Here is a 133,699-nt window from a genome sequence, read left to right as displayed (position 1 = left end):
TATTGCACTGAGGTCTGTTTGTTGCAAATATCTTTCACTTGTTTTTATGTCTTGTAATCTTTATGTGTGTATTTATGTCTTGTATTGCTGGTAAGTAACTTTCTTGCACTGAGTTTTGTTTGTTGCAAATATCTTTGATTTGTTTTTATGTCTTGTAATCTTTATGTGTGTATTTATGTCTTGTATTGCTGGTAAGTAACTTTCTTGCACTGAGGTCTGTTTGTTGCAAATATCTTTGACTTGTTTTTATGTCTTGTAATCTTTATGTGTGTATTTATGTCTTGTATTGCTGGTAAGTAACTTTCTTGCACTGAGTTTTGTTTGTTGCAAATATCTTTGATTTGTTTTTATGTCTTGTAATCTTTATGTGTGTATTTATGTCTTGTATTGCTGGTAAGTAACTTTCTTGCACTGAGGTCTGTTTGTTGCAAATATCTTTGACTTGTTTTTATGTCTTGTAATCTTTATGTGTGTATTTATGTCTTGTATTGCTGGTAAGTAACTTTATTGCACTGAGGTCTGTTTGTTGCAAATATCTTTGACTTGTTTTTATGTCTTGTAATCTTTATGTGTGTATTTATGTCTTGTATTGCTGGTAAGTAACTTTATTGCACTGAGGTCTGTTTGTTGCAAATATCTTTGACTTGTTTTTATGTCTTGTAATGTTTATATGTGTATTTATGTCTTGTATTGCTGGTAAGTAACTTTCTTGCACTGAGTTTTTTTTGTTGCAAATATCTTTGATTTGTTTTTATGTCTTATCATGTTTATATGTGTATTTATGTCTTGTATTGCTGGTAAGTAACTTTATTGCACTGAGGTCTGTTTGTTGCAAATATCTTTGACTTGTTTTTATGTCTTGTAATCTTTATGTGTGTATTTATGTCTTGTATTGCTGGTAAGTAACTTTCTTGCACTGAGTTTTGTTTGTTGCAAATATCTTTGATTTGTTTTTATGTCTTGTAATCTTTATGTGTGTATTTATGTCTTGTATTGCTGGTAAGTAACTTTCTTGCACTGAGGTCTGTTTGTTGCAAATATCTTTGACTTGTTTTTATGTCTTATCATGTTTATATGTGTATTTATGTCTTGTATTGCTGGTAAGTAACTTTATTGCACTGAGGTCTGTTTGTTGCAAATATCTTTGACTTGTTTTTATGTCTTGTAATGTTTATGTGTGTATTTATGTCTTGTATTGCTGGTAAGTAACTTTCTTGCACTGAGGTCTGTTTGTTGCAAATATCTTTGACTTATTTTTATGTCTTGTAATGTTTATATGTGTATTTATGTCATGTATTGCTGGTAAGTAACTTTCTTGCACTGAGGTCTGTTTGTTGCAAATATCTTTGACTTATTTTTATGTCTTGTAATGTTTATGTGTGTATTTATGTCTTGTATTGCTGGTAAGTAACTTTCTTGCACTGAGTTTTGTTTGTTGCAAATATCTTTGACTTGTTTTTATGTCTTATCATGTTTATATGTGTATTTATGTCTTGTATTGCTGGTAAGTAACTTTCTTGCACTGAGGTCTGTTTGTTGCAAATATCTTTGACTTGTTTTTATGTCTTGTAATGTTTATGTGTGTATTTATGTCTTGTATTGCTGGTAAGTAACTTTCTTGCACTGAGTTTTTTTTGTTGCAAATATCTTTGATTTGTTTTTATGTCTTATCATGTTTATATGTGTATTTATGTCTTGTAATGTTTATATGTGTATTTATGTCTTGTATTGCTGGTAAGAAACTTTCTTGCACTGAGCTCTATTTGTTGCAAATATCTTTGACTTGTTTTTATGTCTTGTAATGTTTATGTGTGTATTTATGTCTTGTATTGCTGGTAAGAAACTTTCTTGCACTGAGGTCTGTTTGTTGCAAATATCTTTGACCTGTTTTTATGTCTTATAATGTTTATGTCTGTATTTATGTCTGGTATTGCTGTTAAATGTGTATTTATGTCTTGTATTGCTGGTAAGTAACTTTCTTGCACTGAGGTCTGTTTATTGCAAATATCTTTGAGTTGTTTTTATGTCTTTTAATGTTTATGTGTGTATGTATGTCTTCAATTGCTGTTAAGTAACTTTCTTGCACTGAGGTCTGTTTGTTGCAAATATCTTTGACCTGTTTTTATGTCTTATAATGTTTATATTTGTACTTATGTGTTGCATTGCTGGTAAGTAACTTTCTTGCACTGAGGTCTGTTTATTGCAAATATCTTTGACCTGTTTTTATGTCTTGTAATGTTTATGTGTGTATTTATGTCTTGTATTGCTGGTAAGTAACTTTCTTGCACTGAGGTCTGTTTATTGCAAATATCTTTGACTTGCTTTTATGTTTTATAATGTTTATGTGTGTATTTATGTCTTGTATTGCTGGTAAGTAACTTTCTTGCACTGAGGTCTGTTTATTGCAAATATCTTTGACCTGTTTTTATGTCTTGTAATGTTTATGTGTGTATTTATGTCTTGTATTGCTGGTAAGTAACTTTCTTGCACTGAGGTCTGTTTATTGCAAATATCTTTGACTTGTTTTTATGTCTTTTAATGTTTATGTGTGTATGTATGTCTTCAATTGCTGTTAAGTAAATTTCTTGCACTGAGTTTTTTTTGTTGCAAATATCTTTGATTTGTTTTTATGTCTTGTAATCTTTATGTGTGTATTTATGTCTTGTATTGCTGGTAAGTAACTTTCTTGCGCTGAGTTTTGTTTGTTGCAAATATCTTTGATTTGTTTTTATGTCTTGTAATGTTTATGTGTGTATTTATGTCTTGTATTGCTGGTAAGTAACTTTCTTGCGCTGAGTTTTGTTTGTTGCAAATATCTTTGATTTGTTTTTATGTCTTGTAATCTTTATGTGTGTATTTATGTCTTGTATTGCTGGTAAGTAACTTTCTTGCACTGAGGTCTGTTTGTTGCAAATATCTTTGACTTGTTTTTATGTCTTGTAATCTTTATGTGTGTATTTATGTCTTGTATTGCTGGTAAGTAACTTTCTTGCGCTGAGTTTTGTTTGTTGCAAATATCTTTGATTTGTTTTTATGTCTTGTAATCTTTATGTGTGTATTTATGTCTTGTATTGCTGGTAAGTAACTTTCTTGCACTGAGGTCTGTTTGTTGCAAATATCTTTGACTTGTTTTTATGTCTTGTAATGTTTATATGTGTATTTATGTCTTGTATTGCTGGTAAGTAACTTTCTTGCACTGAGTTTTTTTTGTTGCAAATATCTTTGATTTGTTTTTATGTCTTATCATGTTTATATGTGTATTTATGTCTTGTATTGCTGGTAAGTAACTTTATTGCACTGAGGTCTGTTTGTTGCAAATATCTTTGACTTGTTTTTATGTCTTGTAATCTTTATGTGTGTATTTATGTCTTGTATTGCTGGTAAGTAACTTTCTTGCACTGAGGTCTGTTTGTTGCAAATATCTTTGACTTGTTTTTATGTCTTATCATGTTTATATGTGTATTTATGTCTTGTATTGCTGGTAAGTAACTTTATTGCACTGAGGTCTGTTTGTTGCAAATATCTTTGACTTGTTTTTATGTCTTATCATGTTTATATGTGTATTTGTCTTGTATTGCTGGTAAGTAAGTTTCTTGCACTGAGTTTTGTTTGTTGCAAATATCTTTGACTTGTTTTTATGTCTTGTAATCTTTATGTGTGTATTTATGTCTTGTATTGCTGGTAAGTAACTTTATTGCACTGAGGTCTGTTTGTTGCAAATATCTTTGACTTGTTTTTATGTCTTGTAATGTTTATATGTGTATTTATGTCTTGTATTGCTGGTAAGTAACTTTCTTGCACTGAGGTCTGTTTGTTGCAAATATCTTTGACTTATTTTTATGTCTTGTAATGTTTATATGTGTATTTATGTCATGTATTGCTGGTAAGTAACTTTCTTGCACTGAGTTTTGTTTGTTGCAAATATCTTTGACTTGTTTTTATGTCTTATCATGTTTATATGTGTATTTATGTCTTGTATTGCTGGTAAGTAACTTTCTTGCACTGAGGTCTGTTTGTTGCAAATATCTTTGACTTGTTTTTATGTCTTGTAATCTTTATGTGTGTATTTATGTCTTGTATTGCTGGTAAGTAACTTTCTTGCGCTGAGTTTTGTTTGTTGCAAATATCTTTGATTTGTTTTTATGTCTTGTAATCTTTATGTGTGTATTTATGTCTTGTATTGCTGGTAAGTAACTTTCTTGCACTGAGGTCTGTTTGTTGCAAATATCTTTGACTTGTTTTTATGTCTTGTAATGTTTATATGTGTATTTATGTCTTGTATTGCTGGTAAGTAACTTTCTTGCACTGAGTTTTTTTTGTTGCAAATATCTTTGATTTGTTTTTATGTCTTATCATGTTTATATGTGTATTTATGTCTTGTATTGCTGATAAGTAACTTTATTGCACTGAGGTCTGTTTGTTGCAAATATCTTTGACTTGTTTTTATGTCTTGTAATCTTTATGTGTGTATTTATGTCTTGTATTGCTGGTAAGTAACTTTCTTGCACTGAGGTCTGTTTGTTGCAAATATCTTTGACTTGTTTTTATGTCTTATCATGTTTATATGTGTATTTATGTCTTGTATTGCTGGTAAGTAACTTTATTGCACTGAGGTCTGTTTGTTGCAAATATCTTTGACTTGTTTTTATGTCTTATCATGTTTATATGTGTATTTATGTCTTGTATTGCTGGTAAGTAAGTTTCTTGCACTGAGTTTTGTTTGTTGCAAATATCTTTGACTTGTTTTTATGTCTTGTAATCTTTATGTGTGTATTTATGTCTTCTATTGCTGGTAAGTAACTTTATTGCACTGAGGTCTGTTTGTTGCAAATATCTTTGACTTGTTTTTATGTCTTGTAATGTTTATATGTGTATTTATGTCTTGTATTGCTGGTAAGTAACTTTCTTGCACTGAGGTCTGTTTGTTGCAAATATCTTTGACTTATTTTTATGTCTTGTAATGTTTATATGTGTATTTATGTCATGTATTGCTGGTAAGTAACTTTCTTGCACTGAGTTTTGTTTGTTGCAAATATCTTTGACTTGTTTTTATGTCTTATCATGTTTATATGTGTATTTATGTCTTGTATTGCTGGTAAGTAACTTTCTTGCACTGAGGTCTGTTTGTTGCAAATATCTTTGACTTGTTTTTATGTCTTGTAATGTTTATGTGTGTATTTATGTCTTGTATTGCTGGTAAGTAACGTTCTTGCACTGAGGTCTGTTTGTTGCAAATATCTTTGACTTGTTTTTATGTCTTGTATTGCTGGTAAGTAACTTTCTTGCACTGAGTTTTTTTTGTTGCAAATATCTTTGATTTGTTTTTATGTCTTGTAATGTTTATGTGTGTATTTATGTCTTGTATTGCTGGTAAGAAACTTTCTTGCACTGAGGTCTGTTTGTTGCAAATATCTTTGACCTGTTTTTATGTCTTATAATGTTTATGTCTGTATTTATGTCTGGTATTGCTGTTAAATGTGTATTTATGTCTTGTATTGCTGGTAAGTAACTTTCTTGCACTGAGGTCTGTTTATTGCAAATATCTTTGACCTGTTTTTATGTCTTGTAATGTTTATGTGTGTATTTTTGTCTTATATTGCTGGTAAGTAACTTTCTTGCACTGAGGTCTGTTTATTGCAAATATCTTTGAGTTGTTTTTATGTCTTTTAATGTTTATGTGTGTATGTATGTCTTCAATTGCTGTTAAGTAACTTTCTTGCACTGAGGTCTGTTTGTTGCAAATATCTTTGACCTGTTTTTATGTCTTATAATGTTTATATTTGTACTTATGTGTTGCATTGCTGGTAAGTAACTTTCTTGCACTGAGGTCTGTTTATTGCAAATATCTTTGACCTGTTTTTATGTCTTGTAATGTTTATGTGTGTATTTATGTCTTGTATTGCTGGTAAGTAACTTTCTTGCACTGAGGTCTGTTTATTGCAAATATCTTTGACTTGCTTTTATGTTTTATAATGTTTATGTGTGTATTTATGTCTTGTATTGCTGGTAAGTAACTTTCTTGCACTGAGGTCTGTTTATTGCAAATATCTTTGACTTGTTTTTATGTCTTTTAATGTTTATGTGTGTATGTATGTCTTCAATTGCTCTTAAGTAAATTTCTTGCACTGAGGTCTGTTTATTGCAAATATCTTTGACCTGTTTTTATGTCTTATAATGTTTATATTTGTACTTATGTCTTGTATTGCTGGTAAGTAACTTTCTTGCACTGAGGTCTGTTTGTTGCAAATATCTTTGACTTGTTTTTATGTCTTCTAATGTTTATGTGTGTATGTATGTCTTCAATTGCTGTTAAGTAAATTTCTTGCACTGAGTTTTTTTTGTTGCAAATATCTTTGATTTGTTTTTATGTCTTGTAATCTTTATGTGTGTATTTATGTCTTGTATTGCTGGTAAGTAACTTTCTTGCGCTGAGTTTTGTTTGTTGCAAATATCTTTGATTTGTTTTTATGTCTTGTAATCTTTATGTGTGTATTTATGTCTTGTATTGCTGGTAAGTAACTTTCTTGCGCTGAGTTTTGTTTGTTGCAAATATCTTTGATTTGTTTTTATGTCTTGTAATCTTTATGTGTGTATTTATGTCTTGTATTGCTGGTAAGTAACTTTCTTGCACTGAGGTCTGTTTGTTGCAAATATCTTTGACTTGTTTTTATGTCTTGTAATCTTTATGTGTGTATTTATGTCTTGTATTGCTGGTAAGTAACTTTCTTGCGCTGAGTTTTGTTTGTTGCAAATATCTTTGATTTGTTTTTATGTCTTGTAATCTTTATGTGTGTATTTATGTCTTGTATTGCTGGTAAGTAACTTTCTTGCACTGAGGTCTGTTTGTTGCAAATATCTTTGACTTGTTTTTATGTCTTGTAATGTTTATATGTGTATTTATGTCTTGTATTGCTGGTAAGTAACTTTCTTGCACTGAGTTTTTTTTGTTGCAAATATCTTTGATTTGTTTTTATGTCTTATCATGTTTATATGTGTATTTATGTCTTGTATTGCTGATAAGTAACTTTATTGCACTGAGGTCTGTTTGTTGCAAATATCTTTGACTTGTTTTTATGTCTTGTAATCTTTATGTGTGTATTTATGTCTTGTATTGCTGGTAAGTAACTTTCTTGCACTGAGGTCTGTTTGTTGCAAATATCTTTGACTTGTTTTTATGTCTTATCATGTTTATATGTGTATTTATGTCTTGTATTGCTGGTAAGTAACTTTATTGCACTGAGGTCTGTTTGTTGCAAATATCTTTGACTTGTTTTTATGTCTTATCATGTTTATATGTGTATTTATGTCTTGTATTGCTGGTAAGTAACTTTATTGCACTGAGGTCTGTTTGTTGCAAATATCTTTGACTTGTTTTTATGTCTTGTAATGTTTATATGTGTATTTATGTCTTGTATTGCTGGTAAGTAACTTTCTTGCGCTGAGTTTTTTTTGTTGCAAATATCTTTGATTTGTTTTTATGTCTTATCATGTTTATGTGTGTATTTATGTCTTGTATTGCTGGTAAGTAACTTTATTGCACTGAGGTCTGTTTGTTGCAAATATCTTTGACTTGTTTTTATGTCTTGTAATGTTTATGTGTATATTTATGTCTTGTATTGCTGGTAAGTAACTTTCTTGCACTGAGTTTTTTTTGTTGCAAATATCTTTGATTTGTTTTTATGTCTTATCATGTTTATATGTGTATTTATGTCTTGTATTGCTGGTAAGTAACTTTATTGCACTGAGTTTTGTTTGTTGCAAATATCTTTGACTTGTTTTTATGTCTTGTAATGTTTATATTTGTACTTATGTCTTGTATTGCTGGTAAGTAACTTTCTTGCACTGAGGTCTGTTTGTTGCAAATATCTTTGACCTGTTTTTATGTCTTCTAATGTTTATATTTGTACTTATGTCTTGTATTGCTGGTAAGTAACTTTCTTGCACTGAGGTCTGTTTGTTGCAAATATCTTTGACTTGTTTTTATGTCTTATAATGTTTATGTCTATATGTATGTCTTCAATTGCTGGTAAGTAACTTTCTTGCACTGAGGTCTGTTTGTTGCAAATATCTTTGACCTGTTTTTATGTCTTCTAATGTTTATATTTGTACTTATGTCTTGTATTGCTGGTAAGTAACTTTCTTGCACTGAGGTCTGTTTGTTGCAAATATCTTTGACCTGTTTTTATGTCTTCTAATGTTTATATTTGTACTTATGTCTTGTATTGCTGGTAAGTAACTTTCTTGCACTGAGGTCTGTTTGTTGCAAATATCTTTGACTTGTTTTTATGTCTTATAATGTTTATGTCTATATGTATGTCTTCAATTGCTGGTAAGTAACTTTCTTGCACTGAGGTCTGTTTGTTGCAAATATCTTTGACTTGTTTTTATGTCTTATAATGTTTATGTCTGTATGTATGTCTTCAATTGCTCTTAAGTAACTTTCTTGCACTGAGGTCTGTTTGTTGCAAATATCTTTGACCTGTTTTTATGTCTTATAATGTTTATATTTGTACTTATGTCTTGTATTGCTGGTAAGTAACTTTCTTGCACTTAGGTCTGTTTGTTGCAAATATCTTTGACCTGTTTTTATGTCTTATAATGTTTATATTTGTACTTATGTCTTGTATTGCTGGTAAGTAACTTTCTTGCACTGAGGTCTGTTTGTTGCAAATATCTTTGACCTGTTTTTATGTCTTATAATGTTTATATTTGTACTTATGTCTTGTATTGCTGGTAAGTAACTTTCTTGCACTGAGGTCTGTTTGTTGCAAATATCTTTGACCTGTTTTTATGTCTTGTAATGTTTATGTGTGTATTTATGTCTTGTATTGCTGGTAAGTAACTTTCTTGCACTGAGGTCTGTTTGTTGCAAATATCTTTGACTTGTTTTTATGTCTTATAATGTTTATGTGTGTATTTATGTCTTGTAATGATTATGTGTGTATGTATGTCTTGGATTGCTGGTAAGTAACTTTCTTGCACTGAGGTCTGTTTGTTGCAAATATCTTTGACCTGTTTTTATGTCTTATAATGTTTATATTTGTACTTATGTCTTGGATTGCTGGTAAGTAACTTTCTTGCACTGAGGTCTGTTTATTGCAAATATCTTTGACCTGTTTTTATGTCTTATAATGTTTATATTTGTACTTATGTCTTCAATTGCTGGTAAGTAACTTTCTTGCACTGAGGTCTGTTTGTTGCAAATATCTTTGACCTGTTTTTATGTCTTATAATGTTTATATTTGTACTTATGTCTTGTATTGCTGGTAAGTAACTTTCTTGCACTGAGGTCTGTTTGTTGCAAATATCTTTGACTTGTTTTTATGTCTTCTAATGTTTATGTGTGTATGTATGTCTTGGATTGCTGGTAAGTAACTTTCTTGCACTGAGGTCTGTTTGTTGCAAATATCTTTGACTTGCTTTTATGTCTTATAATGTTTATATTTGTACTTATGTCTTCAATTGCTGGTAAGTAACTTTCTTGCACTGAGGTCTGTTTGTTGCAAATATCTTTGACTTGTTTTTATGTCTTCTAATGTTTATGTGTGTATTTATGTCTTGTATTGCTGGTAAGTAACTTTCTTGCACTGAGGTCTGTTTATTGCAAATATCTTTGACTTGTTTTTATGTCTTTTAATGTTTATGTGTGTATGTATGTCTTCAATTGCTGTTAAGTAACTTTCTTGCACTGAGGTCTTTTTGTTGCAAATATCTTTGACCTGTTTTTATGTCTTATAATGTTTATATTTGTACTTATGTCTTGGATTGCTGGTAAGTAACTTTCTTGCACTGAGGTCTGTTTATTGCAAATATCTTTGACCTGTTTTTATGTCTTATAATGTTTATATTTGTACTTATGTCTTCAATTGCTGGTAAGTAACTTTCTTGCACTGAGGTCTGTTTGTTGCAAATATCTTTGACTTGTTTTTATGTCTTTTAATGTTTATGTGTGTATGTATGTCTTCAATTGCTGTTAAGTAACTTTCTTGCACTGAGGTCTGTTTGTTGCAAATATCTTTGACTTGTTTTTATGTCTTGTAATGATTATGTGTGTATGTATGTCTTGGATTGCTGGTAAGTAACTTTCTTGCACTGAGGTCTGTTTGTTGCAAATATCTTTGACTTGTTTTTATGTCTTGTAATGATTATGTGTGTATGTATGTCTTGGATTGCTGGTAAGTAACTTTCTTGCACTGAGGTCTGTTTGTTGCAAATATCTTTGACTTGTTTTTATGTCTTCTAATGTTTATGTGTGTATGTATGTCTTGGATTGCTGGTAAGTAACTTTCTTGCACTGAGGTCTGTTTGTTGCAAATATCTTTGACTTGCTTTTATGTCTTATAATGTTTATATTTGTACTTATGTCTTCAATTGCTGGTAAGTAACTTTCTTGCACTGAGGTCTGTTTGTTGCAAATATCTTTGACTTGTTTTTATGTCTTCTAATGTTTATGTGTGTATTTATGTCTTGTATTGCTGGTAAGTAACTTTCTTGCACTGAGGTCTGTTTATTGCAAATATCTTTGACTTGTTTTTATGTCTTTTAATGTTTATGTGTGTATGTATGTCTTCAATTGCTGTTAAGTAACTTTCTTGCACTGAGGTCTTTTTGTTGCAAATATCTTTGACCTGTTTTTATGTCTTATAATGTTTATATTTGTACTTATGTCTTGGATTGCTGGTAAGTAACTTTCTTGCACTGAGGTCTGTTTATTGCAAATATCTTTGACCTGTTTTTATGTCTTATAATGTTTATATTTGTACTTATGTCTTCAATTGCTGGTAAGTAACTTTCTTGCACTGAGGTCTGTTTGTTGCAAATATCTTTGACTTGTTTTTATGTCTTCTAATGTTTATGTGTGTATTTATGTCTTGTATTGCTGGTAAGTAACTTTCTTGCACTGAGGTCTGTTTATTGCAAATATCTTTGACTTGTTTTTATGTCTTTTAATGTTTATGTGTGTATGTATGTCTTCAATTGCTGTTAAGTAACTTTCTTGCACTGAGGTCTGTTTGTTGCAAATATCTTTGACCTGTTTTTATGTCTTATAATGTTTATATTTGTACTTATGTCTTGGATTGCTGGTAAGTAACTTTCTTGCACTGAGGTCTGTTTGTTGCAAATATCTTTGACTTGTTTTTATGTCTTCTAATGTTTATGTGTGTATTTATGTCTTGTATTGCTGGTAAGTAACTTTCTTGCACTGAGGTCTTTTTGTTGCAAATATCTTTGACCTGTTTTTATGTCTTATAATGTTTATATTTGTACTTATGTCTTGGATTGCTGGTAAGTAACTTTCTTGCACTGAGGTCTGTTTATTGCAAATATCTTTGACCTGTTTTTATGTCTTATAATGTTTATATTTGTACTTATGTCTTCAATTGCTGGTAAGTAACTTTCTTGCACTGAGGTCTGTTTGTTGCAAATATCTTTGACTTGTTTTTATGTCTTCTAATGTTTATGTGTGTATGTATGTCTTGGATTGCTGGTAAGTAACTTTCTTGCACTGAGGTCTGTTTGTTGCAAATATCTTTGACTTGCTTTTATGTCTTCTAATGTTTATGTGTGTATTTATGTCTTCAATTGCTGGTAAGTAACTTTCTTGCACTGAGGTCTGTTTGTTGCAAATATCTTTGACTTGTTTTTATGTCTTCTAATGTTTATGTGTGTATTTATGTCTTGTATTGCTGGTAAGTAACTTTCTTGCACTGAGGTCTGTTTATTGCAAATATCTTTGACTTGTTTTTATGTCTTTTAATGTTTATGTGTGTATTTATGTCTTCAATTGCTGTTAAGTAACTTTCTTGCACTGAGGTCTGTTTATTGCAAATATCTTTGACTTGCTTTTATGTCTTCTAATGTTTATGTGTGTATGTATGTCTTCAATTGCTGTTAAGTAACTTTCTTGCACTGAGGTCTGTTTGTTGCAAATATCTTTGACCTGTTTTTATGTCTTATAATGTTTATATTTGTACTTATGTGTTGCATTGCTGGTAAGTAACTTTCTTGCACTGAGGTCTGTTTGTTGCAAATATCTTTGACCTGTTTTTATGTCTTATAATGTTTATATTTGTACTTATGTGTTGCATTGCTGGTAAGTAACTTTCTTGCACTGAGGTCTGTTTGTTGCAAATATCTTTGACCTGTTTTTATGTCTTATAATGTTTATATTTGTATTTATGTCTTGTATTGCTGGTAAGTAACTTTCTTGCACTGAGGTCTGTTTATTGCAAATATCTTTGCCTCTTTTTTATGTCTTATAATGTTTATGTCTGTATGTATGTCTTCAATTGCTGTTAAGTAACTTTCTTGCACTGAGGTCTGTTTATTGCAAATATCTTTGACCTGTTTTTATGTCTTATAATGTTTATATTTGTACTTATGTCTTGTATTGCTGGTAAGTAACTTTCTTGCACTGAGGTCTGTTTGTTGCAAATATTTTTCACTTGTTTTTATGTCTTGTAATGTTTATGTCTGTATGTATGTCTTGTATTGCTAATTGTTAGGAACCCTAACTTTATTTATTTTTTTAATAGTAAGATGTATGTATGTATGTATGTGTGTGTGTGTGTGTGTGTGTGTGTGTGTGTGTGTGTGTGTGTATATATGTGTGTCTGTCTGTGTGTGTGTGTGTGTGTGTGTGTGTATATATGTGTGTCTGTCTGTGTGTGTGTGTGTGTGTGTGTGTGTGTGTGTGTGTGTGTGTATATATGTGTGTCTGTCTGTGTGTGTGTGTGTGTGTGTGTGTGTGTGTGTGTATATGTGTGTCTGTCTGTCTGTGTGTGTCTGTTTATTGTCCACAGATCAGGTTTGAAGTGTCTGTGTGGTGCAGCTGGTCTGGTCTGTCTCTGTACAGTCGAGGCTGCACCCACCCATAAAACGGTGGAGGCTCACCAGGACATGCACACCTCACAAGTTCCCGGCTCTCTCGGCTCGGTTGAAGACGGGTTTCTTGGAGAAGGGGAGGGCAGTGAGGCACAGTCCCCCGTCCCCCGACGCCCCTCGCGATGCCCCTCCTTCTTCGACTAACCCTCTGCAGAGGAGCCGTGAGAGCCAGGAACTTGTGAGTTTTGTATATCCACTCAGGCATCCTTCATACCTGGTCTGTAGGAAGTTCCTGTCAGAAGGAGGATGGACAGTGAACATTTTAAGCCCACTCGGCAGCGACAGATGGCCACCCCTTCCTGAGCCTGGTTCTGTCGGAGGTTTCTCCCTGTTAAAAGGGAGTTTTTCCTCCCCACCGTCGCCAAGTGCTTGCTCATAGGGGATTTTTTGGGCTTTTTTTCTTAAAACCAACCGCTGATAAGTTCACTGGCATCAAGTTTAGGACTCTGCAAATATTTAAATGGATAATTCGTCATCAAGTGAGGAATGATCCATTTAAATCATATTTGAGAGTCACATATATTTGTATATAAATATGATTTGTTGGACAATAAGGCAAATCACAGACTAATTTGGACAATTGGGAAAAATTAAATAAATAAAAAAAATTGGATAAAATGCATGTGTCATTGTTTCATATTGATTTCAAATAACATACCATTTGATTTCAACATATTTTTGTTACACTTGCAGTGGTGTTATTTTGTTATGATCCTGTTCCTTTTAAATATAAATATAAACCATCTAAATAGAAATGGAAAACTAGAAAGATTAAAAATATAGCTTTACTAATCTGAAAGTTATTTGTCATTGGATCCATCATTCCCACAGTGGAAACACATTATCTCATATTATGTTCAATTCAGTAGTTAAAAGTATAAAATTTAATGTCTATTTTTAGTTTACTTTGTTAATAAACACATTTTTTAGTATTTTAGAAACACTAACATCATACATATCCAAATATGAAGCAATGTTTTAACTCCCATTTACATACAGACCTGTGGCCAACTTTATAAACCATTTTGAATTTTTCCAGCTGAGGCGTTCAAAATAGATATACTTTTGATTGTCACAGTGTTCTTTGGGCAGCTGCCTGCCTAATATAACATAACATCACCACAATATTTTACATTAAATGAGGAAATGTATCTTTGTTTCCTCAGCTAAGACTGCTTGGCTGCTGTAGCTTGTGTTTATGTTGAGAGTGACATCTGATTTAAAAGCAAGAAGCAAAAGCCACTGAGCACCATCAGTCAGCACAGAGGCAATGCTACAAATTTAAGGAATGAAGGTCAATTCTTTGTGTGTGTACATGCACAGAGCACATGTGCACACGGTTGTGCAGATTAACTCACAGATGTATATGACAACTCACGTTTGTGGCATTAACATTGTTTTCCAATCTTAAACAGAAACAGGAAGCTCCAACCCGGAGGGCGGTGCACTGTTGGACGGACCAATCGGAGTCTGCGCTGCGGGACTGTTTTGATCACGCGGACTGGGAAATGTTTCACGTGGCCGCCAGAGACATTGATGAATACACAGACTCAGTCTGTGGATTTATCAGGAAATGCGTGGAAGATGTCGTCCCATCCAGAACAGTCAAATCCTTCCCAAATCAAAAACCCTGGATTAACGGAGATGTTCGCGCGGCACTGGCGGCACGGAACACCGCCTTTGCCTCCGCGAACACATCGGACTACAAACACGCACATTACCAACTCCGGAAGACGATCAAAGCAGCCAAACGTGAGTACAGGGACAGGGTGGAGCAACAGTTTGACAACCCTCGGAGTATGTGGCAGGGACTAAACACGATCACAGACTTTAGAGGGAAAACCAGCACACCGCAGACCACGGCCTCTCTGTGTGAGGATCTAAACGTATTCTACGCTAGATTCGACACAGCGAACACCATGAGACCGGACAGTGTGCGCACCGCGGATGACGTCAGTGCGCACACTGTGTCTGAGGAGGATGTGCGGAAGTGCTTCAGGAAGGTGAACGCACGCAAAGCTACTGGTCCGGACGGGATTCCCGGCCGCGTCCTCAGGTCATGCGCGGCTCAGCTGGCTGGAGTGTTCACGCACATCTTCAACCTTTCCCTCTCTCTGTCTGTAGTCCCAGCCTGCTTCAAAATGGCCACCATCGTCCCTGTACCCAAATCCTCCACCATCTCCTCATTGAACGACTGGCGACCTGTAGCCCTGACCCCCATCGTAAGCAAATGCTTCGAGAAGCTGGTCAGGGACTTCATCTGCTCTGCACTACCCGACTCACTGGACCCTCTACAGTTTGCATACCGCCACAACAGGTCCACTGGTGATGCCATAGCCCTGACACTACACACTGCCCTGTCACACCTGGAGAAGAGAGACACGTATGTGAGGATGCTGTTTGTAGATTACAGCTCAGCATTCAATACCATCGTTCCCTCGAAGCTGGACAGGAAACTGCAGGATCTAGGACTGAGCAGCTCCCTCTGCAGCTGGATCCTTAGCTTCCTGTCTGACAGACGCCAGGTGGTCAGACTGGGCAGCATCACCTCATCCCCCATCACACTGAACACTGGTGCTCCACAGGGGTGTGTACTGAGCCCTCTCCTGTACTCACTCTACACCTACGACTGCACAGCCACTAACAGCTCCAACATCATTGTGAAGTTTGCGGACGACACTACAGTGGTGGGTCTTATCACCAACGGTGATGAGACGGCTTACAGGGAGGAGGTCAGCGCCCTGACCCACTGGTGTCAAGACAACCATCTCACCCTCAACGTCGCAAAGACAAAGGAGTTGATAGTGGACTTCCGGAGGTGCAGAGAAGTACACACCCCCATCACCATCAACGGCGCTGCTGTGGAGAGAGTGAGCAGCTTCCAGTTCCTTGGCGTACACCTGGCTGAGGATCTTACGTGGTCAGTACACACAAACAAAACAGTGAAGAAGGCGCAGCAGCGCCTCTTCTTTCTCAGGAGACTGAAAAGATTCGGCATGAGCCCCCGCATCCTCAGGACCTTCTATCACTGTGCCATTGAGAGCATCCTCACTGGATGCATCACCACCTGGTATGGCAACAGCACCGCCTACAACTGCAAAGCTCTCCAGCGAGTAGTGCGGTGCTCTGAACGGATAATTGGAGGTGAGCTTCCCTCCCTCCAAGACATCTACAGGAAGCGGTGCCTGAGGAAAGCGGGGAGGATCATCAAGGACTCCAGTCACCCCAGCCATAAACTGTTCAGACTGCTTCCATCAGGAAGGAGGTTCTGCAGCATCCGGTCCCGTACCAGCAGACTGAGAGACAGCTTTTTCCATCAGGCCATCAGACTGCTGAACACGTCGTAGACACCTCAGCTTCACTACTGGAACTTCAACATTATGCACTCCACACTGTATATAAATGCCACTTGTTTTGCACATATTCAACTCTGTATATTTTATATATTTTATTATTATTATTATTATTATTATTTTATTTTATTTTTTTACTATTTAATTTGTAAAAATGTGTATACACACACACACACACACACACACACACACGTAGGAAAATATTTAGTATACACATCCAGAAATGCATACACTATTATATATTGTACATATATTTATTAGTTTCAGGTTGGCCATTCTTGTATTTTGCTCGTTTGTGTTGTTGTGTTTGCACATCTCTGTTGCTTGTGGGGCTCGCACACAAGAATTTCACTCGCATGTGCTGTGCCAGTGTGCCTGCACATGTGATGTGACAATAAAAAGTGATTTGATTTGATTTAAATGTAATACATACATTTCCGTCATTGGCCATAATTCTTGCAAGGAAGGGACTCAAAGGTCACAAGTTATTAAATAAAATTAATTAAACACACCATTAAAAGAAGTTCACTATTCACTCCTTAAACGTCATAGCTAGCAGCAGTTATTTATATCTATGAAAGAGAGAGCTTAATTGTTTGATTAAGCTTGATTGGAATGTCAGCTCCACACTGTGGCTGGTTGATTAAATAAGTTGGGGGAGCAAAAGTAAAATGAGCTACTTGTGGGATACTATTTAACTTGGCTTGGGTAAGCTGCTCATTTTATGCTCATTTTACTTTTCAGATGGTGTCAAGCCTGGCAGTTTGGTGTAATTGTTAGCCTTGTAATTCATAGTAATATATTTCTCACACACAACCTCAACCTCTGCCTCTCCATGTGAGCAGAGACGCAGCAGCATCTTGTTTCTACAGGAAGCCTGATTAAAATGTTAGGCATTTATACGGTGTACAAGATTAAAGAATATAAAACTGATATTACTAAACCTGATTTCCTTCCATCTATTTTCTGCTGCTTATCTGAGTCCGGTCATGATGCCCAGACGTCCCCCTCCCCAGCCACCTACTCCTGCTCTTCCTGGAGAACAGTGAGCCGCCACTCTGGTGCCTTTCGGTGTAAACGAGTAGCTTTCCAAATAACTCAGCTCTTCATCGTGTTTCTAAGGCAGAGGTCAGACATCCTTCAGAAGATGCTCATTTGTGTCAGATTTTAGTCATAGGTAAAGGTATGACTGTAGACTGACGGGTAAATCAACAGGGATCAATACCCTGCTCCTCTTTTTTCCAATACAAGTTCCTCTATCAAATCATTTTTTGACACTTGAGTCAGCAGTCCAAGCAGAGATGACCAGAAGTTCCTTTTCCCACTTAAGTGGTATTTATGGTCACACAAATGCGTCTGACAACAGACAGGCAGCGAATACTGGGATACCACGGCGAGCCGGCCGAGATACATAATGTGTCCAGTGTGTGTTTGGTCTGCCCTTACCAGCTCGTCTAGGAGACATTCTGGAGGCCTCCTATTTCAGATGCCAGTCAAACCACCTACACTGGCTCCTTTCCTTTCTGTGAATGATCGCAGTTGAGGAGGAGAAGCTATGCTGTCCCCTGGTATGGTCTCCCCAAGGCAACTGGTTCTTGATGAGGGGCCAAACTTAAGTACAATTCAAAAGACCAAAGTTACTAGCCTGGGACCAGTACTGGGGAGGTTTCTTTGTTTTCCAGAACAGCTAATAGCTGTGCCCCATGAGTTCAGCTTAAAATATCCACACAGGTACTTCGTCCTCCCTCGGGTGGGCAGAGAGCTTTGTGGTCCAGGTTGTGGTCCAGTCCCCGGCTGCTTTAGCTGGCTTTAGAAAAAACCTGAAATTAGAATTAAAACTGTTTGTACCTTCACCTGTGTTACTTACAGTGATATGTTATGTCATTTGTTAACTGTCTCTTTAAGCTTTCAGCAGCTGGAGAGTTAAAAATAGTCTGTGTGAAAATAGGCAGGCGGTGAACTCGAGCCTGTGATACGTTTTTAATGTCAGGCTGTGACCACAAACACCAGAGTGGTCATCAGCATTCAGATCAGCTGATAGTAACCAGAAACGGCTTTATGGTCATTCTCTTAATTGTTATTGGCGTTTTCTTTTATTTGACTTGTTTAAAATAATAAAAAGCTGATTTGGGTTCATTTTATAAGCAAATCACATAACTTAATACAACAGAAATAAACTGACAGAGTAATGGAAAATAAAAAATTATAAATGTGGCCCAAAGCTACACGGATCACTGGCCACAATTCATTCAGCTGGAGGTCTTTTTTTTTTTCAAAGTTAATTTTAAATAGAAATAAATGTGGGCAAGAAATTAAAACTAAATAGGGAGCAAGCCTGAACCCTAAAGGCTTTACTAAGTGTTAATTATGCAGGTTTAGACATGGGCTGATTTGTAAGCTTGTGATAAACCTTAAATAAGTATATATGTATATTTTTGTCTGTTCCCTTGAAACGCATGCAGGTTCTGCAGGAGTTTCACCAGCAGCTGTTTGTGCAGAAGAACATGGCGTTCCAGCAAGCAGTACGGTAAATACTGATGTTTTTCTCTTTTTATTCATTATTAAATGCATAAAATATCACATGCGATTGCTTTTAGTGATTATTGGGGAAAATAAACTCGTATTTATTATGCATGGAATGAAATCCCCAACCTTAAAAATTTAGAACTTAACATGATTTCTCTAAAATGTTCAAGTAAAACTTGAAGAATAATTTTTGAAACTATTAAAATCCAAATCTCAAAGTGTTTGGGTTGCTTTTAATACAAATTTTGTAGCATAAAATAAGGTTCGTGTTTGACTAATTTAGTTGGCAGGAGGTGTTAATCAGTTTACCGGAAAATCAATTTCTACAGAAAAGTGAAGTGAAATGTGGATCCTTCAGGTTTGAACTGCACAGGTTGGAAACCACAGGTAAAATGCTGTAATGAACACAGATCAGAGGAGATTGTTGAGAAGTGGAACAAAGCTCAACAGATGACAGATTAATTTGTTTAGACAACAATCAATACAAAATCAGACGAGTGGAACAAGCAGCTCACGGGCATCCTGAAAGCTGAGCTGGCCGTGGCCACAAAAGCCCGGACTGGACTTGGCTCAGGACCTTGATGCTCAAAGCGGCTTTAGGCAGAGCAGATCCACCTTTTTGGTCCAGAGTTAAACATCTCAACAATACCAGATGCAGAAAAGATTTTTTTTTTTTAGACATTCATGATCACTGGAGTATGAAGCTTGAGAAGCTGGGTGATGACCTTTCCTCTAAATTGATACACAAGCAGGAAAAAATGTTCTAATTTTCTAAAAAATTGTAAGTAACAGACAAAGTAGCTCCATTGTTTGAGTGTCAATAATCTGTCTGCACTGAAATAAACAACTAATTTAAATAGATTTTAATCACAAAAGTGCTGCACACACATTATGGAACAGTCTGGGTAAGAAGTCAAAGCAGGAAACATAATAAGTCCTGCGTGATTGGTCTTTATCTTTGTTAGTCTGAACTATGAGCCTGAAGGCAGAACAGTGAACTTTGTACTGTACTCCTTGCCCTGCACAGGAACTTAGATTATTTCCCATTTTTAGTTTTTATTTACAGATGTGTCGTCTCATTTCCTCACCGTGGGACTATTTCCAGCTCGTGTTTGTTCCGACTTTATCAGACTGTTTATCTTCCTAAATAAATGCACAACCTCCACTTTTAATTAAATATTTGGATTGGACGTGGATCTTTAACATGTCACCAGGTGAAGGACTGGTGACATCCTTCAGAAGATGCTCATTTGTGTCAGATTTTAGTCATAGGTAAAGTTATGACTGTAGACTGACGGGTAAATCAACAGGGATCAATACCCTGCTCCTCTTTTTTCCAATACAAGTTCCTCTATCAAATCATTTTTTGACACTTGAGTCAGCAGTCCAAGCAGAGATGACCAGAAGTTCCTTTTCCCACTTAAGTGGTATTTATGGTCACACAAATGCGTCTGACAACAGACAGGCAGCGAATACTGGGATACCAGTTATAATTCTGACTTTGAAGTGAAGCCACTTTTTGTTTTGGCTGTTTTTAATCAGTTCCAGTCGTGTTTAACCCCCATTTAGATTTACTTTCCCAAACTTTGTGGCACTAATGATTCTGTGTCCAGGTTTAAAACACCTGCTCTTTGAATTTGTACAGAAATTCTAGTTTAAGTCTGAGTTTTGTGCTGCTTTGGAGTATTAGTTGTTTTATATTACCTGAGTCCTGAGTAAAGTGTGGTATAAATGCAGGCATGGTCTCAGTGTTTTCTTCAGTGTTCTGGCTGATGTTATTGAAGCCACAGTGAGCATTTTTGTCCGTTCACCAGTGTGGCGGTATTTGAAAAATATACATCACGGGTGAAATGAAGATGGTTAAACTGTTACATCGCAGCTTTAATTTGAATGAACGTGTTTGTCTGTCTGCAGGCTTCTCAGCCAGACGAGCTGACCATCGAGGAGCAGGAAATCTTGGAGGTCATCGATGATGGCGACATGGAGGACTGGGTCAAGGTACAAAAATAACACAAACACAGTTATGTAGCAGATGCACTCTCATGTTTGAGGGTTGGTTGTTTTGTGTATTAGTTCACTCTCTGGCTCTTAGACTGTTTGACAAACATTTAGTTTCAGTTTTTATAAGACCTCGCACCGGTACAGACTATCTACTGGACGTTTTAGTGTTTCTCTGGGATCAGTTGAACTGATGTGGCTTCAGGAATTAGAATAATTCAACTAAAATGCGTGCGGTGCATTGAGGCAGGTCAGGTTGGCCTGGGTGGTAGAAGCTCTGCTGAACATACAGACAAATCAAAAAATGTACAAATACACAGTTCTCTGCTTCTTTTTTTGGCCCTGCAGCCGTAAAGGGCTGATGGGAGATTCTCGTCACGCAGCCGGGCAGGCAGGTGGGCGGGCATGGCACCCAAGTTTGTGAATGCAATAATTCATGAATGAGGCAGTTTTTAAATTCATACCTTAAGTGCAGCTACTGAAAATCTGGACCAAATCCTGATTGATGGTGATCCAATCCTGCCTCAGCAGCGCTCCGGTTTGATCACAGTTTGTCAGCTTCTGCTTTTTAACAGCGGTTCGTGGACTCTTGATCAGTTTGAGATCTGCGGAGTGACCTGGTCATGGATATAAAATGTTAATTTGATGATCTCCCAGCTACTTAGTTGTCATTTTCACTTTGTTTTTCACAGACTGTTACAAAGTTGCTCCTGGACCTTTGGGAGAAAATTTGAGAAGTCTTTGAGGACATTTTTCGGGTGGTCAGTGGTGTCTACTTAAATGTAGAAATGTCAGCTGTGGATGCTCCCATCATTGTGTGAAGTCATTCTTTTATAAACGCCTCTGCAGAGCTGCTGGTGTGTAGTCATTGTGTACTTTGTGTGTGGTTGTTTTCAGATCATTTCCCTGAAGGAACATTGTGCATTGTTGCTGTTTTACTTTTGTTTATTGTGTAAGTCTGGCTTTCCTGTGAGCCATTGTGCAAATGTTCCACGTGTTGAGCCAATATTTTATGTATATTTACTTAGGTGATTATCTTTTCATATACAGATATAGTGTTTTAATGGGGTATTTATTTTAATGAATATAATCATACATAAAAATGTGAGCAATATCATTTATATAGATCTGTTTTAGTGCTGTGATTCCCCACAGCATGCCCCAACAGAGATCCCAATACCTCTGAGTGTTTTCAATCTGAATGAAAATAAGTAAGCAGCGGCAGGGGAGGCCACCGGTGTTCATGAAATCAAGCTTCATGAATTCAGCAGAGGCTTGTTTAGGATTTTAGATTTCTCGTTAATTCAGGAAGAGAGAACAAAAGCTCTCCTATTATTCTCTTTGTGGCTGTTATTAAATTCTGGCGACGATGCAGTGATATTGTTACAGCCCTACTCTTTACATCTGACTTTATTTTTTCTCATTAGGAGTTTTCCTGTTGAAACATTTTTGGCTGTTGTCATCGTCTGTGTGCATTGTCTGTGTTTCCAGGCCAGAAACCGTAGCGGACAGGTGGGCTACGTCCCGGAGAAATACCTGCAGCTGCCCTCCTCCAACAGCCTGCTGAGCATGCTGCAGTCGCTGGCCGCGCTGGACGCCCGATCCCATTCCTCCAGCAACTCCACCGAACCTGAAACCGAACTCCCAACCGGCTCCGTCAACGGAGACTCGAGGAGTGAGATCCGCCTCCACCAGATAATATCGGAGTTTTGATTTCCTGCTCTGTTTAATACCCTCGTTGCCACTGTCTGTGTTGCAGTTTCATTCGCAAAGGCTTTGTACGACTACGCGGGACAAACGGAAGATGAGCTGTCGTTCCCAGAAGGCGCCATCATCCCCATCCTGAGCAGAGAGACCCACGAGAACGATGGCTTCTGGGAGGGCGAGTTTAACGGCGTTGTTGGTGTAAGAGTTCAAATAATAGTTTGCAAAAGCTTGTGACTGCAAAATTGTGTCTGCCTAAGGGACAGTTTGTTCCAGGAGATAAGCGAGAAGATTAATAGGAAGCACCTGGCCTCCAGACGGAGAAGATGTCCTTTTAAATGTGTCAAAAGTCGTCAACAGAACATTTGTGGTTTTGAAACTTATGCCTGTGTTGTATCTGCTTGACGCATGAAGGTGCGTCATAAAAGTAAACCCTGATGGTATAAAACAACTGCTTGTGTATCATTGGGCGGAGATCGATGCTGTCTGTGGGCAGTGTTCATCTCCCCACGCGCGTGTTCATTAAAATCATTGTTTGACCGAAGCTCTTCTGGACCATTATTGTTTTGTGCTCACCCTCAATATTTGAACTCGTAACAAACAGCAATAACGGCAAAACATGTAATGGACGTGCTGGTCCACTAGACAACATCATGTTGATGTAAAGCTTTGGGTCTCTTATGCAAAGTAAAGAGGCTGAAATAAGGTGTCCATGAGTATCAGTTTTCAACATTCAGTATTAAGAGACAAAGACTGTACGGGTTGGGCCAGTCGTCAAGTCCTGGAGCAAAGTGAGCCTGCAAATCAATAAGATGCAAATCAGTTTATACCTTTCATATAATGTTTGAATTTGTTTATTCTGAGTTTTATTGTTCAGTTAGTTTCCACAGTTCATATATCATGTGTAATTTTTCATTAGTTTCAGTGTTTGTTTGTATTTTATTCTATTCATGATGGTTGTGTTGACAGATTTGTCCAAATTTAAAGCTATAGATGTGAACTTTTGGTTCCTTTGTAATAATTCCTGTATAATTAGTTTCAGTGTTTGTGAAGTGGGGAAGGAGGACCCAAAAGCAGGACTCGTGCGATGGACAGTGCTCTTTATTTACAGTGGAGTAAATAAGACAACACAATAATCTCTTGAGCTCCCTCGACTCCTGTGTCATGTCTTCACCCAAAACTCCGTGCTCTCTGCTCCGTGGCTGCTGTCCACCTGTGCTCCACTCTCCTCCTCCTGGGAAAAAAAACAACAGAGGCAGCCGTCAGGACACCATGCCGCCTAATCAACAAAAAACAGTCCCAGTCTAAATAATCTAAAAGACCAACCACGGCTCCAGTGATGGCAACACACAGTTCTAGTGACCAACCCAGTGGGCGGCACTCGAGACGAAGCAGTTCAGGTGGCCTGCATACATTTAGTATCAGGCTTTACAAAAAAAAGTATCAACTATGTTAGGATCCATGTTCATCATGTGTGATGTGTGTTTACATTTGAAGGTGTTTGTGGATTTGTCACCTCTCTTCAAGGTGTGGTTTGTGTTTGATGCTGAAACAGATAAAGACTGCTGATTGGCTGAAGTAGGGTCCAATAAAAATTGTTTGGTTGTTGGTTTGGGCACTGCTCAGGTCCACATTAAATAAACTGCTGCTCATGTGTGTTTGTAGGTTCTCAGTCATCCAGGTCATGGTTGTCTAAGGAGCCTGGAAAGAAAGCGACTTTACTTCTTTAAGGTTCTGGATGATGTTTAACTTCTGATCCAAGAAGCTTCTTCAGTTGATGTGCTTCCTTTGCTCATTTTCCACCTCTGCACAGTTTCGTTTGATGACAGTGCAGTGCAGTTCTCCCAAACATACAACAGAGGGCGCTATGCACATTCACTGAAGTGCAGAAAAATACAAGTGGAGGAGGAAACAAACAGCAGCATCAAGAGAGAAAACTGAAGTGTTCAAAGCGAGTTACTTTAGTCTCTTATTGTAATATTAATCGACATCTAAACATCACGTTGATGCTTCATGTTTGACTTCCGTGTCCTTTTACTGCTCAGTTGGAAAATATTGATGCAATTTAAAAGAAGAGGAGAAGAGTAATTTCTCTGTACTACTTCAAAAGTAATTTGAAAGCACTGCCTCATATGGAAAATGAATCATGATGAAATCCTGAAACAAATAGTGTTTGTGAATATGAAGAGTTTAGTTTTCAGTTTGGTCTTAGAAGTATAAAAATGCAGGACTGAAGACAAGATGGAAATGATGTGTTATGAGAAATAAAACACATATGTCGCTATGTACTATAATTTTATTTTGTTTATTTTTTGTTCTTGTAGGTTTTTTGCTTTAGTGTAAATTTTGAAAGCACTGCTTTTAGTTTGAAAATTGGATTCAGTGTTCAGAGTTCGGACAAAACAATGGACGGTTTCAAGAAATGTATTTTATCAACAAAACTTATTTTGATGGTTACTGTATTTATTTTAATGCCCTCAGTGCAGTGATTGAAAAAAAGTTCATCTGACACCAATGAGCCAACAGCCTCCACGTAAACATTTCTTTTTTTCTTTCTTTTTTTTTTAAACAGGGTTTAATCAGCGCTGACATACAGACATTTATGCGCTGGGTATAACAGACATGCTCACCGTGTGAAAGGACCGCGGATGTCTTGGAGCAGAGAAACATGCTGTATTGTTGTTTTTCTTTATTGCATAAGCAGCGCCCGACTGTCAGAAACGCTCTGTGCGGGTAGCAAAGTCGGCTCCAACGCACCTGCAGGCATCCATTTGAAAGAAAGGTGTCGCTGCGGCTAGGCTCTCGGGATAGTCAGACTTTTATTTATATTTGCGGCATTCTGGTGCGTTAAAACTAGCAGCCTCTGTGTCCCGCTTGGATCATCATTCTGAAAATTCAGATATTTAAATAAAATGATGAATCGGCGAGTGATGAGGAGCCACGTAGATCCTAAAATCAGGTTTGATTAAATTAAACTCTTATGAACAGTGATGACGCGTTCCAAACAAACGATGCTTTCTACATGGCCAAATTGTGTGCTAACTACCTCACAGCGCTGTGTCCGGGGTCCGAAAAAAAAAGTTAAAACGATATACCTTGCGAAAGTTGTGAAGTGCTGAGGAAAATACTGTGTGTCTGATGGGGTGTTTTTATATAGGTGGACTTGGTTTCAGTTGACCTCTGACATGGAGAGATGAAAAGAGCAGTTTGTAAAGAAAAAAGGTGGAAACTATGGAACTACAGTTGGGATGTGTGTGCTGGGATGCTCTTGATAAGTATGCAGCTTTTATTGTTTTATGACTTGTTTTGCTGACTGTTGGGGCCCTACCTGTAACCCCCTCTGTCTAATCATCAAGTCTTACTGTTGCAGTGCGTTTGTGTGGCTACTAGACAATTATAGGTTGTATTAAAGCAGGGGTGTCAAACTCAAATACACAGTGGGCCAAAATTCAAAACTGGAACAAAGTCGTGGGCTAACATTAATATTTATTGAAAAAAAAATCTTCCTCCAGATATAAGAATGAATATTTTCTTATGGACTCAAATAAGTTTTGCTGGAAACCTGAATATGGAACAAGCAAAGCTTAATACTAAACAATATATATATTAGCTGTATAATACCAGTAGGCCAGCTCTAATAGTAATTTGGTATGGCTTCGCGGGCCAAATGTAATTAGGCTGCGGGCCAGAGTTTGACACCTGTGTATTAAAGGAACATTGGGGGGTCGATACAGTGCTATTGTGGCTAGTTAAGAATGTGGTTTTTAGAAGTATCACAAGAAAAGTTTATTTCTAAAGGGATACATGTTGTTTGTGGTACTCTGTTTTAAAAACTATTAGCCTCTGTGTCTTTCAGAGCACAAAAGAAAAGTGAAATGCTCCTAAACTAGTTATATTACTACTGAGGTTGAGGCAGTAACAAAGTTCTTTAAATCATCAGGCAAGAAAATCCAGAAACCTTGGGTTAGCCGTGGCTATCCGGGTCATCTGAGCCCGAATAGCCTCCTTCTCCTCCTCCTGCACAGGAAATAATCCAAAGTCCGTTAAATTCAAAAGAGTCACTGAAATAAATGTCTGCTGGGTAAAACACGGTCAGGTTAAAAGCGAGCCGTTTAATGTGGCTGATAAACGAGTACAAAAACAAAAGGCAGATGCACACAAGAAAGAACCTAACTAGAAGTAAACTGGGAAAACTAAATGCAAAGAACAAAACCTTGAACGTTGCAAAAACATAAACATGGACACTCCTGGAGACATGGAACAACAGACAACCTGACAAAGAATGAACAGAAACACACAGAATAAATACACACAAGGGTGATTAGGGGGAAGTGGAAACACATGGGGAAACAGCTGACACTACTCTGACATAAGGAGACAAAGGAAGCAAAGCTGACTACACTGAAATAGGACACAGACCTTCAAAATAAAACAGGAAACATGAGACGCAGACAAGACAATATAAACTTGATAACATAAGAGGGCAAAGGGAGACTAAAACACAGGGGTAGAAGACACAAGAGGAATCTAAATAAACAAATGAGCTTAGATAACCTGATGAACTTAAAAATAAACCATAAACATCAAAAATAAACTAAAACTTAAAACGCTGGGTCAAAAGACCCAGGATCGTGACAGTGGGAGGTTGAAGCTGCCACAGGGCAAAAGCAGGACAGGCTGCCAGTTTATCACAGGGCTAACACAATATATGTGATAGAAAATCAACTGAAATGTTTGATATTTATTTATAATAATAAGAGAATAACTACTATTTATAATAATATTATAGTTGTTATTATAAATATGTGTATATTTTTTATAACACCCAACATAAAAGGCTTCTTTCCAAACCTGAGCTGTTTCAGACGCTTCTTGAAATTCTGACTTCTCTGAACTCAAATTCAAAAACAAATTCAAAATACAAATACAAATTCAAATTTTATTTGTCACGTACACAGTCATACACAGTACGATATGTAGTGAAATGCTTGGACAACTGCTCGTGACCTAAAGAAAACAAAAAAAGGAAAAGGCTATGAATAAGATAGGAAATAAATATGAAAAATTAAAAAGGGTAAATTTAACTAGGAAGGAATAGAATATAAATTAAGGTTAAAAATGAAATAACTGTACAACACAAATTAGAATGAAGGGTAAATTTAACTGGGAAGAATAAGATAAAGATAAATATATAAATTAAAGTTGAAAATAAAATAACTGTACAACAAAATACACAATATAGAACTATATAAGAATGTATGAAGAAATCTAAATATAAATAAATATATACACAATAACAGCAGCTGTACAAGTATTAACCGGAAATGAAGAATATAGTGACCAGTGTTGTGCAAAACCAAAGTCCAGAAAGTCCAGTGTGTGTGTAAGAACTGTATGTGTGGGTCAGTACTGTGTGGTGGTGTGATTGAGAGACCGTATCGCCTGCGGGAAGAAGCTCCTCCTCAGTCTCTCTGTGTTGGTCTTCAGGGAGCGGAATCGCTTTCCTGACCTCAACAGAGAGAACAGTCTGTTGTTGGGATGGCTGAGGTCCTTCACGATCTTCCTGGCCTTGGTCCAGCACCGAACTCAGTGTAAGGTGTCTGCTCCCTCACTGTGGCTGTGCCTGGAAGTACTTCTGCTTCTTGTCTTCCCCTAATGCAGCTTTAAAGTATTAAGTATGAAGCAACAGTGCTTCTCTTTGCGCCTCTGAAATCTGTGTTCTCTCTACTGATAAACAAAAGAAACAATGTAAAATGTATTAATAAATCAGTAACAAAAATATAGCGTAGAAGGTAAGTAGAGATTTTCATACCATCTTCAAGCCTAATGCTTTTAAGTCCCACACTCAATGCAGCCTGACTCAAAACCTGATTCTAAATGGTTCAGCACAGACACAGACTCGCTGACTTTTTATAGTCACTCTATAAATGCTGTCCATTTAAATCATCACTTGTAAACACTGCCGTATCCACCGGAGATCAGTGAGAATGGATTCTGGAGTCTTCCCATCCTCCTGTTAGTGATCCTCCATCTGAATGGATGATAACAACCTTCTGAACTGACTAGCAGGTGTAGAAAGCCCGACTAGCCCATATCTATGGGACTGATCACTGCTGATAAACCCACTAAATGGATGGATAAGAGCTCTGGTCACATTTGGAGTTGGGCCACAGCTCTGCACAGTGGCTGCCAAATGGTCGTCTTCTATTGTGAAATTCAGCACAGCAGACAAGAAATAGCACATTATGACACAGTATGATGGAAAGGCAAATAAGAAAAGTGTGTAAATTAATAGATTCAACTCATGTTTTACTTTACATTTTGACAGCATGACTGCTCTTCCCTTCCATCAAGTACATTTTTCCACTTCTAGAATCCCTAGAAGCTAGAAACACAAAACAAGGCTACGTCCACACGTACACGGGTGTTTTTGAAAACGGAGATTTTCCGTTTTCGGTTTTTTTAAAAATCCCGTCCACACGTAAAAGCCAAAGACGAAGGAAAACGCTGCTAGGAACATGCCAAAGCAGCAGATGGCGCTATATTCCTATCCATGTAGAAATGTTGGCCAATCAGAAGTCAGCCTGGGTGGGAAAGAGTAAACAAAGATGGCGCATAGAAGCAGAACTGAGTCCTATGTGTGGAGGGACAGTAACTGTGTAAGCATTTAAACACTGCAGAGAGTAAAATGAACAGTAATGGTATTTTGTGTAAGTCCGCCATTGTAGAAATTCATTTCACCGAAACAATAACCTGGCGCACAGTGTGACGTCAAAAAATGCGCACACCTTTGACGCTGCGTTTTCTCCGTTTTTCTCGTCCACACGTAAACGCAAAAACTGAGTTTTCAAAAATATCCACCCTGGCTGGAGTTTTTAAAAATCTCCGTTTTCAGTGACCGAAAACACCGTTTACGTGTGGACGAAAGGTGCGAACGCATAGAAAAATCTGCGTTTTCAAAAATACCCGGGTACGTGTGGACGTAGCCCAAGATACTGCTGTTATTATTAAATAGTTTCAATTTGTTTCTTAGTTTATTTGTGATTTAAATTTTCACCTTTCATCTTTATGCTTAGTTTGTTCTGGTTACTTTGAATTTTGTAGCCTCGAGCTTATTTCTCAGACTATCTCCTTTTGTAATTTGTAAAAATAGTTCAGTGAGTTTATTTTCCTCCATTGTCCTGCGTTCTGTGTCACGTCTGTGTTTCTGTTCTTGCACACCAAGTTACTTATTGTGTTAGTCTGTTGTCTCTTGTGGTTTTTATTTTGTTTTACGTCGCTTGTCTCGTTTTCTTATTTAGGTTCAGCTGCCCTCCCAGGTGTCTCCTGTTTGTCCTGAGCTCCTTGTGTATTTACTCCCTCAGTTTGTCTTAATTGGTTGCTGTGTCCTCCCTCTCTGTATTGTTTCCTTCCTCAGTGTTTCCCTGGTTTTGCTAGTATCCAGTTTCCCTGCTGCTGCCCTGCCACTGTGTTTTTGTATTTTTTGCTACTGCATTGAAGCTGATCTTTGAGTTCATCCTTTGTCTCCTGAGTTCTGCATTTGGGTCCATATTTGAAATATATTTGAAAAACTAACTCTGTAGGTGCTCACACGCCACTGCACGCTCATGCATGTGTGGGAAAGAAAGAGAAAGAGAGAAATACTGCTACAAGCTAGTTCAGAAATCAGAAAGGGTTTTATTGCCAAATGTTGAGCAGGTTTACAACATTAGGAAATTGCTGCGGTGCTTCAGTGCAAACATACTGTTATAAATTACGTTTAAATAGACATGAAAATAAAAATAAGAGTAAGAATTAAAAGTGCTAAGTAGATAGATATATACATGATATATACATGAGTGCAGGTGGTGATCAGTGCCAAACATGGAATGATGCAGTGAACACAGCGTAGGGTCATGTGTTAGTGGTGGGAACAGTCATACGGTTATTGTTCATGTGTCCGACAGCAGAGGGGAAGAAACTGTTCTTATGGCGAGAGGTTTTGGTGCGAATGGACCGGAGCCTCCTGCCTGAGGGGAGCAGGTCAAACAGACTGTGTCCAGGGTGAGAAGGGTCAGCTGTGATCCGAGCTGCACGCCCCAGTGTCCTGGAGGTGTACAGGTCCTGCAGAGATGGGAGTCTGCAGCCAATCACCTTCTCAGCAGAGCGCACAACACGCTGCAGTCTCTGTTTGTCCCTGATAGTGGCTCCAGCGTACCACACGGTGATGGAGGAGGTGAGGATGGACTCGATGATTGCAGTGTAGAATTGCGTCATCGTCCGTGTTGGCAGGTTGAATTTCTTCAGCTGCCTCAGGAAGTACATCCTCTGCTGGGCTTTCTTAATGACGGAGGTGATGGTGGGCTCCCACTTCAGGTCCTGGGTGATGGTGGTGGTAGTTGTGATAAATGGTAGTTTAAATTGTGTCCAGGTAATGAACCATTAAATCTCCTCTTGCACCATCTGAATCTCTCTGCAATCACATCACATAGTATGCATATTTTAATTTATACAGCCAAATATCACAAATCTGACCTTAAGGTCTTTGCCACCTGGACACACACACACCAACCGCTCTGAAGAAGCTTAGAGTGGATTTGGAAATAGACACCTGAGGTGAAAGAATTCAATTGATTAAAGTTGTGCTATTATTAAAAAGGTAACAATATCAAGATATGATCCAGGATGAAGTGAAACAACTTCTTAGGTTATGTACTTATTGATTATCAATAATTAACAATGAATATGTTTATTTTACAACCATGCAAACATGACTGATTAACCTGCATGGGGAAAAACTGAATATTGAGTATTAACAACTAAGAGTGCAATAAGTGACCACTGAAAGAGGCCCACACAAAAAGTTTTAAGGCTGTAAGACAGCTGTATGTCACAGAACAATGAACTTCATTTTGAGCTTACTCATAATCAAATAGCATTTCATATCTTTGTTCACTAAGGCAGGAAAACAGCCTCAAGGTTTTGTACTGAGTGAATGAGACATTGTGGATTCGTTTCTGTCAAACATCGGTGTTCAATGTTGTCACTTATGGAAGTGCAATAACGATATGTACAAGACAAATAAAAGAAAAGAAATTGTTATATCAAGTGAGCCAATATCACATTAACTGAACAACTGATGTTTCATGCTTTTTTTATACTGCTTTTATAAAAAGTTTGAGACAGACCCTAATGAGCTACTGAAGCAAATAAATAACTGTCACTGAGCTTTGCATCTATATCACTGAAAAAGGCAAAGAGTTTGTGAAACAGAACAATTGGGACTGCGAGTATAGTTGCTGCACAATATGTTGTTCAGGTGGTAAGCCAACCATCTGTAAGTATATTACTCTTCTCTCAGGTTTCACGGTGTGCACAGAGGTGGATTTGCACAAGAGAATCTTTCACGACCATAGCTGTGAGAAAAATGATCGTCTGTATCACGTGCACATAACTCTGACCCATGGAACACATTACCATCATCTATGTGGCGGCTCTCTGATCCACAGCCAGTGGGTTCTAACTGCAGCTCACTGCTGGAAAGATCAACCTGGATGGTGAAATATGTATTTTTCTTGTTTAGTTGGTTGGTTTTTTAAACTTCCAGGAAGAGCAAAAAAATGTAGCAACATCTGTAGTCTATGAACAAAATGACATCATGCTTTTGAAGTTACAAACCCCCATTAGTGACTGCAGAGCTTCTTTATTAACAATAATGTAACTGAGACTTGAATATTGAGCAGAGGGTTCTGGTTTTGATTTTAGGTACCTGCTTAGGAGCTACATCCATGATCTATAATAACTGACAATAAAACACGAGCATGAGGAAATGGAAGGAAATGTAATGTTTTAATAAAATGTTTGAATCTGAAAAGATTAGCTGACTTAGAGTGAACTGGAAATACTCAGCCTGCAGACATGGAGATGGAATTTTATTTATTTTTTAATTTGTAGGATGGATGTCATTCAGATTGCAGGCCATGGTGGCTATACGGTTGATGTAAACTCCAACAAACGTAAGACCAGTATTGTTTTGATTATTTCACAATTTTTTAGTTTATATTATACTTTGATTTTGTCTTGTGTGCCTGTTATAGTTACTTTTTCATTTTATTTGAAAACTGTGATGACATAAAGTATTTATTTCATTTTTTTGTGGATATACTGTCAATTTCCCTCCTTTTTAAATGCTGCTCAGCTTCTTTTAAAGAACACATTTTGTTCCAGAAATGAGGCAAAGCATGTTTCTTTCAATATCTGATTTCCTTGCATGAAACATGCAGTAGCTTTTGTTATTTTCCTTTTTTCTCTAGTCCCTGATGAACCGCCTCATCTCCAGTGTGCAAAGATGCATGTTGTTGAGTGTGAGCTTAACCTCCATCCATGTAATTCAGCATTCTTATGGCCAAATGGAAACACGATGTGTTACAAAGAACCTCGAGTGGACATATGTAAGGTGAGTTACCATGCTGCCAACATTTTATCTGTATCATTATCAGATGTTTTGGTACAAAATATTTATGTTTTCTCTCTCAGGGTGATTCTGGTGGTGGAGTGATGGCCAAAAACAACAAGATTCATGGTGTGCATGTTGGTGGTTGTGAACCTGCCTGTACCGGACCAACTATTTCTCTGAAGGTCTGCTCTTACATTGGTTGGATAAATCAAGTCATTACACGGAGTAATGGAAAATAATAAAATTAAAATAACATTCAAAATAAACAGTCCGCTCTGCAAGAAGCTGCTTCGGTGTGAATTGTTTCTACATGTGAACTTTCGATTGTTAAAATATAAATATGTCATGTGTGTTTTCAATGTAGTTTCAGGCATCAAGTAGATCATTCAGTTGTTCAGAAACTGTGAAGTTTGCATGAAGGTTGTTGGGTCCTTTTTGCCAGATGATATTAAGTACAATTACTACAGTAAAGTACAAATGTAAGGAATTTGTACTTTATTTTATTTTATTTGGTCTTTCCATCACATTTGTGGCTTCTTCTCCGCTGCTTCTAAGTGGAAATTGGTACATTTAACTTCACTACAAATATCTGACATCTTTAGTTGTTATTTTACAGATGAAGATTTGTGCTCATGAAACACATGAAGTACAATTTTGTTTCTGTAGTTGATCAATCAGTTATTTGACTTGCATGAATTTAGCAACTATTATTATATGTTTAATCTTTAAAAGTACTTACTGTTGATATTATTTTCTGTAAATTGTTCAAAATCATAAATGTGTGAGAAGCACTCAATCAGGGGCGACTCCAGCATCAAACCTTTAGGAGGGCTCAGCTCAGTCTTAATGTCATGCTTTTAGTGTTGCCTTCAAAAGAAATGTAATTTTTGGATGACCTACAGCAGTGTCTAAGAATAACAGATTTTAATATAATACATCAGCTTTACGGTGGTCACTTTAGTTTAAAACCCGATGCAATGGCACAGTCATGTTGACCAGTAAATTTCAAAAACAGTTTAAGAAAAAGCAGATCAGAGGAGAAACCTGCACGGCATTGTTTCAGTCTCTTAACCACATAGAGGCCAGTCCACCAAATCATCAAGTATTTAAAGTACCATTATACAATACAGACAGTTCAAAATCCCCCTGCGACTCCACCTGCACAAGAAGCAAACTGGTAATAGAGCTGGTTTTAAATGACAGCTTTTGAATTCATGCAAACCCAAACACTTTGTTGAGCAGACTCAGCACAGAGACTCGTGTACACCAATTCAGAGAGTGGAGAACAGATTTGTAGTCTGTCACATCAGTATAGTAGCATTCATCCTGTTCAAGTTTACAGTGATGTGAATGCTGCTAAATGCTATTATTCACATTAATAGCAGAGTGCTACTGAAAAGCACACAACGCATCCATTTAATGCATGTAGATTGTGTGAAAAATCCACCTGATCTCTGTTAGTTCCAGTCTCTCTGTCCGCGCTTCCTCTTTGTACTGACAATCACACACAAACATTTTATATTCAACTAAAACAATAACGAAAAATATATTCTTGTAATAATTATTTTAAGAGCATCGTTTGATAAGAGCATAGCACCCTGCTTAGTTATGAGCGATCACCATAGATGAATGTGGGCAAAGCAGAAGTGACATATATGTAGCCAGGTGGACGGTCTTTATTATCGGACATGTCCCTGACTTTGACTTCATGTCCACTCTTACCTGTTTCTTATATGTGCTGAGTTCCTCCATCTGTCTCCCTCTCTGTCATCCCCTCTCAGTCTTTGTGCAGTCACCCAAAGGTTAATTATAAAAGTATATCAGAGTTTACAACCGAATAAAAGGCATAAACTGGTCCATATCAGTTTGCTGCTGCTGGCGAGGGTGTTGCTAGGATCTTGAAGCATACAGGGCTTACAACAGCCCTGAAGTCTTTTGAGTTTTCACTCAATAACAGCACCTTTTAAAGTTATTTGTTTTTATTTATTTAAACATATAGTAAAATTTATATAAAGTGGTAAATGTTTGCACTACCTAAAGTGTGAAGTCACAGAATGATACTATTTAGTGCAGTTTTTAATCATTACCAGTCTTCATCTTAGAGCTTGTGCTCTTATTGTGCCATGATGTCTCCTTTTAAACTGTGTGGATGTTCACCTCTTCTTCATCCTTCCTGTTCCTTTCACCAAACTGCTCACTCTTGTTCTCCTCTGATCTCACTTCCTGTTCTGGTTATAAGAAGAATGCAGTCAGCATGTGTCAAAGACACTCCCTCCAAATATATGATTTTTGATATGATGATTAGATATTTAACATTTTATTTATCAACTATTTTATGCACTAAATCAATCAATTATTAAACAAATATCATATTGTAGAAAAGCAAATAATAATGCACTAAGCAGTTTCATGCCACAAGAGCTAAATGGTCACTTCACTGTATTTATTTCCCACAAACTACTATACCTAGGATCTTCAGGTTTCCACTATATTTCATTAATCTGCAGCGACTGTAGAACATAAAGTATATTGACCTCTATTGTTTTCTTTATGACTTGGCCTGAATACACACACATACACATCTTTGAATAGCACAACAAATGAGGTAATTTTCCATGTGTTTTAATAGGTTTTAGTGATTTATGGGTTTTATGTATGTGTGTGTATTTTGGTCTTCGGTGTAAATTTATACAAACTGTAATTTTTTCAGATGAAAGATCCGTTATTTAATGTTGCTTAATGTTGACTCTATGGAGAATAAAGCCTTGCATGAGTGTTGCTATTTTTAATTGTGGAGTGGAAGACCTACTGTACTTGTTGTTTAGTCTGTGATCTGAATGATGAATTTAACCAAACTAATAATTATCATGTAACTGCAAGAAGACTTAATGAAACTGAAACAATGCACCCTAACACAGGCATTTGAACTGTACGCTATTGAGTGCATGAAGTGTACCTCTACAGCTGAAAAGAGTTTGCCTCTATAATTTCTGGATCTACTGATTTGTTTCTGATGTATCTCTTCTTTTATTTAGCCTGTATTTGTATAGCGCTTTACTAGTCCCTAAGGTCCCCAAAGCGCTTTACACAACCAGTCATCCACCCATTCACACACTGGTGATGGCAAGCTACATTGTAGCCACAGCCACCCAGGGGCGCACTGACAGAGGCGAGGCTGCCGGACACTGGCACCACCAGTAGGCAACGGGGGAAGTATCTTGCCCAAGGACACAACGACCGAGACTGTACAAGCCGGGGCTCGAACCAGCAACCTTCCAGTTACAAGGCAAACTCCCAACTCTTGAGCCACGATCGCCCCATTATGTACAGAAAGATGATGAAATCCTCTTTATTTGAGAAAGTGTCCTTAAACACAAAAGTGACAAAAATCCACCTCCAAAAAGCAAAACTTCTCATAATGGAAAAACAAAAAAGATTGTCAATCCTATCAAACACTTTCTCTTAATCTAAAGAAATTATTCCAACATCAAACTGTACAATTTACAAATAACTACCAAGTCTCTCATGAGAAAACTCTTGTTCACATTAGAGCTGTGTGGTACACAGTACGACTGATCTCTGTGAGTGATTCATTTCACAAAGTGTTTCGGCCTGGTGGCCAGTACCTTTGAAGGAAGTTAGTAATCTGTGCATAACAGAGCCACGTCTCCATTTCTAAGCAGAGACAAATCTCTGTTTTTTAGGGAGAAGAGAGAGCCCCACACGATGACTCGATGCCAGTAACAGTCTTTTACAGAAGTTTGCAGGCAGCCCACCCTGTGCAGGAGCCAGCTGACCAGCAGCAGCACTAATCTCCTCCAAAGAAAAGTTAGCATCCAGGACAGCTCTGTCCTCAGAGCTCAGCTGAGGAAGCCCCTGCAGCAGCTTCTCCACGCAAGCTTTGTTACTTTACTCCATCCCTAACATGGTGGTGTAAAAGTCCACGGCATACTGACCTGCTCTGCATCCAGGAAAAACCACTAACGCCACATAAACTACACTAACAACACCATACACAATTACACTAACTCATCATCAGCCTCACAACACGCCACACATAAAAAAAACACAACTTTCAGCCAGACAAACCACACAGTCCACCAAACTTCCATCATTCACCAGAGAGAGGGAGAGATATAAAACGAGAGAGTTTAGTGGATGTGTGTTTGTGTGTGTGATACACACAATTTATGAATGTACTCTCCAATAAAGGTTATGTAGTTGATGAAAAGTGGGTTAGATTAAATGTTTACATTTCTTGTGCATGAAGTAAACTACAATATTTATATGTAAAATTCCACACCTACACCTGTGCGCCCTCACACTGCAGCACATTTTACTCCCCTGGTTGCAGAAACCGTTCTATATTTTGTCACAGCTGCAAAAGAAGCTCCACTCAAAGAAACTCAAAGATGATGGAGAGGAAGAGATTTCAGAACATGAGGCAGGAAGGTGGGGAGAGAGTGAGGCGGTATGGCACACAGGAAACGGTCGAGGGCAGACTCAAACCCAAGCTCCTGCAGTGGGAACTCTAACGTTTAGTACATGTGTCCCCACTCAGCCAGGTGAGATATAGCAGAACCATCAATTCAGAGTCTGACAGTAAGGGTGAAGACGAGCTTGACTGTTGGTCTGCTCCAAAACAAGCCCATAAGCAAGCTTTGAAATAATATGTTACAAAATTGTGAAACTGCGACATGAAATTTGATTTGAAAATGAAATTCATCCTGATCAGGAGCTGTTATGATCTAAATGGTGTTCTAGATCCAGTAAGCATTCATTCAACTTGTATGCAGCAAAATTAAAAAATAAGTTACCACAAGTTGTTTTTTAATTTGGTAAATAATTGATAAAATGTTAAAAGTACTGGTTGTGTTTGACCTCATCACCAGGATGAGTTGGAAATACCTCAAATTCCCTCAGGTGGCCTTTTGCTGGTTGGATTGCCACTACAGTCTGTAAACTGTGGAGGTAATTTTGTGAGCTCATTGGATGAGCAGTTTCTGAAATACTCAGACCAGCCCATCTGGCACCAACAACCACGCAATCTCTTTCCCCCATTCTGATACTTGCTTTGACCTTCAGCAGGTCATCATGAACATGTCTGTATGCTTAAATACTTTAATTTGCTGACGTCTGATTGGTTCACTAGACATTTGTGTTTAACGAGCAGGTGAACAGGTGTACCTGGCAAAGTGTGTGTAACCCTCAGTGTTACTGACATGTTCCACACTGATGCACAACAATACTCTGTGCCCCACACTGTTTTATTAAGTATGTCTAATCACTGTGGACATTACATGTACCTTCTTGAAGGAGAGGTCAAAGGTCAGTTACCTTTATAGGTTCCTGCTATATGTTGTGACATATACACAGCACAGTTGTAGGAATGATAGTTTCTAAGTTCTAAAGCTTTTTGTCAATTTTCAACCAATAAATCATAAAGTTGACCTTGAAGACCACAAGTTTGAATGGATTGTTAACATGACCCCACTCTACAGCACTGCAACATTTTAACATGAGTTATTTAAGACTTTCCAGGTATCCTGGTTACAGAAAAAGATTGATGAGCAGAAAAAAAGAAACAAACTTTAATTGTTTCTGATTAGAAGCTGTACAATCCGGACTGACTTTAACAAATGTGCTATAGGCTCAGCTGGAAAATAGTGAGCTTTACAAGACTGATTTTGTTCCAAAGGCTTTCACAGACCTCAACCAATCCTAAGGCTAATTAGCACGGCTAGAATTTTAAAAACATTTGTTAAATGTTGTCATTGCTAACATATACCTGTTTTAGAGCATGGTGAGTAGCAAGAATGCAAAGTTATTGTTACCTCTAAAAAGAAAAATGTGAAGATGTGATATTAGCATGAGCTATATAGTATCTCCAAAAGTTGATTCTGTTCATCTGGACTTTACGTTTTGTGGGAAAAACGTTTCGTCACTCATCCAATTGACTTCTTCAGTCTCAGCTGACTGCAGGTTTCCCCAATCTTATAAACAGTGCATGTATATGGTTACCTGCACCCTTGCAAAACTTTGCTAGACCCGTCCCTGCACAGTTACCAGCTGTCAGTAGAAAAGGATCCTGATGTTATTTGTCTCTCAGAAACAGTTCATAACTTCCCTTCAACTCATCCATGTCACCTAAAAGGTAAACCTGTTTCTCCATCACCTGTTCAGCTCTGATGATTCAGTAAGGACATCTGCTGGTTTCATCTTCACGTTTCCCTCTCACCACATATCCAAACCGATATCATGACCAGCAGCTGTTACAGCTGTGGCTCCAGCGAACATCAGCTGATACTAGAAAGCAATATTAAATAAATTCTAACAGCAGCTGATCAAGCTTTAACCTGCTGCTGTTGTTTAGAGCGACCACCGCTGTTTTCCTCTTTCTGGCTCGAAATGTGTGATAAACAAACAAGAGAGAAGCAGGCAGAGCTGTGTTCAGTTTAAGAGAGAGGTTTTTGATACCTGAGAAGGAGTGCAGCAGCTCCATGGTGTCTGTGGCACAAGCAAGGTAACCATCAAGCTCAACTGCACTTTGCAGCCTTCTGGAGATTGGTCTGGAGAAGAATTCATCTTCATCAGATGACTCTCTTTGCTGATCCTCACTCTCATGCTCTGTCGTTTCAAGATGTTGTTTGATGTATGTCAAGGCTGTAATTGCAAGTAGATAACACAATTTTGTTATTTACATTTCAGTGATTATTCCTGAACACAAATTTAAAAACGGCAAATTCTCAAAAAGGATTGTTTAGTATTCAGGACAGACCATCAATAACTTACAATGTATTAGGTGAAATACTCACTTAAGCATGTGTTCAAATGTAAAAACACACAAAAATGGGATCACATGAATCCTTACCAGCCTCTGTTACATCTGCTCTGTCAGTCCAGGAAGTCTTGAACTTGGGTAAGAGGACTGCAGCTGCAGCCAACTCTGGATCCTCCATCATCGCTCCAAAACGCTTTTGAAGGCCATTTTGCAGGGCTCTGATGAGTGGCACGCATGTCTTGCTTGATGTCTCCAGCCTGCTAAGTTTGGACAGTAGTTGTTGGATTACTGGCAGGAGCCATCCCATAAAGGAAGTGGACTCAGACTGAAGAATGTTTGAAGCTTTCACCAGAGGCTTCATGGTGGTACAGTACTCCCTAAGGAATGCAACTTCTGCAGGACTCAACCTGTAAGACACAACAACAAAACCCACCATGACTATAATAGGGATCTTCTGATTTAATATTAAGAGTCTGCTCACGTTTTTAACCATCCATTAAGGAAAATTCACAAAATTTGCAACCATATTGGTAGGTGTCCAATTTTACTCACATTTTCACCTTGAACTCCTCACAAATGCTCCTGATGGCATTTTCCCCCTTCTCATCAATGATGCGTATTATCCTTTCAATGGCAAGGTAGGTTGAATTCCATTGTGTTGCATTGTGACGAATGATCTGTAGTTCACACTTGTCCTCTACCACTTCATTAGCCAAATGAGTTTTGTTCCAAATGGCCTGGCATTTTGCAAAGCTTGCACGGGAGAGCCTCTTGTAGGTTTCATTCATGCTCTCTGCTAGGGCAGCATCAGATGTTGCCACAAGGTTTAGCAGGTGACATGCACATCGCTGATGAGGCGGGAGTTGATACTCCAAACCAGAGTCTTCATCAAGAATTGCACTTGCCTCATGGTAGTCAATATGGTCAGTCAGGTCAATAGTTTCTGGGTCTGCTTCATCTTCAGCTTCATCTGCATCATTTTGTGCCCCAAACATGTGGAAGGCCTTGACAAAGTTGGATCCACTAACAGTTGTGGTTCTTACAACTTTGCCTCTAATCTTGTATTGGCAATGGATATCATCAAGCGCACCAGCAAGCATGTCAAATGTGTGAGACCCTCTCAATCTTTTGCATGCTGGTGCTGCAGATCTTCTTTCCAGGGACTCTTCCTCCAATGGCATGTGACTCCAAGGTAACTTTTCTGATGAGCTGACCAACAATCAGTAGTGGTAGCAACAAATTTGACTTTATCCAATGCTGCAACCAAAGTCATCTTCATGTGATCAGCAGCTTCACAGATTCTGGCACAGACAGTGGGTCTGGAGATGACTTTGGCTTGAGGTTGTAATGTGGTAACCAATTCTTTGAAAGATGGCTGTTCTACCACTGGCTGTAGACCCTCACATATGAAATTGATGACAAGCATGTCAACAGTTGCTTGAGGAACATGTTTGTTTGCAGCTCTCAACATCAGGTCTGGTAACTTGGCTTGTGTATTTGCTGAGAGCTTGTTTGGTGTGGCTGTGGTCTTTCGCTGACGAGATGTTGATGCCACAGTGATATTGTACTGCTCAATCTTCGATGGATGTTTCCTCTGTAGAGATAAATATTATCATACGTCAGGTTCATACATTACTTCATAACATCACTGTGATTAACACTACAGGAAAACACATTTTTAAAACATCATTCAACTAGACATGAGCTAATCTTTGATTGTTTAGCATAGTATAAAAGAGTGGTGAATTTGGTCAAATCTTGCAGATATATTGCTGTATTTATTTACAAATGTAAACCAATTTTGAACGATCATTGCAAAAAACATGAATTTCTGTATACATTCTAAGTTCTGTAATCTGTATACTATCTGTAAAAAGAGTATCGACCAATGTATCAGTATCTAAATTTTTAACTCCTTTTTATCAGTATCACCCTAAAGTTTTCAGTATTAGTCAGGTTCTAAAAATACTAAGAGAGCAAAATATGTGTATATAGCAAATGTAATTTAAGAAAAGGGATCACATACACAAAAATGCTGCCCATACAGCTAACAAATAAAAACAATCCACATTATGTTCTTTAAAAAAATATATCATATCGGGAAATATATAACCCTACTGATTAAGAGCCATGTCACTATGATAGACCTATATCAGGCCAATGATCCTGATCAACTGATCCATCAATCGGGCTCTGATACATGTCAGCTGAGAGCTGGAAGATTCATTTGAGATGCAGCTCAGCACTGTGTTCAAATTTTGTTTTTGTTTTTTATATAGGCCAGCTGATTGTAGGCCTGTGAGTTTTAAATGACTACAAATTTAAGTTATTGTAATGACGGTGGTTATCCAAATAATAAGCTAAAACATTCCTACGAATTTAGCTGTTCAGTGATGACACACGAATCCTACTTCCGGGTCTAAAGTAGTCTGCGTTTAATATGGCTTTTGTATTGTTAACATGTTTAATGTTATGTATTTTCTTCTATTTGATCTCAAAAAGCTCCTAAAACAGTCAGCGACCACTGTTGACCTCCCTCGGCTTTTATTACCGCTAATCATTTATTTAAGCTCAGTTTTTAAAACCTTAGGATGTAACTACAGCCCAGCCCATGCAGCAGTATATGAATGACTAACCTCGTATTGTGGATGGATTATCTCAGTTGTCCTCCTGGCTGAAGTTTGGTCCTTTTACAGCATCCTGCCATGCGATTACATTTGTTCCTGACCACCGAGAACACTCACATTAACTTTTATCGAGTGGAAAAAAGTTAGCTTGTTTATATTACGCTAACATAGCTGTGTCGCTAGCGGTCACGTAGCACATCATTATATACCAGCTAGCCCAACTTCAGTAACCCTACAAACGTCACTGCTGTTTAGTTTTCTGTCTTCATTTATGCTGGAAGTGATAGCAGAGCTGTACGTTTGAATTTGTTTCCAAAACCTGCAGTCAGGACATGCTATATTGTATTTAGATAGAAGCTAGCGAGCTAACTCCCTGCTAACTTCTCTGTTAAATGCCATAAATTCCGTTTTCATGGATGCCTGGATGTTAAACTCAATTGTTACACCTGGTAGAGCAGAACGCTGATCATTTTATTAAAGATGAAAGACTTTAGACAGTTTTTCAACTCTCAGTAATGCCATAGTGATCGTTTGATATATGGACCTGCAGCAGAGTTTAGACCCAGACAGGCTAGTGAGGTCAGACTGGACAACCGGATAGTTCTATCCCGTGCACGTGTACACGTTGACAACCGTAACCATGGCCGCCGAGGGTATATAAATGCTGCACAAGGTTCCAAACGTCTGTTTACACTTGCTCGTGGACTTGTTTCGACCTGCTCCAACCTCAGCCTGTGGAAAGCTAAGTTTTGCAAACTATTTCACTAAAAGCGGATATAACTTGAACGCATAACAAGTACTTCATCTGTGGATCGTTTGTACTTGTTTTTGTTTTTCAAGTTTGAAGATGGCTCGCCGTGGACCCGGACTCCCCGACTGTCACCTGGACTTCGCTGCAGGTAAGTGTGAAAATTTCTTTAAATGTAAATTACTGTAATAATTTAACAAGTTCCAGTGTGAATATCAAGTTTTAACGTGATCAAATATGTGTATTTCAAGTCTGTTTCCTGTAAATTGTTTGTATGTTTTAAATTTTCCGGGAGAGGTGTAGAAATTATTAACGACTGGTGTATGAATATGAAAAAAAGGTGTTACTTTGACTTGAAGGCTTCAAATTTGACACTTTTCTTTAAAATGAAATGGTTAAAAATAGCTTAATGGACTAAAATTTGTAAAATGCCCAAAAATCAGTTTCTGTGGTAACGGCATCTTCAAGATGTCACGGGTCAGAACACGCAGGCATAAACACACAGATCCAGGTCCCCTCCTGACATCCTTTTCTTCTCCGGATCAAAGGCTTTATTGACATAAACTATATTTTTTCTCTGCTGCAAAACACAAAGATAAAAAAATGCAAATAAAATAATATCAAAAGAATATGAAAACAGTAGTAATAATGGCATTAAGACCTATCTTCTGTTACGGTAATGCTTTTAACCTTATTAGATAGCAGAGAGAGATATTGTACACAGGGATATTTACACAGTGATAGCATGTTTACCACAGATTAGATGTACCTGTCCTTATGGCAGATACAGTCCTTGTGCACATTTCTAAAAATGTGGATTCTGGGTTAAGAGTTTCTGTTTGTTTGTTTTTCACTTGACCATCATTTTCAGACATACCTGCAGAGCTTTGTGTGTGCAATTTTTACTCTTGCCAAGGAGGTTGTGTTTTTATTTAAAAAAAAAACAAATAAAAAAACAAATATATATATATATATATATATATATATATATATATATATATATATATATATATATATATATATATATATATATATATATATATAATTTGTTTTTGTTTTTTTTTATATTTAGGACATGCGATTGGTACATGTGGTCTAAATGTTACATTATGGTTTGCATCCACATATTTAACCTATGAGCTTTTTTCAAAATGTGTGACATCGTGAATTGTAAATAAAACAGGAGAATGAGCTGCATGGTTAGTTATAAATGTACTGTAGTATATTTATATAATAAGTTACTCATGTCCGGCTATTTACAAATCAATACCTATTATCCATTACCTATTCCAACATAGTGTTTGCATAAAGGCTTACAAAGAACAAATAAAACAAATTGAATGTACACAAAATACAGTGACATTTATAGTGTCAATATAGTGCAGGGGTGGGCAATCTCAGTCCACGAGGGCCGGTGTCCCTGCAAGTTTTAGATCTCACCTTGGGTCAACACACCTGAATCACATGATTAGTTCGTTACCAGGCCTCTGGAGAACTTCAGGACATGTTGAGGAGCTAATTTAGCCATTTAAATCAGCTGTGTTGGTTCGAGGACACATCTAAAACCTGCAGGGACACCGGCCCTCGTGGACTGAGATTGCCCACTCCTGATATAGTGTCACCTTAAAAGTACACAGAGTGAGCTGCCTTGGTGGAGGTTTGGTGGTCTTCTATTAAAAAACTTGACTTAAAGATTGAACAAGTAGAAGTGTCATTCAGTCTGACATAAAATGCTTTTCTCTCATCCTCTGCTCAAACTAACAGATGTAGGTCTGTTGCTTTAACACTGGGTGTCTATTACATTCCTAATGTTATTTTAAAAATTGTTTCCTCACAGGGCGTCTTGACTATGTGGTTGAACGCCCTGCAGAAGAAGGCCTTCCTGAAGTCATCAGGATCCTGGATGACAGTCTCCAGAGCACCACCTCTTCTGGTGAAGCTCAGGACACTGATACCCAGCGTATCAGCGAAGGTGAGTATGGTGAGTATTTTATCCCTCTCTCATCCTCACCCTTATCTCATGAAGCACCAGATGCTGATGACAGTGAACAGCAAGGTGAGTATGGTAGGTATTTTATCCCTTTCTCACCCTCACCCTCTTCTCATGAAGCACCAGATGCTGATGATGGTGAACAGCAAGGTGAGTATGGTGAGTACCCCCCCTACCTACCTATAGACGATGAAGAGGTGAGTGAACAGACTGACAATTCATCTGACTGGAACGACTCAGAAGAGTGGGGGGATTGGCTTAGCGATGACTCTGGGTATGACACCATGGATGAGAGAGATGATTCCCCTCTCATCCGGGAGCACCCTCCAGAGCCGTTTTGGCACGATTGGCAACGTCCTATTGCTCCAGGTGCTGCCCCCATCCCCATGCCGCCTTTCGGCCAGGCCAATGCCCCATTCTTCCCTCGAGTTGTTGCCCAGGTTGGTGATCCGCCAGCTGCTCCTCCCCCAGCTGCTCCTCCCCCAGCTGCTCCTCCCCCAGCTGCTCCTTCCTCAGCTGCTCCCTCTGCTGCTCCTTCCTCAGCTGCTCCCTCTGCTGCTTCTTCCTCAGCTGCTCCCTCTGCTGCTCCTTCATCAGCTGCTCTCTCTGCTGCTCCCTCCTCAGCTGCTCCCTCTGCTGCTTCTTCCTCAGCTGCTCCCTCTGCTGCTCCTTCCTCAGCTGCTCCCTCTGCTGCTCCTTCCTCAGCTACTCCCTCTGCTGCTCCTTTCTCAGCCGCTCCCTCTGCTGCTCCTTTCTCAGCTGCTCTGTCATCTGCTTCCTCAGCTGATCTCTCTGCTGCTCCTTCCTCAGAAAAGAGAAGCAGAGAAGACATCTGCACCGAAGAGGTAAGTGCAAAGAGGTGCAAGGTGAGTGACCAGTTTGATGCCCCTTCAACATCCTCAGGTAGTTTTGGAGTCAGACGTTTCTGGGAGAGGCCTTTTAGCCTTTCCATGGATGACAGTGACTCTGATTAGTTTATGTTAGAATGTGTTTTTAAACTTTGCCTTTGTGTTTTTGTTTTTACAGATATATGAACATGTGACTCGCACATGTGAAATGTATTTCTTTTTTTTCTTGATATGTGACATTAATATTAATATTACATTGTGAATTAAAGGTAGTTTTTTAGTTGTTATTACTTCCAGTTACGTCCAAGATGGAGCAAACACCCCACCCAGAAGACAGCCTTACCCCGACCAACCCGATGAGAAGGATGGATGACCAAGTGAAAAACGGGAGAGTGGTGCTGTGTTCCAACTATGTAAGTTATCACCTCACATTGACAACAAACTGTATTGAAGACAAAATTCTTCCAATAGTTGGTATAAATCATCATCCTATGTCAGCAGCACTGTAGGTTTAGCTTTATTTATATTTTTCATGTGTATACGTTGGGTTTAAAATAGTTTTTTTAACAACATACTGCAGCTACCAACAATGAAAATGCTGTTTTGTGTTAAAATGACGTCTTTCTTGTGTTATTGCTTTGCAGGGCAGCTGAGAGTGGACAGAGCTGCACAGAGGACCAAAGATCCACTCTCAGCACTTCATACCTGACTGGCCACAGCACCAACCCTCCTCACCCTAGGTGAGGAGGGTCCTGACCCCGCCTGCACAGAGGGAGTTGTGAACATGCACTTCTGTGTCGGTGGGTTTAGGATCCTCCTCACACTCACACTGATGAAGACTGTCACTGGAAGATGTCTCCATTGCATCAGCAGGACGTAAGCATTTGTAAAATATTACAGTTTGTGATGTTTTATAAATATTTTTATTGCATCATTTAAAACTATGAGATATAAAATAAACCAAGTTTCATAACATTTTCTGTGTATTTAGTTGTTTTCTTAATAGGTTATTTGGAACATCATTGCAACCTGTCAGCTTTTTATTGAGGATTTAGAAAGTTGCTGGTGGCCCGAGTGTGTAGAGTGGGGTGTTGTTTTTGTCACATGGTGAAAGTGACCTCATGGGGAGCAAAGAGAACAACTGAACAATTTGGGGATTCACAGACTTTCGTAATCGCTAAAAACAATTAATAAAAATTGTTCTGTGTGAACTAAAAGCTCAAATATAAACCATCCTGACACTGACACAAATGATCTGCTGTTTATAAGCAGGACAGTGTTTTCATGAGCCTGGATGAAGCTAATTTGCATGAGTTTAACCTGCTGGTCAAAAACTTGCATGACTCTGATATCACTCCAACTTTCTTCTGTTTATTTATTCATTTTTGCTAATTGTAGTAGATTAATATGTTCACCAACTGATTGTTGGCCTGAATGTTTGAATGTTTGCAGTTTCAGGTCCTACTGATCAGTTTTAAGTATTGTAGAAAGTGAGCAGCAATTGAATCAAGTCCTGGGATGAAATGGGACAAAAGGGTAATGTGACAGCCACATTAGTTCCCTTCCCTCGTTTAACAATGTGTAAGCAGACTGCTTTAACCTGCAATTTACTGCATGTTGTTAGGCTGCATGGTACAACCACAGTCTGCTAACCACCCGTGGTGATCGAAGGTTTTGAGGTCTTGCTTGAGCTACTGATGAAGTTTTATCAAAGCTTGTTAAGTTTCCCAACCACATTTTATCCTGATGGTCCAAGGCTTAAATCTTTATGCTCACAGACGTACTTCTGTAATTAATCAGTGACCGATTTATTACTTTAAGTTACAGTGTGAGGGGCATTAATAAACATAAATCAGATTTAACTGGATTATGTGTTTAGGTCAAGAGACACAGACCTTCATCTTTAAGAGGCTCTTCTTGAATATCTATTCACGATGTTTGCCATGCAAGTACACTGGACGGTTGTTTTTAACACAATCATTTGAAGATTCTGATGAAATGAAGTATTGTTTCAATGAGCTGTGGCACCATTCTTGCTTTAGCAGTGAAAGGAGTCAGGTAGGGCTCCATCAGGAAGAGGGCCCCAGAGGTCCTATCCCCCCCGCCCACTTCCCTGGGGCTTGAACATCAGTGGATTTCCACTTAAGCAAAGCCTCATCAAGTTCCTGCAAACAGCACCACACACACACTATCATGTACAGAGTGTGGATGCTGTGTCTAAGACCACGATCATTGTGTTCCCACCATCTGGTGCAAGCTTCATCTGTCTCACTGTGTTCTCCTAAAGGCCAAGACAGCAGGACAGTGAACTCAATCTCACTTATAGGTGCCAGAAATCAGTGGATGTGAGATTAATGGTGGTAATCAGGTTATGCATTTGTTGTCTTCTCAGCAGGTGGGAAACATCTCTCTTTATTTGTTTATGTACATGTGTATCAGAAATCTATTTTCCTGTACAGCTCAGGTTTAAGGCACAATGTTTATCTAATCTAATGAAGATCAGTGAAAATACTGACATTAGTGACGTTAACCCTTGACTAAGAGTTTCTTAGTCAATTGTTAATGGGAAACACATTTCCACACCACCATCTTCTAAGCTGTGATGCTACATGTGCAGCAGCAAACGTCCAATTAGTACCGATCAGAAGGTTGGAGGTTCGATCGCTGCCTGATCTGATCTGTATCTCAAAGTATCCTTGGACACGATACTGAACCCCAAACTGCTCTTTCACGTGTCCATCAGAGTATGAATGTTAGATAGAAAGAACTTAGGTACAGAAAAGTGCTTGTATGAATGGGTGAATGAGGTGTATAAAGTACTTTGAGTGCTTGAGTAGAAAAGTGCTATTTAAGAACAAGGATGTGCAAGAATTTGCTAGACACGCTCTTCTTTTTCCAAAACTAAAAATGTTATTTCAAATTTGGCAGCCTGTGTGTCAAAGAGACTGAAGAGTAACTAAAGGGCAAAGTCCAGGAATACAGCCAAACTCAGGAGACCAGTTAGGAGCACAACTGAGCAAAGGTGATTCAAAAAAATGGAGAGAAACTCTGCCATGCAGTGCCATGCTGAGCAGACTGGTTTACAGCCACAAGAGAGACTCAGTGTTCACAGATCATAAAATCTTCAGGGAGCAAAGCTCTCAGAGAAGCTATAATGCAATCCACAGATAGAATACAGTCAATAAGCTCCAAGTGAAATGTTAAACAGTGCATGGATAGCTTTTTGTTCAGCTTTTTCTTCGTATCCTTTTTCCCCCTTTCTAAAGTCTCTTCAGAGGCTTTGCAATTTGTCAAACAGCAGCTGGTAAAAAGGCTTTTGCAGTGAGGCAGGGAGCCTGTTCAAACCAGATTATGCTTGATTTGATGACTGCAGAGAACTTGGGGCTGACAGCTCAGATTAGGATCGGTTCTCCCTTGAAAAGGCATTAGTGTGTTCTGTCATGGCAGGATTTCTGTTCAATGTGCAGGTAGATTGAAATCAAAGGGCACCAAAGACACCCAAACCTGAGGGATCATTACGTGACACCCAAAGCATCTGAGCAGTCTTATTCCTTCATCTGTACCAAATTACTCAGATTCACAGACGTCGTGCACAGCAGACCTGCAATACAACAATGAATAACAGGAGTTACGCCTGCGTTTGACAGGTCAAAATGTCACAGGGAGCAGTTCAGTTAAGTTTCATTCCCCTCCAGAAATCACTTCATGCATGATTATCAGGAACCTTTGAGTAATGACAGCACTTAAGTGAGTGTTTCCTTACCATGTTCCACTTTGTCACCAAGTTTTAGGATGAGAATGTTTTTTTTCTACTTCTATTTTTTTTATATCGTTGTTATTATTTCTGTTGTAATTTGTGTTTGTTTTTTGTTTGTTTGTTCAGTTTTTCAGCCTTGTTGCATTTTTTTCTATTTCCGTTGTGTTTTATTCAACTTCTGTTACATTTTGCAGGATTTTGCAGCTTTTTCTATTGACGGGTGTTTTCTTCAGGGACTCCATATTATTATCTTTAAAACTGCATTTGAAACTTAATGCTGAGCTTTTACTTTCTGCAGTTGAAGTTATCTAAAGAAACTGTGTGTGGGTGCAGCTGAAAAAACGTCTTTTGGCAAATAACACAGAAATTCTGAAATCCTCTACTGCTTATATCAAAGAGAATAAAAGAAACCAAAGCTAAACTCTAAAAGATTATTTATTTCAGCTTGTTTACAGTTATCCACACCTCACAGCTTTTTATGGGTTGATAGTTTTCCTGATCCAATCTGCATACTCAGGATCACAGAGGTCCATGAAGGCAGCCGGTGCTCTGCATACAAAGTCTGGATCTCCCACAAAAGAAGAGACCCCATAAATCCTGCCATTATGAACCACTCCTCCACCAGAGTCTCCCTGCAAGACAGAAATACAGTTTCCCAGGTTTATAAAATCTTTCTGTATTTTGAATGTTTAATAAATGCAGCTGTGAGCTGAGGGATCATGCAAACTCACTCGACATATATCTTTCCCAGGACTTTGTCCACAGAACCAGTGCTGATAGCTCCTGACTCGGTGGACCTCGGGGAATTATTTCTGTAAAATATCATTGAGCTCTGTACAGCTGACAACCTCAGTCTCTGCACAGTGAAGAGAGGGTGATTCACCAGGTTCTAGAAAAAAGGGACAATTAGTTCAGCTTAAAGCACTTTTTTAAAAATGATGCAGATTTGTATTTTATGCAGAAATGCAGCAGAAAGAAATAAAATGGTCTGAGCTCACAGGAAAAGCTTGTTTTTGCTTTGAACACATTAGAAATGAAGCAAAATACAATTTCAGTACAAATATCTGCAACATCTCTTTACTAATAAAGTAACAGTTTGGATGGTTTGTTTTCTTTTTTCTTAATACAACAAATTTGTTAAAAATCATCTTCCTTCTTTTCTCATTAGCTAGTCCAGTGGTGGCACCATAACCTGCGACCTCAACTCTGGAATGACACAAGAAGTGTTTGGACGCTTTTCTCTCCTTTTTTTTGTCAGTTACATACAAATACATATATTGATTGTTTTGCACGTTAACTTTGAAATGTTGCCCTGAGGCCTGTACTATGAAGCAGGATCTCATCTCTCCAGGTAACTTCAGAGTTCTATATGAAGGATTTTGACTTCTTACCAGAGAAAATTGTAAGAGTAACCCTGACCTGCTGTTATATTAGTTATGTCCTTTATAGAGTTTTAGTCACCACTTTATCATCACGCACCACACCTGGCTAGCATGCTTGCACTGTGCTTGCTCAGCGCATTGGGACACCATTCAAGCTCACTGCAGCACATGCTACTTCCTGTTTTAAAGGGCTTTGTAGCAGCCCTTGTTACATGCGTGGGCACGGAGCATGAAGCAGAAAGCACAGCTTAAAAGAGAAGTTGATATACCCGGCGGCGTGACACTGACTGGTGTTTTACACCCTTTTTGGCTCCTACCTCAAAGCACACTGTGCGCTGTCGATCTTACGTGCTGCACAGTAATGTTTAATATTTAGTATTTACAGTTATATTCCCATATATCATCGTGATGTTGTTTATTCTATTGCTCTCGTTTTCTTCTGCTTGTTTTCTTTTTTCATTCTCAGCAGGTGAAATTAAAAAAGTATCTATTGTTAGCTAGTTTATTGTTTATTGTTTATTTATTGTGTCATTCTTTCTCCCTGTCCTATCCCCCAGTCATGTCTGTCCCGTCTTTAAAAAACAAAAATAAAATAAATACATAATTATAATAAAGGTCAATCAAATGGACCAATATGGCAAGGCCATGATGATCCACTTGGTAAAGTAAATCCACTTGGCATCTTTCTTGGCCTTCAGACAACAATTCTGATTGCTAAAGATCCAAACCGGACAACAAAAAAAACAAACCAAAACAAAACATTTCTATGAAAAAAAACAAAACAAAAAAACACAGAAAACCGTACATTTGCACTCAATGCTTGAACTTAACACTGCTACTGTATTTGTTTTTGTCCCTGTTAGCCTTTATGAGCAGTGGCTCAGGAGGCACAGACCATCTCCACGTGTTGAGCCAATATTTTATGTATATTTACTTAGGTGATTATCTTTTCATATACAGATATAGTGTTTTAATGGGGTATTTATTTTAATGAATATAATCATACATAAAAATGTGAGCAATATCATTTATATAGATCTGTTTTAGTGCTGTGATTCCCCACAGCATGCCCCAACAGAGATCCCAATACCTCTGAGTGTTTTCAATCTGAATGAAAATAAGTAAGCAGCGGAAGGGGAGGCCACCGGTGTTCATGAAATCAAGCTTCATGAATTCAGCAGAGGCTTGTTTAGGATTTTAGATTTCTCGTTAATTCAGGAAGAGAGAACAAAAGCTCTCCTATTATTCTCTTTGTGGCTGTTATTAAATTCTGGCGACGATGCAGTGATATTGTTACAGCCCTACTCTTTACATCTAATTTTATTTTTTCTCATTAGGAGTTTTCCTGTTGAAACATTTTTGGCTGTTGTCATCGTCTGTGTGCATTGTCTGTGTTTCCAGGCCAGAAACCGTAGCGGACAGGTGGGCTACATCCCGGAGAAATACCTGCAGCTGCCCTCCTCCAACAGCCTGCTGAGCATGCTGCAGTCGCTGGCCGCGCTGGACGCCCGATCCCATTCCTCCAGCAACTCCACCGAACCTGAAACCGAACTCCCAACCGGCTCCGTCACCTCACACTATTCAAAGCACATTTATATGATGGCTAAAGTGGTGAATGCGGATTATTAAAGGAGGACATTGCATTACACTATCTGTAGATGTCTTTATTATTGTGATCATGACAGGTTCATAAAATAAAACCAGACAGGTTGAGAAAAAAATTATGGGGACCTGCATGAAGATATGCTGACATTACTTGAAACAAGAGGTTCCTACTGAAATTTTACATGTCATGTTAGCTAGTCACAGCTGTATATGGGCTGGGATAAAAAGCACAGCATCCCTTCTGCTTCCTCTTTTTCTAAATCAGAAAGCGTTGATTTAACATGAGCATTTTTTTCGTAGTGTTAGTTAAACATGCGGTGTTAAGAACACCACGTGACTGATAAATCAGTGTCTCTGTGCGCCAGTGTGGAGTTGTGTCCAACCTGACTGTTGGCGATGACGAGGAAGCGTCCCACCACATCATCAACATTATAGTCTTCAAGATCAGGATCGTCTCTGATAGGTGGGTCACTGCAGAGCTGGTCCCAGCAGAAGCCCTCAGGAGGGTTGTAGCCATTAGGAAGGATCCCTGTTGGTTAACGGGGGCAAGCGGTTAAAAAATAATGTGACACCGTCCTGTTGCTGAGTCCAGAAGTCATTAACATAAAGGGATGAAGAAAGAAACTTTGCATACCAGTAAAGAGGTCAGCCATTGGAGGAGTAAGGCTGTCGGAGGCTCTCCATAGAAGCTCCTGCTCCTTATTCCTCATCCTGCGAGCCCGGTCTTGATAGTCTAGACGACCAAAGAAGAAGCCATCGAATCCCATCTGCAGCAAAAGACACACAGTTAATGGTTAAAGGAAAGTCAAATGGAAAGCCAGTGAACTAAATTGTGCCTTCATGTAATAATGCAGCATTCTGGAAATAAGCCCATTTGATTCATTGCAGAGCAGCAAATCTGATAATGACGATACAGCCAAAAATTTGTAATGAGAAAACGGAGAGTCTTTCTCGACGTGAGTGCTACCTTCTAACTCTAATTAGCCTCAACTCTCTTCTTTAACTGATAAATTCTCCCATTTTAAGTCTCACTAGAAATCAGGCCTTCCTTAAGGTGACCAGTTATGCTCATCCTTCTATTCTGCCCTATACTGCTGATATTAAACAAGGCCAACGTTTGAAAGTGTGACAGTGAATGAGCTGAGCAATTCTGAAGTGTGACTCGTGCAAAACTCGAAGAATAAACATAAAGAGCTATGCTACCTGTGCAAACATGGAGGCGTGTTCCCGGGCGTGGCCAAAGGGGTCGATGTGCCAGGCGACGCGGGGATGGCCACAGGCTCCAAAAGTCTCATTAAGGAACCTCAGACCAATGGTCATCTGGTCAATGACGGCGCTGTAGTGTGTGGCAGCCTCGTCGCTCATACACCAACCACCATTCACAAATTCCAGACGGCCTGCGGGAGGAGCAGCTTTTGGTAAGGATGCACTGAAACACTTAACGCAGCTGTATAGTACTGAATGGGTATTTACCTTCATTAACCAGCTGTTTGACTGTCTGCTGCATGCTGGAGCTCTGACTCTTCCACCAGTGGTAGAAAAAGGCCGTCTCCACATAGATGAACCTCCTATCTGGATTCTTCCACAACTGATCCACAACTGAGTCCAGGATGTACTGAACACCAGCGTGCTGGATGTCATTACGATCTACGCGCACAAATGTGCACAGATTTAGGACAAAAGAGACGTTATTTTGTCAATGCTTCAAGAAGTGGTCAGAATTTAGTTGCTGTGTGTCACAGTTTGAAAAATATTTATTTACACTAACGTATCTTAACAGCAAGAAAGTATATGTGCTCATCTGCATTCATGCATATGCCCATACAAACCACCCTCATTGCAGATGAGTTCTGCTTACATATTAACCCAGACTGGAAATCAATATCAGATGATGGTCACCTGCACAACACCTGGCCTTACAACTTACTATAAACAACATGTGACATTAAAATATGCAAGCTTGCACTAAAAGCATAAAACTCTAAAGCAATGAAGAAGTAAACTGTTGCAGTAAACAGTACATTATGAGGCAGCGTGAAATACACGACAGAGTATAAAATGAAACGAAGGTGTTTTAATATCGTCTTCTGATACATTTCGACAGTGGCTCGGGCCACTTCGGGGGTGGGGTGCCCTCGGCCTCTCGGCCTGGGGCTCGGTCACTCTGGCACAGCTGGCTGCCGGCGGAGCTCACGGGCAGGTCACTGCAAACCCCCCTGGCTTCTGCTCCACAGCTGCTGAGTGACCCCTCATCTGGGACTCTCCTCAGCTCTTTCTGGGATAGTGGCACAGCTGCCCCTCTGTTGGTCTTTCTTGGTCTCTTGTGCTCTGAGGGCCTCTGGATGTCTGGAGTCTTGATCTCCTCCATACCTGCTTCATGCCCTGGAGGACGGGGCTGTGGTTCCCCACACCCTCTAGCAGATCATTACATGAAGGAACCTTTTAAAAACAAGTGCGCTCATGCTCACAGGTGTACACACGAGTGCTCACACACACAAACTACACCCTTTTTGGCTCCTACCTTAAAGCACACTGTGTGCTGTCGATCGTACGTGCTGCACAAAAATTGTTTAACATTTAGTATTTACTGTTATATTGCCATAGATCATCATGATGTTGTTTATTCTATTGCTCTAGTCTTCTTCTGCTTGTTTTCTTTTTTCTTTCTCAACAGGTGAACCAGGAAAAGAAAAAGAGAAAAAAAAGGTGATGCAGCAGATTTTCATTGTCTTTTCTCTCTATCTCTTTTCTCCTTTTTCTTTCCCTCTCCTTCTGTTAACTTTCTTCTGAACTTTTCTTCTTGTTTTTCTTTCCCATCCCCGAGTCCAGTCTGGTCTGATTACAATATCTTAGAATAAAAATAACTAATAAAGATCAAATAAACTATGACAATCAAGTGGGCCAGTATAGCAAAAGGCCCACTTGGGAAAGTAAATCTGTTGGGCATTTTTCTTGGCCTTCAGACAATAATTCTGATTGCTACAGTGCCAGACAGGACACAAAAAAAAGAAAAAAAAACGATACATTTCCACATTTCGCACAGCCCCAACAACAGAGAGTAGTTCGAACATGAGTGATGGCTGTCACTCCAGTTCACATTCAAATCAAATCCAGAGATCATGTGAATGAACCACCATTAAAACACATAATAGGGCTTTAAAGCAGGAGGATAACGCTGCTGGTCACAAGACCCACAATCACTTGTAGCAGCAATCAGGAAGATATTTAGTACCAGTCAATAGAGCAGATTTACTTGCATCAGCAGAACTACTAGAGTAAATAGAAACATATGCAAACATTTGACAGAGTAAACACAGAGCAGGAGGTTGGCTAATAGCTTCACAGTGTTCTGTATGTGTCACACTGACCTCCATAGAAGTACTGGTCCACAGTCTTGAGCCAGCCAACGTCATCATGTGTGTGCGGGACCAGGTGGACATTCAACATGCCCGGCTTGGTGGCATGACATGACTGCACACAGACACACACTCTATGAATACAGCTGTACTGCTCTGTCGGAAGAGTCATAATGTTGACAAATATTCACTCCAAAAAGTGATCGTCTGCCAAAAATATTTTCTTTCTTTCTTTCTTTTTAAATTATAAATATGTATTTATTTGATTTGATTTTCGGTTGTTACAGACGGGACAGACATGACTGGGGGATAAGACAGGGAGAAAGAATGAAAGAAAGAGAGGGGGAGAAAGAAAAATAGAGGGGAGAAGAGATGGTGAGAAAGGTACGGAAGATCGACAGCGCACAATGTGCTTTGAGGTAGCAGCCAAGAAAGGTGTAGTTTGTGTCTGTGAAAACCCGTGGGTCCGCCTGTGTGCACACCTGTGTGCACACCTGTGTGGATCAGCATGCTTGTATTCAAAAGGTTTCTCCATGTAACGATCTGCTAGGGAGTGTGGGGAGCCCCCAGACATTCAGAGGCCCCAGAATACGAGGACCCAAGGAGGACCACCAGGGGTGCAACCGTGCCACCCTCCTGGGAAGAGCTGAGGAGAGCCCTAAACGAGAGGTCACCCAGCAGCCACAGAGCAGAGGCCAGAGGGAGTTGCAGTGGCGTGCCCGCGGGATCTGCCGGCAGCCAGCTGTGCCAGAGAGAATTGGGCCTCAGGCCCAGAGGCTAGAGGCCTGAGTGCACCCCACCTCCCGGAAGGGGCCCAGCCGGGCCACGGGCGCCAGGCCCTGCCAGTTGGCCACCAGGAGTGAGTCGGCACATACATGAGCGCTCAGCCCCAGACACCAAGAACCACCAACACACCAACGTCTGAGGGCATCAGCCACTGGCAGGGAGTGCAGTGAGGGGAGATAGGCCTCCAAACCTCGGAGAGCCTGAGATGTTCCCAGAGAGGTGGAGTCTAAGACCCAAGCTGACATATAAACACAGACGGTGCATTCCCACCCCCATATACACAAACTCACCCGACGTGGAGACAGACACAAAGAGTCTAACTCTATATCTCAGGTCCAGGTACCCCCGCCCTCAGAGGGGCAAACCGGACCCGGACCCAGGAGATGTAACCCTTCTCTCTGGGGTGGAGGAAAGCAAACCGCCTCCTTATCTGCAGCAGCAGGGAGGCCCCGCATCCCAGACCCCAATCTGACGGCCAGCACCTCCTCCCAGTCCCCCTGCCCAGACGGTTAACAGAACGGGGGTGAGTGAAGACCCCAAACCTCCCTCCACCCGCTCATATGTAGTGTTGCTGCGTCCTGTTCTTAAGTGCATTTAATTATTATTGTCTGTAATTTTAAAAAGCAAAGTTTTCAAGAAATCAACATCCAGGTTTGCAGTTAAAGCCACAAACTCAATCTTCTACCAGTTAATTGTATAACAAACAACCTCACCAGATCTAATAGTACAGGAACAGATCGCTCAGGATTTGACAGGACCAAAACAACATCATCTGCATATATATTCCACAATCACATAGGGATGGGGGTGGGGGGTGGGGCTCGTGTTTAGAATTAGAATTAGAATTAGAATTCAACTTTATTGTCATTGCACATGCACAGGTACAGGGCAACGAAATGCAGTTTGCATCCATCCAGAAGTGCTTTAGTGATATAGATATATTACAATATATAATAGCAATAATATAGATATGTGGCTACAATGTAGCTTGCCATCACCAGTGTGTGAATGTGTGTGTGAATGGGTAAAAAAAAAAAAGAGGCAGCACGGTGGCACGGTGGTTAGCACTGTTGCCGCACAGCAAGAAGGTCCTGAGTTCAATTCCAACATCAGGCTGGGGTCTTTCTGTGTGGAGTTTGCATGTTCTCCCCGTGTTTGCGTGGGTTCTCTCCGGGTACTCCGGCTTCCTCCCACTGTCCAAAGACATGCAGCTTGTGGGGATAGGTTAATTGGATAATTCAAATTGCCACTAGGTGTGAATGGTTGTCTGTCCCTGTGTGTTGTCCCTGCGACAGACTGGCGACCTGTCCAGGTTGTACCCCGCCTTTCGCCCTATGACAGCTGGGATAGGCTCCAGCGCCTCCCGCGACCCTGAAAAGAATAAGCGAATGGATGGATAGATATGTAAGTATATTACAGAAATGGGTCTATTATGGTATGTTATAATGTACACGGTATGAAGTATGTTGTGAATATTCTATAACTATAAGTATGTACAGGCTGTAGTGAGTACAAGCTATGAACAGGATATAAATATGAAAAACTATACAGAATATGAAATAATGATACTGATGTTTGTTGCATTTGAAATTATCTGACAGTTAAAATGTTTTATTATTTGTATTGCTCAAAATGACAGCGTGTAATCTGTTATCAGACTCAACTGGCTTCTCTCAAAAAGTAAAATAACCCCCCCCCCCCACCACCACTTTAATCACACTCTAGATCTTGTTTTAACATACGACATAGAAACGGAACATTTAACAGATAACTCGTAAGCTGGAGATGAAATGGTGTGCAAAAATGTAGTAGATCATCATTTAGCCTGCTTTATTAAAAAAGCCCTCCATAAAGCTAGAACATCTTACTATTCATTACTGATTGAAGAAAATAAGAACAGCTTCTTCCCATGTGCTGTCAGAACTCTTAATGCAGACTAAAAGTATGAACTGACTTCCCCAGTTCATCCACTGTGATGCTGCTATTGATTAGCTATGTGCAATATCTCAGTCTTTCCATGTTTTGTGCAATATTTTAGGCTCATGTGCCATATCTCTAGTGTGTGCAATATTTATGGTCCTGTGCAATATTTTGGTCTCAGTGGTATCTCAGTGGTATTACCACCCTAAACGACCATAGCCCCTCCATCCAGCCAGCGATCGTGGCTCAAGAGTTGGGAGGTCGCCTTGTAATCGGAAGGTTGCCGGTTCGAGACCTGGCTTAGACAGGCTCGGTCGTCGTGTCCTTGGGCAAGACACTTCACCTGTTGCCTACTGGTGGTGGTCAGAAGGCCCGGTGGCGCCAGTGTCCGGCAGCCTCGCCTCTGTCAGTGCGTCCCAGGGTGGCTGTGGCTACAATGTAGCTTGCCATCACCAGTGGGTGGATGACTGGATGTATAGTGTTTTGGGGTCCTTAGGGACTAGAAAAGCGCTATACAAATACAGACCATTTACCATTTCACCCCTATTTATTTTATTATATAACTGCCCTTGTATACACCCACAATGTTTCTGTTTCAATGTTTCTTACGCATACACCATGTATATAGTTGGTTATTTTTTTCCCTCGTTGTACATTGTTTTCTCTTCTTTACTTTCATTGCATCTCCAGCCCAGTACAGCTTAAGGGAAGTTGAGACAATGTAAAAGACTTTCTTTAGGCAATTGCATTTGAATTACCTAAATTCATGACAGGCATTCAAGCAGTAATGCCTGGACTGAGAAACAAACACACCAAGCTTCTGTGTTGTTTGAGCCAGAGACTGCACTTGTGGATGAACAATACAAACATTTTATGTTTATTATGTCAGTAATGTAACTTGCAATAAAAAGTTATGGGAAGCTTAGACTTAGTTTCAGAATAATTACATCTGATACTTTGTTTTATTGAAAAGGTTATTAAAGTTTTAAATTGTATGACAAATAAAATAATAAATTACTAAAAAACACCAGCTACAATATTCGTAATATGTGTGTTGTTCAGCAGAACAGTGTCCAGTATGTTAGTTGATATACTTTATTTACATTTGAAAACAAAAGTTGGCATTACAAGGAGCGTTTTTAATTCTTAATTTTTAAATAAACATGCAGTGTTTATATTAAGTGTTGAATTAGAAAAAGATTCAAGGATATTATGTCAGACAATGGCAGTAAGAAACATAGTGTTAAAATAGCTGTATATAGCATTATCTCTTTGACCTGAAGATTAATCTTGAGAAGAGGTCAAAGGTCAGTTATCGTTATGGGGTCTTGCTATATGCTATATGTTCGTGTTCAAGGTTGGCACAGGCCTAAGTTCGCTTATGACCACTAGAGCTGAAAACAAGACCTCAAGCAATCCTAAGGCTAATTAGCGCGGCTAGCATTTTAATATCTGTTAAATGTTGTCATTGCTAACATATACCTGTTTTACAGCATGGTGAGTAGCGAGAACGCTAAGTTATTGTTAGCTTCGATAAGAAAAATGTGAAGATGTAATATTACCATGAGCTATATGCTAATGTTATTCACTCAAGCAAACATCTCAGTTACGGATTTGCTGCTTTCTAATATCTATGTTTATTTCTGGATATACCTATACCTACGTGCTTATATTACATCCCACATAAAGGGTGAAAAGGCAGTAACTATAAATGACCATAAATTAACTGTAAATTACATTGCAGTGAGCTCCATTCTTATAGTTTTATTACGTGCACACGCAGTTGGCAACCGTAACCAAGGCGAGTGTTTAAATGCACTTCCACAACGTTCCATTCGTTCTTTTGTGCTGGCTCGTGAACTTGTCTTGACCTGCTCCAAACTCAGCTTGTGGAAAGATAACTTTTGGAGAATATTTCTACAGAAAGCGGAATTTACTAGAAAGCGACAGTACAAACGACTTCTGAGTCGTTTGTACTTGTGTTTCGTCATAACAGCAAAGCTGGCTGGCTCATCATGGATCCGGACTCATTGAAAGTCACCTGGCTGGTACGTTTCAAAGATTCTTCAATTATTTTAAGAGTCACTAGACAACTATAATAATTTAACAAGTTCCAGTGTGAATATCAAATTTTAATGTGATCAAAATATGTGTATTCCAAGATTTTTCCCGGTAAATAGTTTGTATGCTTTAAATTTTGCGGGACAGCTGTAGAATTTATTACCGACTGGCCTATGAATGTGAAAAAAGGTGTTACTTTGATTGAAGGCTTCAAATTTGACACTGCCCCCCAATAAAATGGTTAAACTAGCTTAATGGACAAAGATTAGTAAAATACTCCCCAAAAAAAGAATAAAAATAAAATCAGTTTCTATGGTAACAGCATTTTGTCACAATGACAGAACATGCAGGTGAACACACCAGATCCCCTGTAGCTCCTGACATCATTTTCTTCTCTGGATCAAAAGCTTCATTAGGTAAACTATAACGTTTTTTCCCAGCTACATAACGCAGTGATAAAAAAAAATAATCAAAACAAAATAATATAAAAATAATATTGAAAACATTAAGCATAGTCAAAATAATCATGAAGTCAAACCTTTATGTGTGTGTTTTATTTTGTGTTTTATTTTAAAAATATGTGCTTGGAGTTCCACTGCCTTTGTTTGTATTGGGAACATTTAGGACATGAAATTGGTACATTAAACCTCTGATGCTGTTTCAAAATGTGTTACATTGTTAATGAAAGAATTGTAATAAATAAATAAATAAATAAATAAGAGAATGAGCTACCTAGTTAGTTATACATTTCCTGTAGTATATTTATGTAACAAGCTATTTATGTCCAGTTATTTACAAATGAGTACCTATTATCCATTACCTACTCCAACGTAGTGTTTGCATAAAGGTTTAAAAAGGACAAATAAAAAGAAATGAATGTATACAAAATAAAATAGTGTTACCATAAAAGTGTAGTGTGCACAGAGTGAGCTGCCTTGGTGGAGGTTTGGTGCTCTTCTATTAAAAATGGATGCTTCACTTAATGATGTGAACTTAGTTGACATCTTTTGATCTCACATGATAAAGTCGAAGTGTCACTCAGTCTGACATAAATGTAGCCTAAAATGCTCTTCTGTCATCATCTGCTCAAACTAATAGATGTAGGTCTGTTGCTTTAGCACTGGCTGTTTATTACATTCCTAATGTTATTTTAAACTTGTTTCCTTACAGACTGTCTTGACTATGTGGTTGAGCGTCCTGCAGAAGAAGGCCTTCCTCAAGTCATCAGGATCCTGGATGACAGTCTCCTGAACGCCATCTCTTCTGATGAAGCACAGGACACTGATGCCCAGCGTGTCGGTGACGGTGAGTATATCCCTCCCTCAGTCTTCCCCTTTTCTCATAAAGAACTGGATGCTGATGCGTGTCAGCGAAGTGCAAGATGAAAAAACCCTCCCTGAAAATGAGGAATCAATGCTGGAAAGTCATTTTATTGCTTTGAGGTCTGTTTATTGCAAATAGCTTTGACTTGTTTTTATGTCTTGTAATGTTTATGTGTGTATTTATGTCTTATAATGTTTATATGTGTATTTATGTCTTGTATTGCTGGTAAGTAACTTTCTTGCACTGAGGTCTGTTTATTGCAAGTATCTTTGACCTGTTTTTATGTCTTGTAATGTTTATGTGTGTATTTATATCTTGTATTGCTGTTAAATGTGTATTTATGTCTTGTATTGCTGGTAAGTAACTTTTTTTGCACTGAGGTCTGTTTATTCCAAATATCTTTGACTTGTTTTTATGTCTTGTAATGTTTATGTGTGTATTTATGTCTTCAATTGCTGGTAATTAACTTTCTTGTACTGAGGTCTGTTTGTCGCAAATATCTTTGACTTGTTTTTATGTCTTGTAATGTTTATGTGTGTATTTATGTCTTGTATTGCTGGTAAGTAACTTTCTTGCACTGAGGTCTGTTTGTCGCAATTAACTTTGACTTGTTTTTATGTCTTGTAATGTTTATGTGTGTATTTATGTCTTCAATTGCTGGTAAGTAACTTTCTTGCACTGAGGTCTGTTTGTCGCAAATATCTTTGACTTGTTTTTATGTCTTATAATGTTTATGTGTGTATTTATGTCTTGTATTGCTGTTAAATGTGTATGTATGTCTTCAATTGCTGGTAAGTAACTTTCTTGTACTGAGGTCTGTTTGTCACAAATATCTTTGACATGTTTTTATGTCTTATAATGTCTATGTGTGTATTTATGTCTTGTATTGCTGTTAAATGTGTATTTATGTCTTGTATTGCTGTTAAATGTGTATTTATGTCTTGTATTGCTGTTAAATGTGTATTTATGTCTTGTATTGCTGGTAAGTAACTTTCTTGCACTGAGGTCTGTTTGTTGCAAATATCTTTGACTTGTTTTTATGTCTTCTAATGTTTATGTGTGTATTTATGTCTTGTATTACTGGTAATTAACTTTTTTGCACTGAGGTCTGTTTATTGCAAATATCTTTGACCTGTTTTTATGTCTTATAATGTTTATGTGTGTATTTATGTCTTGTATTACTGGTAATTAACTTTTTTGCACTGAGGTCTGTTTATTGCAAATATCTTTGACTTGTTTTTATGCCTTATAATGTTTATGTGTGTATTTATGTCTTCAATTGCTGGTAAGTAACTTTCTTGCACTGAGGTCTGTTTGTCACAAATATCTTTGACATGTTTTTATGTCTTATAATGTCTATGTGTGTATTTATGTCTTGTATTGCTGTTAAATGTGTATTTATGTCTTGTATTGCTGTTAAATGTGTATTTATGTCTTGTATTGCTGTTAAATGTGTATTTATGTCTTGTATTGCTGGTAAGTAACTTTCTTGCACTGAGGTTTGTTTGTTGCAAATATCTTTGACTTGTTTTTATGTCTTGTAATGTTTATGTGTGTATTTATGTCTTGTATTGCTGTTAAATGTGTATTTATGTCTTGTATTGCTGTTAAATGTGTATTTTTGTCTTGTATTGCTGGTAAGTAACTTTCTTGCACTGAGGTCTGTTTGTTGCAAATATCTTTGACTTATTTTTATGTCTTATAATGTATTTATGTCTTGTATTGCTGTTAAATGTGTATTTATGTCTTGTATTGCTGTTAAATGTGTATTTATGTCTTGTATTGCTGTTGAATGTGTATGTATGTCTTCAATTGCTGGTAAGCAACTTTCTTGCACTGAGGTCTGTTTATTGCAAATATCTTTGACTTGTTTTTATGTCTTGTAATGTTTATGTGTGTATTTATGTCTTGTATTGCTGGTAAGTAACTTTCTTGCACTGAGGTCTGTTTATTGCAAATATCTTTGACCTGTTTTTATGTCTTATAATATTTATGTGTGTATTTATGTCTTGTATTGCTGGTAATTAACCTTTTTGCACTGAGGTCTGTTTATTGCAAATATCTTTGACTTATTTTTATGTCTTATAATGTATTTATGTCTTGTATTGCTGTTGAATGTGTATGTATGTCTTCAATTGCTGGTAAGCAACTTTCTTACACTGAGGCCTGTTTATTGCAAATATCTTTGACCTGTTTTTATGTCTTGTAATGTTTATGTGTGTATTTATGTCTTGCATTGCTGTTAAATGTGTATTTATGTCTTCAATTGCTGGTAAGCAACTTTCTTACACTGAGGCCTGTTTATTGCAAATATCTTTGACTTGTTTTTATGTCTTGTAATGTTTATGTGTGTATTTATGTCTTGTATTGCTGGTAAGTAACTTTCTTGCACTGAGGTCTGTTTATTGCAAATATCTTTGACCTGTTTTTATGTCTTATAATATTTATGTGTGTATTTATGTCTTGTATTGCTGGTAATTAACCTTTTTGCACTGAGGTCTGTTTATTGCAAATATCTTTGACTTATTTTTATGTCTTATAATGTATTTATGTCTTGTATTGCTGGTAAATAACTTTCTTGCACTGAGGTCTGTTTATTGCAAATATCTTTGACCTGTTTTTATGTCTTATAATGTTTATGTGTGTATTTATGTCTTGCATTGCTGTTAAATGTGTATTTATGTCTTGTATTGCTGGTAAGTAACTTTCTTGCACTGAGGTCTGTTTGTCGCAAATATCTTTGACTTGTTTTTATGTCTTGTAATGTTTATGTGTGTATTTATGTCTTGTATTACTGGTAATTAACTTTTTTGCACTGAGGTCTGTTTGTCGCAAATATCTTTGACTTGTTTTTATGTCTTGTAATGTTTATGTGTGTATTTATGTCTTGCATTGCTGTTAAATGTGTATTTATGTCTTGTATTGCTGGTAATTAACCTTTTTGCACTGAGGTCTGTTTATTGCAAATATCTTTGACTTGTTTTTATGTCTTGTAATGTTTATGTGTGTATTTATGTCTTGTATTGCTGGTAAGTAACTTTCTTGCACTGAGGTCTGTTTATTGCAAATATCTTTGACTTGTTTTTATGTCTTGTAATGTTTATGTGTGTTTTTATGTCTTGTATTACTGGTAATTAACCTTTTTGCACTGAGGTCTGTTTATTGCAAATATCTTTGACTTGTTTTTATGTCTTGTAATGTTTATGTGTGTATTTATGTCTTGTATTGCTGGTAAGTAACTTTCTTGCACTGAGGTCTGTTTGTTGCAAATATCTTTGACTTGTTTTTATGTCTTGTAATGTTTATGTGTGTATTTATGTCTTGTATTAATGGTAATTAACTTTCTTGCACTGAGGTCTGTTTATTGCAAATATCTTTGACTTGTTTTTGTGTCTTATAATGTTTATGTGTGTATTTATGTCTTGTATTGCTGGTAAGTAACTTTCTTACACTGAGGTCTGTTTATTGCAAATATTTTTGACTTATTTTTATGTCTTATAATGTATTTATGTCTTGCATTGCTGTTAAATGTCTATTTATGTCTTGTATTGCTGGTAAGCAACTTTCTTACACTGAGGTCTGTTTATTGCAAATATCTTTGACCTGTTTTTATGCCTTATAATGTTTATGTGTGTATTTATGTCTTGTATTGCTGTTAAATGTGTATTTATGTCTTGTATTGCTGGTAAGTAACTTTCTTGCACTGAGGTCTGTTTATTGCAAATAATAATATCACATAAGTAATATTATGTGATATTATTGCAAATATCTTTGACTTGTTTTTATGTCTTGTAATGTTTATGTGTGTATTTATGTCTTGTATTGCTGGTAATTAACCTTTTTGCACTGAGGTCTGTTTATTGCAAATATCTTTGACTTGTTTTTATGTCTTGTAATTTTTATGTGTGTATTTATGTCTTGTATTGCTGGTAAGTAACTTTCTTGCACTGAGGTCTGTTTATTGCAAATATCTTTGACCTGTTTTTATGTCTTATAATATTTATGTGTGTATTTATGTCTTGTATTGCTGTTAAATGTGTATTTTTGTCTTGTATTGCTGGTAAATAACTTTCTTGCACTGAGGTCTGTTTGTCGCAAATATCTTTGACTTGTTTTTATGTCTTATAATGTTTATGTGTGTATTTATGTCTTGTATTAATGGTAATTAACTTTCTTGCACTGAGGTCTGTTTATTGCAAATATCTTTGACTTGTTTTTGTGTCTTATAATGTTTATGTGTGTATTTATGTCTTGTATTAATGGTAATTAACTTTCTTGCACTGAGGTCTGTTTATTGCAAATATCTTTGACTTGTTTTTGTGTCTTATAATGTTTATGTGTGTATTTATGTCTTGTATTAATGGTAATTAACTTTCTTGCACTGAGGTCTGTTTATTGCAAATATCTTTGACTTGTTTTTGTGTCTTATAATGTTTATGTGTGTATTTATGTCTTGTATTACTGGTAATTAACTTTTTTGCACTGAGGTCTGTTTATTGCAAATATCTTTGACTTATTTTTATGTCTTATAATGTTTATGTGTGTATTTATGTCTTGTATTGCTGTTAAATGTGTATTTATGTCTTGTATTGCTGTTAAATGTGTATTTTTGTCTTGTATTGCTGGTAATTAACTTTTTTGCACTGAGGTCTGTTTGTCGCAAATATCTTTGACTTGTTTTTATGTCTTATAATGTTTATGTGTGTATTTATGTCTTGTATTAATGGTAATTAACTTTCTTGCACTGAGGTCTGTTTATTGCAAATATCTTTGACTTGTTTTTGTGTCTTATAATGTTTATGTGTGTATTTATGTCTTGTATTAATGGTAATTAACTTTCTTGCACTGAGGTCTGTTTATTGCAAATATCTTTGACTTGTTTTTGTGTCTTATAATGTTTATGTGTGTATTTATGTCTTGTATTGCTGTTAAATGTGTATTTATGTCTTGTATTGCTGGTAAGTAACTTTCTTGCACTGAGGTCTGTTTGTCGCAAATATCTTTGACTTGTTTTTATGTCTTATAATGTTTATGTGTGTATTTATGTCTTGTATTGCTGTTAAATGTGTATTTATGTCTTGTATTGCTGGTAAGTAACTTTCTTGCACTGAGGTCTGTTTGTCGCAAATATCTTTGACTTGTTTTTATGTCTTATAATGTTTATGTGTGTATTTATGTCTTGTATTGCTGTTAAATGTGTATTTATGTCTTGTATTGCTGGTAAGTAACTTTCTTGCACTGAGGTCTGTTTGTCGCAAATATCTTTGACTTGTTTTTATGTCTTATAATGTTTATGTGTGTATTTATGTCTTGTATTGCTGTTAAATGTGTATTTATGTCTTGTATTGCTGGTAAGTAACTTTCTTGCACTGAGGTCTGTTTATTGCAAATAATAATATCACATAAGTAATATTATGTGATATTATTGCAAATATCTTTGACTTGTTTTTAAGTCTTGTAATGTTTATGTGTGTATTTATGTCTTGTATTACTGGTAATTAACTTTTTTGCACTGAGGTCTGTTTATTGCAAATATCTTTGACTTGTTTTTATGTCTTGTAATGTTTATGTGTGTATTTATGTCTTGTATTACTGGTAATTAACTTTTTTGCACTGAGGTCTGTTTATTGCAAATATCTTTGACTTGTTTTTATGTCTTGTAATGTTTATGTGTGTATTTATGTCTTGTATTGCTGGTAAGTAACTTTCTTGCACTGAGGTCTGTTTATTGCAAATATCTTTGACCTGTTTTTATGTCTTGTAATGTTTATGTGTGTATTTATGTCTTGTATTGCTGGTAAGTAACTTTCTTGCACTGAGGTCTGTTTGTCGCAAATATCTTTGACTTGTTTTTATGTCTTGTAATGTTTATGTGTGTATTTATGTCTTGTATTACTGGTAATTAACTTTTTTGCACTGAGGTCTGTTTGTCGCAAATATCTTTGACTTGTTTTTATGTCTTGTAATGTTTATGTGTGTATTTATGTCTTGTATTGCTGGTAATTAACTTTTTTGCACTGAGGTCTGTTTATTGCAAATATCTTTGACTTGTTTTTATGTCTAGTAATGTTTATGTGTGTATTTATGTCTTGTATTGCTGGTAAGTAACTTTCTTGCACTGAGGTCTGTTTATTGCAAATATCTTTGACCTGTTTTTATGTCTTATAATATTTATGTGTGTATTTATGTCTTGTATTGCTGTTAAATGTGTATTTTTGTCTTGTATTGCTGGTAAATGTGTATTTATGTCTTGTATTACTGGTAATTAACTTTTTTGCACTGAGGTCTGTTTATTGCAAATATCTTTGACTTGTTTTTATGTCTTATAATGTTTATGTGTGTATTTATGTCTTGTATTGCTGGTAATTAACTTTTTTGCACTGAGGTCTGTTTATTGCAAATATCTTTGACTTGTTTTTATGTCTAGTAATGTTTATGTGTGTATTTATGTCTTGTATTGCTGGTAAGTAACTTTCTTGCACTGAGGTCTGTTTATTGCAAATATCTTTGACTTGTTTTTATGTCTTATAATGTTTATGTGTGTATTTATGTCTTGTATTGCTGGTAATTAACTTTTTTGCACTGAGGTCTGTTTGTTGCAAATATCTTTGACTTATTTTTATGTCTTATAATGTTTTTATGTCTTGTATTGCTGTTAAATGTGTATTTATGTCTTGTATTGCTGGTAATTAACTTTTTTGCACTGAGGTCTGTTTGTCGCAAATATCTTTGACTTGTTTTTATGTCTTATAATGTTTATGTGTGTATTTATGTCTTGTATTAATGGTAATTAACTTTCTTGCACTGAGGTCTGTTTGTTGCAAATATCTTTGACTTATTTTTATGTCTTATAATGTTTTTATGTCTTGTATTGCTGTTAAATGTGTATTTATGTCTTGTATTGCTGGTAATTAACTTTTTTGCACTGAGGTCTGTTTGTTGCAAATATCTTTGACTTATTTTTATGTCTTATAATGTTTTTATGTCTTGTATTGCTGTTAAATGTGTATTTATGTCTTGTATTGCTGGTAATTAACTTTTTTGCACTGAGGTCTGTTTGTCGCAAATATCTTTGACTTGTTTTTATGTCTTATAATGTTTATGTGTGTATTTATGTCTTGTATTAATGGTAATTAACTTTCTTGCACTGAGGTCTGTTTATTGCAAATATCTTTGACTTGTTTTTGTGTCTTATAATGTTTATGTGTGTATTTATGTCTTGCATTGCTGTTAAATGTGTATTTATGTCTTGTATTGCTGGTAAGTAACTTTCTTACACTGAGGTCTGTTTATTGCAAATATTTTTGACTTATTTTTATGTCTTATAATGTATTTATGTCTTGCATTGCTGTTAAATGTCTATTTATGTCTTGTATTGCTGGTAAGCAACTTTCTTACACTGAGGTCTGTTTATTGCAAATATCTTTGACCTGTTTTTATGCCTTATAATGTTTATGTGTGTATTTATGTCTTGTATTGCTGTTAAATGTGTATTTATGTCTTGTATTGCTGGTAAGTAACTTTCTTGCACTGAGGTCTGTTTATTGCAAATAATAATATCACATAAGTAATATTATGTGATATTATTGCAAATATCTTTGACTTGTTTTTATGTCTTGTAATGTTTATGTGTGTATTTATGTCTTGTATTACTGGTAATTAACTTTTTTGCACTGAGGTCTGTTTATTGCAAATATCTTTGACTTGTTTTTATGTCTTGTAAGGTTTATGTGTGTATTTATGTCTTGTATTGCTGGTAAGTAACTTTCTTGCACTGAGGTCTGTTTATTGCAAATATCTTTGACCTGTTTTTATGTCTTGTAATGTTTATGTGTGTATTTATGTCTTGTATTGCTGGTAAGTAACTTTCTTGCACTGAGGTCTGTTTGTCGCAAATATCTTTGACTTGTTTTTATGTCTTGTAATGTTTATGTGTGTATTTATGTCTTGTATTACTGGTAATTAACTTTTTTGCACTGAGGTCTGTTTGTCGCAAATATCTTTGACTTGTTTTTATGTCTTGTAATGTTTATGTGTGTATTTATGTCTTGTATTGCTGGTAATTAACCTTTTTGCACTGAGGTCTGTTTATTGCAAATATCTTTGACTTGTTTTTATGTCTTGTAATTTTTATGTGTGTATTTATGTCTTGTATTGCTGGTAAGTAACTTTCTTGCACTGAGGTCTGTTTATTGCAAATATCTTTGACCTGTTTTTATGTCTTATAATATTTATGTGTGTATTTATGTCTTGTATTGCTGTTAAATGTGTATTTTTGTCTTGTATTGCTGGTAAATAACTTTCTTGCACTGAGGTCTGTTTGTCGCAAATATCTTTGACTTGTTTTTATGTCTTATAATGTTTATGTGTGTATTTATGTCTTGTATTAATGGTAATTAACTTTCTTGCACTGAGGTCTGTTTATTGCAAATATCTTTGACTTGTTTTTGTGTCTTATAATGTTTATGTGTGTATTTATGTCTTGTATTAATGGTAATTAACTTTCTTGCACTGAGGTCTGTTTATTGCAAATATCTTTGACTTGTTTTTGTGTCTTATAATGTTTATGTGTGTATTTATGTCTTGTATTAATGGTAATTAACTTTCTTGCACTGAGGTCTGTTTATTGCAAATATCTTTGACTTATTTTTATGTCTTATAATGTATTTATGTCTTGTATTGCTGTTAAATGTGTATTTTTGTCTTGTATTGCTGGTAATTAACTTTTTTGCACTGAGGTCTGTTTGTCGCAAATATCTTTGACTTGTTTTTATGTCTTATAATGTTTATGTGTGTATTTATGTCTTGTATTAATGGTAATTAACTTTCTTGCACTGAGGTCTGTTTATTGCAAATATCTTTGACTTGTTTTTGTGTCTTATAATGTTTATGTGTGTATTTATGTCTTGTATTAATGGTAATTAACTTTCTTGCACTGAGGTCTGTTTATTGCAAATATCTTTGACTTGTTTTTGTGTCTTATAATGTTTATGTGTGTATTTATGTCTTGTATTGCTGTTAAATGTGTATTTATGTCTTGTATTGCTGTTAAATGTGTATTTATGTCTTGTATTGCTGTTAAATGTGTATTTATGTCTTGTATTGCTGGTAAGTAACTTTCTTGCACTGAGGTCTGTTTGTCGCAAATATCTTTGACTTGTTTTTATGTCTTATAATGTTTATGTGTGTATTTATGTCTTGTATTAATGGTAATTAACTTTCTTGCACTGAGGTCTGTTTATTGCAAATATCTTTGACTTGTTTTTATGTCTGATAATGTTTATGTGTGTATTTATGTCTTGTATTACTGGTAATTAACTTTTTTGCACTGAGGTCTGTTTATTGCAAATATCTTTGACTTGTTTTTATGTCTTATAATGTTTATGTGTGTATTTATGTCTTGCATTGCTGTTAAATGTGTATTTTTGTCTTGTATTAATGGTAAGTAACTTTCTTGCACTGAGGTCTGTTTATTGCAAATATCTTTGACTTGTTTTTATGTCTGATAATGTTTATGTGTGTATTTATGTCTTGCATTGCTGTTAAATGTGTATTTATGTCTTGCATTGCTGTTAAATGTGTATTTATGTCTTGTATTGCTGGTAAGTAACTTTCTTGCACTGAGGTCTGTTTATTGCAAATATTTTTGACTTATTTTTATGTCTTATAATGTTTATGTGTGTATTTATGTCTTGCATTGCTGTTAAATGTGTATTTATGTCTTGTATTGCTGGTAAGCAACTTTCTTACACTGAGGTCTGTTTATTGCAAATATCTTTGACCTGTTTTTATGCCTGATAATGTTTATGTGTGTATTTATGTCTTGTATTGCTGTTAAATGTGTATTTATGTCTTGTATTGCTGTTAAATGTGTATTTTTGTCTTGTATTAATGGTAAGTAACTTTCTTGCACTGAGGTCTGTTTATTGCAAATATCTTTGACTTGTTTTTATGTCTTATAATGTTTATGTGTGTATTTATGTCTTGTATTGCTGGTAAGTAACTTTCTTGCACTGAGGTCTGTTTGTCGCAAATATCTTTGACTTGTTTTTATGTCTGATAATGTTTATGTGTGTATTTATGTCTTGTATTGCTGTTAAATGTGTATTTATGTCTTGTATTACTGGTAATTAACTTTTTTGCACTGAGGTCTGTTTATTGCAAATATCTTTGACTTGTTTTTATGTCTTGTAATGTTTATGTGTGTATTTATGTCTTGCATTGCTGTTAAATGTGTATTTATGTCTTGTATTGCTGGTAAGCAACTTTCTTACACTGAGGTCTGTTTATTGCAAATATCTTTGACTTGTTTTTATGTCTTGTAATGTTTATGTGTGTATTTATGTCTTGCATTGCTGTTAAATGTGTATTTATGTCTTGCATTGCTGTTAAATGTGTATTTATGTCTTGTATTGCTGGTAATTAACTTTTTTGCACTGAGGTCTGTTTATTGCAAATATCTTTGACTTGTTTTTATGTCTTGTAATGTTTATGTGTGTATTTATGTCTTGTATTACTGGTAATTAACTTTTTTGCACTGAGGTCTGTTTATTGCAAATATCTTTGACTTGTTTTTATGTCTTGTAATGTTTATGTGTGTATTTATGTCTTGTATTACTGGTAATTAACTTTCTTGCACTGAGGTGTGTTTGTTGCAAATATCTTTGACTTGTTTTTATGTCTTATAATGTTTATGTGTGTATTTATGTCTTGTATTGCTGTTAAATGTGTATTTATGTCTTGCATTGCTGTTAAATGTGTATTTATGTCTTGCATTGCTGTTAAATGTGTATTTATGTCTTGTATTGCTGGTAAGTAACTTTCTTGCACTGAGGTTTGTTTGTTGCAAATATCTTTGACCTGTTTTTATGTCTTGTAATGTTTATGTGTGTATTTATGTCTTGTATTGCTGGTAAGTAACTTTCTTGCACTGAGGTCTGTTTATTGCAAATATCTTTGACCTGTTTTTATGTCTTGTAATGTTTATGTGTGTATTTATGTCTTGCATTGCTGTTAAATGTGTATTTATGTCTTGTATTGCTGTTGAATGTGTATTTTTGTCTTGTATTGCTGTTAAATGTGTATTTTTGTCTTGTATTGCTGGCAAGTAACTTTCTTGCACTGAGGTCTGTTTGTCGCAAATATCTTTGATTTGTTTTTATCTCTTGTAATGTTTATGTGTGTATTTATGTCTTGTATTACTGGTAATTAACTTTTTTGCACTGAGGTCTGTTTATTGCAAATATCTTTGACTTGTTTTTATGTCTTGTAATGTTTATGTGTGTATTTATGTCTTGCATTGCTGTTAAATGTGTATTTATGTCTTGTATTGCTGTTAAATGTGTATTTATGTCTTGTATTGCTGGTAAGAAACTTTCTTGCACTGAGGTCTGTTTATTGATAATTTATGTGATATTATTGCAAATATCTTTGACTTGTTTTTATGTGTTGCAATGTTTATGTGTGTATTTATGTCTTGTATTGCTGGTAATTAACCTTTTTGCACTGAGGTCTGTTTATTGCAAATATCTTTGACCTGTTTTTATGTCTTATAATGTTTATGTGTGTATTTATGTCTTGTATTGCTGTTAAATGTGTATTTATGTCTTGTATTGCTGTTAAATGTGTATTTATGTCTTGTATTGCTGGTAAGTAACTTTCTTGCACTGAGGTCTGTTTGTCGCAAATATCTTTGACTTGTTTTTATGTCTTATAATGTTTATGTGTGTATTTATGTCTTGTATTGCTGTTAAATGTGTATTTATGTCTTGTATTGCTGGTAAGTAACTTTCTTGCACTGAGGTCTGTTTATTGCAAATATCTTTGACTTGTTTTTGTGTCTTATAATGTTTATGTGTGTATTTATGTCTTGTATTGCTGTTAAATATGTATTTATGTCTTGTATTGCTGTTAAATGTGTATTTATGTCTTGTATTGCTGGTAAGTAACTTTCTTGCACTGAGGTCTGTTTATTGCAAATATCTTTGACTTGTTTTTGTGTCTTATAATGTTTATGTGTGTATTTATGTCTTGTATTGCTGTTAAATATGTATTTATGTCTTGTATTGCTGTTAAATGTGTATTTATGTCTTGTATTGCTGTTAAATGTGTATTTATGTCTTGTATTGCTGTTAAATGTGTATTTATGTCTTGTATTGCTGTTAAATGTGTATTTATGTCTTGTATTGCTGTTAAATGTGTATTTATGTCTTGTATTGCTGTTAAATGTGTATTTATGTCTTGTATTGCTGGTAAGTAACTTTCTTGCACTGAGCTCTGTTTGTCGCAAATATCTTTGACTTGTTTTTGTGTCTTATAATGTTTATGTGTGTATTTATGTCTTGTATTGCTGTTAAATGTGTATTTATGTCTTGTATTGCTGTTAAATGTGTATTTATGTCTTGTATTGCTGGTAAGTAACTTTCTTGCACTGAGGTCTGTTTGTCGCAAATATCTTTGACTTGTTTTTGTGTCTTATAATGTTTATGTGTGTATTTATGTCTTGTATTGCTGTTAAATGTGTATTTATGTCTTGTATTGCTGTTAAATGTGTATTTATGTCTTGTATTGCTGGTAAGTAACTTTCTTGCACTGAGGTCTGTTTGTCGCAAATATCTTTGACTTGTTTTTATGTCTTATAATGTTTATGTGTGTATTTATGTCTTGTATTAATGGTAATTAACTTTCTTGCACTGAGGTCTGTTTGTCGCAAATATCTTTGACTTGTTTTTATGTCTTATAATGTTTATGTGTGTATTTATGTCTTGTATTAATGGTAATTAACTTTCTTGCACTGAGGTCTGTTTATTGCAAATATCTTTGACTTGTTTTTATGTCTGATAATGTTTATATGTGTATTTATGTCTTGTATTACTGGTAATTAACTTTCTTGCACAGAGGTCTGTTTGTCGCAAATATCTTTGACTTGTTTTTATGTCTTATAATGTTTATGTGTGTATTTATGTCTTGTATTAATGGTAATTAACTTTCTTGCACTGAGGTCTGTTTATTGCAATTATCTTTGACTTGTTTTTATGTCTTGTAATGTTTATGTGTGTATTTATGTCTTGCATTGCTGTTAAATGTGTATTTATGTCTTGCATTGCTGTTAAGTAACTTTCTTGCACTGAGGTCTGTTTATTGCAAATAATAATATCACATAAGTAATATTATGTGATATTATTGCAAATATCTTTGACTTGTTTTTATGTCTTATAATGTTTATGTGTGTATTTATGTCTTGCATTGCTGTTAAGTAACTTTCTTGCACTGAGGTCTGTTTATTGCAAATAATAATATCACATAAGTAATATTATGTGATATTATTGCAAATATCTTTGACTTGTTTTTATGTCTTGTAATGTTTATGTGTGTATTTATGTCTTGTATTGCTGTTAAATGTGTATGTATGTCTTCAATTGCTGGTAAGTAACTTTCTTGCACTGAGGTCTGTTTATTGCAAATAATAATATCACATAAGTAATATTATGTGATATTATTGCAAATATCTTTGACTTGTTTTTATGTCTTGTAATGTTTATGTGTGTATTTATGTCTTGTATTGCTGTTAAATGTGTATGTATGTCTTCAATTGCTGGTAAGTAACTTTCTTGCACTGAGGTCTGTTTATTGCAAATATCTTTGACTTGTTTTTATGTCTTGTAATGTTTATGTGTGTATTTATGTCTTGTATTACTGGTAATTAACTTTTTTGCACTGAGCTCTGTTTATTGCAAATATCTTTGACTTGTTTTTATGTCTTGTAATGTTTATGTGTGTATTTATGTCTTGCATTGCTGTTAAATGTGTATTTATGTCTTGTATTACTGGTAATTAACTTTTTTGCACTGAGGTCTGTTTATTGCAAATATCTTTGACCTGTTTTTATGTCTTATAATGTTTATGTGTGTATTTATGTCTTGCATTGCTGTTAAATGTGTATTTATGTCTTGCATTGCTGTTAAATGTGTATTTATGTCTTGTATTGCTGGTAATTAACTTTCTTGCACTGAGGTCTGTTTATTGCAAATATCTTTGACCTGTTTTTATGTCTTATAATGTTTATGTGTGTATTTATGTCTTGCATTGCTGTTAAATGTGTATTTATGTCTTGTATTGCTGGTAATTAACTTTCTTGCACTGAGGTCTGTTTATTGCAAATAATAATATCACATAAGTAATATTATGTGATATTATTGCAAATATCTTTGACTTGTTTTTATGTCTTGTAATGTTTATGTGTGTATTTATGTCTTGTATTGCTGTTGAATGTGTATGTATGTCTTCAATTGCTGGTAAGTAACTTTCTTGCACTGAGGTCTGTTTATTGCAAATATCTTTGACCTGTTTTTATGTCTTGTATTGCTGTTAAATGTGTATTTATGTCTTGTATTGCTGGTAAGTAACTTTCTTGCACTGAGGTCTGTTTATTGCAAATATCTTTGACTTGTTTTTATGTCTTATAATGTTTATGTGTGTATTTATGTCTTGTATTGCTGTTAAATGTGTATTTATGTCTTGTATTGCTGGTAAGTAACTTTCTTGCACTGAGGTCTGTTTATTGCAAATATCTTTGACTTGTTTTTATGTCTTATAATGTTTATGTGTGTATTTATGTCTTGTATTGCTGTTAAATGTGTATTTATGTCTTGTATTGCTGTTAAATGTGTATTTATGTCTTGTATTGCTGGTAAGTAACTTTCTTGCACTGAGGTCTGTTTATTGCAAATATCTTTGACTTGTTTTTATGTCTTATAATGTTTATGTGTGTATTTATGTCTTGTATTGCTGTTAAATGTGTATTTATGTCTTGTATTGCTGTTAAATGTGTATTTATGTCTTGTATTGCTGGTAAGTAACTTTCTTGCACTGAGGTCTGTTTATTGCAAATATCTTTGACTTGTTTTTATGTCTTATAATGTTTATGTGTGTATTTATGTCTTGTATTAATGGTAATTAACTTTCTTGCACTGAGGTCTGTTTATTGCAAATATCTTTGACTTGTTTTTATGTCTGATAATGTTTATATGTGTATTTATGTCTTGTATTACTGGTAATTAACTTTTTTGCACTGAGGTCTGTTTATTGCAAATATCTTTGACTTGTTTTTATGTCTTGTAATGTTTATGTGTGTATTTATGTCTTGCATTGCTGTTAAATGTGTATTTATGTCTTGTATTGCTGGTAATTAACTTTCTTGCACTGAGGTCTGTTTATTGCAAATATCTTTGACCTGTTTTTATGTCTTATAATGTTTATGTGTGTATTTATGTCTTGCATTGCTGTTAAATGTGTATTTATGTCTTGTATTGCTGGTAAGCAACTTTCTTGCACTGAGGTCTGTTTATTGCAAATATCTTTGACCTGTTTTTATGCCTTATAATGTTTATGTGTGTATTTATGTCTTGCATTGCTGTTAAATGTGTATTTATGTCTTGTATTACTGGTAAGCAACTTTCTTGCACTGAGGTCTGTTTATTGCAAATATCTTTGACCTGTTTTTATGCCTTATAATGTATTTATGTCTTGTATTGCTGTTAAATGTGTATTTATGTCTTGTATTGCTGGTAAGTAACTTTCTTGCACTGAGGTCTGTTTATTGCAAATAATAATATCACATAAGTAATATTATGTGATATTATTGCAAATATCTTTGACTTGTTTTTATGTCTTGTAATGTTTATGTGTGTATTTATGTCTTGTATTGCTGTTAAATGTGTATGTATGTCTTCAATTGCTGGTAAGTAACTTTCTTGCACTGAGGTCTGTTTATTGCAAATATCTTTGACTTGTTTTTATGTCTGATAATGTTTATGTGTGTATTTATGTCTTGTATTGCTGTTAAATGTGTATTTATGTCTTGTATTACTGGTAATTAACTTTTTTGCACTGAGCTCTGTTTATCGCAAATATCTTTGACTTGTTTTTATGTCTGATAATGTTTATGTGTGTATTTATGTCTTGTATTGCTGTTAAATGTGTATTTATGTCTTGTATTACTGGTAATTAACTTTTTTGCACTGAGCTCTGTTTATTGCAAATATCTTTGACTTGTTTTTATGTCTGATAATGTTTATGTGTGTATTTATGTCTTGCATTGCTGTTAAATGTGTATTTATGTCTTGTATTGCTGGTAAGTAACTGTCTTGCACTGAGGTCTGTTTATTGCAAATATCTTTGACCTGTTTTTATGCCTTATAATGTTTATGTGTGTATTTATGTCTTGTATTGCTGGTAATTAACTTTCTTGCACTGAGGTCTGTTTGTTGCAAATAATAATATCACATAAGTAATATTATGTGATATTATTGCAAATATCTTTGACCTGTTTTTATGTCTTGTAATGTTTATGTGTGTATTTATGTCTTGTATTGCTGGTAAGTAACTTTCTTGCACTGAGGTCTGTTTATTGCAAATATCTTTGACCTGTTTTTATGTCTTATAATGTTTATGTGTGTATTTATGTCTTGTATTGCTGTTGAATGTGTATGTATGTCTTCAATTGCTGGTAAGCAACTTTCTTACACCGAGGCCTGTTTATTGCAAATATCTTTGACCTGTTTTTATGTCTTGTAATGTTTATGTGTGTATTTATGTCTTGTATTGCTGTTAAATGTGTATTTATGTCTTGTATTGCTGTTAAATGTGTATTTATGTCTTGTATTGCTGGTAAATAACTTTCTTGCACTGAGGTCTGTTTATTGCAAATATCTTTGACCTGTTTTTATGTCTTGTAATGTTTATGTGTGTATTTATGTCTTGCATTGCTGTTAAATGTGTATTTATGTCTTGTATTGCTGGTAAGTAACTTTCTTGCACTGAGGTCTGTTTATTGCAAATATCTTTGACTTGTTTTTATGTCTTATAATGTTTATGTGTGTATTTATGTCTTGTATTGCTGGTAATTAACTTTTTTGCACTGAGGTCTGTTTATTGCAAATATCTTTGACTTATTTTTATGTCTTATAATGTATTTATGTCTTGTATTGCTGTTGAATGTGTATTTATGTCTTGTATTACTGGTAATTAACTTTTTTGCACTGAGGTCTGTTTGTCGCAAATATCTTTGACTTGTTTTTATGTCTGATAATGTTTATGTGTGTATTTATGTCTTGTATTGCTGTTGAATGTGTATGTATGTCTTCAATTGCTGGTAAGCAACTTTCTTGCACTGAGGTCTGTTTGTTGCAAATATCTTTGACCTGTTTTTAAGTCTTATAATGTTTATGTGTGTATTTATGTCTTGCATTGCTGTTAAATGTGTATTTATGTCTTGTATTGCTGGTAAGTAACTTTCTTGCACTGAGGTCTGTTTATTGCAAATATCTTTGACTTGTTTTTATGTCTTGTAATGTTTATGTGTGTATTTATGTCTTGCATTGCTGTTAAATGTGTATTTATGTCTTGTATTGCTGGTAAGTAACTTTCTTGCACTGAGGTCTGTTTATTGCAAATATCTTTGACTTGTTTTTATGTCTTATAATGTTTATGTGTGTATTTATGTCTTGTATTGCTCTTAAGTAACTTTCTTGCACTGAGGTCTGTTTATTGCAAATATCTTTGACTTGTTTTTATGTCTTATAATGTATTTATGTCTTGTATTGCTGTTAAATGTGTATTTTTGTCTTGTATTGCTGGTAAGTAACTTTCTTGCACTGAGGTCTGTTTATTGCAAATATCTTTGACCTGTTTTTATGTCTTATAAGGTTTATGTGTGTATTTATGTCTTGTATTGCTGGTAAGTAACTTTCTTGCACTGAGGTCTGTTTATTGCAAATATCTTTGACCTGTTTTTATGTCTTATAATATTTATGTGTGTATTTATGTATTGTATTGCTGGTAATTAACCTTTTTGCACTGAGGTCTGTTTATTGCAAATATCTTTGACCTGTTTTTATGTCTTATAATGTATTTATGTCTTGTATTGCTGTTGAATGTGTATTTTTGTCTTGTATTGCTGGTAAATAACTTTCTTGCACTGAGGTCTGTTTATTGCAAATATCTTTGACTTGTTTTTATGTCTTGTAATGTTTATGTGTGTATTTATGTCTTGTATTGCTGGTAATTAACCTTTTTGCACTGAGGTCTGTTTATTGCAAATATCTTTGACCTGTTTTTATGTCTTATAATGTATTTATGTCTTGTATTGCTGTTGAATGTGTATTTTTGTCTTGTATTGCTGGTAAGTAACTTTCTTGCACTGAGGTCTGTTTATTGCAAATATCTTTGACCTGTTTTTATGTCTTATAAGGTTTATGTGTGTATTTATGTCTTGTATTGCTGGTAAGTAACTTTCTTGCACTGAGGTCTGTTTATTGCAAATATCTTTGACCTGTTTTTATGTCTTGTAATGTTTATGTGTGTATTTATGTCTTGCATTGCTGTTAAATGTGTATTTATGTCTTGTATTGCTGTTGAATGTGTATGTATGTCTTCAATTGCTGGTAAGTAACTTTCTTGCACTGAGGTCTGGTTATTGCAAATATCTTTGACTTGATTTTATGTCTTATAAGGTTTATGTGTGTATTTATGTCTTGTATTGCTGGTAAGTAACTTTCTTGCACTGAGGTCTGTTTATTGCAAATATCTTTGACCTGTTTTTATGTCTTGTAATGTTTATGTGTGTATTTATGTCTTGTATTGCTGGTAAGTAACTTTCTTGCACTGAGGTCTGTTTATTGCAAATATCTTTGACTTGTTTTTATGTCTGATAATGTTTATGTGTGTATTTATGTCTTGTATTGCTGGTAAGTAACTTTCTTGCACTGAGGTCTGTTTATTGCAAATATCTTTGACTTGTTTTTATGTCTGATAATGTTTATGTGTGTATTTATGTCTTGTATTGCTGGTAAGTAACTTTCTTGCACTGAGGTCTGTTTATTGCAAATATCTTTGACTTGTTTTTATGTCTTGTAATGTTTATGTGTGTATTTATGTCTTGCATTGCTGTTAAATGTGTATTTATGTCTTGTATTGCTGGTAATTAACTTTCTTGCACTGAGGTCTGTTTATTGCAAATAATAATATCACATAAGTAATATTATGTGATATTATTGCAAATATCTTTGACTTGTTTTTATGTCTTGTAATGTTTATGTGTGTATTTATGTCTTGCATTGCTGTTAAATGTGTATTTATGTCTTGTATTGCTGGTAAGCAACTTTCTTGCACTGAGGTCTGTTTATTGCAAATATCTTTGACCTGTTTTTATGCCTTATAATGTTTATGTGTGTATTTATGTCTTGTATTGCTGTTAAATGTGTATTTATGTCTTGTATTGCTGGTAAGTAACTTTCTTGCACTGAGGTCTGTTTATTGCAAATATCTTTGACCTGTTTTTATGTCTTGTAATGTTTATGTGTGTATTTATGTCTTGTATTGCTGGTAAGTAACTTTCTTGCACTGAGGTCTGTTTATTGCAAATATCTTTGACTTGTTTTTATGTCTTGTAATGTTTATGTGTGTATTTATGTCTTGCATTGCTGTTAAATGTGTATTTATGTCTTGTATTGCTGGTAAGCAACTTTCTTGCACTGAGGTCTGTTTATTGCAAATATCTTTGACCTGTTTTTATGCCTTATAATGTTTATGTGTGTATTTATGTCTTGTATTGCTGTTAAATGTGTATTTATGTCTTGTATTGCTGGTAAGTAACTTTCTTGCACTGAGGTCTGTTTATTGCAAATATCTTTGACCTGTTTTTATGTCTGATAATGTTTATGTGTGTATTTATGTCTTGTATTACTGGTAATTAACTTTTTTGCACTGAGCTCTGTTTATTGCAAATATCTTTGACTTGTTTTTATGTCTTGTAATGTTTATGTGTGTATTTATGTCTTGTATTGCTGGTAATTAACTTTCTTGCACTGAGGTCTGTTTATTGCAAATATCTTTGACCTGTTTTTATGTCTTATAATGTTTATGTGTGTATTTATGTCTTGCATTGCTGTTAAATGTGTATTTATGTCTTGTATTGCTGGTAAGTAACTTTCTTGCACTGAGGTCTGTTTATTGCAAATAATAATATCACATAAGTAATATTATGTGATATTATTGCAAATATCTTTGACTTGTTTTTATGTCTTATAATGTTTATGTGTGTATTTATGTCTTGCATTGCTGGTAAGCAACTTTCTTGCACTGAGGTCTGTTTGTTGCAAATATCTTTGACTTGTTTTTATGTCTTGTAATGTTTATGTGTGTATTTATGTCTTCAATTGCTGGTAAGTAACTTTCTTGCACTGAGGTCTGTTTATTGCAAATATCTTTGACCTGTTTTTATGCCTTATAATGTTTATGTGTGTATTTATGTCTTGTATTGCTGGTAATTAACTTTCTTGCACTGAGGTCTGTTTGTTGCAAATATCTTTGACTTGTTTTTATGTCTTGTAATGTTTATGTGTGTATGTATGTCTTCAATTGCTGGTAAGTAACTTTCTTGCACTGAGGTCTGTTTATTGCAAATATCTTTGACCTGTTTTTATGCCTTATAATGTTTATGTGTGTATTTATGTCTTGTATTGCTGGTAATTAACTTTCTTGCACTGAGGTCTGTTTATTGCAAATATCTTTGACTTGTTTTTATGTCTTATAATGTTTATGTGTGTATTTATGTCTTGCATTGCTGTTAAATGTGTATTTATGTCTTGTATTGCTGGTAAGCAACTTTCTTGCACTGAGGTCTGTTTGTTGCAAATATCTTTGACTTGTTTTTATGTCTTGTAATGTTTATGTGTGTATTTATGTCTTGCATTGCTGTTAAATGTGTATTTATGTCTTGTATTGCTGGTAAGCAACTTTCTTGCACTGAGGTCTGTTTGTTGCAAATATCTTTGACTTGTTTTTATGTCTTATAAGGTTTATGTGTGTATTTATGTCTTGTATTGCTGGTAAGTAACTTTCTTGCACTGAGGTCTGTTTATTGCAAATATCTTTGACCTGTTTTTATGTCTTATAATGTATTTATGTCTTGTATTGCTGTTAAATGTGTATTTATGTCTTGTATTGCTGTTAAATGTGTATTTATGTCTTGTATTGCTGGTAAATAACTTTCTTGCACTGAGGCCTGTTTATTGCAAATATCTTTGACCTGTTTTTATGTCTTATAATGTATTTATGTCTTGTATTGCTGTTAAATGTGTATTTATGTCTTGTATTGCTGTTAAATGTGTATTTATGTCTGGTATTGCTGGTAAGTAACTTTCTTGCACTGAGGTCTGTTTATTGCAAATATCTTTGACTTGATTTTATGTCTTATAAGGTTTATGTGTGTATTTATGTCTTGTATTGCTGGTAAGTAACTTTCTTGCACTGAGGTCTGTTTATTGCAAATATCTTTGACTTGATTTTATGTCTTATAAGGTTTATGTGTGTATTTATGTCTTGTATTGCTGGTAAGTAACTTTCTTGCACTGAGGTCTGTTTATTGCAAATATCTTTGACCTGTTTTTATGTCTTGTAATGTTTATGTGTGTATTTATGTCTTGTATTGCTGGTAAGTAACTTTCTTGCACTGAGGTCTGTTTATTGCAAATATCTTTGACCTGTTTTTATGTCTTATAATGTATTTATGTCTTGTATTGCTGTTAAATGTGTATTTATGTCTTGCATTGCTGTTAAATGTGTATTTATGTCTTGTATTGCTGGTAAGTAACTTTCTTGCACTGAGGTCTGTTTATTGCAAATATCTTTGACTTGTTTTTATGTCTGATAATGTTTATGTGTGTATTTATGTCTTGTATTACTGGTAATTAACTTTTTTGCACTGAGGTCTGTTTATTGCAAATATCTTTGACTTGTTTTTATGTCTTGTAATGTTTATGTGTGTATTTATGTCTTGCATTGCTGTTAAATGTGTATTTATGTCTTGTATTGCTGGTAATTAACTTTCTTGCACTGAGGTCTGTTTATTGCAAATAATAATATCACATAAGTAATATTATGTGATATTATTGCAAATATCTTTGACTTGTTTTTATGTCTTGTAATGTTTATGTGTGTATTTATGTCTTGCATTGCTGTTAAATGTGTATTTATGTCTTGTATTGCTGGTAAGCAACTTTCTTGCACTGAGGTCTGTTTATTGCAAATATCTTTGACCTGTTTTTATGCCTTATAATGTTTATGTGTGTATTTATGTCTTGTATTGCTGTTAAATGTGTATTTATGTCTTGTATTGCTGGTAAGTAACTTTCTTGCACTGAGGTCTGTTTATTGCAAATATCTTTGACCTGTTTTTATGTCTTGTAATGTTTATGTGTGTATTTATGTCTTGTATTGCTGGTAAGTAACTTTCTTGCACTGAGGTCTGTTTATTGCAAATATCTTTGACTTGTTTTTATGTCTTGTAATGTTTATGTGTGTATTTATGTCTTGCATTGCTGTTAAATGTGTATTTATGTCTTGTATTGCTGGTAAGCAACTTTCTTGCACTGAGGTCTGTTTATTGCAAATATCTTTGACCTGTTTTTATGCCTTATAATGTTTATGTGTGTATTTATGTCTTGTATTGCTGTTAAATGTGTATTTATGTCTTGTATTGCTGGTAAGTAACTTTCTTGCACTGAGGTCTGTTTATTGCAAATATCTTTGACCTGTTTTTATGTCTGATAATGTTTATGTGTGTATTTATGTCTTGTATTACTGGTAATTAACTTTTTTGCACTGAGCTCTGTTTATTGCAAATATCTTTGACTTGTTTTTATGTCTTGTAATGTTTATGTGTGTATTTATGTCTTGTATTGCTGGTAATTAACTTTCTTGCACTGAGGTCTGTTTATTGCAAATATCTTTGACCTGTTTTTATGTCTTATAATGTTTATGTGTGTATTTATGTCTTGCATTGCTGTTAAATGTGTATTTATGTCTTGTATTGCTGGTAAGTAACTTTCTTGCACTGAGGTCTGTTTATTGCAAATAATAATATCACATAAGTAATATTATGTGATATTATTGCAAATATCTTTGACTTGTTTTTATGTCTTATAATGTTTATGTGTGTATTTATGTCTTGCATTGCTGGTAAGCAACTTTCTTGCACTGAGGTCTGTTTGTTGCAAATATCTTTGACTTGTTTTTATGTCTTGTAATGTTTATGTGTGTATTTATGTCTTCAATTGCTGGTAAGTAACTTTCTTGCACTGAGGTCTGTTTATTGCAAATATCTTTGACCTGTTTTTATGCCTTATAATGTTTATGTGTGTATTTATGTCTTGTATTGCTGGTAATTAACTTTCTTGCACTGAGGTCTGTTTGTTGCAAATATCTTTGACTTGTTTTTATGTCTTGTAATGTTTATGTGTGTATGTATGTCTTCAATTGCTGGTAAGTAACTTTCTTGCACTGAGGTCTGTTTATTGCAAATATCTTTGACTTGTTTTTATGTCTTATAATGTTTATGTGTGTATTTATGTCTTGCATTGCTGTTAAATGTGTATTTATGTCTTGTATTGCTGGTAAGCAACTTTCTTGCACTGAGGTCTGTTTGTTGCAAATATCTTTGACTTGTTTTTATGTCTTATAATGTTTATGTGTGTATTTATGTCTTGCATTGCTGTTAAATGTGTATTTATGTCTTGTATTGCTGGTAAGCAACTTTCTTGCACTGAGGTCTGTTTGTTGCAAATATCTTTGACTTGTTTTTATGTCTTGTAATGTTTATGTGTGTATTTATGTCTTCAATTGCTGGTAAGTAACTTTCTTGCACTGAGGTCTGTTTATTGCAAATATCTTTGACTTGATTTTATGTCTTATAAGGTTTATGTGTGTATTTATGTCTTGTATTGCTGGTAAGTAACTTTCTTGCACTGAGGTCTGTTTATTGCAAATATCTTTGACCTGTTTTTATGTCTTGTAATGTTTATGTGTGTATTTATGTCTTGTATTGCTGGTAAGTAACTTTCTTGCACTGAGGTCTGTTTATTGCAAATATCTTTGACCTGTTTTTATGTCTTATAATGTATTTATGTCTTGTATTGCTGTTAAATGTGTATTTATGTCTTGTATTGCTGTTAAATGTGTATTTATGTCTTGTATTGCTGGTAAATAACTTTCTTGCACTGAGGCCTGTTTATTGCAAATATCTTTGACCTGTTTTTATGTCTTATAATGTATTTATGTCTTGTATTGCTGTTAAATGTGTATTTATGTCTTGTATTGCTGTTAAATGTGTATTTATGTCTGGTATTGCTGGTAAGTAACTTTCTTGCACTGAGGTCTGTTTATTGCAAATATCTTTGACTTGATTTTATGTCTTATAAGGTTTATGTGTGTATTTATGTCTTGTATTGCTGGTAAGTAACTTTCTTGCACTGAGGTCTGTTTATTGCAAATATCTTTGACTTGATTTTATGTCTTATAAGGTTTATGTGTGTATTTATGTCTTGTATTGCTGGTAAGTAACTTTCTTGCACTGAGGTCTGTTTATTGCAAATATCTTTGACCTGTTTTTATGTCTTGTAATGTTTATGTGTGTATTTATGTCTTGTATTGCTGGTAAGTAACTTTCTTGCACTGAGGTCTGTTTATTGCAAATATCTTTGACCTGTTTTTATGTCTTATAATGTATTTATGTCTTGTATTGCTGTTAAATGTCTATTTATGTCTTGCATTGCTGTTAAATGTGTATTTATGTCTTGTATTGCTGGTAAGTAACTTTCTTGCACTGAGGTCTGTTTATTGCAAATATCTTTGACTTGTTTTTATGTCTTATAATGTTTATGTGTGTATTTATGTCTTGTATTACTGGTAATTAACTTTCTTGCACTGAGGTCTGTTTGTTGCAAATATCTTTGACTTGTTTTTATGTCTTGTAATGTTTATGTGTGTATTTATGTCTTGTATTGCTGTTAAATGTGTATTTATGTCTTTTATTGCGGTTAAATTTGTATTTTTGTCTTGTATTACTGGTAATTAACTTTTTTGCACTGAGGTCTGTTTGTTGCAAATATCTTTGACTTGTTTTTATGTCTTGTAATTTTTATGTGTGTATTTATGTCTTGCATTGCTGTTAAATGTGTATTTATGTCTTGTATTACTGGTAATTAACTTTCTTGCACTGAGGTCTGTTTATTGCAAATATCTTTGACCTGTTTTTATGTCTTATAATGTTTATGTGTGTATTTATGTCTTGTATTGCTGTTAAATGTGTATTTATGTCTTGTATTGCTGTTAAATGTGTATTTATGTCTTGTATTGCTGGTAATTAACTTTCTTGCACTGAGGTCTGTTTATTGCAAATATTTTTGACTTATTTTTATGTCTTATAATGTATTTATGTCTTGTATTGCTGTTGAATGTGTATGTATGTCTTCAATTGCTGGTAAGCAACTTTCTTGCACTGAGGTCTGTTTATTGCAAATATCTTTGACCTGTTTTTAAGTCTTATAATGTTTATGTGTGTATTTATGTCTTGTATTGCTGGTAATTAACCTTTTTGCACTGAGGTCTGTTTATTGCAAATATCTTTGACCTGTTATTATGTCTTATAATGTTTATGTGTGTATTTATGTCTTGTATTGCTGGTAAGTAACTTTCTTGCACTGAGGTCTGTTTATTGCAAATATCTTTGACTTGTTTTTATGTCTTATAAGGTTTATGTGTGTATTTATGTCTTGTATTGCTGTTGAATGTGTATGTATGTCTTGTATTGCTGGTAATTAACTTTCTTGCACTGAGGTCTGTTTATTGCAAATATCTTTGACTTGTTTTTATGTCTTATAAGGTTTATGTGTGTATTTATGTCTTGTATTGCTGTTAAATGTGTATTTATGTCTTGTATTGCTGGTAATTAACTTTCTTGCACTGAGGTCTGTTTATTGCAAATATCTTTGACTTGTTTTTATGTCTTATAATGTTTATGTGTGTATTTATGTCTTGTATTGCTGGTAATTAACCTTTTTGCACTGAGGTCTGTTTATTGCAAATATCTTTGACCTGTTATTATGTCTTATAATGTTTATGTGTGTATTTATGTCTTGTATTGCTGGTAAGTAACTTTCTTGCACTGAGGTCTGTTTATTGCAAATATCTTTGACTTGTTTTTATGTCTTATAAGGTTTATGTGTGTATTTATGTCTTGTATTGCTGTTGAATGTGTATGTATGTCTTCAATTGCTGGTAAGTAACTTTCTTGCACTGAGGTCTGTTTATTGCAAATATCTTTGACTTATTTTTATGTCTTATAATGTATTTATGTCTTGCATTGCTGTTAAATGTGTATTTATGTCTTGCATTGCTGTTAAATGTGTATTTATGTCTTGTATTGCTGGTAAGTAACTTTCTTGCACTGAGGTCTGTTTATTGCAAATATCTTTGACTTGTTTTTATGTCTTATAATGTTTATGTGTGTATTTATGTCTTGTATTACTGTTAAATGTGTATTTATGTCTTGCATTGCTGTTAAATGTGTATTTATGTCTTGTATTACTGGTAATTAACTTTTTTGCACTGAGGTCTGTTTATTGCAAATATCTTTGACTTGTTTTTATGTCTTGTAATTTTTATGTGTGTATTTATGTCTTGCATTGCTGTTAAATGTGTATTTATGTCTTGTATTGCTGGTAAGTAACTTTCTTGCACTGAGGTCTGTTTGTCGCAAATATCTTTGACTTGTTTTTATGTCTTGTAATGTTTATGTGTGTATTTATGTCTTGTATTGCTGTTAAATGTGTATTTATGTCTTTTATTGCGGTTAAATTTGTATTTTTGTCTTGTATTACTGGTAATTAACTTTTTTGCACTGAGGTCTGTTTATTGCAAATATCTTTGACTTGTTTTTATGTCTTGTAATTTTTATGTGTGTATTTATGTCTTGCATTGCTGTTAAATGTGTATTTATGTCTTGTATTGCTGGTAAGTAACTTTCTTGCACTGAGGTCTGTTTGTCGCAAATATCTTTGACTTGTTTTTATGTCTTATAATGTTTATGTGTGTATTTATGTCTTGTATTACTGTTAAATGTGTATTTATGTCTTGCATTGCTGTTAAATGTGTATTTATGTCTTGTATTGCGGTTAAATTTGTATTTATGTCTTGTATTGCTGTTAAATGTGTATTTATGTCTTGTATTGCTGTTAAATGTGTATTTATGTCTTGTATTGCTGGTAATTAACTTTCTTGCACTGAGGTCTGTTTATTGCAAATATTTTTGACTTATTTTTATGTCTTATAATGTTTATGTGTGTATTTATGTCTTGTATTGCTGGTAAGTAACTTTCTTGCACTGAGGTCTGTTTATTGCAAATATCTTTGACCTTTTATTATGTCTTATAATGTTTATGTGTGTATTTATGTCTTGCATTGCTGTTAAATGTGTATTTATGTCTTGTATTGCTGGTAATTAACTTTCTTGCACTGAGGTCTGTTTATTGCAAATATCTTTGACTTGTTTTTATGTCTTATAATGTTTATGTGTGTATTTATGTCTTGTATTACTGTTAAATGTGTATTTATGTCTTGCATTGCTGTTAAATGTGTATTTATGTCTTGTATTGCGGTTAAATTTGTATTTATGTCTTGTATTACTGGTAATTAACTTTTTTGCACTGAGGTCTGTTTATTGCAAATATCTTTGACTTGTTTTTATGTCTTGTAATTTTTATGTGTGTATTTATGTCTTGTATTGCTGTTAAATGTGTATTTATGTCTTGTATTGCTGGTAAGTAACTTTCTTGCACTGAGGTCTGTTTATTGCAAATATCTTTGACTTGTTTTTATGTCTTGTAATTTTTATGTGTGTATTTATGTCTTGCATTGCTGTTAAATGTGTATTTATGTCTTGTATTGCTGGTAAGTAACTTTCTTGCACTGAGGTCTGTTTGTCGCAAATATCTTTGACTTGTTTTTATGTCTTGTAATGTTTATGTGTGTATTTATGTCTTGTATTGCTGTTAAATGTGTATTTATGTCTTTTATTGCGGTTAAATTTGTATTTTTGTCTTGTATTACTGGTAATTAACTTTTTTGCACTGAGGTCTGTTTATTGCAAATATCTTTGACTTGTTTTTATGTCTTATAATGTTTATGTGTGTATTTATGTCTTGTATTGCTGTTAAATGTGTATTTATGTCTTTTATTGCGGTTAAATTTGTATTTTTGTCTTGTATTACTGGTAATTAACTTTTTTGCACTGAGGTCTGTTTATTGCAAATATCTTTGACTTGTTTTTATGTCTTGTAATTTTTATGTGTGTATTTATGTCTTGCATTGCTGTTAAATGTGTATTTATGTCTTGTATTGCTGGTAAGTAACTTTCTTGCACTGAGGTCTGTTTGTCGCAAATATCTTTGACTTGTTTTTATGTCTTGTAATGTTTATGTGTGTATTTATGTCTTGTATTACTGTTAAATGTGTATTTATGTCTTGTATTGCTGTTAAATGTGTATTTATGTCTTTTATTGCGGTTAAATTTGTATTTTTGTCTTGTATTACTGGTAATTAACTTTTTTGCACTGAGGTCTGTTTATTGCAAATATCTTTGACTTGTTTTTATGTCTTGTAATTTTTATGTGTGTATTTATGTCTTGCATTGCTGTTAAATGTGTATTTATGTCTTGTATTGCTGGTAAGTAACTTTCTTGCACTGAGGTCTGTTTGTCGCAAATATCTTTGACTTGTTTTTATGTCTTATAATGTTTATGTGTGTATTTATGTCTTGTATTACTGTTAAATGTGTATTTATGTCTTGCATTGCTGTTAAATGTGTATTTATGTCTTGTATTGCGGTTAAATGTGTATTTATGTCTTGTATTGCGGTTAAATTTGTATTTTTGTCTTGTATTACTGGTAATTAACTTTCTTGCACTGAGGTCTGTTTGTTGCAAATATCTTTAACTTGTTTTTATGTCTTGTAATGTTTATGTGTGTATTTTTGTCTTGTATTGCTGTTAAATGTGTATTTATGTCTTGTATTACTGGTAATTAACTTTTTTGCACTGAGGTCTGTTTATTGCAAATATCTTTAACTTGTTTTTATGTCTTGTAATGTTTATGTGTGTATTTATGTCTTGCATTGCTGTTAAATGTGTATTTATGTCTTGCATTGCTGTTAAATGTGTATTTATGTCTTGTATTGCTGGTAAGCAACTTTCTTGCACTGAGGTCTGTTTATTGCAAATAATAATATCACATAAGTAATATTATGTGATATTATTGCAAATATCTTTGACTTGTTTTTATGTCTTGCAATGTTTATGTGTGTATTTTTGTCTTGTATTGCTGGTAAATAACTTTCTTGCACTGAGGTCTGTTTATTGCAAATAATAATATCACATAAGTAATATTATGTGATATTATTGCAAATATCTTTGACTTGTTTTTATGTCTTGCAATGTTTATGTGTGTATTTTTGTCTTGTATTGCTGGTAAATAACTTTCTTGCACTGAGGTCTGTTTATTGCAAATAATAATATCACATAAGTAATATTATGTGATATTATTGCAAATATCTTTGACTTGTTTTTATGTCTTGCAATGTTTATGTGTGTATTTTTGTCTTGTATTGCTGGTAAATAACTTTCTTGCACTGAGGTCTGTTTATTGCAAATATCTTTGACTTGTTTTTATGTCTTGCAATGTTTATGTGTGTATTTATGTCTTGTATTGCTGGTAAGTAACTTTCTTGCACTGAGGTCTGTTTATTGCAAATATCTTTGACTTGTTTTTATGTCTTATAATGTATTTATGTCTTGTATTGCTGTTAACTGTGTATTTTTGTCTTGTATTGCTGTTAAATGTGTATTTTTGTCTTGTATTGCTGGTAAGTAACTTTCTTGCACTGAGGTCTGTTTGTTGCAAATATCTTTGACTTATTTTTATGTCTTATAATGTATTTATGTCTTGTATTGCTGTTAACTGTGTATTTTTGTCTTGTATTGCTGTTAAATGTGTATTTTTGTCTTGTATTGCTGATAAGTAACTTTCTTGCACTGAGGTCTGTTTATTGCAAATATCTTTGACCTGTTTTTATGTCTTATAATGTTTATGTGTGTATTTATGTCTTGTATTGCTGGTAAGTAACTTTATTGCACTGAGGTCTGTTTATTGCAAATATCTTTGACTTGTTTTTATGTCTTGTAATGTTTATGTGTGTATTTATGTCTTGTATTGCTGGTAAGTAACTTTCTTGCACTGAGGTCTGTTTGTCGCAAATATCTTTGACTTGTTTTTATGTCTTGTAATGTTTATGTGTGTATTTTTGTCTTGTATTGCTGGTAAATAACTTTCTTGCACTGAGGTCTGTTTATTGCAAATATCTTTGACCTGTTTTTATGTCTTATAATGTATTTATGTCTTGTATTGCTGTTAAATGTGTATTTATGTCTTGTATTGCTGTTAAATGTGTATTTATGTCTTGTATTGCTGTTAAATGTGTATTTATGTCTTGTATTGCTGTTAAATGTGTATTTATGTCTTGTATTGCTGTTAAATGTGTATTTATGTCTTGTATGGCTGGTAAGTAACTTTCTTGCACTGAGGTCTGTTTATTGCAAATATCTTTGACCTGTTTTTATGTCTTATAATGTATTTATGTCTTGTATTGCTGTTAAATGTGTATTTATGTCTTGTATTGCTGGTAAATAACTTTCTTGCACTGAGGTCTGTTTATTGCAAATATCTTTGACTTGTTTTTATGTCTTATAATGTATTTATGTCTTGTATTGCTGTTGAATGTGTATGTATGTCTTCAATTGCTGGTAAGCAACTTTCTTGCACTGAGGTCTGTTTGTTGCAAATATCTTTGACTTGTTTTTATGTCTTATAATGTTTATGTGTGTATTTATGTCTTCAATTGCTGGTAAGTAACTTTCTTGCACTGAGGTCTGTTTATTGCAAATATCTTTGACTTGTTTTTATGTCTTATAATGTATTTATGTCTTGTATTGCTGTTGAATGTGTATGTATGTCTTCAATTGCTGGTAAGCAACTTTCTTGCACTCAGGTCTGTTTGTTGCAAATATCTTTGACCTGATTTTAAGTCTTATAATGTTTATGTGTGTATTTATGTCTTGCATTGCTGTTAAATGTGTATTTATGTCTTGTATTGCTGGTAATTAACTTTCTTGCACTGAGGTCTGTTTATTGCAAATATCTTTGACTTGTTTTTATGTCTTGTAATGTTTATGTGTGTATTTATGTCTTGTATTGCTGTTGAATGTGTATGTATGTCTTCAATTGCTGGTAAGTAACTTTCTTGCACTGAGGTCTGTTTATTGCAAATATCTTTGTCTTGTTTTTATGTCTTATAATGTTTATGTGTGTATTTATGTCTTGCATTGCTGTTAAATGTGTATTTATGTCTTGTATTGCTGGTAAGTAACTTTCTTGCACTGAGGTCTGTTTATTGCAAATAATAATATCACATAAGTAATATTATGTGATATTATTGCAAATATCTTTGACTTGATTTTATGTCTTATAAGGTTTATGTGTGTATTTATGTCTTGTATTGCTGGTAAGTAACTTTCTTGCACTGAGGTCTGTTTATTGCAAATATCTTTGACCTGTTTTTATGTCTTATAAGGTTTATGTGTGTATTTATGTCTTGTATTGCTGGTAAGTAACTTTCTTGCACTGAGGTCTGTTTGTTGCAAATATCTTTGACTTGTTTTTATGTCTTATAATGTATTTATGTCTTGTATTGCTGTTAAATGTGTATTTATGTCTTGTATTGCTGTTGAATGTGTATGTATGTCTTCAATTGCTGGTAAGCAACTTTCTTACACCGAGGCCTGTTTATTGCAAATATCTTTGACCTGTTTTTATGTCTTGTAATGTTTATGTGTGTATTTATGTCTTGTATTACTGGTAATTAACTTTTTTGCACTGAGGTCTGTTTGTTGCAAATATCTTTGACTTGTTTTTATGTCTGATAATGTTTATGTGTGTATTTATGTCTTGTATTACTGGTAATTAACTTTTTTGCACTGAGGTCTGTTTATTGCAAATATCTTTGACCTGTTTTTATGTCTTATAATGTTTATGTGTGTATTTATGTCTTGTATTACTGGTAATTAACTTTCTTGCACTGAGGTCTGTTTGTTGCAAATATCTTTGACCTGTTTTTATGTCTTATAATGTTTATGTGTGTATTTATGTCTTGTATTGCTGGTAAGTAACTTTCTTGCACTGAGGTCTGTTTATTGCAAATATCTTTGATTTGTTTTTATGTCTTGTAATGTTTATGTGTGTATTTATGTCTTGCATTACTGGTAATTAACTTTTTTGCACTGAGGTCTGTTTATTGCAAATATCTTTGACTTGTTTTTATGTCTTGTAATGTTTATGTGTGTATTTATGTCTTGCATTACTGGTAATTAACTTTTTTGCACTGAGGTCTGTTTATTGCAAATATCTTTGATTTGTTTTTATGTCTTGTAATGTTTATGTGTGTATTTATGTCTTGCATTACTGGTAAGCAACTTTCTTGCACTGAGGTCTGTTTGTTGCAAATATCTTTGACTTGTTTTTATGTCTTATAATGTTTATGTGTGTATTTATGTCTTGTATTACTGGTAATTAACTTTTTTGCACTGAGGTCTGTTTGTTGCAAATATCTTTGACCTGTTTTTATGTCTTATAATGTTTATGTGTGTATTTATGTCTTGTATTACTGGTAATTAACTTTTTTGCACTGAGGTCTGTTTGTTGCAAATATCTTTGACTTGTTTTTATGTCTTATAATGTTTATGTGTGTATTTATGTCTTGTATTACTGGTAATTAACTTTTTTGCACTGAGGTCTGTTTATTGCAAATATTTTTGACTTATTTTTATGTCTTATAATGTTTATGTGTGTATTTATGTCTTGTATTGCTGTTGAATGTGTATGTATGTCTTCAATTGCTGGTAAGCAACTTTCTTGCACTGAGGTCTGTTTATTGCAAATATCTTTGACTTGTTTTTATGTCTTGTAATGTTTATGTGTGTATTTATGTCTTGTATTGCTGTTAAATGTGTATTTATGTCTTGTATTACTGGTAATTAACTTTTTTGCACTGAGGTCTGTTTATTGATAATTTATGTGATATTATTGCAAATATCTTTGACTTGTTTTTATGTCTTGTAATGTTTATGTGTGTATTTATGTCTTGTATTACTGGTAATTAACTTTCTTGCACTGAGGTTTGTTTATTGATAATTTATGTGATATTATTGCAAATATCTTTGACTTGTTTTTATGTCTTGTATTGCTGTTAAATGTGTATTTATGTCTTGTATTGCTGTTGAATGTGTATGTATGTCTTGTATTGCTGGTAAGTAACTTTCTTGCACTGAGGTCTGTTTATTGCAAATATTTTTGACTTATTTTTATGTCTTATAATGTATTTATGTCTTGTATTGCTGTTAAATGTGTATTTATGTCTTGTATTACTGGTAATTAACTTTTTTGCACTGAGGTCTGTTTATTGCAAATATCTTTGACCTGTTTTTATGTCTGATAATGTTTATGTGTGTATTTATGTCTTGTATTACTGGTAATTAACTTTTTTGCACTGAGGTCTGTTTGTTGCAAATATCTTTGACCTGTTTTTATGTCTTATAGTGTTTATGTCTGTATTTATGTCTTGTATTGCTGGTAAGTAACTTTCTTGCACTGAGGTCTGTTTGTCGCAAATATCTTTGATTTGTTTTTATGTCTTATAATGTTTATGTGTGTATTTATGTCTTGCATTGCTGTTAAATGTGTATTTATGTCTTGTATTGCTGGTAATTAACTTTCTTGCACTGAGGTCTGTTTGTTGCAAATATCTTTGACCTGTTTTTATGTCTTATAATGTTTATGTGTGTATTTATGTCTTGCATTGCTGTTAAATGTGTATTTATGTCTTGTATTACTGGTAATTAACTTTTTTGCACTGAGGTCTGTTTGTCGCAAATATCTTTGACTTGTTTTTATGTCTGATAATGTTTATGTGTGTATTTATGTCTTGCATTGCTGTTAAATGTGTATTTATGTCTTGCATTGCTGTTAAATGTGTATTTATGTCTTGTATTGCTGGTAATTAACTTTCTTGCACTGAGGTCTGTTTATTGCAAATATCTTTGACCTGTTTTTATGTCTTATAATGTTTATGTGTGTTTTTCTGTCTTGCATTGCTGTTAAATGTGTATTTATGTCTTGCATTGCTGTTAAATGTGTATTTATGTCTTGTATTGCTGGTAATTAACTTTCTTGCACTGAGGTCTGTTTATTGCAAATATCTTTGACCTGTTTTTAAGTCTTATAATGTTTATGTGTGTATTTATGTCTTGCATTGCTGTTAAATGTGTATTTATGTCTTGCATTGCTGTTAAATGTGTATTTATGTCTTGTATTGCTGGTAATTAACTTTCTTGCACTGAGGTCTGTTTATTGCAAATATCTTTGACCTGTTTTTATGTCTTATAATGTTTATGTGTGTATTTCTGTCTTGCATTGCTGTTAAATGTGTATTTATGTCTTGCATTGCTGTTAAATGTGTATTTATGTCTTGTATTACTGGTAATTAACTTTTTTGCACTGAGGTCTGTTTATTGCAAATATCTTTGACTTGTTTTTATGTCTTGTAATGTTTATGTGTGTATTTATGTCTTGCATTGCTGTTAAATGTGTATTTATGTCTTGCATTGCTGTTAAATGTGTATTTATGTCTTGTATTGCTGGTAATTAACTTTCTTGCACTGAGGTCTGTTTATTGCAAATATCTTTGACCAGTTTTTATGTCTTATAATGTTTATGCGTGTATTTATGTCTTGCATTGCTGTTAAATGTGTATTTATGTCTTGCATTGCTGTTAAATGTGTATTTATGTCTTGTATTGCTGGTAATTAACTTTCTTGCACTGAGGTCTGTTTATTGCAAATATCTTTGACCTGTTTTTATGTCTTGTAATGTTTATGTGTGTATTTATGTCTTGCATTGCTGTTAAATGTGTATTTATGTCTTGCATTGCTGTTAAATGTGTATTTATGTCTTGTATTACTGGTAATTAACTTTTTTGCACTGAGGTCTGTTTATTGCAAATATCTTTGACCTGTTTTTAAGTCTTATAATGTTTATGTGTGTATTTATGTCTTGCATTGCTGTTAAATGTGTATTTATGTCTTGTATTGCTGGTAATTAACTTTCTTGCACTGAGGTCTGTTTATTGCAAATATTTTTGACTTATTTTTATGTCTTATAATGTTTATGTGTGTATTTATGTCTTGTATTGCTGTTGAATGTGTATGTATGTCTTCAATTGCTGGTAAGCAACTTTCTTGCACTGAGGTCTGTTTGTTGCAAATATCTTTGACCTGTTTTTAAGTCTTATAATGTTTATGTGTGTATTTATGTCTTGCATTGCTGGTAAGTAACTTTCTTGCACTGAGGTCTGTTTATTGCAAATAATAATATCACATAAGTAATATTATGTGATATTATTGCAAATATCTTTGACTTGATTTTATGTCTTATAAGGTTTATGTGTGTATTTATGTCTTGTATTACTGGTAATTAACTTTCTTGCACTGAGGTCTGTTTATTGATAATTTATGTGATATTATTGCAAATATCTTTGACTTGTTTTTATGTCTTGTAATGTTTATGTGTGTATTTATGTCTTGTATTGCTGTTGAATGTGTATGTATGTCTTCAATTGCTGGTAAGTAACTTTCTTGCACTGAGGTCTGTTTATTGCAAATATCTTTGACTTGATTTTATGTCTTATAAGGTTTATGTGTGTATTTATGTCTTGTATTGCTGGTAAGTAACTTTCTTGCACTGAGGTCTGTTTATTGCAAATATCTTTGACTTGATTTTATGTCTTATAAGGTTTATGTGTGTATTTATGTCTTGTATTGCTGTTAAATGTGTATTTATGTCTTGTATTGCTGGTAAATAACTTTCTTGCACTATGGTCTGTTTATTGCAAATATCTTTGACCTGTTTTTATGTCTTATAATGTATTTATGTCTTGTATTGCTGTTAAATGTGTATTTATGTCTTGTATTACTGGTAATTAACTTTTTTGCACTGAGGTCTGTTTGTCGCAAATATCTTTGACTTGTTTTTATGTCTGATAATGTTTATGTGTGTATTTATGTCTTGTATTGCTGGTAAGTAACTTTCTTGCACTGAGGTCTGTTTGTTGCAAATATCTTTGACCTGTTTTTATGTCTTATAATGTTTATGTGTGTATTTATGTCTTGTATTGCTGGTAAGTAACTTTCTTGCACTGAGGTCTGTTTATTGCAAATATCTTTGATTTGTTTTTATGTCTTGTAATGTTTATGTGTGTATTTATGTCTTGTATTGCTGGTAAGTAACTTTCTTGCACTGAGGTCTGTTTGTTGCAAATATCTTTGACCTGTTTTTATGTCTTATAATGTTTATGTGTGTATTTATGTCTTGTATTGCTGGTAATTAACTTTTTTGCACTGAGGTCTGTTTATTGCAAATATCTTTGATTTGTTTTTATGTCTTGTAATGTTTATGTGTGTATTTATGTCTTGTATTGCTGGTAAGTAACTTTCTTGCACTGAGGTCTGTTTGTTGCAAATATCTTTGACTTGTTTTTATGTCTGATAATGTTTATGTGTGTATTTATGTCTTGCATTGCTGTTAAATGTGTATTTATGTCTTGTATTGCTGGTAAGCAACTTTCTTACACTGAGGTCTGTTTATTGCAAATAATAATATCACATAAGTAATATTATGTGATATTATTGCAAATATCTTTGACTTGTTTTTATGTCTTGTAATGTTTATGTGTGTATTTATGTCTTGTATTGCTGTTAAATGTGTATTTATGTCTTGTATGCTGGTAAGAAACTTTCTTGCACTGAGGTCTGTTTATTGATAATTTATGTGATATTATTGCAAATATCTTTGACTTGTTTTTATGTCTTGCAATGTTTATGTGTGTATTTATGTCTTGCATTGCTGTTAAATGTGTATTTATGTCTTGTATTGCTGTTAAATGTGTATTTTTGTCTTGTATTGCTGGTAAGTAACTTTCTTGCACTGACGTCTGTTTGTCGCAAATATCTTTGATTTGTTTTTATGTCTTGTAATGTTTATGTGTGTATTTATGTCTTGTATTACTGGTAATTAACTTTTTTGCACTGAGGTCTGTTTATTGCAAATATCTTTGACTTGTTTTTATGTCTTGTAATGTTTATGTGTGTATTTATGTCTTGTATTGCTGGTAAATGTGTATTTATGTCTTGTATTGCTGGTAAATGTGTATTTATGTCTTGTATTGCTGTTAAATGTGTATTTATGTCTTGTATTACTGGTAATTAACTTTTTTGCACTGAGGTCTGTTTATTGCAAATATCTTTGATTTGTTTTTATGTCTTGTAATGTTTATGTGTGTATTTATGTCTTGTATTGCTGGTAAATGTGTATTTATGTCTTGTATTGCTGGTAAATGTGTATTTATGTCTTGTATTGCTGGTAAATGTGTATTTATGTCTTGTATTGCTGTTAAATGTGTATTTATGTCTTGTATTGCTGGTAAGTAACTTTCTTGCACTGAGGTTTGTTTGTTGCAAATATCTTTGACTTGTTTTTGTGTCTTATAATGTTTATGTGTGTATTTATGTCTTGTATTGCTGGTAAGTAACTTTCTTGCACTGAGGTCTGTTTGTCACAAATATCTTTGACTTGTTTTTATGTCTTGTAATGTTTATATGTGTATTTATGTCTTGTATTGCTGGTAAGTAACTTTCTTGCACTGAGGTTTGTTTGTTGCAAATATCTTTGACTTGTTTTTGTGTCTTATAATGTTTATGTGTGTATTTATGTCTTGTATTGCTGTTAAATGTGTATTTATGTCTTGTATTACTGTTGAATGTGTATTTTTGTCTTGTATTGCTGTTAAATGTGTATTTATGTCTTGTATTACTGGTAAGTAACTTTCTTGCACTGAGTTCTGTTTGTTGCAAATATCTTTGACTTGTTTTTATGTCTTATAATGTTTATGTGTGTATTTATGTCTTGTATTGCTGTTAAATGTGTATTTTTGTCTTGTATTGCTGTTAAATGTGTATTTATGTCTTGTATTGCTGTTAAATGTGTATTTTTGTCTTGTATTGCTGTTAAATGTGTATTTATGTCTTGTATTACTGGTAAGTAACTTTCTTGCACTGAGTTCTGTTTGTTGCAAATATCTTTGACTTGTTTTTATGTCTTATAATGTTTATGTGTGTATTTATGTCTTGTATTGCTGTTAAATGTGTATTTATGTCTTGTATTACTGTTAAATGTGTATTTATGTCTTGTATTGCTGTTAAATGTGTATTTTTGTCTTGTATTGCTGTTAAATGTGTATTTATGTCTTGTATTGCTGTTAAATGTGTATTTTTGTCTTGTATTGCTGTTAAATGTGTATTTATGTCTTGTATTACTGGTAAGTAACTTTCTTGCACTGAGTTCTGTTTGTTGCAAATATCTTTGACCTGTTTTTATGTCTTATAATGTTTATATTTGTACTTATGTCTTGTATTACTGGTAAGTAACTTTCTTGCACTGAGTTCTGTTTGTTGCAAATATCTTTGACTTGTTTTTATGTCTTATAATGTTTATGTGTGTATTTATGTCTTGTATTGCTGTTAAATGTGTATTTATGTCTTGTATTGCTGTTAAATGTGTATTTATGTCTTGTATTACTGGTAAGTAACTTTCTTGCACTGAGTTCTGTTTGTTGCAAATATCTTTGACCTGTTTTTATGTCTTATAATGTTTATATTTGTACTTATGTCTTGTATTACTGGTAAGTAACTTTCTTGCACTGAGTTCTGTTTGTTGCAAATATCTTTAACTTGTTTTTATTTCTTGTAATGTTTATGTGTGTATTTTTGTCTTGTATTGCTGTTAAATGTGTATTTATGTCTTGTATTACTGGTAAGTAACTTTCTTGCACTGAGTTCTGTTTGTTGCAAATATCTTTGACTTGTTTTTATGTCTTATAATGTTTATGTGTGTATTTATGTCTTGTATTGCTGTTAAATGTGTATTTTTGTCTTGTATTGCTGTTAAATGTGTATTTATGTCTTGTATTGCTGTTAAATGTGTATTTTTGTCTTGTATTGCTGTTAAATGTGTATTTATGTCTTGTATTGCTGTTAAATGTGTATTTTTGTCTTGTATTGCTGTTAAATGTGTATTTATGTCTTGTATTGCTGTTAAATGTGTATTTTTGTCTTGTATTGCTGTTAAATGTGTATTTATGTCTTGTATTGCTGTTAAATGTGTATTTTTGTCTTGTATTGCTGGTAAGTAACTTTCTTGCACTGAGGTCTGTTTGTCGCAAATATCTTTGACTTGTTTTTATGTCTGATAATGTTTATGTGTGTATTTATGTCTTGCATTGCTGTTAAATGTGTATTTATGTCTTGTATTACTGGTAATTAACTTTTTTGCACTGAGGTCTGTTTGTCGCAAATATCTTTGACCTGTTTTTAAGTCTTATAATGTTTATGTGTGTATTTATGTCTTGCATTGCTGTTAAATGTGTATTTATGTCTTGCATTGCTGTTAAATGTGTATTTATGTCTTGTATTGCTGGTAATTAACTTTCTTGCACTGAGGTCTGTTTATTGCAAATATCTTTGACCTGTTTTTATGTCTTATAATGTTTATGTGTGTATTTCTGTCTTGCATTGCTGTTAAATGTGTATTTATGTCTTGCATTGCTGTTAAATGTGTATTTATGTCTTGTATTACTGGTAATTAACTTTTTTGCACTGAGGTCTGTTTATTGCAAATATCTTTGACTTGTTTTTATGTCTTGTAATGTTTATGTGTGTATTTATGTCTTGCATTGCTGTTAAATGTGTATTTATGTCTTGCATTGCTGTTAAATGTGTATTTATGTCTTGTATTGCTGGTAATTAACTTTCTTGCACTGAGGTCTGTTTATTGCAAATATCTTTGACCTGTTTTTATGTCTTGTAATGTTTATGTGTGTATTTATGTCTTGCATTGCTGTTAAATGTGTATGTATGTCTTCAATTGCTGGTAAGCAACTTTCTTGCATTGAGGTCTGTTTATTGCAAATATCTTTGACCTGTTTTTAAGTCTTATAATGTTTATGTGTGTATTTATGTCTTGCATTGCTGTTAAATGTGTATTTATGTCTTGTATTGCTGGTAATTAACTTTCTTGCACTGAGGTCTGTTTATTGCAAATATTTTTGACTTATTTTTATGTCTTATAATGTTTATGTGTGTATTTATGTCTTGTATTGCTGTTGAATGTGTATGTATGTCTTCAATTGCTGGTAAGCAACTTTCTTGCACTGAGGTCTGTTTGTTGCAAATATCTTTGACCTGTTTTTAAGTCTTATAATGTTTATGTGTGTATTTATGTCTTGCATTGCTGGTAAGTAACTTTCTTGCACTGAGGTCTGTTTATTGCAAATAATAATATCACATAAGTAATATTATGTGATATTATTGCAAATATCTTTGACTTGATTTTATGTCTTATAAGGTTTATGTGTGTATTTATGTCTTGTATTACTGGTAATTAACTTTCTTGCACTGAGGTCTGTTTATTGATAATTTATGTGATATTATTGCAAATATCTTTGACTTGTTTTTATGTCTTGTAATGTTTATGTGTGTATTTATGTCTTGTATTGCTGTTGAATGTGTATGTATGTCTTCAATTGCTGGTAAGTAACTTTCTTGCACTGAGGTCTGTTTATTGCAAATATCTTTGACTTGATTTTATGTCTTATAAGGTTTATGTGTGTATTTATGTCTTGTATTGCTGGTAAGTAACTTTCTTGCACTGAGGTCTGTTTATTGCAAATATCTTTGACTTGATTTTATGTCTTATAAGGTTTATGTGTGTATTTATGTCTTGTATTGCTGTTAAATGTGTATTTATGTCTTGTATTGCTGGTAAATAACTTTCTTGCACTATGGTCTGTTTATTGCAAATATCTTTGACCTGTTTTTATGTCTTATAATGTATTTATGTCTTGTATTGCTGTTAAATGTGTATTTATGTCTTGTATTACTGGTAATTAACTTTTTTGCACTGAGGTCTGTTTGTCGCAAATATCTTTGACTTGTTTTTATGTCTGATAATGTTTATGTGTGTATTTATGTCTTGTATTGCTGGTAAGTAACTTTCTTGCACTGAGGTCTGTTTGTTGCAAATATCTTTGACCTGTTTTTATGTCTTATAATGTTTATGTGTGTATTTATGTCTTGTATTGCTGGTAAGTAACTTTCTTGCACTGAGGTCTGTTTATTGCAAATATCTTTGATTTGTTTTTATGTCTTGTAATGTTTATGTGTGTATTTATGTCTTGTATTGCTGGTAAGTAACTTTCTTGCACTGAGGTCTGTTTGTTGCAAATATCTTTGACTTGTTTTTATGTCTTATAATGTTTATGTGTGTATTTATGTCTTGTATTGCTGTTAAATGTGTATTTTTGTCTTGTATTGCTGTTAAATGTGTATTTATGTCTTGTATTGCTGTTAAATGTGTATTTTTGTCTTGTATTGCTGTTAAATGTGTATTTATGTCTTGTATTGCTGTTAAATGTGTATTTTTGTCTTGTATTGCTGTTAAATGTGTATTTATGTCTTGTATTGCTGTTAAATGTGTATTTTTGTCTTGTATTGCTGTTAAATGTGTATTTATGTCTTGTATTGCTGTTAAATGTGTATTTTTGTCTTGTATTGCTGTTAAATGTGTATTTATGTCTTGTATTGCTGTTAAATGTGTATTTTTGTCTTGTATTGCTGGTAAGTAACTTTCTTGCACTGAGGTCTGTTTGTCGCAAATATCTTTGACTTGTTTTTATGTCTGATAATGTTTATGTGTGTATTTATGTCTTGCATTGCTGTTAAATGTGTATTTATGTCTTGTATTACTGGTAATTAACTTTTTTGCACTGAGGTCTGTTTGTCGCAAATATCTTTGACCTGTTTTTAAGTCTTATAATGTTTATGTGTGTATTTATGTCTTGCATTGCTGTTAAATGTGTATTTATGTCTTGCATTGCTGTTAAATGTGTATTTATGTCTTGTATTGCTGGTAATTAACTTTCTTGCACTGAGGTCTGTTTATTGCAAATATCTTTGACCTGTTTTTATGTCTTATAATGTTTATGTGTGTATTTCTGTCTTGCATTGCTGTTAAATGTGTATTTATGTCTTGCATTGCTGTTAAATGTGTATTTATGTCTTGTATTACTGGTAATTAACTTTTTTGCACTGAGGTCTGTTTATTGCAAATATCTTTGACTTGTTTTTATGTCTTGTAATGTTTATGTGTGTATTTATGTCTTGCATTGCTGTTAAATGTGTATTTATGTCTTGCATTGCTGTTAAATGTGTATTTATGTCTTGTATTGCTGGTAATTAACTTTCTTGCACTGAGGTCTGTTTATTGCAAATATCTTTGACCAGTTTTTATGTCTTATAATGTTTATGCGTGTATTTATGTCTTGCATTGCTGTTAAATGTGTATTTATGTCTTGCATTGCTGTTAAATGTGTATTTATGTCTTGTATTGCTGGTAATTAACTTTCTTGCACTGAGGTCTGTTTATTGCAAATATCTTTGACCTGTTTTTATGTCTTGTAATGTTTATGTGTGTATTTATGTCTTGCATTGCTGTTAAATGTGTATGTATGTCTTCAATTGCTGGTAAGCAACTTTCTTGCATTGAGGTCTGTTTATTGCAAATATCTTTGACCTGTTTTTAAGTCTTATAATGTTTATGTGTGTATTTATGTCTTGCATTGCTGTTAAATGTGTATTTATGTCTTGTATTGCTGGTAATTAACTTTCTTGCACTGAGGTCTGTTTATTGCAAATATTTTTGACTTATTTTTATGTCTTATAATGTTTATGTGTGTATTTATGTCTTGTATTGCTGTTGAATGTGTATGTATGTCTTCAATTGCTGGTAAGCAACTTTCTTGCACTGAGGTCTGTTTGTTGCAAATATCTTTGACCTGTTTTTAAGTCTTATAATGTTTATGTGTGTATTTATGTCTTGCATTGCTGGTAAGTAACTTTCTTGCACTGAGGTCTGTTTATTGCAAATAATAATATCACATAAGTAATATTATGTGATATTATTGCAAATATCTTTGACTTGATTTTATGTCTTATAAGGTTTATGTGTGTATTTATGTCTTGTATTACTGGTAATTAACTTTCTTGCACTGAGGTCTGTTTATTGATAATTTATGTGATATTATTGCAAATATCTTTGACTTGTTTTTATGTCTTGTAATGTTTATGTGTGTATTTATGTCTTGTATTGCTGTTGAATGTGTATGTATGTCTTCAATTGCTGGTAAGTAACTTTCTTGCACTGAGGTCTGTTTATTGCAAATATCTTTGACTTGATTTTATGTCTTATAAGGTTTATGTGTGTATTTATGTCTTGTATTGCTGGTAAGTAACTTTCTTGCACTGAGGTCTGTTTATTGCAAATATCTTTGACTTGATTTTATGTCTTATAAGGTTTATGTGTGTATTTATGTCTTGTATTGCTGTTAAATGTGTATTTATGTCTTGTATTGCTGGTAAATAACTTTCTTGCACTATGGTCTGTTTATTGCAAATATCTTTGACCTGTTTTTATGTCTTATAATGTATTTATGTCTTGTATTGCTGTTAAATGTGTATTTATGTCTTGTATTACTGGTAATTAACTTTTTTGCACTGAGGTCTGTTTGTCGCAAATATCTTTGACTTGTTTTTATGTCTGATAATGTTTATGTGTGTATTTATGTCTTGTATTGCTGGTAAGTAACTTTCTTGCACTGAGGTCTGTTTGTTGCAAATATCTTTGACCTGTTTTTATGTCTTATAATGTTTATGTGTGTATTTATGTCTTGTATTGCTGGTAAGTAACTTTCTTGCACTGAGGTCTGTTTATTGCAAATATCTTTGATTTGTTTTTATGTCTTGTAATGTTTATGTGTGTATTTATGTCTTGTATTGCTGGTAAGTAACTTTCTTGCACTGAGGTCTGTTTGTTGCAAATATCTTTGACCTGTTTTTATGTCTTATAATGTTTATGTGTGTATTTATGTCTTGTATTGCTGGTAATTAACTTTTTTGCACTGAGGTCTGTTTATTGCAAATATCTTTGATTTGTTTTTATGTCTTGTAATGTTTATGTGTGTATTTATGTCTTGTATTGCTGGTAAGTAACTTTCTTGCACTGAGGTCTGTTTGTTGCAAATATCTTTGACTTGTTTTTATGTCTGATAATGTTTATGTGTGTATTTATGTCTTGCATTGCTGTTAAATGTGTATTTATGTCTTGTATTGCTGGTAAGCAACTTTCTTACACTGAGGTCTGTTTATTGCAAATAATAATATCACATAAGTAATATTATGTGATATTATTGCAAATATCTTTGACTTGTTTTTATGTCTTGTAATGTTTATGTGTGTATTTATGTCTTGTATTGCTGTTAAATGTGTATTTATGTCTTGTATGCTGGTAAGAAACTTTCTTGCACTGAGGTCTGTTTATTGATAATTTATGTGATATTATTGCAAATATCTTTGACTTGTTTTTATGTCTTGCAATGTTTATGTGTGTATTTATGTCTTGCATTGCTGTTAAATGTGTATTTATGTCTTGTATTGCTGTTAAATGTGTATTTTTGTCTTGTATTGCTGGTAAGTAACTTTCTTGCACTGACGTCTGTTTGTCGCAAATATCTTTGATTTGTTTTTATGTCTTGTAATGTTTATGTGTGTATTTATGTCTTGTATTACTGGTAATTAACTTTTTTGCACTGAGGTCTGTTTATTGCAAATATCTTTGACTTGTTTTTATGTCTTGTAATGTTTATGTGTGTATTTATGTCTTGTATTGCTGGTAAATGTGTATTTATGTCTTGTATTGCTGGTAAATGTGTATTTATGTCTTGTATTGCTGTTAAATGTGTATTTATGTCTTGTATTACTGGTAATTAACTTTTTTGCACTGAGGTCTGTTTATTGCAAATATCTTTGATTTGTTTTTATGTCTTGTAATGTTTATGTGTGTATTTATGTCTTGTATTGCTGGTAAATGTGTATTTATGTCTTGTATTGCTGGTAAATGTGTATTTATGTCTTGTATTGCTGGTAAATGTGTATTTATGTCTTGTATTGCTGTTAAATGTGTATTTATGTCTTGTATTGCTGGTAAGTAACTTTCTTGCACTGAGGTTTGTTTGTTGCAAATATCTTTGACTTGTTTTTGTGTCTTATAATGTTTATGTGTGTATTTATGTCTTGTATTGCTGGTAAGTAACTTTCTTGCACTGAGGTCTGTTTGTTGCAAATATCTTTGACTTGTTTTTGTGTCTTATAATGTTTATGTGTGTATTTATGTCTTGTATTGCTGGTAAGTAACTTTCTTGCACTGAGGTTTGTTTGTTGCAAATATCTTTGACTTGTTTTTGTGTCTTATAATGTTTATGTGTGTATTTATGTCTTGCATTGCTGTTAAATGTGTATTTATGTCTTGTATTACTGTTGAATGTGTATTTTTGTCTTGTATTGCTGTTAAATGTGTATTTATGTCTTGTATTACTGGTAAGTAACTTTCTTGCACTGAGTTCTGTTTGTTGCAAATATCTTTGACTTGTTTTTATGTCTTATAATGTTTATGTGTGTATTTATGTCTTGTATTGCTGTTAAATGTGTATTTTTGTCTTGTATTACTGTTAAATGTGTATTTATGTCTTGTATTGCTGTTAAATGTGTATTTTTGTCTTGTATTGCTGTTAAATGTGTATTTATGTCTTGTATTGCTGTTAAATGTGTATTTTTGTCTTGTATTGCTGTTAAATGTGTATTTATGTCTTGTATTACTGGTAAGTAACTTTCTTGCACTGAGTTCTGTTTGTTGCAAATATCTTTGACCTGTTTTTATGTCTTATAATGTTTATATTTGTACTTATGTCTTGTATTACTGGTAAGTAACTTTCTTGCACTGAGTTCTGTTTGTTGCAAATATCTTTGACTTGTTTTTATGTCTTATAATGTTTATGTGTGTATTTATGTCTTGTATTGCTGTTAAATGTGTATTTATGTCTTGTATTGCTGTTAAATGTGTATTTATGTCTTGTATTACTGGTAAGTAACTTTCTTGCACTGAGTTCTGTTTGTTGCAAATATCTTTGACTTGTTTTTATGTCTTATAATGTTTATGTGTGTATTTATGTCTTGTATTGCTGTTAAATGTGTATTTTTGTCTTGTATTGCTGTTAAATGTGTATTTATGTCTTGTATTGCTGTTAAATGTGTATTTTTGTCTTGTATTGCTGTTAAATGTGTATTTATGTCTTGTATTGCTGTTAAATGTGTATTTTTGTCTTGTATTGCTGTTAAATGTGTATTTATGTCTTGTATTGCTGTTAAATGTGTATTTTTGTCTTGTATTGCTGTTAAATGTGTATTTATGTCTTGTATTGCTGTTAAATGTGTATTTTTGTCTTGTATTGCTGGTAAGTAACTTTCTTGCACTGAGGTCTGTTTGTCGCAAATATCTTTGACTTGTTTTTATGTCTTATAATGTTTATGTGTGTATTTATGTCTTGTATTGCTGGTAATTATCCTTTTTGCACTGAGGTCTGTTTGTTGCAAATATCTTTGACTTATTTTTATGTCTTATAATGTATTTATGTCTTGTATTGCTGGTAAGTAACTTTCTTGCACTGAGGTTTGTTTGTTGCAAATATCTTTGACTTGTTTTTATGTCTTGTAATGTTTATATGTGTATTTATGTCTTGTATTGCTGGTAAGTAACTTTCTTGCACTGAGGTTTGTTTGTTGCAAATATCTTTGACTTGTTTTTGTGTCTTATAATGTTTATGTGTGTATTTATGTCTTGTATTGCTGTTAAATGTGTATTTATGTCTTGTATTACTGTTAAATGTGTATTTATGTCTTGTATTACTGTTAAATGTGTATTTATGTCTTGCATTGCTGTTAAATGTGTATTTATGTCTTGTATTGCTGGTAAGTAACTTTCTTGCACTGAGGTTTGTTTGTTGCAAATATCTTTGACTTGTTTTTGTGTCTTATAATGTTTATGTGTGTATTTATGTCTTGTATTACTGTTGAATGTGTATTTTTGTCTTGTATTGCTGTTAAATGTGTATTTATGTCTTGTATTACTGGTAAGTAACTTTCTTGCACTGAGTTCTGTTTGTTGCAAATATCTTTAACTTGTTTTTATGTCTTATAATGTTTATGTGTGTATTTATGTCTTGTATTACTGTTAAATGTGTATTTATGTCTTGTATTGCTGGTAAGTAACTTTCTTGCACTGAGGTTTGTTTGTTGCAAATATCTTTGACTTGTTTTTATGTCTTATAATGTTTATGTGTGTATTTATGTCTTGTATTACTGTTAAATGTGTATTTATGTCTTGCATTGCTGTTAAATGTGTATTTATGTCTTGTATTGCTGGTAAGTAACTTTCTTGCACTGAGGTTTGTTTGTTGCAAATATCTTTGACTTGTTTTTATGTCTTATAATGTTTATGTGTGTATTTATGTCTTGTATTGCTGTTAAATGTGTATTTTTGTCTTGTATTGCTGTTAAATGTGTATTTATGTCTTGTATTGCTGTTAAATGTGTATTTATGTCTTGTATTGCTGGTAAGTAACTTTCTTGCACTGAGGTCTGTTTATTGCAAATATCTTTGACTTGTTTTTATGTCTTATAATGTTTATGTGTGTATTTTTGTCTTGTATTGCTGGTAAGTAACTTTCTTGAACTGAGGTCTGTTTATTGCAAATATCTTTGACTTGTTTTTATGTCTTATAATGTATTTATGTCTTGTATTGCTGGTAAGTAACTTTCTTGCACTGAGGTCTGTTTATTGCAAATATCTTTGACTTGTTTTTATGTCTTATAATGTATTTATGTCTTGTATTGCTGGTAAGTAACTTTCTTGCACTGAGGTCTGTTTATTGCAAATATCTTTGACTTGTTTTTATGTCTTATAATGTATTTATGTCTTGTATTGCTGTTAAATGTGTATTTTTGTCTTGTATTGCTGGTAAGTAACTTTCTTGCACTGAGGTCTGTTTATTGCAAATATCTTTGACTTGTTTTTATGTCTTATAATGTATTTATGTCTTGTATTGCTGTTGAATGTGTATGTATGTCTTCAATTGCTGGTAAGTAACTTTCTTGCACTGAGGTCTGTTTGTTGCAAATATCTTTCACTTGTTTTTATGTCTTGTAATGTTTATATGTGTATTTATGTCTTGTATTGCTAATTGTTAGGAACTACCTAACTTTATTTATTTTTATAATAGTAAGATGTGTGTGTGCGCGCGCGTGTGTGTGCGCGCGCGCGCGCGTGCGTGTGCGCGCGCGTGTGTGTGTGTGTGTCTGTTTTTTGTCCACAGATGAGGTTTGAAGTGTCTGTGTGGTGCAGCTGGTCTGGTCTGTCTCTGTACAGTCGAGGCTGCACCCACCCATAAAACGGTGGAGGCTCACCAGGACATGCACACCTCACAAGTTCCCGGCTCTCTCGACTCGGTTGAAGACGGGTTTCTTGGAGAAGGGGAGGGCAGTGAGGCACAGTCCCCCGTCCCCCGACGCCCCTCGCGATGCCCCTCCTTCTTCGACTAACCCTCTGCATAGGAGCCGTGAGAGCCAGGAACTTGTGAGTTTTGTATGTCCACTCAGGCATCCTTCATACCTGGTCTGTAGGAAGTTCCTGTCAGAAGGAGGATGGACAGTGAACATTTTAAGCCCACTCGGCAGCGACAGATGGCCACCCCTTCCTGAGCCTGGTTCTGTCGGAGGTTTCACCCTGTTAAAAGGGAGTTTTTCCTCCCCACCGTCGCCAAGTGCTTGCTCATAGGGGATTTTTTGGGCTTTTTTTCTTAAAACCAACCGCTGATAAGTTCACTGGCATCAAGTTTAGGACTCTGCAAATATTTAAATGGATAATTCGTCATCAAGTGAGGAATGATCCATTTAAATCATATTTGAGAGTCACATATATTTGTATATAAATATGATTTGTTGGACAATAAGGCAAATCACAGACTAATTTGGACAATTGGGAAAAATTAAATAAATAAAAAAATTGGATAAAATGCATGTGTCATTGTTTCATATTGATTTCAAATAACATACCATTTGATTTCAACATATTTTTGTTACACTTGCAGTGGTGTTATTTTGTTATGATCCTGTTCCTTTTAAATATAAATATAAACCATCTAAATAGAAATGGAAAACTAGAAAGATTAAAAATATAGCTTTACTAATCTGAAAGTTATTTGTCATTGGATCCATCATTCCCACAGTGGAAACACATTATCTCATATTATGTTCAATTCAGTAGTTAAAAGTATAAAGTTTAATAATGTCTATTTTTAGTTTACTTTGTTAATAAACACATTTTTTAGTATTTTAGAAACATTAACATCATACATATCCAAATATGAAGCAATGTTTTAACTCCCATTTACATACAGACCTGTGGCCAACTTTACAAACCATTTTGAATTTTTCCAGCTGAGGCGTTCAAAATAGATATACTTTTGATTGTCACAGTGTTATTTGGGCAGCTGCCTGCCTAATATAACATAACATCACCACAATATTTTACATTAAATGAGGAAATGTATCTTTGTTTCCTCAGCTAAGACTGCTTGGCTGCTGTAGCTTGTGTTTATGTTGAGAGTGACATCTGATTTAAAAGCAAGAAGCAAAAGCCACTGAGCACCATCAGTCAGCACAGAGGCAATGCTACAAATTTAAGGAACGAAGGTCAATTCTTTGTGTGTGTACATGCACAGAGCACATGTGCACACGGTTGTGCAGATTAACTCACAGATGTATATGACAACTCACGTTTGTGGCATTGATATTGTTTTCCAATCTTAAATGTAATACATACATTTCCGTCATTGGCCATAATTCTTGCAAGGAAGGGACTCAAAGGTCACAAGTTATTAAATAAAATTAATTAAACACACCATTAAAAGAAGTTCACTATTCACTCCTTAAACGTCATAGCTAGCAGCAGTTATTTATATCTATGAAAGAGAGAGCTTAATTGTTTGATTAAGCTTGATTGGAATGTCAGCTCCACACTGTGGCTGGTTGATTAAATAAGTTGGGGGAGCAAAAGTAAAATGAGCTACTTGTGGGATACTATTTAACTTGGCTTGGGTAAGCTGCTCATTTTATGCTCATTTTACTTTTCAGATGGTGTCAAGCCTGGCAGTTTGGTGTAATTGTTAGCCTTGTAATTCATAGTAATATATTTCTCACACACAACCTCAACCTCTGCCTCTCCATGTGAGCAGAGACGCAGCAGCATCTTGTTTCTACAGGAAGCCTGATTAAAATGTGAGGCATTTATACGGTGTACAAGATTAAAGAATATAAAACTGATATTACTAAACCTGATTTCCTTCCATCTATTTTCTGCTGCTTATCTGAGTCCGGTCATGATGCCCAGACGTCCCCCTCCCCAGCCACCTACTCCTGCTCTTCCTGGAGAACAGTGAGCCGCCACTCTGGTGCCTTTCGGTGTAAACGAGTAGCTTTCCAAATAACTCAGCTCTTCATCGTGTTTCTAAGGCAGAGGTCAGACATCCTTCAGAAGATGCTCATTTGTGTCAGATTTTAGTCATAGGTAAAGGTATGACTGTAGACTGACGGGTAAATCAACAGGGATCAATACCCTGCTCCTCTTTTTTCCAATACAAGTTCCTCTATCAAGTCATTTTTTGACACTTGAGTCAGCAGTCCAAGCAGAGATGTCCAGAAGTTCCTTTTCCCACTTAAGTGGTATTTATGGTCACACAAATGCATCTGACAACAGACAGGCAGCGAATACTGGGATACCACGGCGAGCCGGCCGAGATACATAATGTGTCCAGTGTGTGTTTGGTCTGCCCTTACCAGCTCGTCTAGGAGACATTCTGGAGGCCTCCTATTTCAGATGCCAGTCAAACCACCTACACTGGCTCCTTTCCTTTCTGTGAATGATCGCAGTTGAGGAGGAGAAGCTATGCTGTCCCCTGGTATGGTCTCCCCAAGGCAACTGGTTCTTGATGAGGGGCCAAACTTAAGTACAATTCAAAAGACCAAAGTTACTAGCCTGGGACCAGTACTGGGGAGGTTTCTTTGTTTTCCAGAACAGCTAATAGCTGTGCCCCATGAGTTCAGCTTAAAATATCCACACAGGTACTTCGTCCTCCCTCGGGTGGGCAGAGAGCTTTGTGGTCCAGGTTGTGGTCCAGTCCCCGGCTGCTTTAGCTGGCTTTAGAAAAAACCTGAAATTAGAATTAAAACTGTTTGTACCTTCACCTGTGTTACTTACAGTGATATGTTATGTAATTTGTTAACTGTCTCTTTAAGCTTTCAGCAGCTGGAGAGTTAAAAATAGTCTGTGTGAAAATAGGCAGGCGGTGAACTCGAGCCTGTGATACGTTTTTAATGTCAGGCTGTGACCACAAACACCAGAGTGGTCATCAGCATTCAGATCAGCTGATAGTAACCAGAAACGGCTTTATGGTCATTCTCTTAATTGTTATTGGCGTTTTCTTTTATTTGACTTGTTTAAAATAATAAAAAGCTGATTTGGGTTCATTTTATAAGCAAATCACATAACTTAATACAACAGAAATAAACTGACAGAGTAATGGAAAATAAAAAATGATAAATGTGGCCCAAAGCTACACGGATCACTGGCCACAATTCATTCAGCTGGAGGTCTTTTTTTTTTTTTTCAAAGTTAATTTTAAATAGAAATAAATGTGGGCAAGAAATTAAAACTAAATAGGGAGCAAGCCTGAACCCTAAAGGCTTTACTAAGTGTTAATTATGCAGGTTTAGACATGGGCTGATTTGTAAGCTTGTGATAAACCTTAAATAAGTATATATGTATATTTTTGTCTGTTCCCTTGAAACGCATGCAGGTTCTGCAGGAGTTTCACCAGCAGCTGTTTGTGCAGAAGAACATGGCGTTCCAGCAAGCACCAGACTTCATGTTCCAGCCTGTCGACTCAGATACGGTAAATACTGATGTTTTTCTCTTTTTAGTCATTATTAAATGCATAAAATATCACATGCGATTGCTTTTAGTGATTATTGGGGAAAATAAACTCGTATTTATTATGCATGGAATGAAATCCCCAACCTTAAAAATTTAGAACTTAACATGATTTCTCTAAAATGTTCAAGTAAAACTTGAAGAATAATTTTTGAAACTATTAAAATCCAAATCTCAAAGTGTTTGGGTTGCTTTTAATACAAATTTTGTAGCATAAAATAAGGTTCGTGTTTGACTAATTTAGTTGGCAGGAGGTGTTAATCAGTTTACCGGAAAATCAATTTCTACAGAAAAGTGAAGTGAAATGTGGATCCTTCAGGTTTGAACTGCACAGGTTGGAAACCACAGGTAAAATGCTGTAATGAACACAGATCAGAGGAGATTGTTGAGAAGTGGAACAAAGCTCAACAGATGACAGATTAATTTGTTTAGACAACAATCAATACAAAATCAGACGAGTGGAACAAGCAGCTCACGGGCATCCTGAAAGCTGAGCTGGCCGTGGCCACAAAAGCCCGGACTGGACTCGGCTCAGGACCTTGATGCTCAAAGCGGCTTTAGGCAGAGCAGATCCACCTTTTTGGTCCAGAGTTAAACATCTCAACAATACCAGATGCAGAAAAGATTTTTTTTTTTTTTAGACATTCATGATCACTGGAGTATGAAGCTTGAGAAGCTGGGTGATGACCTTTCCTCTAAATTGATACACAAGCAGGAAAAAATGTTCTAATTTTCTAAAAAATTGTAAGTAACAGACAAAGTAGCTCCATTGTTTGAGTGTCAATAATCTGTCTGCACTGAAATAAACAACTAATTTAAATAGATTTTAATCACAAAAGTGCTGCACACACATTATGGAACAGTCTGGGTAAGAAGTCAAAGCAGGAAACATAATAAGTCCTGCGTGATTGGTCTTTATCTTTGTTAGTCTGAACTATGAGCCTGAAGGCAGAACAGTGAACTTTGTACTGTACTCCTTGCCCTGCACAGGAACTTAGATTATTTCCCATTTTTAGTTTTTATTTACAGATGTGTCGTCTCATTTCCTCACCGTGGGACTATTTCCAGCTCGTGTTTGTTCCGACTTTATCAGACTGTTTATCTTCCTAAATAAATGCACAACCTCCACTTTTAATTAAATATTTGGATTGGACGTGGATCTTTAACATGTCACCAGGTGAAGGACTGGTGACATCCTTCAGAAGATGCTCATTTGTGTCAGATTTTAGTCATAGGTAAAGTTATGACTGTAGACTGACGGGTAAATCAACAGGGATCAATACCCTGCTCCTCTTTTTTCCAATACAAGTTCCTCTATCAAATCATTTTTTGACACTTGAGTCAGCAGTCCAAGCAGAGATGACCAGAAGTTCCTTTTCCCACTTAAGTGGTATTTATGGTCACACAAATGCGTCTGACAACAGACAGGCAGCGAATACTGGGATACCAGTTATAATTCTGACTTTGAAGTGAAGCCACTTTTTGTTTTGGCTGTTTTTAATCAGTTCCAGTCGTGTTTAACCCCCATTTAGATTTACTTTCCCAAACTTTGTGGCACTAATGATTCTGTGTCCAGGTTTAAAACACCTGCTCTTTGAATTTGTACAGAAATTCTAGTTTAAGTCTGAGTTTTGTGCTGCTTTGGAGTATTAGTTGTTTTATATTACCTGAGTCCTGAGTAAAGTGTGGTATAAATGCAGGCATGGTCTCAGTGTTTTCTTCAGTGTTCTGGCTGATGTTATTGAAGCCACAGTGAGCATTTTTGTCCGTTCACCAGTGTGGCGGTATTTGAAAAATATACATCACGGGTGAAATGAAGATGGTTAAACTGTTACATCGCAGCTTTAATTTGAATGAACGTGTTTGTCTGTCTGCAGGCTTCTCAGCCAGACGAGCTGACCATCGAGGAGCAGGAAATCTTGGAGGTCATCGATGATGGCGACATGGAGGACTGGGTCAAGGTACAAAAATAACACAAACACAGTTATGTAGCAGATGCACTCTCATGTTTGAGGGTTGGTTGTTTTGTGTATTAGTTCACTCTCTGGCTCTTAGACTGTTTGACAAACATTTAGTTTCAGTTTTTATAAGACCTCGCACCGGTACAGACTATCTACTGGACGTTTTAGTGTTTCTCTGGGATCAGTTGAACTGATGTGGCTTCAGGAATTAGAATAATTCAACTAAAATGCCTGCGGTGCATTGAGGCAGGTCAGGTTGGCCTGGGTGGTAGAAGCTCTGCTGAACATACAGACAAATCAAAAAATGTACAAATACACAGTTCTCTGCTTCTTTTTTGGCCCTGCAGCCGTAAAGGGCTGATGGGAGATTCTCGTCACCCAGCCGGGCAGGCAGGTGGGCGGGCATGGCACCCAAGTTTGTGAATGCAATAATTCATGAATGAGGCAGTTTTTAAATTCATACCTTAAGTGCAGCTACTGAAAATCTGGACCAAATCCTGATTGATGGTGATCCAATCCTGCCTCAGCAGCGCTCCGGTTTGATCACAGTTTGTCAGCTTCTGCTTTTTAACAGCGGTTCGTGGACTCTTGATCAGTTTGAGATCTGCGGAGTGACCTGGTCATGGATATAAAATGTTAATTTGATGATCTCCCAGCTACTTAGTTATCATTTTCACTTTGTTTGTCACAGACTGTTACAAAGTTGCTCCTGGACCTTTGGGAGAAAATTTGAGAAGTCTTTGAGGACATTTTTCGGGTGGTCAGTGGTGTCTACTTAAATGTAGAAATGTCAGCTGTGGATGCTCCCATCATTGTGTGAAGTCATTCTTTTATAAACGCCTCTGCAGAGCTGCTGGTGTGTAGTCATTGTGTACTTTGTGTGTGGTTGTTTTCAGATCATTTCCCTGAAGGAACATTGTGCATTGTTGCTGTTTTACTTTTGTTTATTGTGTAAGTCTGGCTTTCCTGTGAGCCATTGTGCAAATGTTCCACGTGTTGAGCCAATATTTTATGTGTATTTACTTAGGTGATTATCTTTTCATATACAGATATAGTGTTTTAATGGGGTATTTATTTTAATGAATATAATCATACATAAAAATGTGAGCAATATCATTTATATAGATCTGTTTTAGTGCTGTGATTCCCCACAGCATGCCCCAACAGAGATCCCAATACCTCTGAGTGTTTTCAATCTGAATGAAAATAAGTAAGCAGCGGAAGGGGAGGCCACCGGTGTTCATGAAATCAAGCTTCATGAATTCAGCAGAGGCTTGTTTAGGATTTTAGATTTCTCGTTAATTCAGGAAGAGAGAACAAAAGCTCTCCTATTATTCTCTTTGTGGCTGTTATTAAATTCTGGCGACGATGCAGTGATATTGTTACAGCCCTACTCTTTACGTCTGACTTTATTTTTTCTCATTAGGAGTTTTCCTGTTGAAACATTTTTGGCTGTTGTCATCGTCTGTGTGCATTGTCTGTGTTTCCAGGCCAGAAACCGTAGCGGACAGGTGGGCTACGTCCCGGAGAAATACCTGCAGCTGCCCTCCTCCAACAGCCTGCTGAGCATGCTGCAGTCGCTGGCCGCGCTGGACGCCCGATCCCATTCCTCCAGCAACTCCACCGAACCTGAAACCGAACCCCCAACCGGCTCCGTCAACGGAGACTCGAGGAGTGAGATCCGCCTCCACCAGATAATATCGGAGTTTTGATTTCCTGCTTTGTTTAATACCCTCGTTGCCACTGTCTGTGTTGCAGTTTCATTCGCAAAGGCTTTGTACGACTACGCGGGACAAACGGAAGATGAGCTGTCGTTCCCAGAAGGCGCCATCATCCCCATCCTGAGCAGAGAGACCCACGAGGACGATGGCTTCTGGGAGGGCGAGTTTAACGGCGTTGTTGGTGTAAGAGTTCAAATAATAGTTTGCAAAAGCTTGTGACTGCAAAATTGTGTCTGCCTAAGGGACAGTTTGTTCCAGGAGATAAGCGAGAAGATTAATAGGAAGCACCTGGCCTCCAGACGGAGAAGATGTCCTTTTAAATGTGTCCAAAGTCGTCAACAGAACATTTGTGGTTTTGAAACTTATGCCTGTGTTGTATCTGCTTGACGCATGAGGGTGCGTCATAAAAGTAAACCCTGATGGTATAAAACAACTGCTTGTGTATCATTGGGCGGAGATCGATGCTGTCTGTGGGCAGTGTTCATCTCCCCACGCGCGTGTTCATTAAAAACATTGTTTGACCGAAGCTCTTCTGGACCATTATTGTTTTGTGCTCACCCTCAATATTTGAACTCGTAACAAACAGCAATAACAGCAAAACATGTAATGGACGTGCTGGTCCACTAGACAACATCATGTTGATGTAAAGCTTTGGGTCTCTTATGCAAAGTAAAGAGGCTGAAATAAGGTGTCCATGAGTATCAGTTTTCAACATTCAGTATTAAGAGACAAAGACTGTACGGGTTGGGCCAGTCGTCAAGTCCTGGAGCAAAGTGAGCCTGCAAATCAATAAGATGCAAATCAGTTTATACCTTTCATATAATGTTTGAATTTGTTTATTCTGAGTTTTATTGTTCAGTTAGTTTCCACAGTTCATATATCATGTGTAATTTTTCATTAGTTTCAGTGTTTGTTTGTATTTTATTCTATTCATGATGGTTGTGTTGACAGATTTGTCCAAATTTAAAGCTATAGATGTGAACTTTTGGTTCCTTTATTATTACCTGTATAATTAGTTTCAGTCTTTGTGAAGTGGGGAAGGAGGACCCAAAAGCAGGACTCGTGCGATGGACAGTGCTCTTTATTTACAGTGGAGTAAATAAGACAACACAATAATCCCTTGAGCTCCCTCGACTCCTGTGTCATGTCTTCACCCAAAACTCCGTGCTCTCTGCTCCGTGGCTGCTGTCCACCTGTGCTCCACTCTCCTCCTCCTGGGAAAAAAAACAACAGAGGCAGCCGTCAGGACACCATGCTGCCTAATCAACAAAAAACAGTCCCAGTCTAAATAATCTAAAAGACCAACCACGGCTCCAGTGATGGCAACACACAGTTCTAGTGACCAACCCAGTGGGCGGCACTCGAGACGAAGCAGTTCAGGTGGCCTGCACACATTTAGTATCAGGCTTTACAAAAAAAAAGTTTCAACTATGTTAGGATCCATGTTCATCATGTGTGATGTGTGTTTACATTTGAAGGTGTTTGTGGATTTGTCACCTCTCTTCAAGGTGTGGTTTGTGTTTGATGCTGAAAGAGATAAAGACTGCTGATTGGCTGAAGTGGGGTTCAATAAAAATTGTTTGGTTGTTGTTTTGGGCACTGCTCAGGTCCACATTAAATAAACTGCTGCTCATGTGTGTTTGTAGGTTCTCAGTCATCCAGGTCATGGTTGTCTAAGGAGCCTGGAAAGAAAGCGACTTTACTTCTTTAAGGTTCTGGATGATGTTTAACTTCTGATCCAAGAAGCTTCTTCAGTTGATGTGCTTCCTTTGCTCATTTTCCACCTCTGCACAGTTTCATTTGATGACAGTGCAGTGCAGTTCTCCCAAACATACAACAGAGGGCGCTATGCACATTCACTGAAGTGCAGAAAAATACAAGTGGAGGAGGAAACAAACAGCAGCATCAAGAGAGAAAACTGAAGTGTTCAAAGCGAGTTACTTTAGTCTCTTATTGTAATATTAATCGACATCTAAACATCACGTTGATGCTTCATGTTTGACTTCCGTGTCCTTTTACTGCTCAGTTGGAAAATATTGATGCAATTTAAAAGAAGAGGAGAAGAGTAATTTCTCTGTACTACTTCAAAAGTAATTTGAAAGCACTGCCTCATATGGAAAATGAATCATGATGAAATCCTGAAACAAATAGTGTTTGTGAATATGAAGAGTTTAGTTTTCAGTTTGGTCTTAGAAGTATAAAAATGCAGGACTGAAGACAAGATGGAAATGATGTGTTATGAGAAATAAAACACATATGTCACTATGTACTATCATTTTATTTTGTTTATTTTTTGTTCTTGTAGGTTTTTTGCTTTAGTGTAAATTTTGAAAGCACTGCTTTTAGTTTGAAAATTGGATTCAGTGTTTAGAGTTCGGACAAAACAATGGACGGTTTCAAGAAATGTATTTTATCAACAAAACTTATTTTCATGGTTACTGTATTTATTTTAATGCCCTCAGTGCACGGAGGCCAACAGCCTCCATGTAAACATTTCCACCCCCAACAATCAACTCAGATTTATGAAGTTTATCATGTTCAGGCCCTGCAGCTGGTTGGTGGCATGTCTGATCAGAAAGCCTTTCTGCATCTTCACAGTGTGAGTCTGAGAGTTTCTGAACAACAGGATGAGCTGCTACACACCTGACACCACATTCAAACACACACAAGCTGCAAATCTGACACAATATTTTAGACCAAAGAAAAAGGTTCACAATTTGCAGTTAACATGAAGATATTCTAGAGTAGAAACAACACACAGCACACAAGTTTCATGTAGAGATGATTGTTTATTCTGGATGTTATTTTCATTCAGTTATTTTCCATTACTTCTTGGATTAATTTTCTCATTTATCCATTTCATGTAAGGACAGACTTTTACAGAAACAGATAGTCTAGTACAGCCACAACTACTACTACCTATGTGTACACCATAGATCTTATTATCGTATATCACTCCACCACCAGAATCACCCTGCGAGAGACAAAAATGTAATTTGTTATGAGTTTGTTTCAGGATAATTGCTGTCTACACAGTAAATATACAATAATGATAACAGTAATGCCAACTCACCGGACATGTACGCATGTTAGATTTTTTGTAACACATCCTGTTATCATACGGCACATTGTCATAACACTTTTTGTGTCTGATATCCTCACAGCTAGCAACATCCATTTCTACACACTGCAGTTTACTTGGTTCTGTTTCCACTACAAAAAAGTGAAAAGAACAAAGCACTTTATAGTGTTGAATTCTATACACATTAAATTAAATGCTATGTTAACAAGACGGATATTTTATCTTATTCAGGATATTACCAACTAAAAGAAATGTATTCTTCAAGAGAAATTGAAGTTAAAAGAAGAACGGAAGAAATACTATGTGTCAAAACATTTTTTAAATAAAATTTAATTTCAAAAGTGCACAAAACCCCAAATTAAACAGAAATTGTCTAGCTGTGACATAATCAAGCAAAAATGGTCTTACTTAACTCTCCAGTGTTAGGATCTTTTTCAAACAAACCATAGCCGGCCATCTGAATTTTGTCTCTAGAAAAAGACAAAAAATAAGTATTTCCAATTATATTCTATACCCGGGATTCAAGCCTTGAGTCCACTTACAGCCCAAGTTAACCCTACTTGGTATATTGACATGAAGAAATATAATGCAATTTGACCCTTGAAGGGTTTTTTGTTGTTGTTGTTAGGGAGGATTTGTTTGTTGTTGAGTGGACAACCAACTGCTCCAAGCTGGTCAAGAAGGCTCACCAGCGCCTCTTCTTCTTGAGGACTCTGAGGAAGAACCACCTGTCCTCAGACATCCTGGTGAACTTCTATCGCTGCACCATCGAGAGTATCCTGACCAACTGTATAACAGTCTGGTACGGGAACTGCTCTGCCTCGGACCGGAAGGCGTTGCAGAGGGTCGTGAAAACTGCCCAGCGCATCGCCGGAGCACCACTTCCTGCCATAAAAGACATCTACAGAAAGCGGTGTCTGGAAAGGGCTGGGAAAATCATCAAAGACCCCAGTCACCCATCACATGGACTCTTCACCCTCCTGCCCTCTGGGAGGCGCTACAAGAGCCTCCGGACTAAGACCACCAGGTACCGGAACAGCTACTTCCCCACAGCTGTCAGACTCCTGAACTCTGCCTCCTGACATCTGACCCACGTTAACTCATGGACTGAACATACACACACCCACAATGGACAACTGTACCCTCTGACCCACGTTAACACATGGACTGAACACACACACACCCACAATGGACAACTGTACCCTCAAACACACAATAATAACATGGACTGAACCACCACTCACAACCACTAGCACTTTATATAGCCTCTGTAGAAACTATCTACACCCTCACTTATCTTAACTGCACTACTGTATAGCTCTGTAATAATCATTCTGTACATACGATAATTTTTAACCCTACAACTGTTTACAACTTGCATAGTTCCCATTTCTGTATAGCTGTATATCTCAGATTCTGTAAAGTTATTTATTTCATATTCTGTATAGTTTTTCATATTTATATCCTGTTCATAGCCTGTACATAGCTTGTACTCACTACAGCCTGTACATACCTATAGTTATAGAATATTCACAACATACTTCATACCGTGTACATTATAACATACCATAATAGACCCATTTCTGTAATATACTCACATATCTATACTATTGCTAATATATATTGTAATATATCTATATCACTAAAGCACTTCTGGATGGATGCAAACTGCATTTCGTTGCCCTGTACCTGTGCATGTGCAATGACAATAAAGTTGAATTCTATTCTATTCTAATTCTATTCAATGCTAAAATAAGTTAAATGCAATTAAAGTTAAGAAAAATGTGATTTAACATGAAGGCCATATGAGCAGAGAGTACAAACATGTTGAGGGACTGGCTGTGTTAGTTCAGTGAGAGAGTCATTTGTAAAGAAAACCATTTTCACTAGCAGTCAAAAACTAATGTGTACACTTATGTCTGTTTTTTCTTTCGTTGAATACATGCAAAATGATAGCAGAAGTGCTGCCACGTGTCTAGCCAGAATAAGAGTCACTGTGAGTATAATATGGCTTCTTGACAAAAACTTAAGTTAAATGCAAAATGTAATGTTAATTAAATAATTTAATATATTTTGTAAATTAATGGTCAGGTCAGAGTCAGGGTTCAGTAAGCAGGTGACTAATATTCAACATTGTGAATAAATAAATAAATATCATAATGTAAATAAATGTAAAATGTCAATACAAATAAATAAAAATAAAAAAGTGGAAAAGTCAGAAAGGATTCAGACTTATTAGGTAAGCGCACAACTTACATATTGGGAGGATTTGCACAGTCTGGTAAGGCAACGGTTTTCCTGCCTGGTTGTGAAGGAATTTCCAGTAGCATGATGTCATCAATTGTATTTATGCCCACAAAAAATGATCCACCTGTGATTTCCACCTTTTTTTTTTTTATCTGAAGATCGTTGAAATAATAACTTTATCCATGATGGATGTGGATGAACTCCTAAAGTTGCATACATATCCCTGCACAAGGGGAAATGGGTGTAAGCTACGCTAATTACAGAACACAAGCATTTGAAATACTGTCCTAACTTTTAAATTCTATTAAAAACATTTATAAGTGAAACTGTTGTTTTCTCACCATCCAGGTTCATTTTTCCAGCAGTGGGCTGCAGTCAGAATCCACCGTTCATGGATCAGTGAGCCACCACAGAGACTTTCATGTGTTGCACTGGTTGCCTTTAGTTTCACGTGATACTGACGCTCAGTGTCTGGACACTTGTGGCCTCCATAGATCCTTTTGTGCAAATCTACTCCTGTGCTGACTGTGATGCCTGAAAAAGAAAATAATTTACTCACAACTGGTTGTTTCTTCCATCTGAAGAACAACATATTCTTTCTAGTTAATATAGTTGCAGAAATGTGTCTGCAAATTGATGAAAAGAAGAAAAAGTACAATCATACTGTAGAGACAGTGTTCCTGATACTGTAACATTCTGACAAATGCATAATAACTGATATCAAAGCAGAGACAAAGAAGAACAAAAACAGTATCTGGTGGTTTAGTGAAAACCTAAATAATCCTTTAGTAACACAGAATTTGTCGCAACCTGAGAAATAAGTGCAATATTTCACTCACCAACACACAGAAGAAGAAGAAGCTTCAGATGAGCCATTGCTGTCATTCAGCTTGCAGTGAATGCTGTGCTGGGACCTTTTTAAGCCTCATTTTTTAGTTAGTGATGGATCCACCAATCAAAGAGCCTAATGTTATCAACAAAACCCCATTGGTTCGTTGGGACAGTTTTCATGCAAATGTTGAACATCTCTTCATCTTAACAAAAAAGTGTCCTCATTATTTGTAGTCTTTGTCATCCACATACTCCAGGAAATGATACTGCATTTGTTAAAATAAGTTGTTTTTTAACAGAATAATTTCAAAGTTTAAGTTAATTTATACACACACAACTTTTTAGGGTGTGTGTATATCTTTTTCTAAGAGTAGCATAAAGGAAAAACTATAAAACATCTGTTCTTCAATTAGCAAGATATTGACTGACTTCATTTAACAATGTTTTTATTTTCTTTTTTGTTTGTATTTTGTATTGCACTTTTCTGTACTCATAATCAAATATAAATCAATTTTTGGATAAAAAGTTGTTTGACATCCTCCCGGATCATATTCTTAGCTTTTTAATAACAGCACAATTTTAATAATAATCAGTTTGTTTCTTTGATTTTTCATCATATTTTTCTGATATTCACTCTGTGCTGTTTCAGATCAGTTTGTGATGTGTCCAGGTGACAAAGCCTTTTGGGTCAAATTTGTGATATTTTGCTATGTAAATTAAAGTGGCCTTTGTCTTGACTGTTGTCACATATGATGATGTTTCAAAGGTTCTACTATGGGCTCAGATGGTGCAACCGAAGATTAAGTTTTTAGTTTTATTTTTTTCTTACCCGGACTAAAAACAAGTGCAGCAGTTTTTCTCAACTAGTCTGTAACACTTTCTGACACGTTCTTTAGACGGACTCAGGCGCACACCAGGAATTCCTTGTGAAAGAAGACAGTGCGTTTATTTACAGTGAGAAAACACCAGGTGAATATATGTACAGAGTGCCAGTGAAAAGGCGGTCCGGGGCTCCAGGGTCCGAAGGAAACAGGGAAAGGGTCCAACATGCTCCACTCTCTCACAGAAAAGTCCAATTCCGCTGCTCCTCTCGCTCACATACTCAAACTGTGACCACAAGTTTGCATCATGGCGCTGATCCAGAATCCTTCCCTTATTGTTAATTCCTAGTGCTATAATAAAAAAGCGATAAGAATAAAAAAATGAAGTAATAAATATACAATAATGTATGTATGATGATTCAATTTGTTTGACTATCCACTCGGTGCAGGCACAACGTTTATGTATTATTGTATAAAATACAATCATGTATTTTCTTTAAAATGTGTTTTTTGAATATCATAATTACAATAATCCAATCCATAATTGTGTTTTCTTGTCATTGTCTTTTCAAAGCAAACAGGAGTTTAAACCACAGCAGTGAAATATGAGCTGAGTCAACTGAAGGTGAACAAGAAAGAGCCTGACAGCTGTTGTGTTGTGCAGTTTCACCTGCAGTATATAACATATCAGACTAGAGTTATGTCCTACAGCTTCGGTTCCTGAGAGTGTGAAACGTTAACATGGTCCTTGTGTGTGTGTGTGTGTGCACAATGTTTCTTTACAAGTGAAACTAGAACCACTAGATATGTGGTTCTAGTTTGGCTCTGTTGGCTCTGCTGCTGCTTTGTTTGCTTTACTTCCAAACTTTCTGCATTTAGCAAATAGCCTCTTTTGCTGTTAGCTAATCAAACAGAGGCAAGCAGAGCGAGTCTGTCACCTTCCTCCCTAAACTTGATTAAATATTACCACAGTGTAATAGTGTACATATAGTTGAGGACAGAGAGACAAAACAGGTGAGATGAGGAAGTGAAGAGAGAGCGTTATGCAGTTTTCCCACTCCCACCTGATAAAACCATCTGTTTTGTTTCTCATGACACTTCTTTCTCTCTGATTCTTTCACTGTCTGTGAAAACAGAAGACTTTATTCATAGAGTTGTTGTTTTTCAAGGTTTTTATTTTGTTCTGTTCCATTTTGGCATTTTGGCATTTTGTCTTGCACCGTATGAGTGCTGCACACTTTGGAGGAAGAATGAAATTGTTGCTAATAGTATTTTTGTCAGACTGTGTCATGTATGTCACCATAAATTCACTCAACAGTCGTGTTTACCGTTCTAAAAGTGCTCTACATGTACTATGGTCCAGTGGGTGCTGCACAGTCTCCTGTTCTAACATTTAATCAGTCTCTTGGTGCTACATGACTCGTGCACATGAGCAACTAACAGATGATCACTCGAAACAGGAAGTATCTGTGCTCAATTTTCAGTGTCATGGCAAACGCTGTGGAGGATATTTTATGATCACTGACCATAATTTCAAAATACTTATTTGAGAAGTCGTTGTAATATTAACTTTGAGCATTTATTTTTGATGACAGATCATATTGACTGATTGTTCTGAGAGGCTGTGGCTGAGAATATTATAAGATGGAATCAGACAAGGAAGATGAAAAAGGAATAGAGAAGGACACGGGGAAAAGAAAAGAAAAATATAAAGTGCGATGATGCAGAGTAGAGAGAGTAGATGTGAGATGAATCAGTAAAGAAGTAAGAAAAGAGCAGCCTGCAATAGTCCACTGTTAGTATAACGTACAGTGGGATGCAAAAGTTTGGGCAACATTGTTAATAGTCATTATTTTCCTGTATAAATCGTTGGTTGTTACAATAAAAATTGTCAGTTAAACAGACACACACAGTGATATTTGAGAAGTGAAATGAAGTTTATTGGATTTACAGAAAGTGTGCAATAATTGTTCAAACAAAATTGAACTCACTAACAACCTTGGAAGAGATTTTTATTTGTTTATTTTGCATAGGCTATTAGTATTAGGGACCCACTAATCCAATAGTTTGATTAGATATCAGTCCCATATTTACAAAAAAACCTTGGTCAGATATCGGTGACAATGAGCTGATCTATTATTCACTTCTGGTTTTACTTCAACATGCCACAAGAGGGCTAACGTAGCATGGAAGCAGCTAAGAGCACAGCAACAGTAGTGTGGGCATGTTTTGCCCCACCCACAAGTTAATTATTGTAATTATTACTTGACTTGAAAAGAATCAGCCTTTTGGGATTTACTTACCTGGATGACTGAGCATGCATCATCTGGACGTAGCGTTTTCAGTGAGAGAAACGTTTCGTCACTCATCCAAGTGACTTCTTCAGTCTCAGCTGACTGCAGGTTTCCCCAGTCTTATAAACAGTACATTTGCAAAATGACTGAAACTAGCACCACTGATCCCATTGATCAATGGCCTTTGATCAGTAGTTGTTCATCAATGGTCATGAGAATCTGTATATTAATTACCAAGGAACTGACCTCCCAGACCATTGTTCATTCAGTGGTGCTAGTTCAAATTCAAAGGTTCCTTGTTGATTGATATGAATTTTATTTCACGTGAATAATCAGTAATGACTTATCAAAAGCACTATGTCCAGGTCATTCACTGTCATACAGGTTCTGCTGTGTTGATATATATTGGGCAGCCAGATGTGCCTTCTTCACCTCCAGAAGTGTTTTTAATTTTGAGATGTTGCTTAACTGGTTAAAATTGGGAGCTGAATTGGAAACATGTGTTTCTTCAAAAGACCAAAGCTCAACCAGTAACAGCACGAGGTTGAAGAGAAGTGAGAGAGTCGTCTTTTCTTTGGCAGTTAATGTTGCTGTGCCCACAGTTCCTTATAGTGGTGAAAGATAAGTAAGCACTGAAGCAGCTGCTACTTAGACAGAACTCCTTAATGCCATTTGCAAGTCAAATTCACCTTTTAGGTTGGTAAGGGGACACAGGAGCATTTTCATCTTCATGATGTTTTATTGCTGTTTTACTGCTCTTGGAAATATCAGCATCAGTTCCACAGTAAAAAATTTGCTTCTTATCAATGCAAACGTGGTCATTTGTACTCAATGCAAACTACAGCTGAGGAAGGCAAATCAGACACATCAATGGTTATTCATACACTTCCTCTCATAATACCCATTGTGTTGTCTATTGTCTATTCTCTGCTCTGCTGACTATATACTGGGCTGGACTGGGACAAAAAATCAGCCCAGGCATTTTGACTAGTGACCGGCCCACCATGGTATTATAGGAAAAGCCATAAAGCCTTTATAATAAACTTAAACCTACACCACCCTCCCTATTCTGGTATTCTAAACGGTCTTTAGCAAAAATATAAAACAACCAAATTTATAATTACATATACCTAACTAATAGGGTTGCCAACTCCCAGCAAAAAAAGAAAAGAGAAAAAAATAGGGAACCACTCCCCCACCCTCTGTTTCAAGATGCTTAATTGACAAAACTGATTTTAATTTAATGCATGTACCAAACAAATGCACAGAAATCTATTATTTTTCTCCTGTAATCAAATAGATTCAACATCTTTCTTCAACAGAATTGCAGACTGCACAGATGGTACCTTCCCAAAGGAAAGAACACTATAACTTACTAGGGTATATACTAGACTTAATATTTACTGAATACAATAATGTATTTCTATACATTTTACATCAGATGAAAACTTTGGTTGTAAGATTCAGATATTATATTGTATTCTAATTTTTGCCTCATAACTTTTGCACTGTCCACTTCCTGCTGTGACAAAACAAATTTCCCACGTGTGGGACTAATAAAGATTATCTTATCTTATCTTATCTTATAAATATTTATTAAAAGCGAGACATTTTAAATGAGAATATGAAAGAAACGTAAGGATCCTGATGTTATTTGTCTCTCAGAAACAGTTCATAACTTCCCTTCAACTCATTCATGTCACCTAAAAGGTAACCCTGTTTCTCCATCACCTGTTCAGCTCTGATGATTCAGTAAGGACATCTCCTGGTTTCATCTTCATGTTTCCCTCTCACCACATATCCAAACCGAAATCATGACCAGCAGCTTTACAGCCGTGGCTCCAGCAAACATCAGCTGATACTAGAAATTAACATTAACTAAATTCTACCGACAGCTGATCAAGCTTAAACGTGCTGCTGTTGTTTAGCGCAACATCTGCTGGTTCCCTCTTTCTGGCGCAGAGAGAAAAGCTGATCAGCTGATCATTGATCAGTTTCATGATTGAATTAGCATCTTTCTAGCTGAAGTAGTTATGAAATCGCGTTCCTTTTCACCTCAACTTTAAAGTTCGACCTCCTCTGCTGTAACTGGTCAAGCCCAGAGTCGATCATGACCAACTGGCCAATCCACCACCATTTATTTATATCGTTAAAAAAGAAAAGAAATAAAACCCCATCGGCCCATAAAAACGAAAAATCACGAGCAGCCCATCGGGCAAATGCCCAGTATGCCCGATGGCCAGTCCAGCCCTGACTATATACAATATTTTGAAAGAGAAGACACGTCCATGCATTTTGCAATCACTACTGGAGCTACTGCGAAGTTGGCACTCAATTCCAGCTGTAAGTCAGAGCTGTGCAAGACATGATACCAGGAGAATTCATGTCAAGCACGTTTATTAATGCAGCAGAAAGAAAAAAGTGTGCGCAGTATGTGTTTTGTGGTTTGAGGATACTCACTGTTTCTGCACTCAAAGCTCACAGACTAACAAAAACAACAGTTTACAAGTGAAGTTAAATTTAGTCTCTTTACATTTTTGTGCCACTTATATAAAAAGGTAAAACAGTGGCAAGTTTTGGGTTTGCAGGAGCTGTTTTACCTCCAGTCTGCCTGCAGATGGTTAGCAGCTGCTAACGTTTATCTCTGTTAGTAAAATGTCTTCTCCTGCCGTTGGCTTATCAAACAGAGGCGAGGTGGTGTTGTACATTAACTTATACTCCCTCAGAGTGCGTTCGATTCAATTTGCATTGTTATAACAGTGAACACATTATTATAAGCTGCTCTTTTTATGACTGGGATTTTGCACACAAACACAATAATTTACTTTGACTACAAACATGTGGCCACATAATTTTATTTAACCCATTTTTAAAAGCTTGACTCTGATCCCTGGATTGTCTTGCAAAATACTACACAAGATATTTTGTAAGTTGTTCTTATATAAACTTTCAGGATTTTATTGGTGATGACAGATTATATTGACTGATTGTTCTGGAAGGACAGACAAATAAAAACTGGAGGATGCTGAGTAGAGAGGGTGGATGTGAGATGAGGTAGTAAGAAAGTAGGTGGATAATAGAAACTAATAATAAGATCATCAAGAGTTAATTCATTTGATTAGTTTCATTATTTTTATCTTACTGTTTTGTTTTTAGTGAAGGGATGATTAAAATTACACTTTCAGCAGTGATTAGTAAAGTAAAGAAAATGAGAAGCTGTTGTGTTTCAGTGTGACCACACAGGGGCAGTGCTGTATAAATGTTGTGTTATCTTACCAGGCATGGTCTCTTTATAAATGCCCAACAGAGCAACAAAATGACTTTAATTATATGCTCTGTGGTCAGTTGTCAGTTTGGTTTACTTGATACAAACCGTCTCCTCTCAGATCTCAGAGGACTGATGTCTCATAATGGGTCCCTGCATTAGTGTGATGGAGTGTCTGTAGTCAAAATCAACTGATTTTGTTTTTCTTCAAAAAACAGAAACTTCTGACTGACTGATGGCTGATCTTCTCTGTTCCCCACAGATTTGCCAGCTACTCAGCTAATGTGATGGTGGACAGGAAACCTGGGCTCTAATGTCAATTATTTGTTTTCAAATCATATAATATATTCAAAGCACTTGAGCTATTCCTAAGAGATCGAACTTAGAGATAGATCCACCTTTTTCCTCATCGCCACATCATAAACTTCATGTAAAACACTGACCATAGCTGACACATATTCTCAGCACAGTCAGACATTTAAGACTAAACAGCACAAGGTGGAGGAGAAGTGAGAGTCAAACATTTGAGTAAAAGTATTATATTTGAAATTTCCACCAACTCTATTTCTGTGTTTGCAGTGCTGTGTTTACTCAGTGGATCTAGATCAGGGGTGTCCAATTCGAATCCTCGAGGGCCGGTGTTCTGAAACTTTTACATGTGCCCCTGCTGAATACAATTAGAAGGTCATTAGCAAGACTGTATAGAACAGGGGTGGGCAATTCCAGGCCTCGAGGGCCGGTGTCCTGCGGGTTTTAGATCTCATCTTGGGTCAACACACCTGAATCACATGATTAGTTCATTACCAGGCCTCTGGAGAACTACAGGACATTTTGAGGAGCTAATTTAGCCATTTAAATCAGCTGTGTTGGTTCAAGGACACATCTAAAACCTGCAGGGACACCGGCCCTCGAGGCCTGGAGTTGCCCACCCCTGGTATTGAACCTGACCTGAACACCTCAGCGTGCAGTCAAGTTCTATAGTCTTGCTAATGACATCACTTCCCTCCCTCTTTTTAAGTCCAGACTCAAAACTCACCTATCCACATTAGCCTGTTCCCCATCAATTTTTCCATCCCGCTACTTTAATTTATTTTATTTTTTACTCAACTTTTCTAATAACTTGTTGTTATTATTTTGTAAATTGTTATGTTTGTTGTTGTTATTGCTTGTGTGCAGTGTCCTTGAGTGTTTTGAAAGGCGCTTTCTTAAATAAAATGTATTATTATTATTAGTAGTAGTAGTTTTAGTAGTATTAGTATTATGTTATTTCAGGACACCAGCCTTCAAGTTTTGATGCCTTTTTTTGTCACCTGCATTCCAGATGGTCAAATTCTGTGTTTTCTAATATGTAGAGTGTCTCTGCTCTCTGTCACACTCTGGGATGAATCACAGCTTCCATTATTACTTTACAGTTTGTGTTTCTCATTAAACTTTGCATTATTTAGCACCATTTTCTATTTCTAAGCTTTATCACAATATCTGTTCATTTAACCATCTTTGCACTAAAATGCTGTTATACAAGAATCCATTTCAAGCCTGGGAGACCTTAGAGAATATGACAAACATTGTTGTGTTTTTGTCTGCATCTTTTTGGAGCATCTCAAGATTTTGTGATCTTTTCCGATGCCATAATACTTGAAAGATGGTGTGCATGTTTCTTCAGGAAAAACAAGCTTTAACACAAACTGAATGTGCTGATGTTACAGTGATGATGTGTCCTCAGTCATATTGTTCAACAATGTCTCCCTCAGCTGGACTGGTGAAAATTAGCAGACAGGAAATAAGGCTACGTTCACACTGCAGGCGAAAGCGCATCAAATCCGATTTTTTTGACCCTATGCGACCCATATCCGATCATGGTATGACAGTGTGAACGGCACAAATCCGATATTTTCAAATCCGATCTGGGTCACTTTCGTATGTGGTACTGAATCCGATACATATCCGATGTTTCAGAAAGCGACTGCTGTGTGAATGGTCATTTCGCATTAAATCCGTCTTTTACGTCACTGACACAAGACAGACGCCAATTATCAGCGTCGGAGAAGCGCCCGATAAGACATTGCGAACGCTTCCTGGCCATCCAGTGTAGATGTTAGTGAAACTGTTGGGAAGACAACGTTGGAGAAACGTGAACATTTTATTTGTACTGTATAATCTGTAGATTCTGACAGAAATCTGCAACTATCCTTTGAAGCACCGCTCCTCTAAAACAGCAATAAGGATAATTATTAGGTTATTTACATTATTATGTAAATAACAAAATAACTTAAAGCAAAAATTGGGAAACGTAAAGTCGGAAGTCTTTATATTAACGGCCATCAGTCAAACAATATTGTTTGCTCAGGGTATAACCAGAGTGCGTTGTGTGTGACGTCTTCTTTTGCGCATGCGGGCCGCTTTTAGCGTTCACACTAGAGCGCGTTTGCTGTCGCATTTTATTTGTAGTGTGAACACGCAGACAAAAAAATCGGATTTGATCAAAAAATCGGAATTGAGCATTAAGACCTGCAGTGTGAACGTAGCCTAAGTGTCCCCTTCAGTCTGGGCAGAATGAAGTGTTTAACCCTTTAAGACCTACCACAGAACCAAGTCTGCCAGAGCTTATATTATATTTTTACATGTTGTAGTGCCATTTTTGGGAGCATTTCAAGTTGCTATACATCAATACAACCATTACAGCCTAAATGTTAATAATATGCATGCATTAAGTGCATAGTAATTACATAAATTGCAAAAAATTGCAATAAACTACAAAAAAATTGAAAATCGTTTTTGTTTTTTAACATATATTTCTAGTTAGAGAAATTTAAGAGGCTTATCCCTCAAAACTGTAAATACAAAAAAGTTGCACAAACAAGTTTCCCACCACAGGAAATTTATTTTGAGTGTCTTCATAGTTTTATTTTTGAAATACACCAATTTCTATACACTGCAGGAAAAACGAAAATAAATATTATAGTGCAAATTTGCAAAAAAGCAGCATATGCATCAAAATAAACTATTTCCAGCAGTGCAATATGAGTCCTAAGCATCCCAGAAACGACAGAGAAAGTCATAAAGTCAAACATAACTTTTAAAAACACCAGTATAGGCTCATGAGGCCTTGGTGGTAAAAAACTACATTTCCGCGACAATGATGTCACTTCCGGTTTCGGGCAGGACATGACGGACATGCGATAGTTTGTGCTGATGGACGTAGGAAGTGTTATGAACAGCTGATCGGATCGGCAAAGCCTGTTTCTGGAATATTATGGGTTTTTTTGCTGCAAGTGCTTTTTATCCAGTTTTTGCAAAGCTTTATGTGGAAGGAAACTGTGACCTAGGACAAGCTGATGCCATAAGATG

General features: G+C 35.3%; 3 protein-coding genes and 3 long non-coding RNA genes across 9 annotated transcripts; 2 read left to right on the top strand and 4 right to left on the bottom strand.

Moving 5' to 3' along the window:
* The first annotated feature begins 17,549 nt into the window (after window positions 1-17,549).
* LOC113018417 (F-BAR and double SH3 domains protein 2-like) lies at window positions 17,550-118,337 on the top strand. 4 transcript variants are annotated; one of them, XM_080303220.1, is made up of 5 exons: window positions 17,550-18,765; window positions 20,679-20,762; window positions 116,007-116,090; window positions 117,581-117,764; window positions 117,849-118,337. In XM_080303220.1, the coding sequence occupies exons 1-5, from the start codon at window positions 18,664-18,666 to the stop codon at window positions 118,028-118,030; spliced, it is 636 nt and encodes a 211-aa protein (XP_080159346.1). In that variant the 5' UTR covers window positions 17,550-18,663; the 3' UTR covers window positions 118,031-118,337. The 4 variants fall into 4 exon arrangements, with proteins under 4 accessions (XP_080159346.1, XP_080159348.1, XP_080159349.1 ...); XM_080303223.1 differs by lacking the exons at window positions 17,550-18,765; window positions 20,679-20,762 and adding exons at window positions 110,449-112,658; window positions 113,996-114,091; XM_080303222.1 differs by lacking the exons at window positions 116,007-116,090; window positions 117,581-117,764; window positions 117,849-118,337 and adding exons at window positions 22,254-22,437; window positions 22,522-23,004 and having other exon boundaries at window positions 17,551-18,765.
* On the top strand, window positions 32,013-33,182 carry LOC113024603 (uncharacterized). The gene is made up of 2 exons (XR_013909827.1): window positions 32,013-32,901; window positions 32,982-33,182. It is a non-coding gene; the product is annotated as an uncharacterized LOC113024603 (long non-coding RNA).
* Window positions 38,429-41,762, bottom strand: LOC145429154 (uncharacterized). The gene is made up of 4 exons (XM_080302197.1): window positions 40,235-41,762; window positions 39,773-40,089; window positions 39,327-39,564; window positions 38,429-38,447 (listed from the first exon to the last, which is right to left on the bottom strand). The coding sequence occupies exons 1-4, from the start codon at window positions 40,861-40,863 to the stop codon at window positions 38,429-38,431; spliced, it is 1,203 nt and encodes a 400-aa protein (XP_080158323.1). The 5' UTR covers window positions 40,864-41,762.
* On the bottom strand, window positions 50,070-52,587 carry LOC145429581 (uncharacterized). The gene is made up of 2 exons (XR_013909826.1): window positions 50,384-52,587; window positions 50,070-50,284 (listed from the first exon to the last, which is right to left on the bottom strand). It is a non-coding gene; the product is annotated as an uncharacterized LOC145429581 (long non-coding RNA).
* Window positions 52,960-56,086, bottom strand: LOC145429153 (lysosomal alpha-mannosidase-like). Its single transcript, XM_080302196.1, has 5 exons — window positions 56,008-56,086; window positions 54,113-54,286; window positions 53,843-54,036; window positions 53,274-53,406; window positions 52,960-53,168 (listed from the first exon to the last, which is right to left on the bottom strand). Exons 1-5 carry the CDS (start codon window positions 56,084-56,086, stop codon window positions 52,960-52,962), a joined length of 789 nt encoding a protein of 262 aa, XP_080158322.1.
* Window positions 118,338-120,586: 2,249 nt separating the features above from the next.
* On the bottom strand, window positions 120,587-123,228 carry LOC113018418 (uncharacterized). Its single transcript, XR_013909825.1, has 4 exons — window positions 123,150-123,228; window positions 121,302-121,363; window positions 120,885-121,024; window positions 120,587-120,785 (listed from the first exon to the last, which is right to left on the bottom strand). It is a non-coding gene; the product is annotated as an uncharacterized LOC113018418 (long non-coding RNA).
* Window positions 123,229-133,699: the final 10,471 nt, after the last annotated feature.

This window comes from Astatotilapia calliptera, chromosome 6 (genome assembly GCF_964374335.1).
Source record: "Astatotilapia calliptera chromosome 6, fAstCal68.1, whole genome shotgun sequence".
NCBI classification, from domain to species: domain Eukaryota; kingdom Metazoa; phylum Chordata; class Actinopteri; order Cichliformes; family Cichlidae; genus Astatotilapia; species Astatotilapia calliptera.
Note: the sequence above shows the minus strand (reverse complement) of the source record. Positions and strands in the feature narration are given on the sequence as shown.

What these genes read in the sequence shown, in the direction of transcription:
- LOC113018417 (XM_080303220.1), top strand. Translation starts at nt 18,664, where the DNA reads ATGTATATTTTTGTCTGTTCCCTTGAAACGCATGCAGGTTCTGCAGGA. An exon ending in GCGTTCCAGCAAGCAGTACG is followed by an intron (nt 18,766 to 20,678) that starts GTAAATACTGAT and finishes GTCTGTCTGCAG; the next exon opens with GCTTCTCAGCCAGACGAGCT. An exon ending in ACATGGAGGACTGGGTCAAG is followed by an intron (nt 20,763 to 116,006) that starts GTACAAAAATAA and finishes GTCTGTCTGCAG; the next exon opens with GCTTCTCAGCCAGACGAGCT.
- LOC145429154 (XM_080302197.1), bottom strand. Translation starts at nt 40,863, where the DNA reads ATGCCATTGGAGGAAGAGTCCCTGGAAAGAAGATCTGCAGCACCAGCA. An exon ending in GAGGAGTTCAAGGTGAAAAT is followed by an intron (nt 40,090 to 40,234) that starts GTGAGTAAAATT and finishes TGTGTCTTACAG; the next exon opens with GTTGAGTCCTGCAGAAGTTG. An exon ending in AGCAGATGTAACAGAGGCTG is followed by an intron (nt 39,565 to 39,772) that starts GTAAGGATTCAT and finishes TTGCAATTACAG; the next exon opens with CCTTGACATACATCAAACAA.
- LOC145429153 (XM_080302196.1), bottom strand. Translation starts at nt 56,086, where the DNA reads ATGTTGAATGTCCACCTGGTCCCGCACACACATGATGACGTTGGCTGG. An exon ending in GGACCAGTACTTCTATGGAG is followed by an intron (nt 54,287 to 56,007) that starts GTCAGTGTGACA and finishes TTGTGCGCGTAG; the next exon opens with ATCGTAATGACATCCAGCAC. An exon ending in CAAACAGCTGGTTAATGAAG is followed by an intron (nt 54,037 to 54,112) that starts GTAAATACCCAT and finishes CTCCTCCCGCAG; the next exon opens with GCCGTCTGGAATTTGTGAAT.